The sequence below is a fragment of the Eretmochelys imbricata genome, chromosome 8, assembly GCF_965152235.1.
Source record: "Eretmochelys imbricata isolate rEreImb1 chromosome 8, rEreImb1.hap1, whole genome shotgun sequence".
NCBI lineage: Eukaryota > Metazoa > Chordata > Testudines > Cheloniidae > Eretmochelys > Eretmochelys imbricata.
Window position 1 is genome coordinate 68,962,564 of NC_135579.1, and position 144,179 is coordinate 69,106,742.

General features: G+C 42.4%; 3 protein-coding genes across 8 annotated transcripts; all 3 read right to left on the reverse strand.

Annotated features, from left to right (window-relative positions):
• Nucleotides 1-51,188: 51,188 nt before the first annotated feature.
• On the reverse strand, nt 51,189-58,039 carry LOC144268853 (pancreatic alpha-amylase-like). The gene is made up of 10 exons (XM_077824132.1): nt 57,845-58,039; nt 57,014-57,160; nt 56,585-56,782; nt 55,519-55,749; nt 54,458-54,591; nt 54,248-54,370; nt 54,054-54,153; nt 53,690-53,811; nt 53,455-53,580; nt 51,189-51,378 (listed from the first exon to the last, which is right to left on the reverse strand). Exons 1-10 carry the CDS (start codon nt 58,010-58,012, stop codon nt 51,189-51,191), a joined length of 1,539 nt encoding a protein of 512 aa, XP_077680258.1. The 5' UTR covers nt 58,013-58,039.
• A 6,703-nt stretch (nt 58,040-64,742) lies between these two features.
• Nucleotides 64,743-76,360, reverse strand: LOC144269318 (pancreatic alpha-amylase). Its single transcript, XM_077824923.1, has 10 exons — nt 74,786-76,360; nt 73,204-73,350; nt 72,190-72,387; nt 69,054-69,284; nt 67,770-67,903; nt 67,557-67,679; nt 67,308-67,407; nt 67,059-67,180; nt 66,842-66,967; nt 64,743-65,003 (listed from the first exon to the last, which is right to left on the reverse strand). Exons 1-10 carry the CDS (start codon nt 74,984-74,986, stop codon nt 64,814-64,816), a joined length of 1,572 nt encoding a protein of 523 aa, XP_077681049.1. The 5' UTR covers nt 74,987-76,360; the 3' UTR covers nt 64,743-64,813.
• Nucleotides 76,361-79,554: 3,194 nt separating this feature from the next.
• On the reverse strand, nt 79,555-117,801 carry RNPC3 (RNA binding region (RNP1, RRM) containing 3). 6 transcript variants are annotated; one of them, XR_013346944.1, is made up of 18 exons: nt 117,506-117,801; nt 115,139-115,186; nt 111,875-111,993; nt 110,167-110,250; nt 109,291-109,402; nt 107,985-108,053; nt 106,276-106,424; nt 104,922-105,047; nt 102,276-102,412; nt 100,889-101,059; nt 100,534-100,628; nt 100,397-100,455; nt 99,459-99,591; nt 98,591-98,663; nt 94,817-94,894; nt 82,690-82,883; nt 80,678-81,624; nt 79,555-80,010 (listed from the first exon to the last, which is right to left on the reverse strand). XR_013346944.1 is itself a non-coding variant. In XM_077825241.1 (15 exons), the coding sequence occupies exons 1-14, from the start codon at nt 117,698-117,700 to the stop codon at nt 98,604-98,606; spliced, it is 1,557 nt and encodes a 518-aa protein (XP_077681367.1). In that variant the 5' UTR covers nt 117,701-117,801; the 3' UTR covers nt 94,654-94,894; nt 98,591-98,603. The 6 variants fall into 6 exon arrangements, 2 of the variants coding, with proteins under 2 accessions (XP_077681367.1, XP_077681366.1); XR_013346942.1 differs by having other exon boundaries at nt 94,817-95,863; XR_013346943.1 differs by having other exon boundaries at nt 82,690-82,886; nt 94,817-95,863.
• Between the last annotated feature and the right edge of the window lie 26,378 nt (nt 117,802-144,179).

The window sequence follows — 144,179 nt, forward strand, 5'->3', positions numbered from 1 at the left end:
CTCCTTAAAATTTTGGAATATCTGTGTCCAGTAATTGGGTTAAGTTTTCCCCACTCTAGGGATATAAGGTTATATCCTAGTCCCACTGAAGTCAATGGCAAAATTTCATTAACTTCAAAAGGACCAGGATTTTACCCAGGAAGCTTGGGATCTGGATCTGCAGACCTGGGATTTTAGCTTTGATCTGTAAAAGTGGCCCAACATCATAATTTAAATTTAACATACAATAAACTTCAAACTACTTCTGTGAGTAAGGATAGCACAGTATGGCCACAAGTGGCTATACATTGTGGATACTTGTCACTTAGTGAAAGAGACAACTTTTCAGCTGTAAGGATCTATCAAATTAATTATAACTGTTAGTCTTGCCTTGGGGCGAAGTGTGTTTCTGTGTTCTATCAATAATATTTGCAGCAAGAATTATGACTCCATAAGTCTTCGTACAAACCAAGTAGTGGTATTTTCAGCAACAGTCTAAGTAGAAAAACTTTTGGCGTAAGTGGAGGTACTAGGTTATTAGTATTTAAAATTATCCTTTTGATCATGAGCCAGAATTGGGCAATATAAGGACAGTGCCACCAAATATGGATGTGCCAGGTTTTTCTTGGCAGGCTTTCCAGCTGTTTGAGCAAATAGTCATTAAGCTTATTTAATCTTGAAGGTGCCGTATGTATTCCAAGAATTATTTTCATTGTATTCCTTCATGGCATAAGGAAACAGGACATTTGGTCATAGATCCGTGAACTGTTCTTACCGTTTAATTTTGGGGTTTTTTGCTACACACATGAAATCATTAAAAAATTGATTAGGCATGTAAACCATTAATAGGAATACACATAGGACTAGACAGATGACATTTAAAAAAAACCTGAAAAGGGGAGGAGGATTACACAAGTGACTCTGATATGTCTATGCCAAGCAATAAACAGTTTGGATGATTTTTTTAGGCAAGATGCTATTCTTAGAAATGGTGGTAGTGGCCAGGGGATTAGTGTCCAAGGAGTGGAATGAAACCCCTAGATATTTATTCATCTAACTTTTAAATTTTTTTTAACTCTTCACCTTTATGGGCCTGAGACAAAACAACTGAAGTATAAAAGGGAGTGTCTCCATTAATTTCAATAGGCTTTCAAGCCTATAATCATTCCACTTGTCTTTATCCCCTCAGCACCTAATTCCCATTCAACTCAAACTCATTTTCACTAGGTCTTACTCTGTTTCTTCTTCACTCTTCTTTTCCTGGTTCACTTCAGTTAGCCTCTCAGCTTGAACATACTGTAAAAATGAGTCTTGATAGTTAATAAATACTTGATGCAGTTTTCCCAGAATGGCTTGTTTGAATATATCTCAAATGTTCAAATATATGATATTAACATACTATGTCTGAACTAACCGTTTTCCTCTGCGCCAAAGTTGTCCAGGTAATGATAAAAAGTAATTTTGAAGGTTATATTAAGTATAATTGAATGCATTCAGAGCACAACTGCAAATCTCTTGAAGCTGTTATAAACCATGCAAAACTACTTCCTCTGTTACAGTTTGTTGAGCATATAAATGGAAATCAGAGCACCTAAGCTATCTATTTCAATTCAGTTAGATATTTTGCAAAGCTTACAGTTCTGTAACACACTGCGGAAACTCAAACTCTGCTAAATATATACAGACGTCAATAGCACTTTTTTAAAACCCTATGTTAAGAGAATGTTAATGTTGCATAATTAGGCATCCAAAATCAGGAAGCGACAAAATTAAAGATTGTATATACACTCTTAACTCTGCCGTATTGTGAAAATCCATTCATGTTCAGTTTGGAATTGCTCCACAACATACATTTCTCAAATAATAACAGCATGGTCTAGTGCAGTGGTACTCAACCAGAGGTACACATACCCCTATGGGTACACAGAGATCTTCCAGAAGGTACATCAATGCATCTAGATATTTGCCTCGTTTTACAACAGGCTACATAAAAAGCACTACACAAAAAGTCAGCACAAATTAAAATTTGACAATACTGACATGACAATACTGACATTGACATACTGACAATGACTTGTTTATACTGCCTTATATACTATTCACTGAAATGTAAGTACAATATTTATATTCCAGTGGATTTATTTTATAACTATATGGTAAAAATGAGAAAGTAAGCAATTTTTCAGTAATAATGTGCGTGACACTTTTATATTTTTATGTCTGATTTTGTAAGGAAGTAGTTTTTAAGTGAGTTGTAACTTGGGGTACACAAAACAAATCAGACTCCTGAAAGGGATACAGTAGTCTGGAAAGGTTCAGAGCCACTAGTCTAGTCAATTGGACACTGGATTGGGACTCAAGAGACCTATTCAAGAGTTCCTATTCTTATTCTGCTACTGATTTGTTTGTGATTTTGGGCATGTCATACTCTGTGCCTCTGTTCCTCCCACCTTTTTTTGTGTCCTGGATGTTTACATTATACACTCTTCAGGGAAAGGACTGTCTCACTACAGCCCTGATTCAAGAAAGCACTTAAGGTCATACTTAAGTGCTGTCTTGAACAGTCCTGTTTTTCTGAATCGGAACCTATATGATTGTAGTGTCTGGCACAATGGAGCCTTGATCTCACCAGGGGCCTCTACGTGCTGCAGTAACACATTTAAATATACCATTTATTTCTACAATCAGCAATCCATGTGTGAAACTTTTTGTAGTATTTTTCATTCTTTTATACTTTCACTATTTTCATTGTTATAGAATCATAGAACTGGAAGGGACCTCAAGAGGTCATCTAGTCCAGTCCCCTGGACTCAAGGCAGACTAACTGTTATCAAGAAGATCATCCCTGACAGGTGTTTGTCCAACCTGCTCTTAAAAATCCCCAATGATGGAGATTCCACAACCTCCCTAGGCAATTTATTCCAGTGCTTAACCGCACTGACAGTTAGGAATTTTTTCCTAATGTCCAACCTAAATTGCAATTGCTGCAATTTAAGCCCATTGCATCTTGTCCTATCCTCAGAGGACTGTTGTAACAGGCAAGCATATCTCCATTGACCTAGACATTTTTATTGGCTAAGTTATTTTCTCTCTTGGGTATATTTAAAAGTTTAGCCAGTAAGACTGCAACTACACCATTCTCCGTCTCCCTACCAAACCAAACCCGCAGCATACCCTTCCTGAAGGGTATTTCAGGGAATTGGTCAAATTAGCTCCTTGGTTAGTTTAGCTACAAATTTAGAGCCTGATCCTGCAAATAGATATGGAACTTTTTTTTTCCCCCATGTGAGTTTTCCAATTGAAATCATAATAACTGAAATCCCTGGGACAATTCATGTAAGTAAAGTTATTCAGCTGGTTGAAACATTTTATCCATGAGAATTTTCAAAAAAAAACAAACTTTTTTTTTTAACTGAAAGAGGAAGTGGAAAGACACGACAATGGAAAAAAGGGAGACAGGACAGGGCAAGAATGGAGAGTAAGAGGGGCAAGGGTGAGTGAGGCAGAAATTCTAGCTTCAGGTGCGCATGTGGGGATCTGAGGCTGTTTGACTGACTATATCTGACACTATGTAAAATGTGGTGGAAAATATTGGCACGAATTTGTTTTCCTGAGATTCAAAATACAGTATATGATACAAAATACTGTACGTATGTCTAAATGTATTAAAACCCTAGTTATCCATATACCAAATAACATTAAATAGATTAGTTGTGACCTACGTTTTTAATATCAGGAGAGAAAGCCAAAGAGAGTAAAAATAGCTAAGTCCCACTTTAGGAAGGTATTGTGGTTAAGCCAGAGGGCTGGAACTAAAGGGACCAGAGTTTAGTTCCCAGCTCTGCCACAGACTTCCTGTGTGACGTTGGGCTGGTCATTTGATCTCTCAGTGCCTTCATTCCCTGCCCATGCAAAGGGGCTAACAACTTCCTCACAAGGAGTGTTGTAAAGATAAATTCATTAATGCATGTAACATGCTCAGATACTGGGTGGGGGAGGGTATATAAGAACATGAGTCAACTTAAAAAGAAGTTAACTCATTCACCCAGCCATAAAGTCATTCACCCAGCCATAAAGTCATTCACCCAGCCATGAATTTAATCCAGCCTTGAACCGGATTAAATCCTTGTCTCAAAAGGTATCCTTTTCTCCCAGTTCATGGTCATTTGCTAAATCAAGAATAAAAATCTGTATGTCATTTCCACAACTCTTCCTGTTGTGAGCCTGTTGGCCAAGAATTGCTATCTTAATATTCTTCTTGCTACCCTCCACTTCTTCCACACACCCCAAAAAAAGACATGCATTCAGTAAGTGGTGCAGAATTAACCATCCATAAGGGGAGCCAACCTTTTGAGGGGAGAAGGCCAGAAATCACTTTTACCAAGTAGGCCTCTCAATGTAAGGTTAAAAAAGAAATGACAGTTCTACTAATATAATTATTAAATAATAACTTTGTTTTAAAAAGAGAGAAAAGGGAACAAATCAAAATACAGGTAATTTAATACGGAAAGGGTGATGTTCTTCAATAAAATTTTCTACACACCTACTAGTTTCTTAGGATGAGATTGAATTTAAATTCCATATGGCCATGCAATCATCTCAAAAGCTATGAGATGTCCTGTAGGTAGAAAGAATATATTCTCATGATTATTCAGTTTTTAATTTTGTATTAGGCTACATGCTTACCTAATCTTTTCTGGGTAGACAAATTTAACAAAACCTGTGATGATTACAGGTTAGCAAATGAAGTTTGCATTGGTAGCTGACAATGCAATGCAATCCATTAGTTCACATACCACTAGGAGAAGAATATTAATCAGATTTTTGTGTATAAAGCAAAGGAGAGAGAAAAAAATTGGAAGTGTGTTTCTTTGTGCCTCTGAAATTAACTCTGAATATGCTCCTAATCTAAGAACCACTAACATGCCACCATAAATATGATTGCATAATATATAATTTGTCTCTCAAATACTTGAGAGGTAACACTATCAGGGGAGAGAGAAAATTTATTTAAGGTGGTTAGAAGAGTAATGGACTGCAATATAAAAATGGAAAATTTAACTGAGATACCTGGAAAAAAGTCCTGCCCTTAAGATGCATTAGCCAATAGAGTAGTTTGTTAAGGGAGGTCACTGAAGCACCAACAAAGACATGTTCCAAAGTAGACCAGATAAAACACTTAGTGAACAGGATAATTTTATAATAATGGTGCAGCCTAAATGACCCAGGTGGTCTTACGAACTCTAACTGCGTTGGATAAACTGTACATGGCAAAATAGTGAGACGCGCTAATGAACAGACAACTGCCATTGGCATTAGCCAAAATGAATATGTATCTACAGGAAAGAAATATAAAAAGTGAAATCCCATGGCAGCAATTACAAATGATGAGCTATTAGTATTAATTCCCTGCTAGAATAGGTTGTGGCTCCTCTTCTAGGTACATAAATCTACTGCAAATATGTATGTCAACACTGTAAATAAGTTGAAAGCTTGTGAAGGACTGAGTTGGTTGTGCCTTGGCTGGAGAGCAGCATATGAATGGGCTTTGTGCCCGGGGAGTTAGTGAGTTTTGTGCAGGGATTTTCTGTGGGGTTTAGGAGCCACAGAATCCTCCCCCTAGAGTGCAGATCACTAAATTCAGCTGCTTTGTTGCTACTACTGTGTCTATAATGTAAACTTAGGGTCCCTGATCCATACCTTAGGGTAGCTGACCACAGAATCCATGGACTCGCAGGTCCACTGGCTCTGCCTCTAACTTTGCTCCTCCTAACCCCTTCTGCTCTTCTGTGGATAGAGCCCCTCTGGAGCAGAGCTGTGCAGTGAAAATGCAGACTCCATGAAAGCAGGCTCTCCAAGACTTGTTCAGTGTTTTCCAGGCATCATAAAGTCCTATCACAGCTGTTCTGAGATGTAATCTTCAGCTACAAACATGAAAGTAACAAATCCTATATACAGTGCATAAACAAAGTAACTGCAGAATCAGTCTATTTCTTCCATTCTCTTTGGTGTGTCAATCATTTGTATTTGCTACCCATGGATATGCAGCTTCATTTGTTAATTGAGTAACCCAGAAAGTTTGCCTGTGTTCTATTATTTGTATTCTGTTCTATCATTTATGCTATTTACCTTGTCATGTCACCTATTTGTCAACAATAATATTTATTTATTCTCTTAGCAACTCTTGCTCTGCCATGCCAGCTGTTTTTCACTAAATGCCCTGTCATATCACTGTCACTGCTGTGCTTTGCTCTGTCATATCAATTATCCCTAAAGCTGTCACTCTAGTAAATAATAGGTTAAATAAGAACTTGCAGAAAGGCAAAAAAATGTGTATATACCATGCTTATGATGTTACCTTTCTTGCTTGGGCACAGTTCTTTCCACATGTGAGAAAGGCCTAAATTACATCCTGCTGCAATTTTGCTTCTTGAATCTATATCATCTGCATGCCACAGAGCACAGCACTGGGGGCTCCCTCCCTAGAGAGGGCTGTATGTGTGTTTTGAATGTGCAACAACTCTATTATTCCTCTGCTGGTTCAAGAAGAAAGTTTTTCAGGGCATGGTTGTTATCAGTTCCCCTACTATTACACAGCAGCCTTGGGGAAAGATTATTTTCCTCCCTCCTCATGGATATACAAATTACAATGCTTCCTTAGCTCCCGTCCCCTAACACCCCTACTCTACTTGCGCTACATTGGTGACATCTTCATCATCTGGACCCATGGAAAAGAAGCCCTTGAGGAATTCCACCATGATTTCAACAATTTCCATCCCACCATCAACCTCAGCCTAGACCAATCCACATAAGCGGTCCATTTCCTGGACACTACTGTGCTAATAAGCGATGGTCACATAAACACCACCCTATACTGGAAACCTACTGACTGCTATACTTACCTACATGCCTCCAGCTTCCATCCAGGACACACCACACGATCCATTGTCTACAGCCAAGCTCTAAGATACAACTGCATTTGCTCCAATCCCTCAGACAGAGACAAACACCTACAAGATCTCTATCAAGCATTCTTAAAACTACAATACCCACCTGCTGAAGTGAAAAAACAGATTGACGGAGCCAGAAGAGTACCCAGAAGTCACCTACTACAGGACAGGCCCAACAAAGAAAATAACAGAACGCCACTAGCTGTCACCTTCAGCCCCCAGCTAAAACCTCTCCAGTGCATCATCAAAGATTTACAACCTATCCTGAAAAATGATCCCTCACTCTCACAGATCTTGGGAGACAGACCAGTCCTTGCTTACAGACAGCCCCCCCAACCTGAAGCAAATACTCACCAGCAACCACACACCACACAACAAAAACACTAACCCAGGAACCTATCCTTGCAACAAAGCCCAATGCCAACTCTGTCCGCATATTTATTCAGGGGACACCATCATAGGACCTAATCACATTAGCCACGCCATCAGGGGCTTGTTCACCTGCACATCTACCAATGTGATATATGCCATCATGTGCCAGCAATGCCCCTCTGCCATGTACATTGGCCAAACTGGACAGTCTCTACGCAAAAGAATAAATGGACACAAATCTGACATCAGCAATCATAACATTCAAAAACCGGTAGAACACTTCAACTTCTGTGGCCACTCAGTAAAACATTTAAGGGTGGCAATTTTGCAACAGAAAAGCTTCAAAAACAGACTCCAACGAGAAACTGCTGAGCTTGAATTAATATGCAAACTAGATACCTTTAACTTGGGTTTGAATAGAGACTGGGAGTGGCTGGGTCATTACACATATTGAATCTATTTCCTTAAGTTAACTATTCTCACACCTTCTTGTCAACTGTCTAAATGGGCCATCTTGATTATCACTACAATTTTTTTTTTCTCCTGCTGATAATAGCTCATCTTAACTAATTAGCCTCTCATAGTTTGTATGGTAACTTCCAACTTATCTGTATGTATATATATATATATCTTACTATATGTTCCATTCTATGCATCTGATGAAGTGGGCTGTAGCCCACAAAAGCTTATGCTCTAATATATTTGTTAGTCTCTAAGGTGCCACAAGTACTCCTGTTCTTTTTGTGGATACAGACTAACATGGCTGCTACTCTGAAACATGTGTAAAGTGTAATCCAGACGAAAATTGCAAATGGAATGTATCATAACAATAGATAACCATGGAATACTCAGACACACTTACCATGCAGAAACATGTTTTGTGAAGTTGCCTCTGTATTCTGACAGTTCATTTTGTTACAGAGCATGAGTTGTTTTATATATATATAACAACTAGATAGATAGATAGAATGACTAGTTAGGTAAATAGACAGGAATTGTGATGGATTTATATGTTTATTTTTGTTGACAACTATTTTTAATCAACTGTTGCCTAGATACACACAAGTCACAGATACACAATTATTTGTGGAACAACTTTAACATACATTATTGGTTACTAGAAACCCCAGTTTAGTAGTGTCCTTTTTCTTATTTAATGTAACATCAGAGCCAAAATTCTAAGCTGTGTTCTGATGCATAGGTAGATAGATAGAACAATGATGTCGCCGCAACTCTTGTATTTAAAAACTAAACTGTGACCCTGTCACTTCTTACCAAATGTCCAAGCTTGTTTACTTCACTGTTCTTTCTAAATGAAGAAAAACAAGGGCTTGGTCCTGCTTTGAGCAGGGGGTTGGACTAGATGACCTAATGAGGTCCCTTCCAACCCTGATATTCTATGATTCTATGATAAGAGGTTTCAGCTGTGCACCCTTAGCTTTAGCACCAGCCTTCAGGGGTGGGAGGTAGAATCCAGTTTTACTATATGGTATAGTACAGGTTTATTAATCTGGTCAGTTTAATAATTCTTTCCTCCTGCATTTTTGAACTGCATTATGGATTTTGGAAACCAACTTGTAAATGGGAACAGTATCTATATTACCTAAACCCAATCAACAGCCCTTCGGTAAAAGGCAGCCAGTGAACATTGTTTCATGAGCTCAGGTAATAATTACTTGAATTTCAGAGATCTCAGTCCTGTATTTAACTACACAATGTCCAGAGACAGATAGTTATGTCCAAGCTAACTGCAAAGTTTGACACTACACAAGGAGATACTTTGAGCTAGATTCTGATCTGTCTAGACAGATTATTCCAAATGTAGATATATTACAGTATTCTTAAAATGTACTTAAAATGGGGAATACTGCTAGGACCTCTGATATCTCTGGAAATGGAATTAACTTTTTACGTACACCCACTGTATCACAGTGTTTGTCTTTGAAAACATAACATGAATTAAGGGAGTGGGACTCAGGAAATCTGAGCTCTGTGTCGGGTTTTGTCACCAGCCTTCTGGTTGATGTTAGACAAGTCACTTCACCTCTCTTTTCCTCAGTTGCCCCATCTGTAAAATGGGGTTATGATACTGATCCTTTTTCTAATTTACAGTGCTTCAGGTCATATGATGACGAGCATTACATAGCTGGAATCTGTCTGCTCACCTGTGGGTTAATACGGTTAGGATAGCTATCAGGATTACTAGAACGTGTTTAGTGTTTGGACTCTATTGAATGCTTGTGAGTTGCTGCATTGATCTTACTTGTAATGTCTGTATTCCATATTGTAATGTTATATGTGAGAGGGTGTATTGTGAGCCTCTGTGCCTGTATGAATCACCATACAGGAAAGGGACATTAATTAGTGTGAAGAGCTGTTCTTCTGCAGAAATTATGTCCCTCCTGAAAGAGGTGACAGGCTAGGTTGGATCTTACATCCAGAAACTCTCTACCTCTGTGTGGCAGGGTGCTGTTGCAAAAGCACCTAATTAGCCCCTAATTACCCAGTCAGCTCCAATCAGGGGAAGCAGATTGGGGCTGATGGAAAAGGCCTGATGCCGGCCTGAGGACTGGCAACACTTGCTGACCTGCCAAGCCAAGGGCTATAAATGCTGGGGGAGAGCCAGAAGGCAGGGGGCCAGCCAGGGAGAAGTCAGTCAGGGGAGAACTGGAGGCCTCCTAGCTAAAGTCTGGCTCTGCCTTGTGACAGGGTCAGTCCAGATGGCTACAGAAGAGTGATCCTATTGGGATCCAGGAAGTGGGTGGGCAAAACCCTCCCACGGCTAAAGGATCCCCCCCAGCCTAAGAGGGGGGTCCACAGGACCTGGAAAACCAAATAATTACGGGGAACAACTAATGAACAACAGGGACAGGAGTGTGGTCAAAGGGTCAAACGAAGGGAAATGGACGGGGACACCGAGCAGAGAACCCCGGACAGCGCCCACTGCTCCTCAAAGGCATTAAGGGAGTCAGTGGACGCCGCCCAGAGGAACTCTGCCCGGATACGTGAACGGACGGAGGATTTGAAATAGGCCCCATAGTCACAGAAGAGTGATTTTTTGAAGTAGAAGAAAATGTATTTGCGTAACATACTTACACAAATCACCAAAGAAGATAAAACAAAACTGTGCAACAAAACAAAAGCAAACGCAATGTATAACACAGCAGCCTTCAGGGGAGAGAAGTGTTCAGGCTTGCCTGGGCCCAGAGCGGGGGGGCTTCCTCGACACTCATGGTCTTCCACCCTCCTGAGTTACCTGGTGGCCTAGAGCGGCGGGGCTTCCTCAACACTCGTGGTCTTCCACCCCCTCAAGTTACCTAGTGCCACGCCCAGTGTCACCGATTATTCCTCTCTTGAGAGTGCCCGACAAGATGGGCACGGTTGCGGGGTGGGCAGTTTGGGGATGGAGGGGACGTACACCCACGTGTGATAGGACCCCTCCTAGGTGATAGTGATGATGGTATCCACAGCGGCAATGGCTGGGGCTGGGATCTCTCGCTCTTCCCCTCAATCAAAGGGTCAGATGGAGGGAACCGGACAGGGTCACTGAGCAGAGAACCTTGGACAGCGCCCACTGTTCCTCGAAGGTGTCAAGGGAGTCAGTGGATGCCGCCCAGAGGAAACCGCCCAGATACGTGAACGGACCGAGGATCGGAAAACGGCCCCACAGTCACAGAAGAGTGATTTTTTTGTAGCAGAAAAGAATTTTATTCATGTAACACTTACAAGGAATCACCAAAAAGGATAAAGCAAAACTATGCAACAAAAGCAAACAGAAGGTATAACACAGCAGCCTTCAGGAGGGAGAAGTGTTCAGGCTAGCCTGGGCCCAGACTGGGGGGGCTTCCTTGACACTCGTGGTCTTCCACCCTCCTGAGTTACTTGGTGGCCTAGAGTGGGGGGCTTCCTCAACACTCGTGGTCTTCCACCCCCTCGAGTTACCTAGTGCCACCCCCAGTGTCACCGATTATTTCTCTCCTGAGAGTGCCCGACAATATGGGCATGGCTGCGGGGTGAGCGGTTTGGGGTGGAGGGGGATGTACACCATGTGTGATAGGACCCCTCCTAGGTGACAGTAATGACTGTATCCACAGCGGCAACGGCTGGGGCTGGGGTCTCTCGCTCTTCCCCTCAATCAAAGGGTCAGATGGAGGGAACCGGACAGGGTCACTGAGCAGAGAACCTCGGACAGCGCCCTCTGCTCCTCGAAGGTGTCAAGGGAGTCGGTGGATGCCGCCCAGAGGAAACCCGCCCGGATACGTGAACTGACCGAGGATCGGAAAACGGCCCCACAGTCACAGAAGAGTGATTTTTTTTAAGGCAGAAAAGAATTTTATTTGTGTAACACTTACAAAGAATCACCAAAGAGGATAAAGCAAAACTATGCAACAAAACAAAAGCAAACAGAAGGTATGACACAGCAGCCTTCAGGAGGGAGAAGTGTTCAGGCTAGCCTGGGCCCAGAGCAGGGCGGCTTCCTCGACACTCGTGGTCTTCCACCCTCCTGAGTTACCTGGTGGCCTAGAGCGGGGGGGCTTCCTTGACACTCATGGTCTTTGTCAAGGTTCCTCCCGCACTCTGAACTCTCGGGTACAGATGTGGGGACCTGCATGAAAACCTCCTAAGCTTACTTTTACCAGCTTAGGTTAAAACTTCCCCAAGGTACAAATAAATTTTATCCTTTGTCCTTGGAATATCCACTGCCACCACCAAACTCTAACTGGGTTTACTGGGAAATGTAGTTTGGACACGTCTTTCCCCCCAAAATCCTCCCAACCCTTGCACCCCACTTTCTGGGAAAGGTTTGGTAAAAATCCTCACCAATTTGCATAGGTGCCCACAGACCCAAACTCTTGGATCTGAGAACAATGAAAAAGCATTCAGTTTTCTTACAAGAAGACTTTTAATAGAAATAGAAGTAAATAGAAGTAATCACCTCTGTAAAATCAGGATGGTAGATACCTTACAGGGTAATTAGATTCAAAATAGAGAATCCCTCCAGGCAAAACCTTAGGTTACAAAAAAGACACACAGACAGAAATAGTCATTCTATTCAGCACAATTCTTTTCTCAGCCATTTAAAGAAATCATAATCTAACATGTACCTAGCTAGATTACTTACTAAAAGTTCTAAGACTCCATTCCTGGTCTATCCCCAGCAAAAGCAGCATACCGACAGACACAGAACAAGACCCTTTGTTTCTCTCCCTCCTCCCAGCTTTTGAAAGTATCTTGTCTCCTCATTGGTCATTTTGGTCATATGCCAGCGAGGTTACCTTTAGCTTCTTAACCCTTTACAGGTGAGAGGATTTTTCCTCTGGCCAGGAGGAATTTTAAAGGGGTGTACCCTTCCCCTTATATTTATGACAGTCTTCCACCCCCTCAAGTTATCTAGTGCCACTCCCAGTGTCACCGATTATTCCTCTCCTGAGAGTGCCCGACAATATGGGCATGGCTGCGGGGTGAGCGGTTTGGGGTGGAGGGGGATGTACACCATGTGTGATAGGACCCCTCCTAGGTGACAGTAATGACTGTATCCACAGCGGCAACAGCTGGGGCTGGGGTCTCTCGCTCTTCCCCTCAATCAAAGGGTCAGATGGAGGGAACCGGACAGGGTCACTGAGCAGAGAACCTCGGACAGCGCCCTCTGCTCCTTGAAGGTGTCAAGAGAGTCGGTGGATGCCGCCCAGAGGAAACCCGCCTGGATACGTGAACGGACCGAGGATCGGAAAACGGCCCCACAGTCACAGAAGAGTGATAGAAGGCAGATATATTAGTCCCAGATTAAGTAGATCCCTGTTCCCTGGGTAAGGTAACGGGGCAGTTCCAGAACAAGCAGGGACTTGCTGGAACCAGTTAAGGCAGGCAGGCTAATTAGGACACCTGGAGCCAATTAAGAAGCTGCTGCTAGAATCAATTAGGACAGACTGGTTAATGAGGGCACCTGGGTTTAAAAAGGACCTCCCTTCAGTTAGGGAGAGGCACATAAGGAGATGGGAGTGAGAAGACGTGCTGCTGGAGGACTGAGGAATACAAGTGTTGTCAGACACCAGGAGGAGGGTCCTGTGGTGAGTATAAAGAAGGTGTTGGGAGGAGGCCAGGGGGAAATAGCCCAGAGAATTGTAGCTGTCACACAGTTGTTCCAGGAGGCACTCTAGACAGCTACAATCCATAGGGCCCTGGGCTGGAATCCGGAGTAGAGGGCAGGCCTGGGTTCCCTCCAAACCTTCCAACTCCTGATAAGACACAGGAGGAGTTGACTTGGACTGTGGGTTCCACCAGAGGGGAAGGTCTCTGGGCTGTTTCCTGACCCACATGGTGGATCAGCAGAGACTGCAGGGGTTGTTCTTCTACTTTTCCCCATGCTGGCCAGTGATGAGGTTATCTGAATGAATTGCAGATTTGAGCCATGAAAGCAGCCAAACTGAGGGCTGCTGTGAATCTCTGAGGCGAGCAAATCCACCAATAAGCGCAGGACCCACCAAGGTAGAGGAGCAACTTTGTCACAGTCTGTAAAGGAGGAGATTAATCCTGTAAAGCTGTACATAGATGGACACTGGTGGTGGGATGAAGTTAAGTAAATAAAGACACGGTGTTGCACAACTCTGAAGCCTCTCTGAGCCTTATTAGGGAGGGCAAGAGGGCCCCAGGAAGAGGGGAGGGTCGTGGACCCTGTTACACTCTGGATTAAGAAACTCTCACCAAAAAGAATAATGACTCTTCTTCTGCTCTCCTCCCATGAATCCTAGAATCATAGGACTGGAAGGGACCTCAAGAGGTCATCTAGTCCAGTTCCCTGCACTCAAGGCAGACTAAGTATTATCTAGAAGACCATCCCTGACAGGTGTTTGTCTAACCTGCTCTTAAAAATCTTCAGTGATGGAAACAATCTCCCTAGGCAATTTATTCCAGTGCTTAACCACTCTGACAGTTAGAAATTTTTTCCTAATGTCCAACCTAAACCGCCTTGCTGCAATTTAAGCCCATTGCTTCTTGTCCTATCCTCAGAGGTTAAGAAGAACAATTTTTCTCCCTCCTCCTTGTAACAACCTTTTATGTACTTGAAAATGGTTATCATGTCCCCTCTGTCTTCCCTTCTCCAGACTAAACAAACCCATTTTTTTCAGTCTTCCCTCATAGGTCATGTTTTCTAGATCTTTGATTATTTTTGTTGCACTTCTCTGGACTTTCCCCAATTTGTCCTGAAATGTGGTTCCCAGAACTGTACACATTACTCCAGCTGAGGCCTAATCAGGGCAGAATAGAGTGGAAGAATTACTTCTTGTGTGTTGCTTACAACACAACACATCTACTGCTTCCCCCTTATCCACAAGGCTTGTTACCCTGTCAAAGAAAGCTATTCGGTTGGTTTGACACAAATTGTTCTTGAGAAATCCATGCTGACTGTTGCTTGTTACCTTATTATCTTCTAGGTGTTCGCAAATGGATTGCTAAATCATTTGCTCCATTATCTTTCCGGGTACTGAAGTTAAGCTGACTGGTCTGTAATTCTCCAGGTTGTATTTATTTCCCTTTTTATAGATTGGCACTGTATATGCTCTTTTCCAGTCCTCTGGAATCTCTCCAATCTTCCATGACTTTTCAAAGAAAATTACTAATGGTTCTGATATCTCCTCAGTCAGCTCCTTAAGTATTCTAGGATGTATTTCATCAGATCCTGGTGACTTGAAGACATCTAACTTGTCTAAGCAATTTTTAACTTGTTTTTTCCCTATTTCAGCCTCTGATCCTACCTCATTTTCACTGGCATTCACTGTGTTAGACATACAATTGCTACTAACCTTTTTGGTGAAAATTGAAACAAAAAGATCATTTAGCACTTCTGCCATTTTCACGTTTTCTGTTATTGTTTCTCTCCCCACCCCCCTTCCCCCACCCCTCCCCCCCCCCGTCATTGAGTAACGGGCCTACCCTGTCCTTGGTCTTCATCTTGCTTCTAATGTATTTGTAGAATGTTTTCTTGTTACCCTTTGGGTCTCTAGCTATCAATCTCATTTTGTGCCTTGACCTTTCTAATTTTTCCCTACAAACTTGTGTTCATTTTTTTATATTCATCCTTCATAATTTGACCTAGTTTTGACTTTTTGTAGGACTGTTTTTTTGAGTTTCAGATCATTGAAGATCTCCTGGTTAAGCCAGGATGAAGATGAATGATACCAGTGCATTCCTCCCATTAGCTGAGTTTGCAGCTGAGAGCACGTGGCAGGAGGTAGGTAAAAGCCCCAAACCCGAGGAACTAAGGATCTCTGTGCTGTTTGGACTTTGATGTGGGTGACAGATCCCCAGCTGCTAATACAGGCTTCTATAATCACCAAGTTATATTACCTTTTGAAACCTCATTCATGTCTGTTTGCTTGCTTTAACCTTGTAAATAACTCTTTAATTTCCTTTTCCTGTTTAATAAGTCTTCAAGTAATTTAGTAAAGGATTGGCTTGGTGCGAGACCTAAAGCGCAGTTGACCTGGAGTAAGTGACTAGTCCTTTAGGATTAGGAGTAACCTGGATATTTCTGTGATTCTTGGTGTAAGGGGCTATCTCTCACAGAGATATGCTCACGTGGGTGGCAAGACAGACTGGAATACCCAAGGACTCTGTCTGTGACGCTGTGTTGAAGCTGCTAAAGTGGCTGAGGAGTTTGAACTTAGTGCAGTTCATTGTTGAAATCTAAGTTTAAAACGCACTACCTTTTAGGGGGTTGTGCCCTGGTTTTTAAACAAGGTTAATGCAAGTAAACATATATACACACAAATGAGAATGAATCTTACCTTTTGAACTGTAATTTTCAATACTAAACAAGCTCTAAATGTCCTTTAGGGCTAACCCAGGCCAAGCAATGGGGATCTTTTGCCTATCCTTAGCAATCCTTGTCCCTCAGAGTCCAGGCAGCATAAAGATACAGTTTCTTTTCATTAGGGCTTTTTATTCCTTTTCACCCCCCTTCTGCTTCGAGTTGCAAGTTCAGTTGTTGGGAGGAATTCAGCTGAAAGTTTCCTCTTCCATGGTGTGGGGAGGGGTCTCTTGTCTTCTCATGTTCCACAGCGGTTTGTTTGATGTTTATGGTCCTTCTTTTGTTGGGCAGGAGATAACCTCCTGAGCTAAACGAGTGGTTTACATTTTCTAATGCTTCTCTCCTGTCTAGTGACTTACAGTTACAGAGCAAACACGTAAATGTTACCGTTCACATAGCAGACAGTTCATTATGAGTGCAGTTAAGAAATGCAGCAACTTGCAAGCATTCCATAAAGTCTAAACGCGAAGCACATTTTTATAACTCTAATACCTCTTTTAACAATACTAACACACAGGTGATCTGACTGGTTCCAGCTGAGAAGTAAGGTCCTTGGCATGAGCTGGTACCTGATCTGCCAGTGTTACAGTATCTTTGGTACATGTTTACCATATCATCCTTTCCATGGCACCTGGAAAATATTCTGCTTACACTAGGGCTGAATTTACACCAGGTGTAACTCCACTGAAGTCAATGTAACTGTACTTGTTTAAATCATACATGCTTTGGGACAGATCATCACTCCCGCTAAACCTCCTTGTGGTAGCTTCTCCTTTTTTCATGGAGTAGAGTTGATACTTTGGGCCAACTTCACCACTGGCTTAAGTGAGAGTGACCCCACCAAAGTCAATGATATTACATCCGCTTATGCAAACTGTAATTTTGAGCCTAATTCTGTCTAATTCTGAAGACAAGATGATTTTCTGGTCTCTAAGCAGAAGCTTTTTTCCTCATGCCTTTTTTCTGGTTGTAAACTTCCCCCAGCACTGAATTTTGGCTCAAACCAGATTAACTAAGAAAGGAAGATCTGTATTGAAATAGAGAGGGGAATTTTCATGAGGCAGTGTATAGTCACCTCAGTTCCAGTTGGGCCAGAATATTGGAACTAATTTATCCATTACTGCAAAAAAATTCGTAGCTTTTTTAACAATCAAGACCTTTATGTATGTCATCTGAATGACAGAATTGCCCAACCCCCACCCCCACCCCTGCTGCCATTCTGGGGCACTGATTTAATGTTAAGTCAGAGGAATAAGTGCCATGATGAGAAAACAGTTACAGAGGAAGTGCTGTACTAGAATATTATTCAGAACTCTTTGCTGACAGTAATAGCCATATGAATATATGACTGCCATTTATTACCGTGGGAATTGTGTATGTGTATGGTGAGGACAAGAGACTATGCACATTTTAAAAAAAAATACTCAGATTTGCATAGAAGGAGATTGTGCACTTGAGATGCAATAAACGTTCAAGTGTTATGTGCTTTCAGAGTTTGTGATTTGTTTCCATTTGTGCATAATGGTAACTTGAATCAGACTTTGGTCTCTATAAAAGACATAATAGATGACTAGTTTCCCTTTATAGTTCTTTTTCTTTTGCTAGAAAAATAAGAGTGACTCATGGAAACAGTCTGACAATGAGACATGCAGAACTGGAAAAAAGAAAAGATGGAGTTTACGCTCTTGAATAGAGCTGAGCAAAAAAATCACAATGAATAATTTATTTGATTAACCTTTCATTCCACTCATGGAAAAGCCATGAGCAGAAACGCAATTTCCTTGAATGTCTACGTTATCTGAATGTTTTTGAATTTTTTACTTTGTGGATCATAAATACAGTATTCAGAATTCATGCTGTATTGCTTGATTGTGATTGGTCAAATTTATCATGTAACTGTTCCCTGATTGGATGAGCTTGCAGTACTTTCAGCATGAATACTTGGGTGAATTTAAAATTCAGTATCCATTAATATTTGCATATGCAACTTTGAAATTCACATTACTTCTGTGCCAAGTTTGTTCCAGTAAAGCCTGATCATTCAAATGTTCATTGAAAACATCAGAAGAGAGCAAGCAGGGCCAAAACAAATTCATTTAGAAAGTTGAACAAATATTTGCAAAAGTGTCATGCATTATTTCCCAACTGTACTTTTGCCCTGTTTTCAACCACTACAAGTTACTTTATCATCCATGACAATTATGATCAGAGAATTCACTTTAAAATGCCAAACATCAAATCATGTCCCATGTACCTGTATTTAAATTCAACTGCAAAGCTGCTGGCACTACTGCTTTGTAGAAGATGCAGAATATTGACCACAATACAAGAAAAAATTTATCTTCTATACTCAATAGTCTGAAAGCTTAGCTTTAAAAGGTATCAGTATATTTCTGGAAAGTGGACGATTATAGCAATCTGATTTTTGCAGAATTGTGCTAGATACTAATAATGCATGAAACGGTTAAACTCGGTGTGCAAGTTAGCGAATGAGTGGAATGATGATGATGGGCAATCACTTGTTACTGAGTATGATCATCTTCTTTGGGAGTTATGGGTCCTCAGGTGGCTAATGAGGCCAATCCTTGAACCACAAGTTCTATTACAATGAGGGCAGATGTTTTCAGGCTCAGCAGGAGGCTGTTGACCATGACTGGAAGCCAGTCTCTCCTTCCTTCTGTGCCTCTTGTCCTCTTCGTCTTGTTGGCGAGAAAGTTCAAAATGCAGGGGACCATCACATAGGACTTCACTCCATTTTAAGCGATCCTGGGCAAGTGTCTCCCAAGTGTCAATGTCAATATTACATTTTTTAGGTTGTCCTTCAGCAAGTCCTTATAACCCTTCCATTGTCCACTCATGTTACAATACCCTTCTTTCAGCTGAGAGAACAGGACCTGTTTTGGGAGGCGAGGGTCTAGCATCCAAACAATGTGACCAGTCCAGCGGAATTGCTGACAGATGATCATTGCCACGATACTGGTGATCTTTGCCTCTTCCAGAACACTAATATTAGTGTGCCTGTCTGCCCATTTGATCTTTAGAATCTTACGAAGGCAGCATTGATGATGCCTCTCAAGGACTTTCAAGTGGTGTCTTTAGGTTGTGTCCAAGTTTCGGACCTATACAACAGTGTTGGGAGAATAACGGTTTGGTAAACAAGAAGCTTGGTGTCTGTTTGAATGTCATGATCTTCAAAGACCCTGTGCTGTAAACGAGAAAAATCTACACTGGCACAGCTCAGGCGATGTTAAATTTCTGCATCAATATCTGCTTTGGATGAAAGATGACTTCCAAGGTAGAGGAAATGGTCAACATTCTCCAGTGCCACTCCATTAATTTTGATAGATGGGGCATGTAATACCTCATTTGGAGAAGGCTGATAGAGCACTTTAGTCTTCCTGATATTAAGAGTGAAACCAAGTCATATGTAAGCATCGGCAAACACATTCAAGATAGTTAGAAGATCTTTCTCAGAGTGGGCAAAGATTGTATTGTCATCAGCATACTAAAGTTCCACAATAGATATTGTGGAAATCTTACTCTTGGCTTTCAGCCTGTTAAGCCTGAACAGCTTTCCATCTATTCTGCAAATGATTTCAATGCCAGCTGTAAACTTCCTAGTGATTAAGTAAAGAATGACTGCAATAAAAACCGCAAACATGGTTGGAGCGATGATACAGCCCTGTTTTATTCCTGTTTGTACTTTGAAAGGTTCACTCTGGGAGCCAGTGCTGCTCAGAACAGTTGCTTTCATGTTATCATGAAGCAATTTTAGGACATTGATGTATTTATCAGGACATCCAATCTTAGAAAATGCAATCCAGAGGGCATGGCAATTCACTGAGTCAAAAGCTTTAGTTAGACCAATAAAAGCCATGTACAGTGGTCGGTATTGCTCCCAACACTTTTCTTGCAGCTGCAGTGCTGTAAAGATCATATCTGCAGTTCCACAACATGGTGGAAACCACTATGTGACTCTGGTAAAATGTCTTCTGACAGGGGCAGAAGGTGGGTTGCAAGGATCCACGACAGAACTTTGCCTGCAATGGTTAGGACGGAGATACCATGATAATTTCCACAATCCACTTTATCCCCTTTCTTGAAGAGAGTGACAATCAGGGCATCCCTCATTTCACTGGGTATCTCCTTCTTTATCCAGATTTTAAGAATAAGCAGGTAAAGCTGCCGAATTAGCTCTGGTCCACCGTTTTTAAAGATTTCAGCGGGGATCCCATCTAGACCTGCTGCCTTGTTGTTCTTCATCTGCTGGGTGGCATTGTGTACCTCATACAAATTGGGAGGGTCTCCGAGCTCATCCCTAAATGGTCATTGAGGGATTTGCTCAAGGACTTCATCTGCAACCATAGAATTATGGTTAAGGAGATCTTCAAAATGTTCTTTCCAGCGAGAATTGATGGCTTCGTTGTCCTTCAGAAGTGTGGTTCCATCCTTAAGAGTGAAGAGGATTCATACCATGACAAATTGGCCCAGCCTTGGTGGCACTAAAGAAACCACATGCATTGTGGATGTCTGTGAGATGTTGGAGTTCTTGCGCTTTCTCAGTCCACCATTTGTTCTTAAGTTCTCTGGTTTTACATTGTACTTCCACCCTCACCTTGGCATGGGCTTCTCTCTTTATATTACAATTTATGTCGTTCTGCCAAGCACAAAATGCTATTCTCTTCTCATCAATGAGTTGTTCAATTTCAGCATCATTCTTGTCAAACCAGTCCTGATGTTTTTTGGTTTGGTAGCCTATGGTTTCCTCATGGGCATTGATGATTACTGCTTTCAACTGGCTCCAATGTTCCTCAGTTTATTCCGGAAACTCTGATGGGAGCTTTTCTTCTAAGACTGTTTGGAAGTGGTCACACTTAATAGGGCCCTTCAAATTTTGAACCTTCAGCTTGCGCCTGACCTGCTTCTTTTGCAGCCTGCATTTGGAAGCCATCTTAATTTTCATTGTGGATTGAACAAGGTGATGATCAGTCCAACAGTCATCAGCACTTGTCATTGCTCTTGTGAGAAGTACGTCATTATGATCTCGGGCATGAACTATGATGTAGTCAAGGAGACGCCAGTGCTTTGACAGTGGGTGTCTCCAAGATGTTTTGAACTTTTCCTTTTGTCAGAAAAGAATGTTGGTAATAATAAGTTCATGTTCAGCACACTTGGTCAGGAGCAGAATTCCATTTGAATTGCTTTTGTCAACTCCTTCTTTCCCAATTGTTCCTTTCCACAGATCTGAGTCTCGTCCAACAAATGCATTGAAATCCCCCAGAAGGATGATCTTGTCTTCTGTAGAGGTCTCTGATAAAATGGCTTCCAACTGAGAATAAAAATCTTCCTTTACATTCTCATCAGCATCCCGTGTTGTGCACAGGCACTCACAATAGTTGCCTGTTGATTTTTGGTGAGCCTCACTCAGAGTGTCATAAACCGCTCAGTAATGCCAACTGGTACCTCAGAGGTGCCTTACGAGTTTGTTCTTTATAGCAAAGCCCACTCCAAGCAATCGGAGTTCATCTATAGATTTTTCCATTCCAGAAGTAAATGTATCCTCCTTTCTCCTCCCTGACCTGTCCTTCATCAGCTCTTCTAGTTTCGGACAAAGCAGCAATATCGATGTTAAATATGTATGTTAATATCGACTCAATTCATGAACAATAATGGCTGTATGTTGCTCTGGTCAGTTGCTGTTTGAGTTGTCCATCAGGGTACATACATTCCAAGTTCCAAAGTTGAAAAGTTTCTTACATTTTTGTTCACTGAGGTGGTGAGCCTGCTGGATGCGGATATCCAGCCAGGAAAAACAGAGGCAAGACTATTTTTAGGGTACCTTTCCTAACCCCTTCCCCATGTGGGGTGAGCGGAGTGGATCCTAAAAAGGACTGCTCAGTCGTGGGGGCAGCTGCCGCCTCAGTCCACAAGCAAGATGACTGTATCACACACCCACAGCCTGTGTGTCGGTCTGTGATTAGGAACTTCTGGATTTCACTGTCCTGTTCGCGTCACCACTCACTGATTGCCACCAGACTTCTGACTTGTGCAAATGTTGTTTTCCAAAAAACTGGAAGATGCCTGTGCAGGACTTCTTTTAAAGTGGGGGAAACTGGTGCACAACAGTAACCACGCTATCCTTGACAGATAGAGGACGTGAAACCATGGCATGGACACCATGACAATTGGAGATCCTTTATCTGCTGCACCATCATCATCATCATCATATGTTAGCACTACTGCAGCTACCCAGAGCTGTGAGCCACTGTGTTACCTCTCTGCCCCAGCAAGAGTGAGTTTTGTTTGTGATTGGACTGTGTATCAGTTCCCTGCCCCCACTAGTCTGTCTTCCTGAAGGCTCACCCAGCCCAAACTGCGCTGAGCAGCTAACAATCCGTGAACTCCAGCATCAAACACACAGCCCCTATCATTGGGTATTCAGAAGATATTAAGTTCACTCTGTTTAAGAGTGAGTATATCAGCTTATTAATTTAAGTGGGGGTAAATACACTCTTTCCTTCCACATCACTGAATTGGTTTATAGTAAAGTAAGTTTATTAACAAAAGAGCATGGATTCAGTGATACCAGGTATTAGAGATAAAAGTAGAGAAAACACACATCTAAAAGTCTAAAATTTAGTCTAGCAAAAGAGTTTTTGTTCAGGATAGTTTCTGTTACCCAGTCTCCCTTCCAGCATTTTACTGGCCAGCCTGACCAGGACCCACCACAGAGATCAGATCACTTGGTTTCTTTGCCCTGGTCTACACTACAAGTTTAGGTCGAATTTAGCAGCATTAGTTCGATTTAACCATGCACCCGTCCACACGACAAAGCCATTTACTTCAACTTAAAGGGCTCTTAAAATCGATTTCTGTACTCCTCCCCCGGACGAGGAGATTAGTGCTGAAATCGACTTGCCAGGTCGAATTTGGGGTAGCATGGTCGTAATTTGACAGTATTTGCCTCCGGGAGCTATCTCAGAGTGCTCCATTGTGGCCGCTCTGGACAGCGCTTTCAACTCAGATGCAGTCGCCAGGTAGACAGGAAAAGCCCTGGGAACTTTTGAATCTCATTTCCTGTTTGGCCAGTGTGGCAAGCTGCAGGTGAGTGCAGATCATCAGCAGAGGTGACCCTGATGGAGTCCCAGAATCACAAAAGAGCTCCATCATGGACCGAACGGGAGGTACGGGATCTGATCGCTGTTTGGGGAGATGAATCTGTGCTATCAGAACTCCATTCCAAAAGATGAAATGCCCAAACATTTGAAAAAATCTCCAAGGGCATGAAGGACAGAGGCTATAACAGGGACCCGCAGCAGTGCTGCGTGAAACTTAGGGAGCTCAGGCAAGCCTACCAAAAAACCAGAGAGGCAAACGGCTGCTCGGGGTCAGAGCCCCAGACATGCCACTTCTATGATGAGCTGCATGCCATTCCGGGGGTGCAGCCACCACTACCCCACCCCTGTGCTTTGACTCCGTCAATAGATTATCACGCAACAGGGATGCACATTTTGGGGACGAGGAAGATGATAGCGCACAGCAAGCAAGCAGAGAAACAGGTTTCCCTGAGAGCCAGGAACTGTTTCTCACCCTGGACCTGGAGCCAGTACCCCCCAAACCCATCCAACACAGGCTCCCAGACCCACCAGGCAGAGAAGGGACCTTTGGTGAGTGTATCTTTGTAAATATAATACATGGTTTAAAAGCAAGCGTGTTTAATGATTAATTTGCGGCCAGTACAGCTACTGGAAAAGTCTGTTAGCATGTCTGGGGATGGAGCAGAAATCCTCCAGGGACATCTCCATAAAGCTCTCCTGGATGTACTCCCAAAGCCTTTGCAAAAGGTTTCTGGGGAGGGCAGCCTTATTCCGTCCTCCATGATAGGACACTTTACCATGCCAGGCCAGGAGCACATAGTCTGGAGTCAGTGCATAACAAAGCATGGCAGCGTATGGTCCCTGTGTTTGCTGTTATTCAAGCAACATGCGTTATTTATCTTGCTGTGTTATCCTGAGGAGAGTGATATCATTCATGGTCACCTGGTTGAAATAGGATAATTTTATTAAGGGGACATTCAGAGTTGGCCGTTCCTACAGGGCTGTTTGCCTGTGGCTGAACAGAAATCATCCCCGCTGTTAGCCATGTACTGGGGGGGAGGGGTGAAGCGATCATCCCAGAGAATTGTGTATGTGTGTGGAGGGCTTTAGTTGGGTTTTGTGCTGCACGTTAACCTGAAAACCGCAGCCCCACCTTTTAAATTGCCAACCCATTTTAAATGGCCAAGCCAACAGCTGTTTGGTATGGGAAATGAGGGCGCTGCTGTTTGAAACCATTCCCACATGTTATGAAGGTTAAAGAAGCCAAAAGACTGTGGCTTACCAGAGCTGCCTGCAAGCTGAATTCTGTTGCCTGCCAGCCCTGTGTGTGTGATTTCTCACACCAAACCAGCAGACCCTCACTATAAGAGGCAAAATGCAACCTTGTACTGAATGCACATGTGCTATGTAATGTTAACAGCAAGGTTCACCCTGAAAGAGTCTACCCATTGTTCTCTAAAATGTGCCTTTTTAACTACTATTTTCCCTTTTTCTTCCCCTCCTGCAGCTGCAAATGTTTCAACGCTCCCCCTATCATCTCCATCCCAGAGGCTAGCGAAGATTAGAAGGCGAAAAAAATGCACTCGCGATGAAATGTTCTCTGAGCTCATGCAGTCCTCCCACACTGAAAGAGCCCAGCAAAATGCGTGGAGGCAGACAATGTTAGAGTCCAGGAAAACACAATATGAATGCAAGGACAGGTGGCAGATTGAAGATGATAGGTGGCGTCAGCTTGCTGACAGAAGGCAGAAGTCAATGCTGAGGCTACTGGAGGATCAAACTGATATGCTCCGGTGTATGGTTGAGGTGCAGGAAAGGCAGTATGAGCACAGACCCCCCCGCTACAGTCCCTGTATAACCAACCGCCCTCCTCCCCAAGTTCCATAGCCTCCTCACCCAAAAGCCCAAGAACGCGGTGGGGGGGCTTCCGGGCACCCAACCACTCCACCCCAAAGGACTGCCCAAGCAACAGAAAGCTGGCATTCAATAAGTTTTAAAGTGCAGTGTGGCCTTGTCCTTCCCTTCTCCTCTACCCCTCCTGGGCTATCTTGGCAGTTATCCCCCCTATTTGTGTGATGAATTAATAAAGAATGCATGAATTTGAAGCAACAATGACTTTATTGCCTCTGCAAGCAGTGATCGAAGGGGAGAGAGGAAGGGAGGGTGGTTAGCTTACAGGGAAGTAGAGTGAATCAAGGGGCGGGGGTTTTCATCAAGGAGAAACAAACAGAACATTCACACCATAGCCTGGCCAGTCATGAAACTAGTTTGAAAAGCTTCTCTGTTGCACACCAAACCCTCCTGTACTCTTCTAACCGTCCTGGTGTCTGGCTGTGCTTAATCAGCGACCAGGCAATTTGCCTCAACCTCCCACCCCACCATAAATGTCTTCCCCTTACTCTCACAGATATTGCGGACCACACAGCAAGCAGTAATAACAATGGGAATATTGACAGGTTTCAGAGTAGCAGCCATGTTAGTCTCTATTCGCAAAAAGAAAAGGAGTACTTGAGGCACCTTAGAGACTAACAAATTTATTTGCATATAAGCTGATGAAGTGAGCTGAAGCTTACGAAAGCTTATGCTCAAATACATTTGTAATTCTCTAAGGTGCCACAAGTACTCCTTTTCTTAATGGGAATATTGGTTTCGCTGAGGTCTGAGTGAGTCAGTAAACTGTGCCAGTGTGCTTTTAAACGTCCAAATGCACATTCTACCACCATTCTGCACTTGCTCAGCCTATAGCTGAACAGCTCCTGACTAATGTCCAGGCTGCCTATGTATGGCTTCATAAGCCATGGCATTAAGGGGTAGGCTGGGTCCCCAAGGATAACTAAAGGCATTTGAATATCCCCAATGGTTATTTTCTGGTCTGGAAAGAAAGTCCCTTCCTGCAGCTTTTGAAACAGACCAGAGTTCCTGAAGATGCGAGTGTCATGAACCTTTCCTGGCCATCCCATATTGATGTTGGTGAAACGTCCCTTGTGATCCATCAGTGCTTGCAGCACCACTGAAAAGTACCCCTTTCGGTTTATGTACTCGCTGCCTTGGTGCTCTGGTGCCAGGACAGGGATAGGGCTTCCGTCTATTGCCCCACCAGAGTTAGGGAATCCTATTACAGCAAAGCCATCCACTGTGACCTGCACATTTCCCAGGGTCACGACCCTTGGTAGCAGCTGCTCAGTGATTGTGTTGGCTACTTGGATCACAGCAGTCCCCACAGTAGATTTTCCCACTCCAAATTGATTCCCGACTGACCGGTAGCTGTCTGGCATTGCAAGCTTCCACAGGGTTATCGCTACTCGCTTGTGAACTGTGAGGGTTGCTCTCATCTTGGTATACTTGTGCTTCAAGGCAGGGGAAAGCAAGTCACAAAAAGTGCCCTTATGCATGTGAAAGTTTCGCAGCCATTGGGAATTGTCCCAGACCTGCAACACTTTGCGGTCCCACCAGTCTGTGCTTGTTTCCCGGGCCCAGAATCGGTGTTCCATGGCATGAACCTGTTCCATTACCACAATAATGTCCATCATTGAGAGAAGTCTGTGTCCATGTCCTCACCGCGCTGCCGTTGCCTACTCACCTGCTTTTGCAGGTTCTGGTTCTGCATATACTGCTGGATAATGCACGTGGTGTTTAGAACAGTCATAACTGCTGCGGCGATCTGAGCTGGCTCCATGCTTGCCGTGGTATGGCGTCTGCAGGAGAGCAGAGTGGCAGCGGAAGCAGCAGGTGGATGATGATGCTGACAGCACTATGGCTCCCACATGGAAAAAGGCACAAAATGATCATCAGCCGTTGCTTTCATGGAGGGAGGAGCAAGGGATAGGCTGGTGCAGTACAACTGCTAGTTGTCATCTTCTCCTGAGTGCTCACGGTGCTGCTGGCTGGGAGGGCAGCCTGAGGCAGAATGGCCCCCTCAAGGATTGAACTCACAACCCTGGGTTTAGCAGGTCAGTGCTCAAACCACTGAGCTATCCCTCTGCCAATATTCCAGGCAGGACTGAATCTTCATAGACAAAACTTAAAGAAGAGAATGACCTGAGTCCCTCCCATTTATGTCCAGGCACCCCTGACAAACCTCACTGAGGCCAGTAAGAGCACCAAGAAGACGACGAGGACAGCTATCAGTCGTAATGCACCATCTGCTGCCACAAGGCAAGGAGCTGCTGCTGTGTAGCAATGCAGTCCCGCATCTGCCAGCATCCAGGAGACATACAATGACGGTGAGTAGAGTGGGCTCCATGCTTGCTGTGGTATGGCGTCTGCATGGGTAACCCAGGAAAAAAGGCAAGAAATGATTGTTTGCTGTTGCTTTCACGGGGAGTGGGGGGGAATGACAACATGTACCCAGAATCACCAGCGACAATGTTTTTTGCCCCATCAGGCATTGGGATCTCAACCTAGAATTCCAATGGGCGGCAGAGACTGCGGGAACTGTGGGATAGCTACCCACAGTGCAACACTCCGGAAGTAGACGCTAGCCTCAGTACTGTGGATGCACTCTGCCAACTTAATGGTCTTAAGTGGGGACACACACAATCAACTGTATAAAACTGATTTCTAAAAAATCGACTGCTATAAATTTGGCCTAATTTCATAGTGTAGACATGGCCTTTGTCTCCTAGGTGAAGGAAAAAGATGGAGTGTCTCTCTCTCTCTCTTGCTTATATCCCTAAAGGGAAGTTTTCGCCTTACACAGCCTATGGCTACACTACAAAGCTTTTAGCGACACGGCTGTGGCGCTGAAAGCTGTGCAGTGTAGCTGCTGCTTGTCGGCAGGAGAGAGAGCTCTCCTGCCCACAAAAGACTTCCTCCCCTCAGCGAGCAGCAGCAGCTTTGTCGGCTCCTGCTCCCAAAGTGCTGTTCACACTGGTGCTTTTTGTCAGTAAAACTTTTGTCATTGGGGGGAGGGGTCTTTTAACACCCCTGAATGACACAAGTTTTGCCAGCCAAGTGACAGTGTAGACATACCCTCAAGAAGACCCGGGGTTGAGTCTTGTGTCTCTCTCTGGGGTGCTGGAGCCATTTAGTTCTTTTTCTCTAGTGTTCAGGAAACGGATAACCCCCTGCTGGTTTAATTCAATAGCTTTGTTTACAGCTATTATGTAAATTGAGGTAAATCAACATTGCTTTGTCTCAGACAGATCTGTTTATCACCTTTATCTAGGCTAGGCTGTCTGGTCTTAAACACGTTCTCATAACATAATACAGAAGGAATTCATAACTTCACATTTTACATTAACACCTGCATTTTACAGTGATATTAATAGCCAGCATGTTGTTAGCTTTCAAATGATACCTCTCTTACAAGACATATTATATACAGATATTATTGCAGTAGTGTGTAGCATGTGACTACAGGGGTGCCTATGGTCATACTCAGTGTGTGTGGTGGTGAATGAATGTTATATATATATTGGCTGGAAAGAACAATTTTCAGGGATTTGTATTTAAGTTAGTACTAGTAGTAACTTAGGGCATGGCTACACTTGCAGATGTAAAGCGCTTTGAGTTAAACCCGCCTTTGTAGAGCATATTAGGGAAAGTGCTGCAGTGTGTCCACACTGACAGCTGCAAGCACACTGGCATGGCCGCATTTGCGGCTCTTGCAGCAGCGCTGGGAGCCGTGCATTATGGGCAGCTATCCCACAGAGCACCTCTTCCCATTCTGGCGCTGTGGCTTGTGGGAAGGGGCGGGAGGTGCGGGGCATTCTGGGCCCTGTCCCAATGCCCCGTGATGCATTGGTTCGCATCCCAGCAATCCCTGAGCTTCCATCCACATTTGGCGCCATCTCTCAAAGGTTTTTGTACTGCACGCTCTGTCTTCCCTTTCGGTCTACAAGAATGGAGCCTGAACTGCTGAGGAATATGCTGACAAGTCTCGCCAGCACATCATGTTTGGCAGTTGAGTTAAGATCCAAACTGACAGTGAGGACTCCGATGATGATATTGACGCGAGTAACGCATATGACACGAGACTGCTTGTGGCATTCACGGACATGCTCACCACTGTGAAACGCCACTTTTGGGCTCAGGAAACATGCACTGAGTGGTGGAAGCACATCGTCATGCAAGTCTGGGATGACGAGCAGTGGCTGAAGAACTTTCAGATGAGAAAAGCCACTTTCATGGGACTGCGTGAGGAGCTCGCCCCCCCCACCCTGTGGCACAAAGACATGAGATTGAGAGCTGGCCTGCTGGTGGAGAAGCGGGTGGCTATTGCAATCTGGAAGCTGGCACTGCCAGACAGCTACAATTGGTCACTAGCCCATTTGGAGTGGTTGGAATTGTGTTGATGCAAGTTTGCAGGCCATTAATCGCATCCTGCTCAGAAGAACTGTGACTCTGGGTAACATGCATGACATTGTGTCTGGCTTTGCACAAATGTGTTTCCCTAACTGCAGAGGGGCAATAGATGGGACACATATTCCAGTTCTGGCAGCAGCCTACCTAAACTCCAAGTATGTTAATCGGAAAAGGAATTTCTCTATGGTTCTCCAGGCACTTGTGGAGCACCGTGGGCGTTTCATTGACATTAATGCAGGCTGGGCTGGAAAGGTGCATGATGCATGCATCTTTCAGAACACTGGCCTGTTCAGGAAGCTGCAAGCCGGGACTTTTTTCCCAGACCAGAAGATCACTGTAGGGGAAGTCGAAATGCCTGTTGTGATCCTTCGAGACCCCGCTTACCCTTTAATCCTGTGGCTCATGAAACCTTCCACAGGGAGCCTTGACAGCAGCAAGGAGTGGGATTTAACTGGGAATTGGTCCTGCTTTGAGCAGGGGGTTGGACTAGATGACCTTCTGGGGTCCCTTCCAACCCTGATATTCTATGATTCTATGATTCTATGGTTCAACAACAGGCTGAGTGGTGCAGAATGACTGTGGAGTGTGCTTTTGGCTGTTTAAAGGGCTGTTGCTGCTCTCTGTATGGAAAGCTGGACCTGGCCGATGACAGCACCCCACGGTTATATCCGCGTGCTGTACCCTCCATTACATTTGTGAAGGGAAGGGTGAAAGATTCACTCAGGCATGGAACTCGGAGGTTCAATACCTGGAGGCTGAATTTGAACAGCCAGAGTGCAGGGCTATTGGAGGGCCCCAGGCAGGGCTGCAAGGATTAGGGATGCCTTGAGGGAGCAATTTGAGGCTGAAAGCCACCAGTGATGTTTGGTGCCCTGCACAGGAGTGAAGTGCAGTGGTTCAACTGTTAGTAGGAATCTGTGTTTGCTATGCTGACTTGCAGTGCCTCTTGCTTTCCTGGGCTAAGGTATCTTTTACTTTATGCAATAATAAAGAATGTTTTCAAAGCCAAAAAATCCATTTATTGAAAAGAAACACAACTGCTTGGGAAACAGACAGGGCAAGGGGGTGGGATGGCGAACGGTTCAATCACAGATTTGCCTGTTCTCATACTCAGACTTCTGGTCTGAAGTGCTGTGCAATGAGTGCTTCACTTCAGGATAGCTACACTGCATGGTGATGGGGGTTGAGTGCAGTGGGTAAGGGTTGTATTTTTCAGGGCTGGGTGGTGAAGCTACAAGTGTTGGAGGCAGCTGGTGGCAATAAGAACCCAGATGTTGGGGAAAGTGGGCTGGAGGTGACACGGGGCACAAGGGAAAGAGTTTTGGGACAAGGGTTGCTGGGTTGGGTTGCGCGCGGTAGCGCTCCATGTGACAAAGTTCCTGCTCTACCTTGGTGGATCTTGCGCTTATTGGCAGATTTGCTCACCTTGGAGCTTCATGGCAGCCCTCAGCTTGGCCATTTTTCTGATTTCACGGTCCAGGTCGACTCTTCCTGTGTCTGACCAGGAGTTGGGAGGATTTGGGGGGAACCCGGGCCCGTCCTCTACTCTGGGTTCCAGCCCAGGGCCCTGTGGAATGTAGCTGTCTAGAGCGCCTCCTGGAACAGCTGTGCAACAGCTACAACTCCCTGGGCTACTTCCCCATGGCCTCCTCCCAACACCTTCTTTATCCTCACCATAGGACCTTCCTCCTGGTGTCTGATAATGCTTGTACACCTCAGTCCTCCATCAGTCCATGTTCTCACTCTCAGCTCCTAGTGCCTCTTGCTCCCAACTCCTCACACCACAAAGTGAAGTGAGTTCCTTTTTAAAACCCAGGTGCCCTGATTAGCCTGCCTTAATTGATTCTAGCAGCTCCTTGATTGGCTGTAGATGTTCTAATCAGCCTGTCTTAATTGTCTCCAGAAGGTTCCTGATTGTTCTGGAACCTTCCCTGTTACCTTACCCAGAGAAAAGGGACCTACTTAGCCTGGGGCTAATATATCTGCCTTCTATTACTCTCCTATAGCCATCTGGCCTGACCCTGTCACATCCACCTGCATGGCTATGAGTCCTGGATCAAGTCCGCTAGGCACTCCATGATGCTTATAAGCCGATCCGTGCTTTGCTGCCGCAGCTCCACACTTTTCTGCCAGCGCTCCTCATTCTGCTGGCGGATCCTCTTTTCACTCTCCCTCCACTCCTGCACTTTTAGATTTTCGTTAAGAGACTGTTGCATTACTTCATGCAGCATGTCTTCTTTGCTTCTACGTGGCCTCTTCCTAATTCTTTGGAGTCTTTTGGCTGGTGATAACATGGACAACTGAGATCTCAAGGTTGCATCTGTAAAGGCAAAATGCAACACTTAACAGAGGCAGCATTGTTCACACCAGACAGAGCAATGATTCCCCTGTACTTAAGGGCAAGCACAGTCTACACAATAGCAGAATTTGCCCATCCCAAAGTGAACGCACATAACCCATGGGAGCCCCAAAATGGTGAGTAAGCACAGGGTCAAGGGGAAGTGATTGTTTCATGGCCATACTGTCCTCTAGGTTTCTGTGCCTTGGGGAGAGCCAACAGTGGCAGGGGGCCCCTATGCTGAACACTGTCCCCACATTTTCCACAGGAGTTCATCCTGGAAGGTATCTCGCTTCTGAGGGTGACCTGGGAAGCAAGAGAGGGTCTTCTGCTACAACGCAGCTTCCGCCCTGGCCCATATGCTGCTTGCCTGTGTGCAGCAATGGTCTCCGCGCCCCGCACGGCACAGTGGTGCGGACATGTTAGCCTAACTGGGACAAGTAGCTCTCCCAAGAAACCTGTGCAAGCGCATTGCCCAACTTCTGGATGAGACCTTTGAAGAGATCACTGAGGCTGATTACTACGATGTGAGAGAGCACATCAACGCCCTATTCCACATCTACGAATGCATGCAGCCCTAACCCTCCTTGCCCCAAGAGCCCGCACCGAATAACTTCCTTCCCAAAATAAAAACTGCTCACTGGGCACCTCCATTGGTGTTTGTCCTTCCCCAAGCACTGGCCGCCGTGACTTGCTACCTTCCTCCTGGCTTGAGAACAGCTCCTGGCTGCATGCATCTAGGGATTCTGGGGTTTCTTCCTCAGCACCCTCAGTCCCGCTTTCCTCCTCCTCCTCCTCCTGCCTTGTTGAATTCGGCTCTGAAGTGTCCATGGTGGTACTCGGAGTGGAGCTGGGATCGCCCCCAAGTATTGCATCCAGTTCTTGTAGAAATGGCAGGTTGCGAGGGCAGCACCGGAGCGGTGGTTTGCCTCATGGGCTTTGTGGTAGGCATTCTGCAGCTCCTTCACTTTAACCCTGCCCTGCACTGCATCCCTGTCATGGCCCCTTTCCATCATGTCCCTTGATATCTGCCCGAAGGTATCGTAATTCCTATGGCTGGAGCGCAGCTGGGACTGGACAGCTTCCTCCCCCCAAACACTGATGAGGTCAGCACCTCACCATTGGTCCATACTGGGGAGTGCCTGGCGTGTGGAGGCATGATCACCTGGAAAGATTCGCTGAGAGCACTCCGCGCCTGGCTGAGCAAACAGGAAGGGGATTTTCAAAATTCCCAGAGAATTTAAAGGGTGGGTCTGAAGGTTGGTCACCTGAGGGCAGGGCAGTAAAGTTCAAAATGACCAGAGTGGCTAGAACAGGCATTGTGGGACATTTCTGGAGGCCAATCAGAGTGCACTAACAGACCAGGGCGTCCACACTGGCATTGCGGCGCTCCAGTGGGGGTGCATCAAGCATTATTCCACTCTCCGAGGTGGAGTAGCAAGAGTGCTCTAGCCGCGGAGTCTGGGCGCTCTACGTGCCTTGCCAGTGTGGACGCATAGTGAGTTAGGTTTCAGAGTAACAGCCGTGTTAGTCTGTATTCGCAAAAAGAAAAGGAGTACTTGTGGCACCTTAGAGACTAACCAATTTATTTGAGCATGAGCTTTCGTGAGCTACAGCTCACTTCATCAGATGTATACCGTGGAAACTGCAGCAGACTTTATATATACACGGAGAATATGAAACAATACCTCCTCCCACCCCACTGTCCTGCTGGTAATAGCTTATCTAAAGTAATCGTCAGGTTAGGCCATTTCCAGCACAAATCCAGGTTTTCTCACCCTCCACCCCCCCACACAAATTCACTCTCCTGCTGGTGATAGCCCATCCAAAGTGACAACTCTTTACACAATGTGCATGATAATGAAGACCCCTCAGACAGAGACAAACACCTACAAGATCTCTGTCAAGCTTTCTTACAACTACAATACCCACCTGCGGAAGTAAAGAAACAGATTGATAGGGCCAGAAGAGTTCCCAGAAGTTACCTACTACAGGACAGGCCTAACAAAGAAAATAACAGAACGCCACTAGCCGTCACCTTCAGCCCCCAACTAAAACCCCTCCAACGCATTATTAAGGATCTACAACCTATCCTAAAGGATGACCCAACACTCTCACAAATCTTGGGAGACAGGCCAGTCCTTGCCTACAGACAGCCCCGCAACCTGAAGCAAATACTCACCAACAACCACATACCACACAACAGAACCACTAACCCAGGAACTTATCCTTGCAACAAAGCCCGTTGCCAATTGTGCCCACATATCTATTCAGGGGACACCATCACAGGGCCTAATAACATCAGCCACACTATCAGAGGCTCGTTCACCTGCACATCCACCAATGTGATTTATGCCATCATGTGCCAGCAATGCCCCTCTGCCATGTACATTGGTCAAACTGGACAGTCTCTACGTAAAAGAATAAATGGACACAAATCAGATGTCAAGAATTATAACATTCATAAACCAGTCAGAGAACACTTCAATCTCTCTGGTCACGCAATCACAGACATGAAGGTCGCTATCTTAAAACAAAAAAACTTCAAATCCAGACTCCAGCGAGAAACTGCTGAATTGGAATTCATTTGCAAATTGGATACTATTAATTTAGGCTTAAATAGAGACTGGGAGTGGCTAAGTCATTATGCAAGGTAGCCTATTTCCTCTTGTTTTTTCCTACCCCCCTCTCCCCCCAGATGTTCTGGTTTAACTTGGATTTAAACTTGGAGAGTGGTCAGTTTGGACGAGCTATTACCAGCAGGAGAGTGAGTCTGTGTGTGTATGGGGGTGGTTTTTGGAGGGGGGTGAGGGAGTGAGAGAACCTGGATTTTTGCAGGAAATGGCCTAACTTCATTATCATGCACATTGTGTAAAGAGTTGTCACTTTGGATGGGCTATCACCAGCAGGAGAGTGAATTTGTGTGGGGGGGTGGAGGGTGAGAAAACCTGGATTTGTGCTGGAAATGGCCTAACCTGACGATTACTTTAGATAAGCTATTACCAGCAGGACAGTGGGGTGGGAGGAGGTATTGTTTCATATTCTCTGTGTATATATAAAGTCTGCTGCAGTTTCCACGGTATACATCTGATGAAGTGAGCTGTAGCTCACGAAAGCTCATGCTCAAATAAATTGGTTAGTCTCTAAGGTGCCACAAGTACTCCTTTTCTTTTTATAGTGAGTTAGGGCACCCGAGGCTGCTTGAATGTGCGCTAACTCACAAATGTAGCCAAGCCCTTAGCTAGAAGGAAGGAAAGTTACCTGAGACACTGCCACACCATCTCCATTTGGTCTGAAGAAGCCCAAATGTGTTCACCTTCAGGACTTAGTACAACGTCCATCTATTATATCTGATTTTAGGGTGTGCTAAGGTTTGGTAACTTGTGGCTTATTGTTATCTAATATATTCATATTATCTTTTGGCCTATCTAGTTCTGAGATGTGGGTGAGCAGGATAAGATGCTTGATTTACTAGTTTGTTTGTTTGTTTGTTTATTAAGAATTGTGGTTTAAAGTTTTTCAGTAGAACCCAGCATCTGGGAAAGGTGCTTTTAGTTTATATAAAAGTAGAAATAATCACATGTAATAAATATTCAAATAGAACAAAGTAGTATATTGTGTTAAATTATCTTTCAGAAAATTGGGATAATTCAGTTTACTCGGAATCAGTTAAAAATAGGATTTTCCACTGTTTCACCAAATCTAATATCCTAAATCCAGGAATGGCCAATACTTGATGCTTCAAAGAAAGTTGAAAAAAGTTATTACGATGTACATTTCGTGAAACATTCTCCCCTGTCCCTAGATACTCATCTTTAGACACCACAGAAAACAATTTGGTTACCATTATTTTAGCACGCTTAAGTAAAAATATTACTATACTGCTATAACTATTCAGTACTAATACTCACTGGACTGTCCCTTAGCTTGTGCCAAGATCACAGCCTCGGTAGCTATCGCTTGAGACTAAACATTTAATATATTGTGTAAGGAAAGGGACTGACAAATGTTGGAAATGCTTGATGATCTGAATGGGTTATGCAAAGAATATAAGGAAATGGCACAGCTAACACATCAACCAATAAACTATTTTATGCTATTTAATCCAGTTATTTTCCATACACTGAAAGAACATATGATCAAAACAAGTGGCCACAGCAAGAAAACCACATTTGCTGCTACTCTACCTCTTTCTGTTCTTTTCTCTGTGGTGTAATTGTGGAAGGTTTAAATGAAAATTAAGTGTTAAACACCTATAGAATTGGCAAAATGCCATTCCTTTTCCCACCCCAGTCCAATTAAAATAACTCATTACAACATTTATTTGGAAAGCAACAGATGTAGTTTTATTTACAACACACTTAAACACAAGTACAATTCACAAAGTGAGAAAAACCTTTTATCGCTGATAAATTATTCCTAAGTGATTTTGCTAGCAAGCATTATTGTTAAATGAGAATAACATCTCATTCCAATTGGTAAGCTTCCTACAGGTACTCAGTCTTTAATATCTAATTGTTCTTTTACTCTAACCCAGGGGTGGGCAAATTTTTTGGCCTGAGGGCCACATGGGGGATAGAAATTGTATGGAGGGGCCATGAAAGCTCACAAAATTGGGGTTTGGTGCAGGAGGGAGTGAGGGCTCTGGCTGGGGGTGCAGGCTCTGGGGGTGGAGTTGGGGGTGAGGAGATTGGGTGTAGGAGGGTGCTCTGGGCTGGGACCCAGGGGTTTGGAGGATGGGAGGGGGATTAGGGCTGGGGCAGGGGTGTGGGAAGGGTGCAGGTTCCGGCTGGGGATGCGGACTCTGGGGTGGGGCTGGGGATGAGAGGTTTGGGGTGCAGGAGGGTTCTCTGGGCTGGGATCGAGGGGTTTGGAGAGTGGGAGGGAGATCAGGGCTGGGGGAGGGCGTTGGGGCATGGGGAGAGGCTCAGGAGTGCAGGCTCCGAGCAGCACTTACCTCAAGCGGCTCCCGGAAGCAGCGGCATGTTCCTTCTCCAGCTCCTACATGGAGGCATGACCAGGTGGCTCTGCATGCTGCCCTGTCCACAGGCACCGCCCCTGCAGCTCCAATTGGAGCATGTAGGAGCCAGAGTAGGGCCATGACCTGGCTTCCAGGAGCTGTGTAGTGTGGCCCCCAACCCTGCGCCCCCGCTAGAGGGTGGGAGCGGGACTGAGCCACGTGGTGCGGCCCCGGCCGGAGCACCGGAGGGGGGCTGAACTGTGTGGTGTGGCCCCCTGGCCGGAGTGCCGGAGCAGGGCAAGCCCCAGATCCCGCTCCCCAGCAGAAGCTCGCACTCCAGCCCATGGGCCGTATTTTGCCCACCCCTGCTCTAACCCATAACCCATTTGCCCTACTTGCCACAATGAAAGTATGTCTTGACTGGAAATACTGAAAAAAAGGATCTTTCCTAATGCAGAAAGGAAACTATGTAATGTAATGATCAAAATAGATTACAACAATAATACTCCACTACCAGTATTAGCAAAGTCCTAAATCATAGCATAGTCCCCCCGAATTCCTCCTCAGCCCCACTCCCCGCAAATTCTTCTGTTAAACTACTACTGTCCTTAAAATGTTGTGTAAATCTAAATGAGAGATCTCACTGCCAATAATGGATACATATAGACCAGCTGGGTGATATAAATCAAGGCATTATCTCACACCTACACTCATAATTAATTATCTTTTCATTGATCTTCCTTCTGTTCCAGTCTGTTTCCCTTAAATGCCTCCATATGTTGTGTGGCACAAAACAAAACATACTTTAACAACATCTTGATATATACAAGATTCTGCTTAGTTTGAGTTATGAAGTCTATGAAATTTAGCTCTCCCAAATCATGTCATTATAGACTCCATATTGCCTAAAGGAGTGTTATCAGTAAGATAGTACCTCGTGCCCTTTGCGCATAGAGCTCTTTCTGACAGGTGTCTATCCTCACCATTAATGAGTGAGATGAGTTTTCTTTGAGGTTGGAGTGCCTATAAAGCGTAAAGCTTCCAACCAGTGAGAGAAAACATTCACCCTCTCCTTTTCTCATCGCTACCTACTCAGTATGATGCTGAATATTTTTAAAGATTCCAGAGAAAGCGAACAGCCCAAATACTGGAAATGTAAAAGGTACCAACCTGCCAAGTGTTCCGCTATAGGTGGGATGCTCATTCACTGGTTCCCATCCCCACACATTTCCTCTGTTTTGTTGAAATCTCATCTCCAAACAAGAACTGAGCAGGAAGTTCCCTCTTCTCAGGTGCCTGGGCCTAACATAGAGTCACAATCACAGGTGGTCTGTGTAGAAGAACTAGCTGGAAATGAAATGGTAGTCAGCAGTGCCTAAAGCAGTGTTGTGCAGCAGAATGGTGAGGGAAGGAAAATGCTGTGGGGGAAGGGGAAGGGCTTAGGGAGAAAGGAGACATTGGGGAAGCACAATGGAAGGACAAGAAACTAAGAGAGCACAGTAAAAGGGGAAGTTAGGAGAGAAAAGAAGGTGAATTGGGCAAATAGGAGACAATAGGGGAGGCGAACCAATGCACAAAATTTCCTAGGGGGAGATGGATCTTCCCTTTGGCGCCATAATCAAAGATTGATTTCACTCACTCCTCCTCTCAAGGAGCTCTTTGTAACTGGGTTGCTCTGAAAGTGCTTTCCTGCACTAAGGGATCTGAAGAAATCTACATTACAAACAGGTTTTCATTTTCCGGTTGGATGAATTTTTCAGATCTCAAAGGGAAAACAATCATGTTTTAGTTTATGCTGCTGTGGGGTGGACACACAACTATAAATCATTTTCCAGCCAATTTAAAAGCAGCCTGGTAGACTGCTACTTCATCAGAAAGTGAGGGTGTCTCTCTTTGCTATTCGTGACCCAGCATCACAACTTTTCGTTGCCTCTTCCAATCAGTCACATGGGACATACAACTCTAGATTCAATAAAGAACATAAATAATAATTTACAGACAGCCTCCATGGTACAAACAGTGAATAAGACAAGATTTATTTATTGTTTCCTAGGCCTGGTCTACACTAAACGTTTATGTCAGATTTAGCAGCATTAAATCAAATTAACCCTGTACCCATCCAAACAACGAAGCCATTTTTTTCAACACAAAGGGCTCTTAAAACCGATTTCTGTACTCCTTCCCAACGAGGGGATTAGCGCAGAAATCGACATTGCCATTTCGAATTAGGGTTAGTGTGGATACAATTCGAAGGTATTGGCCTCCGGGAGCTATCCCACAGTGCACCATTGTGACCGCTCTGGACAGCACTCTGAACTCGGATGCACTGGCCAGGTATACAGGAAAAACCCCAGGAACGCTTGAATCTCATTTCCTGTTTGGCCAGGCGCGCTCATCAGCACAGGTGACCATGCAGTCCCAGAATCGAAAAAGGTACTGAACGGGAGGTACTGGATCTGATCGCTGTATGGGGAGATGAATCCGTGCTGTCAGAACTCTGTTCCAAAAGACAAAATGCCAAAACATTTCAAAAAATCTCCGAGGCCATGAGGAACAGAGTCTACAGCAGGGATGCAACACAGAGCCGCATGAAACTTAAGGAGCTCAGACAAGCATACCAGAAAACCAAAGAATCAAACGGACAGTCCGGGACAGAGTCCCAGACATGCTGCTTGGTGTTTCAGGTTCTTTGTGCCTATCCTACGTGGCCCTCCCTCCTCCCCGAGTTCCATAGCCTCCTGACCCAGACACCCAAGAACGAGGGGGAGGCTCCAGCCACCCAACCACTCCACTCCAGTGGACAGCCCAAGCAACAGAAGGCTGTCATTCAACAAGTTTGGAAGTGGCCTTTTCCTTCCCTCCTACCCTCTCCCCACACCCCACCTGGGCTACCTTGTGAGTTATCTCCCTATTTTTATAATCAATTAATAAAGAATACATGCTTTTAAATGGTAGTGACTTTATTTTCTTTGCAAGCAAGCTGTGATCGAAGGGGGGAGGGCGGGTGGCTTACAGGGAATTTGGAGGCAACCAAGGGGGCGGGTTTTCATCAAGGAGAAACAAACAGAAGTGTCGCACAGTACCCTGGCCAGTCATGAAAGTGGTTTGCGCTTCCTGCTGTGCTCTTCTAACCGTCCTGGTTGTGTGGCTGCGCATATTCAGTGGCCAGGCGACTTGCCTCAACCTCCCACCCCTCCATAAACGTCTCCCCCTTACTCTCACGGAGATTGTGGAGCACACAGCAAGCAGAAATAACAATGGGAATATTGGTTTTGCTGAGGTCTGAGCAAGTCAGTAAACTGTGCCAGCGACCCTTTAAACGTCCAAATGCACATTCTGCACTTGCTCAGCCTATAGTTGAACAGCTCCTAACTACTGTCCAGGATGCCTGTGTACAGCTACATGAGCCATGGCATTAAGGGGTAGGCTGGGTCCACAAGGATAACTATAGGCATTTCAACATCCCCAACAGTTATTTTCTGGTCTCCAAATTGATCACCATGATCTCCAAATTGCCAGGGATCACGGTTTTAGAGAAATCTGTGTTCGTGTCCTCATCACCACACTGCCGTTGCCTCCTCGCCTGGTTTTTCAGGTGCTGGTTCTGCATAAACTGCACGATAATGTGCAAGGTGTTTACAATGGTCATAACTGCTGCGGTGAGCTGAACGGGCTCCATGCTTGCCATGTTATGGCGTCTGCTCCATTGCTTTCATGGAGGTAGGGAGGGTTGACTGATGACATTTACCCATAACGACTCGCAACAAATTTTTGGCCCTGTCAGGCATTGGGAGCGCAGCCCAGAATTCCAATGGGCAGTGAGGACTGCGGGAACTGTGGGATAACTACCCAGAGTGCACCACTCGGAATGTTGATGCTTGCCTCGGTACTGTGGACGCACACCATCGAATTAATGTGCTTAGTGTGGATGTATGCACTCGACTTCATACAATCTGTTCCCAAAAATTGACTTCTCTAAAATTGGAGTACTTTCGTAGTGTAGACATGGCCTTAGACACTACATCCAGACAGAAAAGGAGTACTAGTGGCACCTTAGAGACTAACCAATTTATTTGAGCATAAGCTTTCGTGAGCTACAGCTCACTTCATCGGATGCATTCTTAGGAAAATACAGTGAGGAGATTTATATGCACACAGAACATGAAAAAATGGGTGTTATCATACACACTGGAAGGAGAGTGATCACTTAAGATGAGCTATTACCAGCAAGAGAGTGGGGTGGGGGAGAAAACCTTTTGTAGTGATAATCAAGGTGGGCCATTTCCAGCAGTTAACAGGAACGTCCGAGGAGCAGTGGGGGGTGGGGGAAATAAACATGGAGAAATAGTTTTACTTTGTGTAATGACCCATCCACTCCCAGTCTCTATTCAAGCCTAAGTTAATTGTATCCAGTTTGCAGATTAATTCCAATACAGCAATCTCTCGTTGGAGTCTGTTTTTGAAGTCTTTTTGTTCTAATATTGCGACCTTTTAGGTCTGAAATCGAGTGGCCAGAGAGATTGAAGTGTTCTCCGACTGGTTTATGAATGTTATAATTCTTGACATCTGATTTGTGTCCATTTATTCTTTTAATCACATCAGCCACACTATCAGAGGCTCGTTCACCTGCACATCTACCAATGTGATATATGCCATCATGTGCCAGCAATGTCCCTCTGCCATGTACATTGGTCAAACAGGACAGTCTCTATGTAAAAGAATCAATGGACACAAATCAGATGTCAAGACTTATAACATTCATAAACCAGTCAGAGAACACTTCAATCTCTCTGGTCACTCGATTTCAGACCTAAAGGTCGCAATATTAGAACAAAAAGACTTCAAAAACAGACTCCAACGAGAGACTGCTGTATTGGAATTAATTTGCAAACTGGATACAATTAACTTAGGCTTGAATAGAGACTGGAAGTGGATGGGTCATTACACAAAGTAAAACTATTTCTCCATGTTTATTTCCCCCACCGCCCACTGCTCCTCGGACGTTCCTGTTAACTGCTGGAAATGGCCCACCTTGATTATCACTACAAAAGGTTTTCTCCACCCCCACCACCCACTCTCCTGCTGGTAATAGCTCATCTTAAGTGATCACTCTCCTTACAGTGTGTATGATAACACCATTTTTTTCATGTTCTATGTGCATATAAATCTCCTCACTGTATTTTCCACTGAATGCATCCGATGAAGTGAGCTGTAGCTCACGAAAGCTTATGCTCAAATAAATTGGTTAGTCTCTAAGGTGCCACTAGTACTCCTTTTCTTTTTGCGAATACAGACTAACATGGCTGCTACTCTGAAACCTACATCCAGACACCGCTGCATGTAGTTAAATGGAACATATTTACTGGAAATGGGCCGGCTATCCACTGGCAAGATTTGAATTTCCAAAAGCAACTGAAACATTCAGGCCCTGGAGTATTGAAATGCTGTTATTTTGTAGTATGTTTGAGATGCCTTATAATTCACAGTTAAACTTAGAGGCAGTTCTGTTATAATTTAGGTGGCAGAATTAAGTTTTAAGAGAACCAAATTGTCAGTCATAATTACTACAACAGTGTTTTCAACTCTTGTGCATGCATGTATTACAAGTCTTGCAAAATTTGATGTTTTTCATAAAACCCAAGCTGCTAGAGATAAACTGATTACATGAGGATCCCTGCTTTCATTTTTCTTTTACAGGTAAATTTCTAGTTCTCATGGTTATAGAGAAAAGATTGAAAATATGACTCAAGTGCACCTTATAGGCTCAAAAACTTGAAGTCAGATTAAAAGAACCCAAAATGTATTGTACTTGAAAGTCTTATGATATCTAAGTCAATCTTGTGGCTCATTATTTTGTCGTGCTTGCAGTTGGCAATACTGCTACAATTCATTAGAATACTGATCTATGCCATGATCCCGTATAACTGAATTAAATGGTATTATTTGAGTGAATAAAGTAACCTGACTTTGACCGACAGTGGGTAGTTGACTAATACACTGTTTGTCCACACATATTTGAAATATTAAAAAAGATAATGAGTACTTAAGCAAATGAATCACTCTGAATTTCATCATTGTAGCAACCGAAACAATAAAGAAGATGAATTATAGGCATCCTGGTTTGCCCCAGGAAATTCTCCATTTAATGTTGTTATAAAATATTTTAAAGTTGTGGTTTAAAATCTTTAGTCTTTCATACTGACATACAAAATTATAAAATGAAGGACTCAATGACAGTGCTTTAAATATACAACTAGAATTGTGTTGTTAATTATAAGATTTCCCCAAAGAACTTGAAGAACAAAATGTCAGTGACACTTGGTGGATATCTGGGAGGTGAAGAGGGAAGGGGAATCAGCAAAACATCACATCAGTTCTAACACCAATCTAAACTCAGTGCACTTTGTTCCTGTACTCTTATTCTGGTATGTGCCTGTTTCTAAAACAAGATATGTCAGTGGTTCTGTGTCAGAAACATCGTTCTCTTTCCCACAATTTATATTCAAGGACAAAAAGAGCAAACAGATCACGTTTGCCCATCTGTTCATTTTCTAATCAAAGACCTTTGAAGGTCTTTTTTTTCTTGTTGATTCCAGTTGAGATTGAGAGAGCCCGCGCTCTTTATTTTTTTTCATATGGGCTCTTTAAATGTTAAATTACTACTTATTTTGATTGGCTTTTTTCAATAAAGCATTATACACATCAGATTCACTAGGAAGCTGTTCCCCGACAAGATAAATATGTTGTAAACATCAGAATATTTTTAAATGGTAGCAGAGGTGAATAGCATATTAAAGATTTCAAATTGCCTGGAAGCAGTCTCAAAATTATTTATTTTATTTTAGAAAAATACATCAAGCCATTAAGTGAAGCACCAAGGCACCCTACACACCAAGAAAAAAATGACAAAATAGAACAGACCCTCCTCTTCACTACCATTACCCCTCAGCACAAAAGCCCTATTCCTTAATATTAGTGAGCATCAGTCAAAGGCTTTTTCCAGCAAGTTCTTCTCATATTGTGCTCTGAAGCGCACCAGATTTAGATTATGGCAGATCACTGGAAGGAACTTTTTCCAAAGTTGTGTGTCTTTTGCTGAGATGCCCGGCTATCAGCTAAGGAGAGTATTTATAGTGAGTATAGTATTTATAGCTCCTTTGGTAGAATAAAAGGGAAGAAGTACACTCTTACATGGCAGGGTGCTAAACTTCTTAGGGGTCATGGAGATTTCATCCAATAACTTGATCTGCACTTAAGAGCAAACAGGTTGCAAAGCAGGTAGTGCTGATGTTATGTGCCTGAGTGGGACATGCCAATGTGAGGCAAGCTATTCTGTGCTTCCTGAAGGTTCTGAATCCTTTTCAAACATAGCCCCAAGTAAAGAGTATTTAGTATGCAGCTAAAGTTTCAGAAATGGCATGCAATTTTGGGTGTTTCAGGTTCTTTGTGCCTATCCTGAGATATGTTGGATCTGATTTTCAGAGGTGATGAGCACCTCTGGCTCCCAGAGATTTCAGCTGGAGTTTTGGGTGTTGATCTCTTCTGAAAAAATCAAGCTGCAAATGTGTCAAATTAGGCACCCAAAAACCTTAGAGATTTGGCCTTAGATTTCAGTGTTTGGAGAGCAAAGACCTCAAACTTTACAAGTTTGGAGAACACCCTTTACTCATCTCAGGAAGCAATGTGCCTGATTTGCCTGTGTAGTCATGCACCATTGTGAAAATGGGTGTAAAAATGGTACCATTTTGATTTAGTAGCATTTTGCATCCACTTTGCATTGGTATAAATGACAGTAAAAGGCCCTATGTCATTTACCCTTTTAAAGAGCCATTAAAATCTATGAGAAAATTCTCAGGCCAATTGTCTGCATCACCAACATCCAGACTAAACAAATTAATATCTCCTCTGCAGAGAGTCATTGTAATGATTTGGGGGAGGGTGGAAAAAGACAATGAATGTTTCTATAAAGGACTAAGCTTGAGGGGAAACGTGTTAATAAACTAACAATATACTTTTTGTTTCTTTATTTAGGCATGTCAAGTAATTGTAAATGAGTTCCCCCTGTTTGTAGAGAAATATAAGTCCAGGTTTGAAAAAGAGCTCAGCACCCATTCAGGCACCTAAAAATGGACCACATTTTCTACAGTTCAGCTCACATATAGGCATGTACATTAAGGGGGCATGTGGTGGGGCATTTGCCCCACACTGGCAGAAAAGGGGTTAAAGCAGCCCCAGGGAGGCTGCGCAGGAGGCAGTCAGTTAGGAAAGGGATTGTAGAGACAGTAGTTGGGATAAGGGTTAGAGAGACAGGGCCAAGCTGGGCCATATAAAAAGGGCTGCTGAACAGAAAACCTTCAGTCACCCTCTGCAGTTTGAGGTGGGAAGACTGGGTGCTCTGAAGGAGGGAGAAGAGACAGCACCATGGTCAGAGCAGCGTTGGGTGGGTCTGGGGAGCATGAGTGAGCTCCCAGTTGACCACTGCCAGACTGGGGCCCTGTTACAAGGGTGGAGAAGGTACTAGGGCTGTGGGGAAATGGCCCAGGAAACAGATGGTGAGGGTTGGAAGTGATGCAGTGCATGACTGCTGCCTCCCCCCCTTTAACCATAGTTGCCACTGACACAGGAAGCTAGACCCGAGACTGCAGCCTAACACTGAGGCAAGTGGCTGGACAGAGGACTGTTGACCCCCATTGCCGCCTGGAAGGGGAGGGGGAGGGGAGAGAACTGAGTGGGGCACAGCTGGAGGGCTGTGTCCAGAAGAGGACACCACAATCCTGAGAGTGACACAGGTATTGACAGAAGCAATGACAGAGAGATGCCACTAGATGAGGGTGCACTGGTGAACCAGAGCTAATTCCCAGGATGGCAAGCAGGAGGGGCCGCAGTGGTGAGTTGTGCCCCATCACAAGCCAGATTTTCAAAAAAGATCACCATCCAGCAGACCTCATTGTTCTGGGATCTGCTAGGTGCTGAGGACTTTTGAAAAGCCCAAATGTAGAAAAATACTCTTTGTGCTTCTTGTGGCTGAAGATGCAAACTGTCATTTACACAAGAAGCTACACAAACAAACTAGGCAAGTCTTTCTTATATTCCCTTTTCCTTCCTTGTTCATTTAATTATGATTCTCAACATTTCTCTATTAAATTGAAGAACATGGGCTCTAACAACATCATGCTAGACTATCTAAATGCTAGAATATCTAAACAAAGATTGGATAGATTCATGAAGGAAGAACTTGATTTATATTTCAGTAGGTTCAAATACTTTTGACATGGTAGTTTTATTATAATTATTTTTGTGTCAAATCAATTTCTAGAATTGTTTATATACCTGTAATGTACTTTTCTACTCAGATTCTGCATCAAGCTAACCCATTTCTACCATAATCTTTTGAAATTAAAGCAACAGTCACCATTTTCTTCTGCTGGGAAGTCCCTATGGGAATGGATCAGCTTTCAAGTCCTGCCTCTCAGCAGCTGTTCCCCCAGCAAGTTCCCTCCCAACCATGTCAAGAGGACTGCCACAGGTTTCAGATAGAGAAGCCATTTTCATGCCAGTTTTGGCAAGTACTTGCACATTTTCATAGGTACAGCCCTATAGGATCTGTTTGCTCTCAGGTTGTCATTTTCAGTTGCCAAGATACTGCCATCACAAAGTAGCAGATGTCAAACAGCTCTGTTAATCTAATTTGGTTAAACTTGCATCTGTGTTTCCACCTCATTCAGCTCAGGGAGCTGTTAACGTCGAATTAAAATTGGCAATCTAGTAAACAACACGGTTCACTGTTGTAAGCTTAAGTCAGTTTTCAGGACATTTTCTGTGCATATGCAGCTTGATATGTGTTAGCAAATGCATTTTGTTTGAACTCTGTACTAAATTCCCTTTTTGCAGCCACTCTACCTTCTCCCTATACTTCAGTGCCCTCTTTTAAAATGAAAATTACATTTGCAAGTAGGCATTATAAGGGTTAACTGGGCTTAAGTCTTCCTGAGAGCAACAGGTGTAATACTTATGCACATATGTAATCTGTGAAGATGAGAAACATCCATGAAATGTAGATTAGGGTGTGTCATAAATATAAGGGGAAGGGTAAACACTTTTAAAATCTCTCCTGGCCAGAGGAAAAACACTTTCACCTGTAAAGGGTTAAGAAGCTAGGATAACGTCGCTGGGCCTGACCACAATGACCAATGAGGAGACAAGATACTTTCAAAGCTGGAGCAGGGGAGAAACAAAGGGTCTGGGTCTGTCTGTGTGATGCTTTTGCCAGGGACAGAACAGGAATGGAGTCTTAGAACTTAGTAAGTAATCTAGCTTGATATGCATTAGATTCTGTTTGTTTAAATGGCTGAGAAAATAAGCTGTGCTGAATGGAATGGATATTCCTGTCTTTGTGTCTATTTGTAACTAAGTTTTGCCCAGAGGGATTCTCTATGTTTTGAATCTAATTACCCTGTAAGGTATTTACCATCCAGATTTTACAGAGGTGATTCTTTTTTACTTTTTCTTCTATTAAAATTCTTCTTTTAAGAAACTGGATGCTTTTTCATTGTTCTTAAGATCCAAGGGTTTGGGTCTGTGGTCACCTATGCAAATTGGTGAGGATTTTTATCAAACCTTCCCCAGAAAGGGGGGTGCAAGGTTTTGGTGAGGATTTTGGGGGGAAAGATGTTTCCAAATGGGCTCTTTCTTAATAAAAAAAATACCGGTTAGACGTTTGGTGGTGGCAGCGAAAGTCCAAGGGCAAAAGGTAAAATAGTTTGTACCTTGGGGAAGTTTAAACCTAAGCTGGTAAAAGTAAGCTTAGGAGGTTTTCATGCAGGTCCCCACATCTGTACCCTAGAGTTCAGAGTGGGGAAGGAACCTTGACAGGGTGCCATCTACCTGTTTTATTGTTGCCATTCTAGTGCATGCTCTTCCTTTCAACATAACATTATAATTAAGGCTATGTTTTAGTCATGGGTATTTTTAGTAAAAGTCATGGACTGGTCACAGGCAGTAAACAAAAATTCACAGCCCATGACCTCTCCATGACTTTTACTAAAGATACCAGTGAATAAAACTGGAGGTGCTGCCCGGGGCCCCCGTGGGTGCTGGGGAAGGGCAGCCTGGCTGCTGGGAGGGGTGAAAGCAGGCAGGGGTGTGAGGCCCAGGACCCCCACTGATGCTGGGTGGGCCCGGCTGGAATTGTCCCCGCAGGGGAGCTCATTCCTGCCACCATGGAATGGCTACACAGGAGATCTTACAGCAACAAAGCTGCAGTGGTAGAGCTGTGCCGCTGTAAGTTCTGTAGTGTAGCCATAACCTTAGAAATGTAGGTTTGGAATCTAATCAAATCCCTTGCACTGAGGCGGGAATAAGTATTATCTAGACCATTCCTTACATTGTGTTTGTCTAACCTGTTTTTGAAATCCTCCAATGATGGAGATTCCACAACCTCCATAAATTTGTTCCAATGCTTAATCACCCCGACAGGAATTTTTTTCCTAATGTCTAACCTAAATCTCCTTTGGTGCAGATTAAGCCCACTACTTTTTGTCCTATCCTCAGTGATTAAGGAGAACAGTCGTTTACTATCCTCCTCTTTACAACTTTTATGTACTTGAGGACTCTTATCATGTTCCTTCTCAGTCTTCTCTTCCCCAGACTAAACAAACTTTTTTTTTCAGTCTTTTCTTGTAGGTCATGTTTCTAGACCTTTATCGTTTTTGTTCCTCTCCTCTGCGCTTGGTCAAGTTTCTCCACATCCTTCCTGAAGTTGGTGCCCAGAACTGGACACAGTACTCTGGCTGAGGCCTTGTCAGTGCTGAGTAGAGTGGAAGAATTATTTCTTGTGTCTTGCTTATAGCACTCTGGCTAATATATCTCAGAATTATATTCACTTTTTTTTTTTTTGCAACACAATTACATTGTTGAGTCATATTTAGTTTGTGTTCCTCTATAACCCCCAGATCCATTTCTGCAGTATTCCTTCCTAGGAAGTCATTTCCCATTGTGTATTTGTGCAACTGATTATTCCTTCCTACTTTACATTTGTCCTTATTGAAACTTATCCTATTTATTTCAGACCATTTCTCCGGTTTGTCAAGATCATTTTGAATTCTAATCCTGTCCTTGAAAGCATTTTCAGCTTCTCCCACCTTGGTATTATCCCCAAAGTTTATATGTACTCTCTATGCCGCCATCCAAATAATTTATGAAGATATTGAATAGAACCAGACCCAGGACAGATCCTGGCAGGACCCCACTTGAGATACACTTCTAGCTTTATTGTGAATCCAGTGTTCCCTCTAATTTTTCCCATTCATGTGTGAAATGAATTTTGTTATGTTCACCACCTCCATATTGGTGTACATAACAAAATTCATGTGGTGGGGTTGGGGACCTGTGGGGAGGGCTGGGAGTGCGGGCTCTGGGCTGGGGATGAGGATGAGGGGCTCGGGGCTGGGGCAGAGGGAGCTCAGGGGGTGAGGGCTCTGGATGGGGGTGTGGGCTCTCGGGTGGGGCTGGGGATAAGGGACTCGGGCTTAGGCAGAGGGTTGGGGTGTTGGGCTCCAGCTGCTTGTTCGAGCTCTGGGTGTGGCCGGGAATAAGGGCCTTCAGGCTGAGACAGAGGTTTGGGGTGTGGGGGGGTTGAGGATTCTGGCTGGGGAGGGTGGTGGGCTTGGGCAGAGGGTTGGGGTGCAGGGTGTGAGGGTTTCTGGTCTCCCATGTTTAAGAAGGATGAATTCAAACTGGAACAGGTATAGAGAAGGGCTACTAGGATGATCTGAGGAATGGAAAACTTGTCTTATGAAAGGAGACTCAAGGAGCTTGGCTTGTTTAACCTAACTAAGAGAAGGTTGAGGGGAGATATGATTGCTCTCTATAAATATATCAGAGGGATAAATACCGGAGAGGGAGAGGAATTATTTAAGCTCAGTACCAATGTGGACGCAAATAGATATAAACTGGCCACTAGGAAGTTTAGACTTGAAATTAGACAAAGGTTTCTAACCATCGGAGGAGTCAACTTTTGGAATAGCCTTCCAAGGAAGCCGTGGGGGCAAAAGATCTATCTGGCTTTAAGATTAAACTCGATAAGTTTATGGAGGAGATGGTATGATGGGATAACATGTTTTTGGTAATTAAATATTCATGGTAAATAGGCCTGTGATGGGATATTAGATGGGGTGGGATCTGAGTTACCCAGGAAAGAATTTTCTGTAGTATCTGGCTGGTGAATCTTGCCCATATGCTCAGAGTTTAGCTGATCGCCATATTTGGGGTCGGGAAGGAATTTTCCTCCAGGGCAGATTGGAAGAGGCCCTGGTGGTTTTTTGCCTTCCTCTGTAGCATGGGGCACGGGTCACTTGCTGGAGGATTCTCTGTTTCTTGAAGTCTTTAAACCACGATTTGAGGACTTCAATAGCTCAGACATAGGTGAGAGGTTTTTTGCAGGAGTGGTGGGTGAAATTCTGTGGCCTGTGTTGTGCAGGAGGTCAGACTAGATGATCATAATGGTCCCTTCTGACCTAAATATCTATGAATCTATGTATGGATTCAGTATTATGTAACCTGAAGATAATGGCTGATATACATTAAATCCTAAGGGTAGCTTATTACAGGAGTGGCTACAGGCATTTTCTTTGGTGTAAGATCCAGAGTACTAGTGGATCTTGGATAAGTGACAGGTCTCTTTGGATGGGGAGCAACCTGAATATTTTGTGATTTATTTATTTGTTTGGTATAAGTGACCGTTTATTGCTAAATCCAGCTTGTTTGAGTGACAAAATAGACTGGAGAGCCTAAATGACTGTCCATGATAAGATTGTTACAGTTTATATTTACTACTGGGCTGGTGAATTCTAATTATAGAACGCACTACCAGTATGGGGTGTCTGCCTGGTTTTTGACAGTCTTCCCTAAAGTAGGCATTCATGATTGTGAGCCACTCCATGCAGCGTGACAGACATCATGTAATTTAATAGAGGGTATGTGTTTGTTTCACCTGGTTTCACTACTTTAAATTCATTATTCAAAAATATATTAGTGGTGTATGTACATGTATCAGATTTGGATTTATGACAGTACAATTTATAATGTAATTTCTTCTTTACAGTGTCCTTTCCTTTGCTCCAGCTGAAACAAACTAGTACTGCTAATGGTAAATGATACTGTTGGCCAGTTACACTGCCGCTTATAAACCAGTATTGGCATCCCTATTAGTTACATACTGATAGTACAAATAGTTAGTTTCATTAATGAAATCGAGTGTAACAACAGTTTTGCTCCAGTAACATTTATTTCTTAATTAAAGGATCATTCACTGTGGTGTGCTACACAGAACAAAAAGTACTAGGTGAATGACCAAGGGAAGAGATGCCTCTAGTTTACATTATAATTTAGCATTAACGTGAATTGCAATGAAAGGGTCTTCAGCCTGGTTGCTAATCTTGAAATTGGCAATACCATTAGAAGCAACAGAGATTTTTGTTCCAGTACAGGAGTTGCCCTTCTTTTGCCCAGAAATAACATCGCAGTAAGTGCCAGCAGGAAGGCCAGTCTGCAAATTTACATTCAACCACCTATGTATAAAAACAGATTGAAAAGGAGTAAGTGGTAATTCAGACTCTCTAATACAGATTTCTCTGTAAATGTCATGCTAACCTGTGGCCCATGGGATGGTACTACAAGGCTAGATGGGTTTTAGTCTTCTGTCTGGTCTTTTACTCTTTTTGGCCAGTGGGATTGGGAGTGCTGGTATTGGAAACATATTCAGTCTGTGACTTCTCTAGACGAAGTAAGAGCAACAGTGATGAATTCAAAGGGTTCAGGGCAGTCTTCATAGGCAGTTCACAGGGTTGCGGCACCATGAAGCCTTGCATTGGTCAGCATGAATCAGACAGGGAGTTCCCTGTCACTCATTAGAACAAAAGCCTCATATATTCAGAGGTGCAAGTAAGCCCGTACTGCAAGAACAGGTATACAGCCAACCATAACAGTGGTAGCCAGGAGCCCCATGGCTTCAGCAGCGATTTAAAGGGCCTGGGGCTTCCAGCTGCCGCTACTGTGCCAGCAGCCAGAGCCCTGGGCCCTTGAAATTGCTGCCAGAGCCCTGGGATAGCGGCGGTGGCCAGAGGCTCTGGTGGCAATTTTAAGATTAAATTTAAGTCACTGCCAGAGTCCTGGGGTAGCACTAGCGGTGGCAGCCAGGAGCCCCAGGCCCTTTAAATCGCCACCAGGCCCCGCTGAAGGGTTGGCTGGGGGAGTCTGTCCCCAGGCCCTCCCCACCTTGCTCAGGACCCCGGCCGCCCTGCGTACCGGTATGTCCCTTAAATTACTTTCACTCCTGCATATATTTCTGGGATACTACTCTTATAACAGGCATAACCACCCCTGAAGCCACAGAAATTTCACCTAAGGCCTGGTCTACACTTAAAATTTAGATTGGCCTGCCTACATTGCTCCAGGGTGCGAAAAATCCTTCCACTGACACCATAGTTAAGCCGACCTAAACCTTGGCATAGACATGACTAGGACCATGCAAAAATTCTTCCATTGACATAACTACCATTGCTTTGAAAGGTGGATTAACTACCATGGTGGAAAAACCCCTTCTGTCACTGTAGGAAGTGTCTACACTGTTGCACAGCTGCAGCACACTAGCTGTATGCCCGTAGTGTAGACATGGCTTACATCTCCCAGGGCAAATTTAGGCCCCTAGCAATAAGAGAGAACACAAACTCAGATTCTTACTGTATTTACCAGCTTTGATAGCATGTTCGGTTTTTAGTTCAGACTCAATGTTTTGACTTTTCATTATCACTTCTGTACATATATTGTTCTTTTCCCTCTCCCTAAGTCTCACCCGAAATGACCTTTTCTGATAATCCCACTGATGCACCTTGGCAGACTGCGGATTTCATAGGACATTTTTCTGGCAATGTCATACTCTTTATGGCTTCCACTGAGTCTCAAATTCCCAAAGTCTCTTTCTGCACCTCTGACATGAGAGGAGCCAAGAAGAGCACAGCACCAATCCTAACAAACTGCCATCCCTTATGAGACTCCCCAAAGACTCTAGTGAATATCCAGAGAGATTGAAGGCATTGCTGGGGACAAAATGCCTTTTGTATTGGAGAGGGAGGCATTTAACTGAAGTGATTCAAACCTTAACACGGACAACACCAAGAGCAATTCAGTGAATAGTGCTCAAAAGCGGAGAATCCCATCCCTATAATCATCTAATCTAGTCATCAACTCTTCTCCTCTCTGCAGACCTAACCCAATCCCACCTTCATGGCCTTTTGGAGAGCATCCCAACCTGACTGACATATTACTTATTACTGACATGTTAAATCTCCACCCATTTCTTTCCACCTTCTAGCTCACGGCTAGTTACCTCTCACACCTGCATGGTCATGCATTCCTGACTGACCAACCTTCACTGCCGGGTATGAATTCAGTGATCAGGAATCAGTGGCAGACTAGTGTGTTGCTTAAGAAGCTAATGTTGGGTTTTGAAAAGTGTTTCTGGGAGAGGGTAGGTGGTAGGTTTGGATTTGCAATAGGTAAAAGCCAAGATCTGTCCCATGACAAAGTTGTCACATATCCTCTCTGTAGCTATCATTTTTCTGAAGATATTCACTCCTCCCACTTACCAGTCATCATTATTAAAGACAATGAATCCTCTATTACCACGCCCAAAAGCCACTTGATTGCTGCCGTTGTCCCACCAGTTTGAGAAAGGCTGGCCATCAACCACATTACGGAAAATAACCATGTTCCTGAAAATACAACAAATAGGCTTGACTTCAGTTGAAATATCCTCACTTCAGTTAAAGATATATTGCAAACTGCATCCTCTTTATTTAATTTCTCTCTACGGTTTCCTACCTTATTTGACGCCACCTGTGTTCACAGACCCAACCGTTGCCACAAGTGCTATCCGCATTGATTGAAACAGCTTTGGTTGAACCATCACCATGGCTTGGTGGTCCTATCCAGTCATTAACATCCTTGTTGATAAATGTAAAATTATAAAAGTTAAATGTTCTATCTTGGAAAAAGACCATACATAGGAAACAGGATAGCATTCATTCTTGTTCAGAGAGTCAACACAAGGCTTATTCATACCACTCCTACCCTAAGGATGTTAATGGGAATTAAGTAGTGCATAGACCCAGTGCTGTCTCTCTACACAGGGGTAAAGTTCATCCTAAGAGTCTTGTGAATTTATTTTCAACTGTTAGAAACCTACCTTTCCATTCTGGAAATTTCTTGTCCAGCGGTAACTTGACATTATACGTGTGAATCCATAAGGATGAGAAAGCATGAAACCAACTGCCATTTTATATAGTCTGTAAACCAAAGAGTAATGAGACATGTGAAGATACACTGTCTTTGTTAGGACAAAAGTAATAAGAACCTCACACAGCCAACAGCGTTCCTTACCTGGCATCCCAGAAAGTTAGAATAGAAGCTCCTCCAGCACCATGTCCCCTTTGGTTGTCATGATTATCCACAAAGACAAGGGCTCTGTTAGAAGCCATGAAACCCCAGCCTTCTCCCCAATTCCTAAACAAACAAACAATGAGTCAAACACATGGACACTACTATTTCAACTATTGCAGGAATCTAACAATGAATCCAAATGCTATATACTTTAAATAGGCCATCTTTTCTCCATTCCATTTGCGGATGACTGTCCCCAGTTTTGCACCATATTTGAATTCAGTCACTCGGCCATTTCCCAAGTAGTCACTGGCTTTAATTGCCTCTCCACCCAAGTCAATTACCTAGCAGAAGTAAGAAAAAGCTGTTAACACATTCCTAGCTATTTAAAAAGCAATACAATAAACACTAGTTCTGGGTCTCTATTATAAGAGAAATAATTTGAGCAAGTAAACCAAACACATTTATTGTTACTACCTAAAGCAACCTAAATTCAATGTAATGAACAACATTGCAAATGTCTTATTTTGTATATAGCAAGCATGGTTAGCACTTGTGGGTGTTAAAAGAATTGCCCCGGTGCCAGAAAGCTTAGTCTGAGAATTCGAGAGACATTTGAGGAAAAACCGCCCCAAACTTTTTCTACTGTGAGTAATTAGTGTCAACTTTTTAAACAGCTATTTAGAGAGAGTAAAGTATTCTATTTTTTATTTTTTTAAATCAAAGTTCTGTCTATCAGCTTAGGGCCTACAAAAAATAAATGCTATGGTCTTTCTGTTGGCTCTGCAGTAGAAGTTAGCTAACTTTCCTAGAATTTCCTAGACCTGTACATATTAAAAAGCATAAAAGACTAAAAGTGGGATTCCTAAGTGGCAAAGGTTAGACTCTATAGGGAATATTATTGCTTGATTTGCCACTTCCTTAGACTTTGTGTCATCATTTGCACCTGTGTAGAGCAAATGCATAAATATCTGCATGCAGAAGACAGTTTGATTTCAAAACAAAAGCACTTATTTGTATATGCAAACTGATGATCATGTAAAATTAAATAATTTAAAATTTAGCCCTTAAATCTTTCATTCATATAGGGCATGATTTTGCAGAGTACTGAGTACTCTTTATTAAGTTAAGCCTATGCTTAAGCACTCTGCTAGATTGAGTCCAGAGTGTTTAAAACCTTGTGCTTTGCAGGATCCAGCCCATACTGTATTTGTATTTTTATATAAAAGAACCCATTTCTGTACAGAGTGAAATTAAGAAAATGAGATTACCTCCTGGTAAATGAAAGGCTGCGTTCTGGAGGAAAACCATCGAGTATTTAGGTTTTTCAGTTTGTTTAAAAATGCCTTCATATCCCCAGGCCACATGTGCTTGGAAGCATCAATTCTGAAGCCTGCCACACCAATATCAATGAGGTTGTTCATGTATTCAGCAACTTTTGAGCGCACATAGTCCTTCTCCAGGGCAAGATCAAGTAGACTAACCAGGCGGCAGTCACGGACCTGTTTTAAAAATTAGTTGAGATATCACCGAGTCATATGCCAAACTATACATTTTTTATTAAAATATATTCATTTTTAAAAAAAGAAAAGGAGTATTTGTGGCTTCTCTAAGGTGCCACAAGTACTCCTTTTCTTTTTGCGAATACAGACTAACACGGCTGTTACTCTGAAACCATTCATTTTTAACATATTTTTAATTTCATGTACTAAACCAGTTCAATCCACATGCCAAACCTGTTTTGAATAGAATTCCTTCAAAGTCAATACAGAAGAATGTACTCTGGAATGTATTATGTTTAGGTGGTGTGATTCTCGGGTCAGGCCAGGAAGTGAAGAAGATTGTCTGCAAATGTAGCTGCAATGTGAATTTAGGAAGGGAGACTGCACCATGGAATTTAGCAAACACAAGGAGCTAAAATCCCTAAATTTGGCTTGTCACCTACTGAATTACCAGCATCACTTGCTGCGGAACTGTGGGTTTTCTAAGGAGGTCTCCCATTAATAGTTACTGATCAGGCTGAAAGTTCCTTAGATGCTTAGGCAATAGCTTGAACACAACAGTGTCTTCATCAGTTAGGGGCGATCAGAACTACATAACTAACAGGTGCATAAATAGGCGCATAACTCTAAGCATCAGAGAAGTCAATGGTCATACTCCTATGCTTAAATTTAGGCACATACTTAAGTACCTTCTTGTATTGAGTGCATACTGCTCAGCTCAGACAAGGATCTTGTTATTTTTTTTTCCTTGTTAAGATGGTCATCCAACAGCAAAGACTAGTCAAGAAGATAGGAGGGAGGGGAAAGTAAAACCAGATACTTATATAGAAATTACCTGATTCACATCATTGTAATTTTCAATCTCTCCACTTCCAGTTTTACATTTACCATCGTTAAAGTCCAAGGATGAGTACGGGACAGATGGAAAATCTCTATTCCCTGCATTGAAATAACTTCCACAAGTAGCACGATTTCCAGAGCCGCCACCAGATCCACACATGTGGTTGACTACAGCGTCAACGTAAATATGAACCTAGAGAGCAATGTTTGCACTTCAGTTTGTTTTTACAAAGGAGAGGGAAGTGACATTGTGAGTTTCGCTGACTGGATCACCTTTTATTCCTCCCATTTACATCCCTTCACCTTTTCTAACTTCTTTGCAGCCTTCTCCCTTCATTTGGAATAGGACAGTCAGCTATTCCGATCTGAAATCAGTTATTTCTCCCCACACTATTTCACCAGGAGGAAATCCACAGACACTTACTCCAACATTGTTGCACCTGGTCACCATGTCTTTAAATTCATTTTCATTTCCAGATCGTGTGCACAGTTTGTAGCTGATTGGCTGGTACCTTTCCCACCAGGGTCTCCAGGGGTTAGTAATTATAATATTTTCATTTGGAGGCGATATCTGGGAATGAAATGACGTCATTTCATAAACTAGTAATTATTTTGACATTTATTTGTATAAGCGCAGAGAGGGTGCTCAGTGCTGTACAACACACATGAGGAGCACAAACACAGATCACTGACACCAGTTTTACTCCTGATTTACACTGTAATCCAGCCCACTCTCTCCCACAAGGAGCTTGCTGTCACAAGATCTGATCCTGGGAGGACTCGGATTGAAATCAATGGGAGTTAAAGGAGCTCACCATCTCACAAAAGGTACCTAGGACAGATTCCTTAAAGAAAGACAAAACCACCCTGGGAGACTGAAGTAATTTAGAAGTTTCTTTTTCAATGGGGACAAGTGTTAGTGGTTTTGCACATCACTGGAGAATAAATATGTCTGAAATGATAGTAAATAAGAAATAAATTGATACTTTGTACTTGGAGGAATTAGAATGTAAATGACACATAGTGGAAAGCATGTGTTTTTTTGGATCTGGCCCAGTGGGCACAAAGTAAAATCACCCCTTCAAAATGACTGGTCTAAGCACGTACCTGTCAACATTTCCTACTTCCATCACCGATTTTAATTGATAGTAACTCTGGTGCCTGTCCTCTGTGAACTGGACCTTTTACTCTGGTAAATAAATAATGCCAAAAGATGAAGAAATTTTACTGTCTACTAACATTAGAGGCTACATACCTGAACTCCACCAAATCCATTGGGTGCTAAATACCGTTCACATTCAAGAGCAATGTCAGCCCAACGCCATTCAAATAGGTGGACAATAGACGTCGTCCCAGACTTTGTATTTGGGTTGTATTGTGCCCAGCAAAGGCCAGCAGCTGCTAGCAGAAGAAGAACCTTCATTGTGCTGTAAGTGAGGGCTTGTGGTCTTCTCACTGGCTCTTTATAGTCCTGCAAGAGGGTACAGTTCACATTACATTTACATGTGACATATTTCACATGACTGCCTAGTATTTGGTTAACTAGCCATTTGTCATTTTATCTGATTGTGTCTGAAGTGCTCAACAGGTGAAGAGAAAACAAATTCTCATGCTAACAAACTTTAACTATAAATAAAACAAATTAGGCCTCTGTGTGTTTTTTTAAGGGTGGCAACACAGTTTTCCAGAGGTCTTTGGCATCTGTGAGTGCACATGGGGACACAAACTCATTGACTAAAAATAGATATGAACATGTCAGTGGCTTCAATAATTAGGAGTAAATGCTAAGCTGGGAGGATCGCTCTCACAGATCTAAAAGGTATCAATGGCATAGAATCAGAAATACTTAATATTAAACATCCATCTGCACTGCACCTCTAGAGGGCTCCATGATTTCTGAAAAGTCCAGAATTTCTCTCTCAGGGCTAAATTGCTGCCAGGTAGGATAGATAGCCCTTGGGTGGGAAGGCATGGAACTACACTGCCCCAAGGGATACACAGGTGGCATTGTGCTTTGGCTGTTTTAAAATGTATTTTTCCCTGTAGCCTAAAAATATTTGAAGAAATTGTATTTTTCTGTAGTTTTGTGGGTTGCAAAAAAATGCATATTGGGTCCTTTATTGTAGCACTGGCTTAGCTGACATGAGCAGTCCCAAATTAAGCCAAGACATGCCTGAGTCAGTAATTGCTGAACAAACCCAAACATGTACTTTCTGAAACAATTAACTATTGTGACTGTCTTTACAGTAAATAAGGGAGATAACCACACTAGTTAGTGTCTATGTTTATAGTAAACAATGTAGTCAGAAACACCCTGAACTGATAAGCATATCTTATGCAATCTGCAAAGCAATTGATCTTTACATGCAAGTATAGATGTTGGTAGCGAGGATAGGTGGTGTGTGGTATGACGTGAATTGGAATTGTGGTATCCCCCTGTACCTAAAACCCTTGCATCTAGGCCTGGCTAGCATATGCAAAGAGCAGTTACGTGCTTCATAAAGTAACCTGAGAATCAAGCTGTCTTCTGGATCCCAGAGAACTGGATGAAATGTTCTCCCAGAACTTGACAAGGCATTCTGGAAAAAACAAGTGGTAAAAGCTCAGAAGGAATCCCAAGATATATAACAGTTTGGTGATCAACAAGGCTATAGTCACAGAAGTTAAATTTACCCTTATTTCTTCCGTATTGATTTAGTGGGAACAATTGAGTAGAATCAGAAAGGAAGAGGTTAATGCGACTTTGGTTAATATTTTACTACCTGGACTGATAGAGGCCTGAGAGGTCGTAGGGAATTATAAATGCATAGCTTTTTAAGGCTAAAGGGGCTCATTGGGATCAGCTAGTCTGACCTTCTGCATAATGCAGAACACAAATTTCACAAAAAAATCCGACAAAGCCCAAAAACCTGTGGATGAACTAAAGCTTATCTTTTAGAAAGAGAGCAAATCTTAGCCAAAATGTGGAAGGGACTCAGAACAATAGGGAAATAACAGAACAGACCAGCTGAAATGATACAGCAGATATAAGGAGGGCGTGAGTCAGGTTTTTAGAGAGACAATGGCTATGTCTTCACTGCAAAAAAAAAAACAACAAAATAAAAAACCCTGAAACAGGTTTTACCAATAGATATCTTTTAACAAGATATCTATCTTGATGGAAAAACATCTGTTCTTGCAGTGAAGACAAAGGCAATATGAATTTCAAGTAGATGCATCATATCATAGTCCCCCACTAAAACAAAGAGTAATAAAATTCCACAGTCTTAGTAAACAGATAGAAAAGTAAATATTAAGAAAATGTATTAAACTTCAAAAGAGACTCTGGAAGATGGAAAGCTTAACAATGTGAATGAATGACAGCCAGAAGTTGAGAAACTTTGTGAGACTCATTCTTTTACCAGGAGTTTATTGGTCACGGGCAACTAACACACAAGCCTGGCTACATCACAAAAAAAAAAAAAAAAAAAAAGAACTGTATTTTTGCGAATACAGACAAACACGGCTGCTACTCTGAAACCTATCACAAGAACAGTAAGTTGTCAGAGAACAGGCTCCGCTTTCCAGCAGTAAGCCTCCAACTGCTAACAGCCAGTACATGTTACTGTGATGGCTATAGATAAAAAATATATTCTCTAACTGGTCAAATTCACCTACCTTTTAAATCCAAACTCAAACTAAAAAAACCCTAAATGCTGAGATGGCCAGTGCTATAATCTGATCCCCAATGTACCTACATAGGGAACAGAAATTTGATACGCGGGTGGGGGGGGTCTTCAGTCTAGCAAACAAAAGGTATAACAAGATCCAATGGCTAAAAATTGCCAGCATCAGGCTAGAAAAAAGAAGTGCAAGCTTTTAACAGTGAGGGTAATTATTAACCATTGGATCAATGTACCAGTGCTGTGGTGGAATCACCATCACTAGAGATTTTAAAATCGAGATTGGATGTTTTTCTAAAAGACATGCACTGGTTCAACCACAGCTACTAGCCTTGAAACTGGACTTAATTTAGGGGAGGCCTATGGCTTGTGTTATGCAGGCGGTCAGACACAATGATCACAAAAGTCCCTTCTGGCCTTAAAACTCTATTAATATTTTGACCTACAATTTCTAACATGGATGCCACAAAATTAAACTCAGCTAGGCAGCTAAACCCTCATGGAGAAACTCAAATTAGTTGATGCAAGAGGAATGTAGATGCCTAGCATGCATCCAAGTAGGACCATTCTGACCCTGATGTAATAAAACAGCCTTCTGATGATATGCAAAAACATTTATAAAGACCGGTATTCTTTGTGCTTATCTCCCATTTGCCTTTCAAAGCAGACTAAGGCATTTGGACATCCAACTACCAAGCCAAGTTCCTTAGGCAACGTGGAAAAAAAAAAATCTAAGCTTCACTTACTATTTAACGCAGAAAGCAGCTAGTGTAGAAGTGCGTGCGTGCGTACACACACACACACACACACACACACACACACGCTTACTTTTATTTTCTTGGAACTTTTCAATCACAGGCACTGGGAATTCTGTAGGTTCTTCAGCTACCATGGAGATGGGTGCCGTACAAAAGCTTATCTTTGAAAAAACCAGTCTCGTTGTAGATAGGCTGCTGTAACAGATTTTAGTGAATTTCTTAACACGAGTGCTTCATCATAGACTGTACGAGATGATGCTTTATTTTTAATATTATTCAAAACACTGTCAATGCAGAAAGGCAGCACAAACGGCTTTTAGTATTTAAAAATAAACAACTTGGTGTATCCGCTCTCCCAAGGGCTCATGGGGATCAAGCCTTCTCCCTGATGCTTGCTAGTTAGAGGGCCTTCTCTCCCACCCCAACCCCAACGGTAGCAACCTAGGTTCTTTGTTGTGCTGCCTGGTGCCACGAACCAAGGTGCATCCTCTCTGTGCCTAGGACACAAGCGGATGCTGTCCCTTGGAAAAATGGCTAATACTCCTGTTCTTACCAAGGCTTCTGACCCAGAACATAAGAAATAGAATTCAATAATGGAACCCTAAACAAATTCAATGTCACACCCACAAAGAACAATGTAACAAAGGGAGACTTTATTGGGGAGAGGCAACAGAGACACCAGAGACAAAAAATGTTAAATGCTAAAACATTAATAATACAACAAATTCCCCCCCTTCCACCATTCACAGCTGTATTTCAGCTCCTGGCACCTTACCAAGCAGTTGGATATGTGTGTAGTAACGCTGCAACCACTGGCTGGCTTAAAGAAAACAATAGGGCCTTCCTAAAGTACAATGAGTTGGCTCCTGGACCTATGGTCTCACCTGGCTCTAGGTCGCCAACACCAGCTGGGTCTGTGCCTCCCAGGATACTGGTATCCACAGGTCTCTAACTGCCTGACTTGACCAAAATTGAAACTAAACCTAGTCACTTTATCACTGAGTCAGGCTGTCCTCTGCCTGAGGGGCTTAGCGGTCATGCCTCATTGTGGGCCCAGCAAACTGCTTGTAATAATTGCCTACTCCCTCCATCACAAACCTCTCTAGTGCAGTGGCTCCCAAACTTGCCACACCGGTTTGTTTACCTGTCGCGTCCGCAGGTTCAGCCGATCGCGGCTCCCAGTGGCCGCGGCTCGCTGCTCCAGGCCAATGGGAGCTGCTGGAAGCGGCGGCCAGTATGTCCCTCGGCCCACGCTGCTTCCAGCAGCTCCCATTGGCCTGGAGCAGCAAACCGCGGCCACTGGGAGCCGCGATCGGCTGAACCTGCGGACGCGGCAGGTAAACAAACTGGCCGGGCCCACCAGGGGCTTTCCCTGCACAAGCGGCGGAACAAGTTTGGGAACCACTGCTCTAGTGGCTTTGCAGGACTTTTCAGTCTATTCTGTTCCTGTCTCAGACTTAAGTAGGCTGGGGAAAGGTGTCTGAAGGGCCTGGAGCATTGTTGTTGTAGGCCAGTGGGTGGATGAAGCAATGATCCCCAAACTGTGGGACATGCCCCCCATGAGGGGGCACGGTGCAAAATTGGAAGACGGTGCAAACAGGCCTGGGCCAGTTCCCACAGGGGAGGGAGCACCACCGAACCCCGCTACACACTAGGGTTGCCAATTTTCTAATAGCAGAAAACCCAACACACTTGCTCCCACAACCCCACCCCTTCTCCAAGGGCCCCCCGCCCCGCTCACTCCATCCCCTCTCCTTCCGTCACTTGCTCTCACCCCCCCACCCCATCCCTCCAGCTCACTTGCTAATTTTCACAGCAAGGACCAAACAGCAACCAGGAGAAGGCCAGGAGCGGCAACAATTTGAATGTGGGAGATGGAACATGTGATTCAAATACCCCTCACCTCCCCAGGGAGAGATTTTAAACATTATTGTGAAATTAATTGCCCCCCAAAAGAGTCCCACTCACAATGAGCGAGACTAAAGAGACTATTTCAGGAGCTGATTTTTCTTGCTTTCACCAACTGTCCTGGTAGGGGATCCAGTAGTGCTGCAGCCTACCGTACCTGACAATGAACTGTATACTTTGAAAAAAAGTTATGCTGTTCCATCTTTAATGACTAGTTAAATTGCATATATTGTCTATTAAAGCATATATTTAAACAATGTGAACAAATTTGCGTGATGGGAGTCTTAATGTTAACATTTCCTGACACTTACGTTTGCATATGTAACTTGAATATTGCATTGATGTTATTTAATTAATTCATTATAACTCTTCAATTTTAAGAAGGTAAGGTTGCATAAAATGTAATTCATGCTGCAGAAACTGATCCCCTTCCTATTTTGCCATCCTGCTAACCAATAGATTTGCTGGTGTTCTTCAAGTTTTTTCACCTGTACTGTGTGCCAGATTTAATCCAAAACAGATTGAGAGGAAATATGTTACAATGTTACCCACAGCGTGACCACCTGGCCTTTCAGTGCCCAAAGTTTCACATTACACATCAAATCAATAAATATTGTCTTGTATAATCAGGCAAAGGATTGTACACGTGTTATTTGTATATGAGCGTGTGTGTCACAAATAAACTTCCTCAATGTGGAATGGATGCACACTAGCCTTTGTAAACTGAACTGAGATTTTCCAAGCATTTCCACCAAAACAGTTTTAGGTAAAATATAAAACAGGTTTATTAACTACAAAACAATAGAATTTATGTGATTATACATGGAAGGCATAAATATCAGAGATTACATTAAGAAAATAAAAAGTAAACACACATTTTAAATCCTAACCTTTTACTCGAAGCAAGAGCTAAAGCAAACAATATCTCACCCTGACAGATGGTACAAGCAGGTTACTGTTCCCCAGTATTCAGCTTGGGACTACCTTCCAGCCTGGGACCACCCTTACCCAGTTCAAATCTTTGTCTTCCAGACATTCCTCCCGGTGTTGAACTGGAGGCGGAGGAGAGAGGCCAAGTGATGATGTCACTGTCTCTGTTTTCTTCCAGCTTGCTGCAAAGATCTTTGCTATGATGCGGGTTAGTCCGCCCCCATGGTGTATGTGCCTCCTCAGAGAAGTCTCTAGGATAGTGGATTGTGTGTTGATGAGCCATTAATGCCGAGTAGCCATCAATAGCCACATCTTTGGTTGTGGGTGTTCCCAACCTCACAACATATTTCTGTAACACATGTAGTAATACTTCATACCTTCATGTACAAGGATAGTACATACAATTCAACAGGTTATTATTGTTCAACAGATCAAGACTGATACCTCACAAGACATGTACAAAACATATAATTATATGACAGTAGTGAATATGGGGGTTTCAGAGGGTCACAGGTTTGATGTGAAACAAGATCTTTTTCAATATTTTTGCATTGCCAAGGCTCTAACAGGTGCTGTTACAAGCTCTTGGGTCTGGGTCTTTCACTCCCTGATACAGCAGAGCCTGTGTGTGTTAGGTAGGGAGCAACATCAGCCTACAGTGCGTCTGTTTCTCTGCCTGCCTGAGTTTTGGAATTACAATAGAAAAATCATCTCAATTCATGGTTTAATTTCTCCTTTACTTCATGTGAAATAAAATGAAGTACTCTTTAAAGTGAACCATACCTGTAGGCCTGTTACACCATCTCAAAAATGTGTATCAGGATCAGTGCTAGTTATTGTGTAATAATATTACAGCAATGACACAGTATTTCATTAATGAGACTAAAAAAACCCATTACTTTTGTGCCAATACAGTTTATTCCTTGCTAGAGATGTTATACAGAGACTCATTCGTTCTTGCATGGATTACAATGTAGCATCAACATGAATTGCAATGAAAGGATCTTCAGCCTGGTTACTAATCTGGAAATTAGCCATCCCGTCACCTACAACCTGCACCTGTATTCCTGTACAGCGGTCACCTTCCTTTTGCCCAGAAATAACATCACAGTAAGTTCCAGCAGGAAGGCCTGTTTGCAAATTCACATTCAAGCTCCTATTTATAAAAACAGATTGAAAAGGAATAAATGATTATTCAGACTCTCCAGTATAGGTATTTCTCTTTTATTATAAAGCGTCATTCATTTGGCCAGCCAGCTGGCTTTGGGGATAGTGTTCTGCACTACAATATCCAACACTTGCGGTTTATTCTTGGGTCTGGGTCTTTCACTCCCTGATACAGCAGAGCCTGTCTGTGTTAGGTAGGGAGCAACATCAGCCTACAGTGAGTACTAAGGCCATTGTATATGCTGTCTATATGGCCTCAATGTGTCCATGCAGCCCTGCTAGACAAAGAAAGATTCCAGTTTGAAATGCCACCAGGCTTTGCATGTGTAGGCATGAGTAAGCAGCGGTTATCCATCTACTCCCATTCACAAAGGCTTCATATATTTAAAATTCAATATACAGGCTGGTGAATATAAATTATTCACTCATTTTTCATTTGACCTCGACATTTAAAGAATTAGCTTTTGATTATCTTTAAAATGATCCCACTTCTGAAAGGGCAAAAATTAATTAAAATTGAAGCCCCATTTCATCTGGGATAGACATGAGTACAAATGTTAATCTGCTGACGTATCTTTCAGACAGATAGTCTCTCTTTCATGCTCTCAGGCATACAGTTCTATCTGACAGCTCCTCCTCCTTTTGCATGAAGGAGATATCTACAGTGTAATTTACACATGAAAGACTCAATTCTACTCTACTTGCTGTATTTACTAGTATAAACTATGCCTCTGTGTGAATATAATTTCCACAGAAAGTCAATGGCAACTGTGAATACAAATCAGAAGACAGAATTAGACCCCAAATAACTAGAGAAAAAAACATGAAGACAGATGTGTATGATATTATCTGCAGGGACACTAAATTCAGGTATTCTTGTCAGTTTCCAAAAGTTTAGAGTCTTCCTTATAATTAGGCTCCTATTGTTCTTTTTCTTCTCCCAAGTCCTTCCCTCTCTACATACCCAAATTCCTTTTTCTGATAGTCCCATTAAGTCATCTCAGCATTTCTTGCACTCTCCATTGGAATCAGGAGGGCTCTTTTCTGCCAATATTATACTGTTTTGGGCTACCTCAGCATCACAGATTCCCTACATCTCTTTCTGCACCTCTGACTCTAAAGAAGTCTGGAAAAGCACAACAATGACCCTAACATGAAGTGCCAGCCCTGATGAGACTCTGCCAGGAGCTTTGAGGAATATCCAGAAAGGAAGTGGGCCTGGTTAGACACAGGAAGCCCTTTGTATAAGGCAGGAAGACACTTAAATGAAGTGAGTGATTCAAACCTTAACACACACACAAGATTGAGAACAATTCATATGCAATGCAATTCTGAGAACTGTGCTCCTCTAAAATATCCAATCCAATCATCAACTCTTCTCACCATAAAAGAAAGCGGAAAACTCCCAGCTGCCAGCCCTTTCTCAAAACTATCCCAGCTTGACCCACATTACTCTCAGTCAGTTCTCCACCCATTCCTCACAGCCATGTCTGCTAGCCTATTTAGGCCCAGGCCCAACACCAGTAGTGGCCAAAGTACCTCTCAGACCTGTGTGGTCATGCACGCCTCACTGACCAACCTCTTACTGCATGTTTCAAATCCAATGACCAGGAACCACGAGCAGAGTATTGTGTTGCTTAAAGAGCTAATGCTGGGTTTTGAAGAGTGCTTTTGGGAGTGGGAAGATGGTAGGTTTGGAGTTGCATCAGGTAAGCGCCTTGACCTGTCCCACCAACCAGTTGCCACAGATTCTATAGCCAGTAACAGGGTGTACCGGTTGACCAGGGGGTAACATTTTTTCTGGAGCTATTCACTCCTCCCACTTACCAGTCATCGTTATTAAAGACAATGAATCCTCTATTACCACGCCCAAAAGCCACTTGATTGCTGTCATTGTCCCACCAGTTTGAGAAAGGCTGGCCATCAACCACATTACGGAAAATAACCATGTTCCTGAAAATACAACCAATGGGCTTGACTTTAATTAAAATATCCCCACATCGGGCGAAGAATATATTGGAAATTGCTGTTTGCAGTGTCCTACTTTATTTGACGCCATCTGTGTTCACAGACCCAGTCGTTGCCACAAGTGGAGTCTGGATTAATTGTAACAGGTTTGGTTGATCCATCCTCAGAGCTTGGTGGTCCCGCCCAATCATTAATGTCCTTGTTATTAAACACAAAGTTATACAGATTAAACATTCTATCTGAGGAGACAGCTCAATGAAGCATAAAAGATGACACAGGGATCATTAACAGCCTACATACTTGTTCTCATTGATCATAAACCTACCTTTCCATTCTGAAAATATCTTGGCCAACGGTAACTTGACATAACACGTGTAAATCCATAAGGATGAGCAAGCATAAAGCCAAGTGCCATTTTATATAGTCTGTAAACCAAAGAATAATGAAACACATGAAGATACACTGTCTTTTTTTTTTTTGGTGGGGAAGGGGGGAAGAGAGGATGGGGGAAGGAGGAAGAGGAGGAGGAGGAGGAAGAAGAACAACAACAACTCTGTTGGCTGTATGAAGCTACCTGGAGTCCCAGAAGGTTAGAACAGAAGCTCCCCCAGCACCATGTCCCCTCTGGGTGTCATGATTATCTACAAAGACAAGGGCTCTGTCAGAGGGCATGAAACCCCAGCCTTCTCCCCAATTCCTAAACAAACAAACAGAGTCAAACACATTGAAATTAGTAGTTCAAATATTGCAGGAATCTAATGATTAATTCAAATTATATATATATTACTTTAAATAGGCCATCTTTTCTCCATTCCATTTGCGGATCACTGTACCCAGTTTGGCACCATATTTGAATTCAGTCACTCGGCCAGTTCCAAAGTAATCACTGCTTTTAATTGGCTCTCCACCCAAGTCAATTACCTAGTAGAAGAAAGAAAAGCCACTATTATAGTCCAATCACCTGGTTAAAAAGATACAATTCATAGCCCTAAATGCTGCTTTTAGGGAACAAGAAATCAATTGAATGTATTAAAACAGAAATAAGTTGGGTTACTTACTAAATCCCACTTATTGCTTCCTAAAGCATCCCAAATTCAGGTGCAATTAAAAAAGATTAAAAACCTCTTGTCTCTTCTCCCCCACTCCCAAATATGTCGTGACCATGAATAGATTAGTAAGGAAATACATGACCCAGTTCTGAAACGATCAGTTTGACAATAAAAAGAATCTAATGAGAAGTTTGACTTTAAAGGGACATTCCTGGTAGGTTTAGGTTCAAAATATTAATTCACATTTAAAATTTTAAATTGGTAGAGATTGTCTTCTGGTTTAAAAACAGTCATTTACTGATAAAAGTCATGTAACAATATTGCTGAGACTTGGGGGGGGAAATCTTGCGAAGTTATTTATTTATACTTTCTCTATTGATGCTGCGGAAGTTAGAGTTTTATTTTGTAAGTTGAGATCTATGTATATTTTTAATGATTATATGAATAATGATGAATAGGGGGTGGAGGAAGTAAATCAAAAGAAAATGCCTGAAAGAATTAATATACACATTTTAAAGTTTTGCACTGAATAAGCCAAGTAGGCTTGGAAACAAAGCTCTAGTAGCAAAATAGGAGACTGTGGGCTGGAATATGAAGTACTAAAGGTTAGAATCCACAGGAACTAAAACTTTTTGGTCCTGATTCTCCATTATTTTTTCATTTGGTGTGACCATTTAGACATCTACAATGTGTATGCACATGTAAAATCATGAATAAAATCCTGGCCCCTAGCAGTCAATGGGAGCATTGACATTGAAGTCAATGAGCCAGGATTTCACCTCAAGTATTTAGATGGTTACTTGATTGCAAACAAAAGGATCCATTTGGGCCCATACAAATTAGAAAGTGGAACATTTTGACATTAGTTCTTTGCACTAATTTGTAGATAATTCAGTTTTGCAAGCTGCTGAGTACTTCAGTCCTGATACAACAAAGCACTAACATACATGCAGGGTCAAGTCCATACTGTATTTGCATAAAAGAACCCATTTCTCCATAGAGTGAAATGAAAACGAGATTACCTCCTGGTAAATGAAAGGTCTCGATCCTTTGGAAAACCATTTTGTCGTTAGATTTTTCAGTTTGTCTAAAAATGCCGTCATGTCCCCAGGCCACATATGCTTGGAAGCATCAATTCTAAAGCCTGCCACACCAATATCAATAAGATCGTTCATGTATTCAGCAACTTTCGAACGCACATAGTCCTTCTCCAGGGCAAGATCAAGAAGACTGACAAGGCGACAGTCGCGGACCTGTTTAAAAAATTAGCTGATTTAAGACAATTTTCATCCTACGTGCTAAATGAAGTGTCCTGAACACAGTTCTTGCAAAACCATTGCTGAAAAAAACACAGAATAATATAGAATTACACAGAGCCCCCAGAAATTTTTCCCATGATATGTACTGTCAGTCCCCATGGAGCCACGCCCAGGGGAGCTGCTGGCACCAGCACCTCACCTGTGCCATGCTCAGCCCGTCTTCCAGCCTCGTCCGCCAGCTGTTGTGTCACTCCCCATCCCTGAGAGGGGACATGGGCTGCTGAAAGTGGGGTGAGGAAGGGCAAGCCCCTGGGGAAGTGTCCTGGTGCAGGAGCTAGCCCCATGACAATGGCAAGGAGGATCAGTGCTGGCCATCCTGCTGCCCTGTGTACCTATTCAAGGTTGGTCCCGCAGCCCCTTTGTCATGGGGCCAAATCTGAGAGGCACTGTGACCCCTGTGCACCAGGTTACAATGCCTCTCAATTTTGGCCCCACTGCTCTCGTTCCCTACCATGACAGGGGGGCTGGCAGGGACAAACATGAGTGCCCAATGGGCCGGCCAGCCAGCACTGTTCATTGTTGTCACTGCCAATGGTACACAATGTGCATAACATACATATGGCTGCAGGTGACACTGGGATTACGTATACTAGACTTTACTATACTGATATAGGACCTGATTCTCTACTACTTTGCATCATGTGGAGTTGTTTATATTTTACACCCACTCTGCATAAGTGTAAGTGATTTAGGAAAATGCCAGCTGAGAATCAGTCCATTAATTCTATACTCATAGGGAGGTTTGGAAGGATTAGATTTTTATCAATAACTGTCAGTGCACATTGATTTCACCATACACACACAAACCAATGAAAAAATATTTCCTCCAATAAAAATTGAAATTTACAGGTAGCACAGTGAGAAAAATTCTGCTTGAGAACTTATTGGTATTTGATTTTTGTTTTAATGATAATAAAGCTTGAACTTTTTGAATCTCAATGTGGACTATCATTAAAAATGATGTGACCTTTCCCATAATTTCCCACACCTATAAAATTTTAAATATAAATATAAAAATGCTTAAAACAATTTTTGCAACTTTGATGATTTAAATACATAAAAATTTTAAAAGGCTTACAAATAAACATCATCCATCAAAATTATACAAAATAAAAATCAAATTCTGCCAAACCTACTCATGGGATTTTAGTACAACTAGGAGAAGTAATCTGTCTTAATATGTCATTTTTACTTCAGCTCTAATATACAGATAAAAATATTTTTCTTCAGGATCAACTGCATGCTACTTTTCTCTTAGCATGAGAGTGCATGAGAAATTTTATTTTAGCTGGATTCATAATACAAAATTTTGCCACCAATTTTATTTCACAATTTTAAACAAATTCATTTTGACTATGTTCATGCCCATTTTTAATCTTTGCTTCCTGTAAAATTTGCTGTTGTGAATTTTCAATGAGATAGAAAATTTTAAAAGAGTATTTTAAAATATTCACAGAAAAAGAATGGTTTCCTATGGCAATCCTGAAAGGCAATGTGTAATCAAGTGTTTGATCTCTGCATTACAGTGAAGAGGCGAATAATAATGACACTTTAGCATCTTTCATCCTGAATGATGCCCAATCACTTAATGAATTTACAATCTCTCCCCCTCTCCCAGTCCTCAAGACAGGGACAAAGGGAAACAGAGTAAGAGAGATATACAGAGGAATACTTTCATGTACCATTGAAATGGGGTGAAAGATGCTGTTTAGCAATGCACAGCACCATTACCTGTCTGTTCAGGGCAGGGGGGTGAAGAATATTGCTTCCAAATGAAGCTGCCATGGGAATTTAGGCAATGGAATGTATAATGGAATTTGGTGAATACAGCTGATGACCTAAGACCCCACAGTGGGAAAAGGAGCTATCGAATACCAACTAATCACAAGAGGTAAAGTCAAGAGCTCAGTTGTGTGGCTCACACATAAGGGAGCACAAGGAAGAATGCTATCTACTCACACTTTTCTGTAGTACCCCGGCATTTGCATCCATATTTACTGATCAGGCTCAGTCGTGATTAGCATTTAAAAGATAACAATATCCTTTGAAAAAAGAAAAGGAGTACTTGTGGCACCTTAGAGACTAACCAATTTATCTGAACGTAAGCTTTTGTGTTGCATCCAATGAAGTGAGCTGTAGCTCACGAAAGCTTATGCTCAAATAAATTGGTTAGTCTCTAAGGTGCTAAAAGTCCTCCTTTTCTTTTTGCAAATACAGACTAACACAGCTGCTACTCTGAAATATCCTTTGAAATGACCAGCATGGCCTTAAGCACATTCCTAACTTTTATTATAAGAGTTATCCCACTGATTTGATAGGACTATCCACATGCTTAAAGTGCCTTGCTGAAATGTATCCTATTGGTTACGTAATTTTCACTACCCCTACTAACTAATTCATGGAGGGACTATTATGTGTGAAATATTGCTAAAGCTGGGCAAAAAATTTCTATCAAACATTTTTTTCCAAGGAAAAGAATGAATTTGTGTCTGTTTTGCCAAATTGTTTGTTGGGGAGTGTGCGTGCGTGCGAGAAATTCCTAAAATTTTAAAACTTCATTTTGACTTTTTTTTTTTAAAAGTATCAATATTTTGGTTTGAAACTACTTTTATTTCAAAATATCCCTTTAATTTCATTTAGTTTTTTAAGTTTAAAAAAACTTAAGATGGAACCTTTTTTATATTATTATTTTTAAATTGCCAGTGAACTGAGAAATCAGTTATTCACCCATCTCTGAGTTTTCCTGTTCCGAGGTTTTTATGTAACAGCAAAGCCCAGTAAAGAAGAGAGTGGGAGTAAGAATAAACAGGGAAAATATATTTTACAATTCTAAGTTTACCTGAGTCACATCATGGTAATTTTCAATGTCTCCACTTCCAGTTTTACATTTACCATCGTTAAAGTCCCAGGCTGAGTATGGCACAGCAGGAAAATCTCTGGTCTCTGCATTGAAATAGCTTCCACAAGTAGAACTATTACCAGAACCAGCACCAGACCCACACATGTGGTTGACTACAGCATCCACATAAATATGAACCTAGAGAGGAATGTTTGCATTTCAGTTTAATAAAACCAGTACCTGAGTGCCATTGACTAAATAACACTTATTCCCTCATTTACATTCCCCTTTTGACTCCCCTTTTTTTTTCTTCCAGAGCTTTTTCATGTGAGCAAAGTGATAGAGTATTATTTTTTTCTAAATATCCAACAGTGAGCTTACCATTCAGTGATATACACCTCATCTGAAAGACCAGACTGTTCGGGAGAAAATTAGATCATCTCTCTTTTTAACTCTGATCTCCTCATATCTTCCCTCCTGAGTTATCTGGTGCCTCACTCTGATTTTGAGTGCTAATGACTACATACCATTAGTCAGACAGCTGTCAAGACCATATGAAGTAAAGAAGTTAAATGCAAGCATCCATCTTAAGTTCTTCTATCTTCAAAGAATAAAGACTCCAATTTTGCTAACTGATAGTTTTTCAATTATACTAAATATTAAAAATAGGCACCTGTTGAAAAGCAACTATTTCTCCTGATTGTTTGCTTGTTTTAAAGTTTGCAAACCAAAAAACAAAACACAACAACAACAACCCAAAAAAGCAATTTTTGCTGGGTTTTTCTTTAACAGTACTTTGTTGGGTTGAGCTATTGCTGCATGATGAAGCTTTTGATTGACCTAGTCCTCCACTGTGAAGGAGTACAAAATGACTTCAGTTGAGAACTGGCACCTTATCTCCTAGGAATTATTGAAGAATAAACATTTTTTTCACTGGGAACAGGACAGAGGACTACCTGAAATCTCTTACATCTCCCCACACTGTTTATATAGGAGGAATTTCAAGTCTCTTACTCCAACATTGTTGCATCTGGTCACCATGTCTTTAAATTCATCATAATATCCAGATCGTGTACATAGATAGTAGCTGATTGGCTGGTATCTTTCCCACCACGGTCTCCACGGGTTAGTAATGACAATATTTTCATTTGGAGGAGATATCTGTGAACAAAGTGATGTCATTTGAAAATAAACTAGCAATTACTTATGCACTTGTTTAGTGTTGTAAAAGACATATAAAGACAGAGGGTCTGAGGCCCTGATCATCTGCGACAAAGAGTTGGCTCTATCAGAATCCAATCCAGGGAGATGCTCCGCACTCTCATCTCCCTTTGAAATCAATAGGAGATGAAGCGGCTCAGCATCTCAGAGGCAGTCCTTACAGACAGGGACTCACTGGGTGATCAGGCCCCTGAGATTGCTTATATTTAAGTGTTTAATGAAGCTGACATATGAAATAGACATAGGTGAGCAGTGAGTGTTTGTGCAGCCATTTGAGAAATGGTATGTATCAAATTGTAGTTGTCACACTAAAAGGCCAAGCTGCACTTTAGACCCCTTTTAGCTCCTTGAGTATACCCCTCTAGTAACAAGTTTTGTTACCCTCATCCCTCTCTGGTTAGAACCACACAGTCCTACAACTCCTAGAATGAGCCTCTGGGCTGCAGGCCCCCTGTTTACCAACAGTGAGAATATGACAGGCCAAACGGTATTTGGCACTTGGCCTGCCAGCCTTTTTTATCTAGGAGCCTGTGACTACTGGCTGATTAAAGGCTCTAAAAACAGCTTCTTCAAAATAAAGTATTATTTATTCACCCCAAAATACACAATACTCCGAGAAGTGAGTTAAAAAGTGAGGGGCCTAGATACATGCCCATGTCTTACCTAAACTTTATTCTCTCTTTGCAAGTTTTGAGTAAATTCCATCCAGCTCAGACCCCATAAACCTGGGTTGGGAGAAAGACAGACAGCCCCTGCAGCATACTTTCAGTGTGTCAGTCAGACTTACCTCCAGCCACAGCTGCCTGCTCACCCTCCTTGTTCCTAGGCAGTGAGGTCTTTGCCATAGTGTTCCTTTGGTCCCAGGGTCAGGAAAAATAAACTTACTAGCCCAGCTGGAGTCAGAGAGGTGGGTATTTCCCAATTAAAGCTCACTCCATTGCTCTCCTAAGGAGCTTTGGTATCTCTCTGTGGGTACTTTTATCTCTGTCATTTCCTTTTGTTCTCCTCCTAACATTCTCCTTTCACTTAATTCTGCATAGTCAAAATATCAGGCAGGTAAACTGAGGTACATACAATGGTCATAAAAAAAAATACAGGTATCCCCCTCATTTTCCACAGTAGTAAATAAGGATTCAGGTGTTACTTTTCACTTAGAGGAATATTTCAGTTACTCCTTTGGAGTGATTAAATAAATGAACCCCATCATGATGGACTGGTCTATTTTTACTGCTTCAGCATTTAGTACTTCCCTTACCAATTTCTATTTAGTTTGAACTTGGTGCCTGTCCCATATGACCTGGATTTTTACTTTAATAAGCAAAATGTGCCAGCTATGAGGCAATTTCACTCTCTATTAACATTAGAGGCTACATACCTGAACTCCACCAAATCCATTGGGTGCTAAATACCGTTCACATTCAAGAGCAATGTCAGCCCAACGCCATTCAAACAGGTGGACAATAGACGTCTTCCCAGGCCTTGTATTTGGGTTGTATTGTGCCGAACAAAGTCCAATGGCTGCTAGCAGAAGAAAGGTCTTCATGGTGCTTTCCGTAATAGCTTGTGCTCTTCTCATGGATTTTTATACTCGTGCAAGAGGGTAAAGTACATGGTACACATTACACATTTAAAAAGGCGAACTATTTTTAGCATGTATTTTGCTTATCTTGCTGTTGTTTTGATTGTTTTGGAATTGCTTATCCGATGAAGCTATGCCACAACCTCTCATGACAACTTTACTAATGTAACACTTTAAGGCTCAGTCCTGGACTACACAAAGGTGTTGTTCTGGTATAACTATATTGGTTGAGGGAGTGAGCTTTTTACAGCTATATTTATACCAGTGAAATCCCTAATGTGGACACAAATACACAGTATAAAGGTGTGTTATACAGTAGAGCTCATTCCCCGTCCTGCATAGGAATGTTCTACTGGTGTAAGGCACTGTCATACTGCTATAACTGTATCTGCACTAAGGGGTCTTGTAGGTACAGTTACAGGTGTACTACTTTTGTGTTTTGATAAAGCCTTAATGTTTTGTTCTGGGTCTTAATGCTGTCAGCAAAGTCAATATTTCAAAGGACTGTGATGTGTGTGTGAACAAATACTTATTGTCAAAACCAGACTTGAACACAGCATCAGATAATGCAGCTAAATCCTAATCTCTGAGGGTCTCTCAGAGCTGTAGTTTTTTAGTGGGTTGGAACCAGAAATACTAAATATTTGACATCCATCTGTGCTGCAGCTTGATAGAGCAAAATGATGTATTAAATGTACAAAATACCAGTTTCTCAGGGTAGCTTATGTCATTCATGCCCAGTCCTGGGCTGGGAGTGGTGTGGAGCTGTGTTGTGCTATCCCTCTTAGCTCCCTAGTACAAAAGGAGAGCTAGCAGAAAGTGCTTCGCCCATTTAACAGGTTCAGCATAGTCCCCACCACTGTGTGGCTTAACCAGCTCTCCAGGCTGGCACATAGTGAGGCCAGAGCCACGGCTACCTACTCTCCCACACCTTTGGAGTGCTATGCTCTCCTGGGTGCAGTAACTTCATGTTACTTAGCTCTGAATGTAGCACAGCTCCACACTTTGTAAAGCTCCTTATTATTTTGTGCAGCCAAGCAAGGGCCAACCAGCTTTTAGTCCTCAGTTTCCAGACCTCGTTTAAAATAGAGAGTCCCTAAACATGTTCCCTAAACGGTGGGTTTGTCAAAATTCTGGGATCTCTTGAAATGCCTCTGTGAAAACAACCTGGGCTCTTTTCTCCAATCACAACAAGGATGTAGAGCCTAACAGATTGGAGGTTGCCCGAACCCCAGCTTTTAGCCTCTCCTTTTGTAGCAGTGATAGTAGGACAGTTGAATTAGGTTAACTTGTACACATTTCCTATAAGATGATAAATATCTGTTATAACAGAGGTGGGCAAACTATGGCCCGCGGGAACATCCTGCCGGGCCCTTGAGCTCCCAGCCCCTCCCCTGCTGTCTCCCCTCCCCCGCAGCCTCTGGGCGGTGTTGCTAGCTCTGGCCGGGCCGCACGGCTGCGAGCTCCTGTCTCTCTGAGCGGCATGGTAAGGGAGCAGGGGCAGGATAAGGGGCAAGGGGTCCCATGGAGGCAGTCAGGGAACAGGGGACAGTTGGATGGGGCAGAGGTTCTGCAGGGGAGGGGCCGGTCAGGAGACAGGGAACAGGGGGGTTGGGATAGGGGTGTGGGAGTCCTGGGGGGCTGTCAGGGGTTGGATAGGGGGTGGGATTCCAGGGGGAGGTTGGATGGGTCGGGTTCTGAGGGGGCGGGAAGTGGTAGACAGGGGGTGAGGGCCAGGCTGTTTGGGGAGGCACAACCTTCCCTACCCGGCCCTCCATACAGTTTCGCAATGCTGATGTGGCCCTTGGGCCAAAAAGTTTGCCCACCCTGTGTTATAAACAGGGAGTTGAACTGCTTTTCTTGGGGCATGGCTACACTTGCAAATGTAAAGCGCTTTGAATTAAACCGGCCTTTGGAGAGCACAATAGGGAAAGCGCTGCAGTCCGTCCACACTGACAGCTGCAAGCGCACTGGTGTGGCCATGTTTGCGGCACTTGCAGCAGCACTGGGAGCAGTGCATTATGGGCAGCTATCCCACAGAGCACCTCTTCCCATTCTGGCGCTGTGGCTTGTGGGAAGAGGGCAGGGGGTGCGGGGCATTCTGGGTCCTGTCCCAACGCCCCGTGATGCATCGGTTCACATCCCAACAATCCCTGTGCTTCCGTCCACATTTGGCGCCATCTTTCAACGTTTTTTGTACTGCGCACTCTGTCTTCCCTTTCGGACTGTGGGAATGGAGCCCAAACTGCTGAGGAATGTGCTGACGAGTGTCGTCAGCACGTCACATTTGGCAGTTGAGTTATTCCTTATCATCCAAAGTGACAGTGAGGGCTCCAGCGATATCGACTTGAGTAATGCATATGACACGAGTTTGCTTGTGGCATTCACGGACATGCTGCTTTTGGGCTCGGGAAACAAGCACTGAGTGGTGGGATCACATCATCATGCAAGTCTGGGATGACGAGCAGTGGCTGCAGAACTTTCAGATGAGAAAAGCCACTTTCATGAGACTGTATGAGGAGCTTGCCCCCACCCTGCGGCGCAAGGACAAGAGATTGAGAGTTGGTCTGACAGTGGAGAAGTGGGTGGCTATTGCAATCTGGAAGCTGGCAACTCCAGACAGCTACCGATCGGTTGCTAACCAGTTTGGAGTGGGAAAGTCGACAGTTGGAATCGTGTTGATGCAAGTTTGCAGGGTCATTAATCGCATCCTGCTCAGAAGAACCGTGTCTCTGGGTAACATGCATGACATTGTGGATGGCTTTGCAAAAATGGGTTTCCCTAACTGCAGAGGGGAGATAGATGGCACACATATTCCAATTCTGGCACCAGCCCACCTAGCCTCCGAGTACATTAATCGGAAGGGGTATTTCTCTATGGTTCTCAAGGCGCTTGTGGATCACTGTGGGCGTTTCATTGACATTAACACAGGCTGGCCTGGAAAGTTGCATGACGCATGCATCTTTTGGAACACCGGACTGTTCAGGAAGCTGCAAGCCAGAACTTTTTTCCCAGACCAGAAGATCACCAAAGGGGAAGTCAAAATGCCAATTGTGATCCTTGGAGACCCTGCTTACCCTTTAATGCCGTGGCTCATGAAACCCTCCACAGGGAGCCTTGACAGCAGCAAGGAGCGGTGTTGGATCATATTAAAGAAGTTCTGTATTAAAATCACACATGAGTTTGACTCCCCATAGTTTAAATTCCAGGGTATTACTAATTAAAAGGTCTCTTGGTTTTTGGTCTCTTGGTTTTACTGTTTCTCCCCTCCCTGTATGAAACTTGCAAGCTGCTAATTGTGTTAGTACATCCTAAGACAGAGTCTGTTCTCAAAGCAGTATGTTGTAACAACTACTCACACAGAGAGAGACTCAAAGCGATACTTTGTAACAACAGAAACAACACACAGAGACTCCCAGCCCTCTTGTTGTATTTATCTCGCTTTGTTAACAATTGTGATTAAAATAAAGATAGAGGATGTATGTGGATGGATGCTTGGTGTGGATAATAAATGAATAATCAGGGAGGTGCCAGCCTAGGAGTTCAGTATAGATCGGTTGAAGAATGCGCAGAATGAAGACAACTAGATGACCCCAGAGGGCAGACTGGAATCTACCCAACAGCCTCAAGAAGGGAGAGCCGAAGAACAAGATAACATCTGGCAGCACAGAGCCGTCAGGAATGTGCCATCTGCTGATTGATTCAGCAACAGCATGATGAAGCAATTCCCAAAGACTGGCATAGGAAGAAATACCTATAAAAATGGAGTCTAGAAACTGAGAACTTCGGGGTCTGTTTCTGCAAACCAACTTCCAGGAGCACCAGATGTGCATCTGACAAGGCCCTGCTCTCTCCTCGTGTCCAGGCCACCTGGCTAGTGGCTTGGCATGAGCAACTCTAAGGCTGGTAACTATGATAACAACCTTGCAGAACGTGTGTGTGTGTGTGAATAAATATGAAATTAAATGGAATGTTATAGCTATAACTAACTGCTTACTATGATTCTTTCTGTATTCACAATAAATGTGGCATTTTTCTTATTCCCTTTAATAAGATCCTGCTGTTTTTTATTTTATTGGTATAACAGCAGTTCAACAACAGGCTGAGCCAGTGCAGAATGTCTGCGGAGTGTGCTTTTGGCCAATTAAAGCATCGTTGGCACTTTCTGTATGGGAAGCTGGACCTGGCCGACGACAGCATCCCTGCGGTTATATCCGCATGCTGTACCCTCCATAACATTTGTGAAGGGAAGGGTGAACAATTCACTCAGGCATGGAACTCGGAGGTTCAAGACCTGGAGGCTGAATTTGAACAGCCAGAGAGCATGACTAGTAGAGGGGCACAGCGCGGAGCTGCAAGGATTAGGGATGCCTTGAGGGAGCAATTTGAGGCTGAAAACCACCAGTAATGTCTGGTGCCCTGCACGGGAGTGAAGTGCAGTGGTTCAAATGTTAGTAGGAATCTGTATTTGCTACAATGACTTGCAGTGCCTGTTTCTTTCCTGGGATAAGGCATCTTTTACTTTATGCAATAATAAAGAATGTTTTCAAAGCCAAAAAAATCTATTCATTGAAAAGAAAATTCATTTATTAAAAAGAAACACAACTGCTTGGGAAATAGAAAGGGCAAGGGGGTAGGGTGAGGAACGGTACAATCACTGATTTGCGTATGTCCTGTTCTCATACTCAGACTTCCTGTCTGGAATGCTGTGTAATGAGTGCTTCACTTCAGGATGGCTATACTGCATGGAGATGGGGATAGAGTCCGCTTGGCGCTCCATATGCTTATCAGCTGATCCGTGCTTTACTGCCGGAGCACAGTGCTTTTGTGCCAGCACTCCTCAGTCTGCTGGCGGATCCTCCTTTCACTGTCCTGCCATTCCTGCACTTTCTGATTTTCATTACTTGAATGCTGCATTACTTCATGCAAAATGTCTTCCTTGCTTCTACGTGGCCTCTTTCTGTATCTTTGGAGTCTTTTGGCTGGTGATAACATGGACAACTGAGATCTCAAGGTTGCATCTGTAAAGGCAAAATGCAACACTTAACAGAGGCAGCATTATTCACACCAGACAGAACAATGATTCCCCTGTATTTAAGGGCAAGCACAGTCTACACAATAGCATAATTTGCCCGTCCCAAAGCGAGCACACATAACCCACAGGAGCCCCAAAATGGTGAATAAGCACAGGGTCAAGCGTGACTGATTGTTTCATGGCTGTACTGTCCTCTGGGTTTCTGTGTCTTGGGGAGAGCCAATGGTGGCAGGGGGCCCCTATACTGAGCACTGTCCCCACATTTTCCACAGCAGTTTGTCCTGGAAGATCTCTCGCTGCTGAGGGTGACCTGGGAAGCAAGGGAGGGTCTTCTACTATAATACGGCTTCCACCTGCGCCCATATGCTGCTTGCCCGTGTGCAGCAATGGTCCCCCCCACCCATCACGGCACAGTGGCGTGGACATGTTACCCAACTGGGACAAGGACCACAGTAGCTCTCCCAAGAAACCTGCACAAGCACATTGCTAAACTTCTGGATGAGACCTTTGAAGAAATCACTGAGGCTGATTACTGCAATGTGAGAAAGCACATCAACACCCTATTCCGCATCTACGCATGCATGCAGCCCTAATCCTTCTCTCCCCAAGAGCTCGCACCGAATAACTTCCTTCCCAAAATAAAAGCCGCTTACCGGGAACCTCCTCTGGTGTTTGTCCTTCCCCAAGCACTGGCTGCTGCAACTGGCTACCTTCCTCCTGGCTTAAGAACAGCTCCTGGCTGTATGCATCTAGGGATTCCGGGGTGTCTTCCTCTGCCTCAGCACCCTCGCTCCTGCTTCGCTCCTCCTTCTTCTCCTTCTGCCTTGTTGCACTGGGCTCTGAAGTGTCTATGGTGGTATTCGGAGTGGAGGTGGGGTCACCCCCAAAGTATCGCATCCAGCTCTTTGTAGAAACGGCAGGTCGCAGAGGCAGCATCAGAGCAGTGGTTTGCCTCGTGGGCTTTGTGGTAGACATTTTGCAGCTTCTTCACTTTAAACCTGCACTGCAGAGCGTCCCAGTCATGGCCCCTTTCCATCATGTCTCTTGATATCTGCCCAAAGGTACCATAATTCCTATGGCTGGAGTGCAGCTGGGACCTGACAGCTTCCTCCCCCCAAACACTGATGAGGTCCAGCACCTCACCATTGGTCCATACTGGGGATTGCCTGGCGTGTGGAGGCATGATCACCTGGAAAGATTCGCTGAGAGCACTCCATGCCTGGCTGAGCAAACAGGAAGGGGATTTTCAAAATTCCCAGAGAATTTAAAGGGCGGGTCTGAAGGTTGGTCACTTGAGGACAGGGCAGTAGAGTTCAAAATGTGATGACCAGAGTGGCTAGAACAGGCATTGTGGGACACTTCTGGAGGCCAATCAGAGTGCACTAACAGACCAGGGCGTCCACCCTGGCGCTGCGGTGCTCCAGTGGGGGTGCATCAAGCATTATTCCACTCTCCAAGGTGGAGTAGCAGAAGTGCTCTAGCCGCGGAGTCCGGGTGCTCTACGTGCCTTGCCAGTGTGGACGGGTAGTGAGCTAGGGTGCCCGGAGCTCCTTTAATGCCTTCTAACTCACAAGTGTAGCCAAGCCCTTTGATTCAAGACCTAAAAATTCGGAGAAAAGAAGCTGAATAGCTGTTCTTTATGAAGGAAGTCAACATATACATTCAGGACTGAGTATTGGGCTAGAGGAGGGCAGAGAAAGGAACTAAGGATATGTCTACACTGGCAAGTTTCTGCACCACAAGTTATACCACTTTTATTAAAATGCTGGAATTAAAGTGCTGTTGCCTGTCCACACTGTGCTCCTTGTGACGCTGAAGCGCATCCACATTAGCAGCTCTTGCAATGGCAAAGACAGCAGCACATTGTGGTAGCTATCCCACTGTGCAACTGGCCACAGGGTGCTTTGGGAAGGCTTTGCAATGCCTCACGGGGCAGGCACAGCATCACATGATTCAGTTTTCTCAATCCCATCTTCCATGGGCATCCTAATACATTGCCAGCTGCTTTTCAGCTGAAGTGGGGGTGGGCGAAAAGAGAGCGAGAGAGAGAGTGTGTGTATGAGAGAGAGCATGCTGTCTTGTAAGTTCAGACAATGGCAGGAAGCAACCAGTCCTGAGGCGGGGGAGGGGGAAACCCTGACATCAGCCCCTGCCTCCCTCCCCAGGCTCTCTGCACAGCAATCTCTCTCTCACACACAGACACCTGCCTCTGTGTTCAACAGCACGAGCATTCCACATTAATGGTTTGCTTTGTGTCCCGGAGCAGATCAGCACAGCACACAACGGCTGTCAGAAATGGCGCTTTGAAAGTGGAGGGGCGTATGTCTCCAGGGCAGCCAAGTTCAAAACAACGAGCAGAGCGGTCACTCGAGGCATTATGGGACAGCTCCGGAGGCCAATTACAGCACAGAAAGCAATCAAGTGTCTACACTGGCAATAGAGCACTGGAGCCTCTGCGCAAACAGCCTGACGACTCTCCTCGAGGTGTTTTTTTTTTTTGCGGTGCTGCAATTGAGGAGTTTCTGCTCACGAAGTGGCTTGGCAGTATGTACCCGTCTGCAGTTTGAGTGCAAAAAGTGGCTTTACTGCTCAGAAACTTGCCAGTGTAGACCAGCCCTAAGGTTCACATCTGAAGTAGCAAGATAAAAATAAACATTGACTTGACTTTTGTTCAGCTCTGGTGATGTTTGAAAGGGAAGTCCAATGTGGAGGGGGTCCACAATGAAGGTTGAAAAACAGGACAGGCTCTTTTACACTCAGCTCAGTGCAGCATGTGTTTTTTGGGAAGACTTAGTCTTCAGGATTTCTGCAGCCCCAGTCACACAGCCTTCACTTGTAAACAACGCTGGTTGGAAAATGCTGCTGAGAACCACATCATGTTACAGACATCAAACAAATTAGCAGAATAGGAAAGGGTCTATCTAAAATGGCAAGAAAAAATGTCATCTACATAACAACCCTCCCTTTGCTTGAATAAAATACAAGTGAGGCAGAACTACCTCACCCTTTCTGTGTAGTTGTACTCTTTGGAACTTGTTCAACTGCAAAGTGTGCCAGTTTATATAGCGCAGCTTCTGCTGCCAGATCCTGTTGCCATCAGCTGTTATTGTAATTCACAATCATAATTGGGAACTGAGCTATTTTGAATGAATCACTTGACAAATTTAGCATGAAAATCAGTTTATAAGCAGAAAAATGGGCTAACTGTTGGGTAGTTTATGAACAAGTTTCAGCCTAGGAATTGTATATGAACTGTGGTTTGTAGATTCATCATTGTGTGCTAGGACTGCTTGACCACATAGTATTGTTTCTGTTCCCTGATTGGAGGAGACTGTATGTACCAAAGAGGGAGAACCTGTGATCAAGTCACTGAACCTTTGATTTTCTCTGGAGAGGACAGAAGCAGTTTACATGATTGGCAGAATTATGGCATTTGGAATCTTTTTCTTTCCTGGCCACGTGAATCACACTTTGTCTGAAACATCACTGCTAGAAAAGCCAGGCAATTCTACAATCAGATACAATGCAATCTGATTTTAAAGTTAAGTTTGTCATTACATTCACACCATAACTGTGAGTTGCACATGTACATGCAATCCTAGCAATCAAGAGTGAGGTTAAAGCATTGACTGGCTATTTAATGTGTGTGTGTGTGCTGGCTGTGACAATGATTGGTTATACTGTCCTAACTCCAAGAGAACAGTTACATGTTTTTGTCCATCGTAAAGTGAGTAATCATATCGGTAAAATGAATAAGACCATATGAAATAGCAAGCTGAATATAAACTTTGATCTTATTTTCACCCAGTTCAGTTAATGTTTGAAAGGAGGATCCATTGCACAGGTTTTCTAGTTCTTTGAGATGAGGTGGAAGATTAGCTTGCAGTAAAGCCAGATCAATTAATGATGGTGATTGTGAAATCCTTCAGTGCACCCTGACTACATATCTACACACTGCAACTAGACTGGAAGCTGGCCCATGCAAGCTGACTCAGGCTCAGGAAAAAGGGCTGTTTAATTGTAGTGTAGATGTTTGTGCTTGGGTTGCAGCCTGAGCTCTGGGATCCTCTCACCTCACAGGATCCTAGAGTCTGCGTCACAGTGTGTTTTCAGTATTCAAAGAGCAGAATACTACACAGAGGAGCACATACATCCTGCTGCTACAGCATGGAGGAGCAGGCCCAGGGCTGACCCTCTGAACAATCTCATCGACTTCTTCCTGAAATCTCTAGAGAGCGCTAGTCAATTTCCCACAGGTGACAAGTTAGGGGAACAAGCCTCCTATTCACTCCCCTGAAAACACCAACAGAGTTAGTGAAAATCCAGTCAGCCTTAAAATAAACAAACAAAAGTGTGTGTGGGGAAACAGATGCTGAACTAGGTTAGCAGCCCATGGTACCTCACTCACATACAAGGTATCACCTGCTTATTCAAATATGCTCAAACACTCAACTGACATTTTCTTATTGTCTGATATACACAAATTCAAAGTTGTGGTTCCTACAAAGTAATTACTTTGAAACAATGTGTATGCAAACAAAAACAAAACAAAAAAAATAGAAGGCAGCAAAATACTATATAGTCTACACTTGTCTACACTTACTGGGGGATTGATGTTCGATACATCGGCGGTCAATTTAGCGGGTCTAGTGAAGTCCTGCTAAATCGACCGCAGATCACTCTCTCGTTGACTCCTGCACTCCACCAGATCGAGTAGGGGGAGTCGACAGGAGAGCATCTCCCACTGATATCGCGTAGTGTGGATCCAGAGGTAAGTAGGTCTAAGTTACATCCATTTGAATTATGCTATTCACAGAACTCATATTGCATAGCTTAGATCGAATTTCCCCTGTAGTGTAGACAAGGCCTAAGAGAGTTACAGATGCTCTGGAAACATAAAATTGGCATTCCAAACTTCCTTCTTAACTTAGTTTTTGCATTTAATTGTAGAAAGCTGTTGTAATTCAGTATGTAAATTTCCAAGCTTTAAATAGTGCTAGGTAGGCACTCTCCCCCTTCAATTCAGAGCAAATCTAAGAATGCAATTGTCATCTGTCTTGGATTAAAACAAGCGACCCTAGTATTTAATAGAATACCACTTTGAGTAACAAAGAAAAAACGGTTACCTACCTTTTGCAACTGTTGTTCTTCGAGATGTGTTACTCATGTCCATTCTATTCTAGGTATGTGCGCATCCACGTGCGCACTTGGAGACTTTTGCCTTATTGGTATCAGTAGGGTCAGCTATGGTACCATGTTGAGTGCCGCACTTATGCGTCCGTATATTAGGCGTCACCGACGTTACACCCTCACAGTTCCTTCCTGTTGGCACCTCTGACAGATGGGTAGGAGGGCAGGTAATGGAATGGACATGAGCAACACATCTCACAGAACAGTTACAAAAGACAGGTAACTGTTGTTCTTCAAGTGCTTGCTCATGTTGATTCCATTCTAGGTGACTCACAAGCAGTATCCTCGGAGGTGGGCTGGGAATTCACCGTTTGGCGGCTTGCAGTACTGCTCTACCGAAGCTAGCATCGTCCAGGGCCTCCTGGATAAGTGCATAGTGGGACGTTAACGTATGGACAGATGACTAGGTGGCCGCCCTACTGATGTCCTGGATAGGCATTTGGGCCAGAAAGGCTGCCAAAGAGGCCTGCACCCTGGTCGAGTGGGCAGTTACAATCGCCGGGGGTTGCACCTTCGCGTGATCATAGCAATAGAGAATGCTGGTGGTGATCCAAGAAGAAATTCTTTGAGCAGACACTGGGCGACCTTTCATTCTGTCGGCTGCGTTGTTTTGCAGAATGGCTTTGTTCTTTCAATGCAGAAGGCTAGTGCCCACCTGATGTCTAGGGAATTCAGCCTATGCTACACCTCTGACATACACGGCTTTGAAAAAAAGACAGGTAAGAAAATATCCTGGCTTGTATGAAACTGAGAGGCCACCTTGGGCAGGAAGGCTGGGTGTTGCCTCATCTGGACTGCGTCTTTGTAAAAGACCATATAGGGCAGTTCTGAGGTGAGTGCCCTAATCTCGGAGACCCAGTGGGTAGATGTTATTGCGACCAGGAACATGATCTTCCAGGACAGGTGATGGAGAGATCAGGAAGCAAGAGACTTGAAGTGGGGACTCAGGAGCCACAACAGCACCAGATTCAGGTCCCGCGGAGGAACAGGGTCCTTGATGTGCGGGTAAAGGTGCTTGAGGCCCATGAGGAAACTGACCTTCATGTCCTGGGCCAAAACTGACCTACCCTCGAGGGGAGAATGGAAGGCCGAGATAACTTCCAAATGGACCTTGATAGATGAAGGGACAGGCCTTGGAGCTTGAGATGCAGAAGGTAGTCCAGGATTAACTGCAGCGACGCTTGCTTGGGCTGAATGCCTTTATGCGACATTCAGCAGGCGAACCGCTTCCATTTGGCAAGGTAGGTTGCTTTGGTGGAGGGCTTTCTACTGCCCAACAGGACATGCTGGACACTGCCGCTCCAAAACATTCAACCATGTGGCAGCCAAACAGTCAGTTGCAGTGTCTCCAGGTCTCCAGACTGCCATGGTTTTTTGACAGCAGGTCCTGTTGGAGCAGCAGTCATAACAGAGCGGCCACCGAGACGTCCAGCAGTGTGCTTAACCAGTGCTGGCACGGCCAAGCCAGTGCTATGAAGATCACCTTCACCCTGTCCTGCTTGATCTTCATGAGAACTCTGAATTAACGGAAGTGGGGCTGATAGGGAAAAAAACCCAGAAAACGACCCTATAATCATGTAAAGCTACGCTGTTGTCTTTTTTCTATGCTTATCTGTCCTTTCTACTTTGTTTATGGATAGAAAGAATGTGAACTGTGTGTAACCTGCACTCCCTGCTTTTGGGAAGAGAATTCCTTATACAGATAAGCCTCCATGCTCGTACCTACCCCAGAACTTCAAACAGACTGGGTTAACCGGTTCGAACTGGAAGAGATATCACAATGTATGTTGAACCAAGCTATAAAAGCTCATCCCTGTTCTTTGTTCGGGGCTTCACCATTTTCCTCTGAAAAGGAATTGGTGAGCCCTTCAGCTGTCGTATTTGCTAGCAATAAAGTGCCTCACTTTATCAAAGAGCCAAGACTCTGTGTTTTGTTTGGCTAATACAGAAGTCCAGGGAAGGCTACCCTCCTAACCCTAGACGGGAGGGGAACCCTTTTTCCCTAACAGGGCGGGGGGGAGGTAGGCGTAAAACAGAGCTCCCGACCATGGCAGCAGAAAAGCATCTGACAGGGAGCTCCTGTCGATCCCTCAAATCGAGCAGAAAACATGGCATTTCCTGTTCTGTCTGGACACAAACAGGTCCACCTGGGGAGTTCCCCATTTACGGAAGATGAATCTGATCCCTTCCAGATGGAGGGACCACTCGTGGCGAGATGAGAAGGTCCTGCTGAGGCAATCTGCCAAAGTGTTCTTGACCCCAGGGAGGTGAGTGGTCACGAGATGAAGGTCGTGCTGCAGTTCCCAGAACCTGAGGGCTTCCTGGCAAAGGAAAGACAATCTGGCGCTGTCTTGCTTGTTGATATAAAACATAGTTGCTGTGTTGTCCATTAGTAATTGGGCCGCTTTGTTTACATGTGAGGTAGGAAGGCTTGACTGGTCAGGCGAAAAAGTCTGAGCTCTCTGACGTTGATATGGAGGGATCGATCGTGACTGGATCAATAACCTTGTGTGCTGAGATTGCCCGGGGTGGACTCCCCCACCCCAGATGCAATGCATTGGAGACGAGTGTCACCGACGGGGAAGTAGTCGCAAAGGGGACTCCTGCCAACACTAATGTAGGATCCTGCCACCAGCTGAGTGACAACAGTATGCAGTTCGGAATCCAGATCACCCAGTCCAGGCTGTGTCTGTTGGGGACGTAGACCGACGCCAGCAACACCTGCAAGGGCCTGAGGCGGAGCAGCATATGCTGGACCACGCAAGTGCAGGCCATCATGTGTCCCAACAAGTACCCAGGGGAAGAGTGTATATCCTGCAGTCCCAGCCCTGGAGCTGCCACGGCAGGGAGAGGTGCCTCTCCCCCAGCCCAGTTGCTGCGGGGGGAGGGGGAGAAAGGGCTGCAGGGAGTCCTCTCTGCTGACTGTAGCCCCAGAGAACGCTCCTGCACCCCAAACCCCTCATCCCTGGCCCAACCCCAGAGCCCTCACCCCCAGCCAGCATCCTCACATTCCTGCACCCCAACTCTCTGCCCCAGCCCGAGTGGGAGAGCTCCGATGCAGGATGAAGCACAGCCTCCATGAGGAGGACCCTCAAATGGATATCCTGCTCCTTTTGGGTTCTAGGTCGAAAGTTTTTACAGATTTGACACTTGTTCTTCCTATGGGACTCCCCCAAACACTTCAAGCAGCAGTCGTAGAGGTCACTGATAGGCATCAGCCTGCTGCTTGACGAACATGGTTTGAAGCTCGGACAGCAAGGCATGCTTCGATCTAGGACGAAGTCCCAGCCAAGACTAACTACCAACTAACTTAACACTTAACTGAATGGCTAACTAAGTACCTACAAACTGTGCACAAAGAAGATAACAAAGATTGTAAAGAACTGCTAATGCTCTTGCGATCTGCAAGACAAGGTGCTCCAACCAATCGTCACCGGCAGTAACAAGGAACTGAGAGGGCGGAGGGCGGGCAGCGCCTAATATACCGACTCATGAGGGTGGCTCTCCAAGGGGTGCCACAGCTGACCCTACTGATACCACCAAGGCAAAAGTCTCTGACAACTGTGCACGTGGGTACCCACACACCTAGAATGGAATTGACATGAGCAAGAACTCGAAGAAGAAAAGCAGTTAGGGATGCAATTATAGATTCTTTCTCAGTTTGGAAGAGGAATCACTACGATGTGTTGTGCTTCTTTGATGATTAACTTATCTAGGTGTGGTTTAATGAACTAGAATATAGCATAAAACTAAGACTTCTTCAAAGCTTTTATATCATACTGTAGTCCCGCTTTTGTTTGATCCCTTTGGCACAGTGGACACCAGTTGATACCACTTTATTCTCAGAATCCATCTATTGGGCCTGATTGTTTTCTCACACGAGTTTTATAGAGGTGTAACTCAATTGTACAGACAAGGACTAACTCAGTTGCATTCAAGTGTGAGATTACAATCAGGCTTGTTATCTCTGATGAGCATATCAAAAAATCATTGATTGCCTCAGAGGGAAGTAATTTAAATCCCATGCAATCTGTTGGTTCTTCTTAGAATTGCTCTCAACTGACTATTACCTGTCTCCTTAAATAAAGGTCTCTCTAAATAAAAGTTCTTGTTAGGAAGTTTTATCAACCATAGCCCTGTGTAGGTCTTTTCCTGTAAATACAAGAAATGAGCAAATTCATTATAATACTATTTCACTAAAATAAATACAAAGCAGATCTGAAGACATACATTTTTGACTGATTGATGGCATTTTCAGTAGTTTTCCTGCTGTATTACAACGATCTCAGCATTCTGCAGTATGAAGTAGACTGATGGCAATATCATATGACTAAGTCGATCATTGAAAGGCAGACCTTTCTGTCTATAAAGGAGCAGTAGATAGAATCCATTCCTCCGATGCCTGCCAGGACTGCTTCTTGAAACTACTGTTAGTAATCATAAGTCTCTGAATGCTGCCCTCTAATGGTCTATTTGGGCTATTGATTTAACAATTCAGTTTTGTTTAAAAACTATTTAACATGTATTTTGTTTAGGAGGTACGTTTGTTTGGTTGTTTTTAAACACCACAATAAATCAAAGGCACATGTGAATTTTTTTTAAAAAATAACTTTGTTTTCAAGTTCAAACCATTTGCTGAGCAATGGGCCCTGTCTCGATTCTTGAGATTTGAAAAAGGGATCAATGGGGATTTGTTTTGTTTCTTGTTATGTATCACCATCTTGCTTCCATCTTATTGATTCCTTAGGAATCTGGAATAATGTTTTATTCTGTCAGATTTTGGCTGTTTGGCAGAACATGTAGAAGCAATATGTGTGCCAGGGAATACAGCAGAGAGATTTTAAAACATTGTAAACTGCGTTTGTTGCTTTATACTTCATCTGTTCAGTAGCCTGACTACATTCTGCTTTGTATTGTGATCCTGTCAGTTAGACAGACTAAGGATGCCAGGACAACTCATTAAGGAATTCAGTCCCTTTCAAAGAATATCTAGGTATGACAGGAAGTGGTACTGGTGGACCAACCAATATTGTCTTCCATAGACCAGCCTATTTTACTCTTGCCACACTGTCTTCTCCATACGAGAGTGGAGTTCATCCTATCACTAAGATAACTGCAGCTGGAGTAGAGAAATGTTTTCTTCAGGATGAAAACTACTAGAGCTCCAGGGCTAGGATAAACATTTGTGCACTGTCACACAAACCCAAACTGGATCCAGTTTCAGAAACTGAGAAGAGTGCCACCAAAGAGGAAAAAGCCTAAGCATTACCTGAGCAATTTGTTTGCTAAATGTGTGCTGCTATGAGAATACTAGTAACAAACTACTTCAAAGAGGAACTTAAAAAACAAAACAGTGGGAGGTAAGGCACACCACAAGTTTCCTTGAAAGAAACGTTGTGTCTGGGGAAAAAAACCCAACCCCCTTCCCCCAAACCAGGAATGGATTTTTTTTAAGGGGGGGGGGGGGAAGAGAGGAATCCCATACATCTTTCTAAACATTTATTTGTGTTATTAGTAGTGAAAATACTTACCCCACCCTTTCTTGAAATTCTTTGGGGGAAAATACACCACTCCCACCATTAAAATGAAAATGAAGGAACAAATTCACCAAAGCCACAGCGATATCCTCGCAAAAGGGGCTCTGCTACAATTTTTTTGTCTATCAGCAATTCCCTGGAAAGAGTCCCATTCCCTAACCCGTCCTCACCCAAATCCATTCTGTAATCTTCCCTGACGAACCCTTCAGTCTTTCCACCCTCCACCTCAGTACCTCTACACCCAACAGTATCTCAGAATCTTCTCTAAGCGGCTCCGTGAGTGGCAGCTGTTTCTCACAGCAGTAGAGGTGGCCAGTGTTTTCTTGTGAGCTCTAGCTGTGGGATGGGAAGTTGAAGGTGTTCTTTTTGATTCTTTACAGAGTAAATCTGCTGTAGCTACTGGAGGTCTCTTCCTCCTCACGTGCTATCAGCATACACTTCACATGAGGCTAGCTTTAAATTCAAGGGACATTTAGTTAGATGATTCTTTGGGATATACCACAAAAATAAACTGATTTTGGGTGCAAATGCTCTTTAAGAACTCTAGTCTCCTGCAGCAGAAGTGCAGCCAAGCTGCATGCATTTTCCATTTAACCACAACAATCCATTTGCATTAATTTCAAGGCTCTCTTTTCAAGGAAAATGATTAGACTTACCATGGGTTCAAGTGACCTTCTGAGGACTGGATACACTTGCTCTACAGGCAGATTCAATGTGGCACAGAATGATCAAGTCATTCCCAAGAATCTGGCCAAGCTTTAGATTTACACTGTATAGAAAATGTACTTTCTGATGTCCCAAGTTCCTGATGATGCATCAAGGACTTTTGTGCTAGAAGACCTTAATAGAAACCTTCAGGAGTACTTTATTCAAGCACATCTATTCTGAGAATTAGCCAAGTGCTTTACTGTTATAGCCTGGCATCTGCTTGAAAAATAGTGATAGGTAACTATATCTAAATGGTGTACATTGTACTGAGTAGATTTAAGTGTAATTTAAGCTTTGTTATTTTTATAAGCCATTCCTTACTAAAGGTGAGTAAACTTTACATTTTATATTTACACACTGTCTGGGAAACATCCTCTCATGCCTTGCTAAAAAGGGATAATTTAAAAGGTGTTAAGGCTCAAGGCATTTAATCCTTTTAAAATCATACACGGGAGATAAAAACTCTTTCCCAAGTAGGGAGGGGATATGGCAAGACTAGAAAGTATGATAAGATTGAGCTGGTATTTACAGATTCTGTTTCAGTACATCTGATGAGTACTCATCAGTGTCTGCAGAACTTAAGCTTTTGTTTATAAACATATGGGCTAGAAACGCAAAGAAAATTTTCTCTAATGGCTTGTCTTCACTGCAGTGTTAGCTCAAGGTATAACTAGAGTTGCCTCTAACCCAACTCCCAAATCTACACACACACACAAATCTCTAGCTTGAGTTATCTGGTGCTTTAAATTCGAGCTAGATGGTCTGACATGGGCAGTGGGTAGATGCTTAAGTACTACTGAAGCATGAGCTAATAATAATGCAGTGGGGACAAAGCTACAGTCTTCAGCTATAACTCTGAGCTGTTAATCAAATCACTCTGTGTAACCTGAGCTGTTTTTGTAGCATGGCTACTCTCACAATTTAGTAATTTAGCAAGCTTTTGAAGTCAAGGCTTAAGTGTTAAAAGACCTTAGACATAACAGAAGTACCATGGCTTCAGTGGGTTGGTTGGTTGGTTGGTGAAAAAGGGCAGAAAGAGAGAGACATTACTCATGGACTGTGGAGGCATGGCAGGTGCATCACTTACTTCTCAAGTGTGGATGATGAGTCAAAGCTAGTTTGGGAAGTTGATATAATGGGTACCTGAACACTTGTTCCTGTAGGTTATTCTGCTTTTCTTTAGCAAAATCGAGTAACTTAACTTGTGATGTGGCTTTAACTTGACAGTATAACTAACCAACTTCAATTAACAAATTATTTTGTTTGCTTGCTAAACTTCAGACATAAACCAACATACGAGAACTAGCTTTTTTATTTACGCTAGTGAGCAGGAAAAAACACCTTTTAGCATCATGAGGGTGTGTCTTAGTTTTAGTCATCTTAGTTATACTAAAGAATTATTTGATAAGACTATAAAAAAATCAAAACTCCCTGCTCTTTTATGTCAACAGGTTAGTTTTCTAAAATGTCTGTTCACAGCTTGTGCTAGTGTTCCATCTCCATAAGCTGTACTCAAAATAAAGAGCACTCTTATGATTATTTGGCTGGTGTGCTGTTTAAGGTGTTAACGCAATGTTAAAAGTTTTGATGCAAGTCATCTTAACCTCCCCACATACACACCTCTATAATGTCGGCATTAAAGAATATAACAAGTAGGGTTTCTTAAACTCAAGAACTCATATGAAAGTATTTTAAATGATAAAACAAGGTTTCCCTGAAGAAAGAATGTAGATGTATTGCACAGGTTTAAATAGTAATGAGTAAGTACTAAGAGTGATCTTTCTTTCCCCTGTTGCTACTGGAGAGGGGACAAGAGAGGTCTATATCCCCCTTCCACCTGCCTTACAAAGTACTAGCTCTGGATTTGATGGTAAGGTTTATTGCTCCTCAAAATATTTGTATTTCACTGCCAATTAAGCACAGTTACATAGTCTTTCCCACATGGATTTTAGAATATATAAAACTGCTTGGCTTCGCTACAGTTCTGAAAATTAGTGTCTCATACTTTCAGATAGCCTAAAGCAGAAGTTCTCAAACAGTGGTCCATGAGTTCCATTCAGGTGGTCCACGGATAGTTCCCTCTAAGGTGTGTGCCTGGGCAGCACATACAAGAGAATGAAGGGCCATGCACCTAATTAGTGGAGCCGTGCAGGCCTAGTTCCACTAATTAGGTGCCTTGACCCTGGAGAAGGTAGTGGTGGCTATGTAAGATGAGGTGGTGGCCTTGGGGGAAATTTGGAATGTGCAAGGCTGCAGCGGCCAGAGAAAGAGGAGACTTTCCCCAGCTCCGGGGCTGCAGCTGCCGGGGAGAGACGGCCCTCTTTCCCAGCCTCAGATCTGTGGCTATAGCGGTGTGGGGGAGAGAGGGCACATCCATCGCATTAGAAAGGTAAGAATACTGATATTAGAATATGAGTTGTGTGCTTTTATTCGTAGAATAAAAAAACGTTAATTAAGGGTTTTTTTTTTTAATATAGTGCTTTTATCCAAAGTGCTTTACAATAGTTAGCTATCGGTACAAACAACATTTGGAAAGATCATGAAGTGGTTCACTGAGACCCTCAACGATTTTCAAGTGGTCCACACACAAAAAAAAAAAGTTTGAGAACCACTGGCCTAAAGCATTGATTTATAGCACTGCTGCTTCAACGAGAGAGTAAGAATGCTAGCCTACATTGTTCCCTTGGCTTAGCAGTGTTTAAAATTATTGTTTGGTATTTATCTTATGGTAATGTCCACAGGCCTCAGTCAGGACTGGGGCCTCTTTGGACTTGATACTATTCATGTGTGTTTGTAGATAAAGGTCCCTACCTTGTTGACATTGGTCATACCAGTGTAATTCTCGATCCAAGAATGAATGACCAGAAGCAACTCACGTTCATTTGAATGAAAAAATCTCTGATGGTACTGTGCCCCCAACACAATACTAGGGCATTAGTTCAGTACTGTTTCCAAGGCAAAACAAGAATTCCTGATACACTAAAACTGATTCTTATGCCCATTTTTACTTTCAGAGAGCACATCAATATCCTCAAGGCAGGAAGAAAACATCATTCACCCTGGCACCTATGAATGTGTCTTCTGACATTAAAGCTCTGAGGCATAAAGATGTAAAATAATTCAGTATTGTGTTTCTGTAAGAGGTAAACACCTCATCTCAAAAAAAAAAAAAAAAAAGCAGGTATAACGCAAAGTGAAGGGAAAAGGAATAATTTATTAGAGACTTAACAAGCCGACTAATATACATTTTTCATATATCTGTCTGATAGGCTACAATGTGTTTAAAAGCATTTGGAACCTTTAAGAATGAAGAGAATTAAGTCTTGTTTTAAAAACATTTGAAATGCTACTACGCACTGTTCAATAGTCCTGTTGATCACATTGCTTCTTCCCATGGCTTGGTAACATTTGAAAGAGATGGAACACAAAAGGAACCTGGAACATTATAAAGGCATGTTAAAAGTATAAATGACTGGAAAAATTACTGTGTTCAGTTGTCAGAAGCTTAACTGGAAAGTTGAAAGATCGTAAGATACAGAAAATTAGTGAATCATGTCTGAGCCAGCTAAATTTGGCTTACTACACACAGCATGTATTAGTTTATATTACATTTAAAAAAAGTAAGGTTAATCTCAGAATGCTGTAATACAAAACCCCCAAGAAAATTATAGATTAGTTGCCACAAAACACTACCAGAAAGTGGGAAACAAAGGTAACAATGAATAAAGTTTAGCTTCAGTCTTCATTAATTCATTATGAGACATTGCTAGATTTTCTGTTCTCTATTCTAAAAAAAGGAAAGTGTTATAAGAGAAACTAAGTACAGGTTGCGTCCCATAAACTGGGACACAAACTGTCATTAAATGAATGTATTGCTTAAAAAGACAACGTCAAGGATTGTTTTCTGCTTATAACCACCCCATCAAAACTGAAACATTCTAACACAGTGTGGTGTTGCTATTTTTTAAAAAGGAGTATCTAGGGCCAGCTCCTCAGCTGATATAAGTCAGCATAGCTCCACTGAAGTCAATGGAACAAGGCCAATTTACATCAATTCAGGATCTGGCCCATAAAATAAAGAATTTATGAATTCAGAGAAGGAACAGGGAGGAAAGGTCACATTTTGAGACTAGAAACATTCATGGTGTCGCTTTAAGTAAATAAGTGACCTGATTCACTAACTTTCTCCCTGAAAAAGTTCCCTTTATAATTTAAGTATCTTACTTATTTTAACAGAGATTTACAAAATTGTAAAAAAAGAGAGTAAATTCCTCCCCGCACCTACACTAAAAGAGAACTTTGAGGTATTTGAGTGCTATGGAAAACATTGCACAAAAAAGGATACAACAAGAAAGGATACACTCTGCATGACAGTATTACTGCAGTATTTACGCAGGAATGTTTCTAAAGAAGAACAGCAGAATGTGGTTTAATTTTACTTGATTCTCAGTATTGCATTTACAAAACTTTTTTACTACCTATTACAAGATTGTTCAATAAAATATAGCTGTTTTGATCCCTTATCTGCAAATTAGTGAGAGCTCCACTCCCATAAGCAAGTGAGGCTCTTTACAAATCGAGGAACTATTAGGAAAATGTCAGCATTTACTGTCCCATTCATTCAGTGGTCTGCATTTTACATAAGGTTCTGTTTTTCCATCAGCTTTTTTTTTCTTTTTTAAATCATGCTTCCATCCAATGCAGTCTTTTAGGCTACCTCTCTCACGGGAGCCAGTAACCTTTGCAACATTAGCTTCTTCCATGCTCTCTCATATAGCTGGCATTTTATTTATATCAGAACTGTGCACCTAACTGTTTATGAAAACATTAGTTAGTGATGGGAAAGGGAAATTCCAGTCAATGAAAAGTCAAAACTGTATATTTTTCATCTTCTGGGAAGGCATGTGCATTACAGTATCTTCATAAAGCAGAAAGTAGTAATACTTGAATAACTACTGTCCAATAAATTTAGCTATTTTCACAGTTTAATAAAATCTGACACTAATAAAGTGCTATATAGAGTGACACTTAAATAGTATGGGTGTATCAATTTACATTTGCTGTGTATACAATTCACATTTTACAGTATTTTTATTTTACTTGATTTACAAAATGTACTTATAAATCTGAATCTCCAGATTTCATATCATAGAAACCACTATTTTGCATCAAAAGCTAGTGTACCTCAAGTCATATTGGCTCTTGGCAAAGACAGAAGAAAATATATTCAAATAAAATTAGGGTTCATGTTTGTTATTCTTTAGCAAAAGCAAAACAATTCAAAGTTAATGAAACTCAGCCCTCCACTGTGCCACTTTGCCCGAGTTCTGTAGTGGCCAATTGTACACACAACAGTGTTATGTATTCCATGATACTTAGATACAAAAGGCTGGGTTTAAATGCAGGTTTTGATTTTAACTCAGTTTATTAGACTTTTAATTTGCTAACTGCAAATCTAATCCTTTTACATTGTAAATAAAGCTCATGCAAGTATGACAGCTGACTCCAAAGTACTAACTCTGAATTGACTGTTAAAAACATGATTAGCGACCAAACCAAGGTCTAGTCTTTTCTGTTTATATAATCTGAATGCCAATTGAAACTTGTTAGTGTAGTCAGAAACTGGATTAGTGACTTTTTTTTTTTTTTACACAAGGAATAAATTGGGAAGACTAGAATTCAATTATAGTACATTTTTTTTCCAGTGTTTAAAATTAATGGTTGCCAACATCCATTCAAAGAATATCTTTTTTGTTTTTTTCTGCACTTGTCACACTACATAAAATAACCTTAAAACAATGGAATAATTCAATAAAGAAACAATAGGGAACAGATCTCAAAACAAAGCTTATTTGTGCCTTTATCCCTTTTAGAATAATTTAACCAAGTTTTATTTCTTTGTTTCTTTTCAACCCATGTAAGAAAATACCTGTGAACAGCATTTGTTTTTAATTTGATAAAATCAAACAGCTAACTTTGCCAAATGGAAAAAAAGCTTATTCAAAAGTAGACTACACACCATCTCAATATTGCACAAACCGGAAGTTTCAGAGGGTGTCTTATCAACAATTCAAAAACATTAGAAATACCACTGAAGGCAATATATAGGTTAAATAGCATGGCCTCCAGCGGACACAAGACATCTACAATAAAATGTCTATTTTAATAAATACTTCATTAGTGACAGCAGTGCTGAGCATCTCAAAACAATTTTAAGAAAATGTGCTGTTATTTTTCCATCAGAAACAGCAACATTGAAGCTAATTTCATTTCAACTAACAATTATCAATAGACAACAAATTTAAACTTAAGAACTTTCTGGAGATATTTTCACTTTTTGGAGATATTTTCTCAGATACACTCAAATTAAGACCTCATCTATACTAGGAAATAGGAACATCTTTTCAAACTAACATGATGCTAAATATGCTTTTGTTGGCAGTGTGGACAGAGATCCTAGGGATAACCAGAATAAGCAAACACATTTTTAATCACAACTGTCCATGTCCATAGAAAGGGCAAATCTTGTTTAACATCACATTAGCTAAAACATTTTCTAACACCATGCTATTTCCTAGACAAACAAGGCTTAAAAGAGACCTGCAATGATGCACAGATCCCACCTATTAAACATAGGGTCACCAAAGCAAAGACTCCTTGGGAGATGCCAGCAAGGAAACTAAAGTACTATTTATGGGGTTATAGCAATGAAGCGGTAATTGCTTCTGGGGCATATACCCTGCCGGAGTATGATCCTGAGCTGTTACACTGGCAGCATCCTACTCTCTCCTGTGTACCACAATCCCTTAAATTTAACTGCAGGGTCAATGGCCAAGTTTCTTCAAAACTCCCGCCCATCCCACCCCCACTTTTCTTTGTTGGTTTGAGGACTGAATGTCAACACACATCAGTACTACAACTTGAGGACTGGGATATAGGCTCTATGATTCTAAAAGGGAGAAGTGAAATGTTAACATAAGTCAAAACTGACAGCCTCCTTGCATACTGGCTTCCTCATAGATTTCCTTTGTGGAATTCTCCCCCACCCCCACTATGTGCTCAAATAATTGACTTTTTTTTTTTTTAAATCAGTCTGAATGTTCTCTTTCCTTTCTCACTAAATCTACTTACCTTTAGATTTGTTCTATCTTTTTCTTTTCTCTTCTTTGGAATCCTGTTTTGGTCTAGCAGATCGTGCAAATTGCTAAGGTTTTGTTAAGGACTACAAGTCCAAAGTATAAGTGATAATTGTTAGCAGGAAGCCAGAATCAATGAGCAGAGAAATACTAATTCACTAGAAGGTAAATAAAACTTTGGAGAATGAATGTTTTGAACGTATACGTAATATGTATGTACTCAATCCAACTTTACCTCTTACTCCAGTCACATGAAGCTACACTTACCGTTTCTTCAAATCAAATGGAACTACTTCACCACCACAACACTTATATGCAGTTAAAAAGTGGATTATTTGCTGTATGATCCATGATTTAATTGGCATATATTAACTAAAAAAACCCACCTCTGAATTTAAACTTGTTACATCACTTTTTTTTTTTAACCTGAATATAAACTTTGGAAAGGAACAGCTTGTTGATTTGTAAAGAGTTTGAGAGTGAGTCAGAATCTTCCACATAATGCCCCTTATTCTGCAAACAAACACTTACACACTTGCATAACTTTAGTCAGTGGGGCTACTTATGTGAGTGAGGTAGCACATGCATAAGTGCTTGCAGGACAAAGACATAAGTGGTGATTTTATTTTAAATCTTAAAGTTATTCATACACATTTACTCTGTCTCAGAATGAAAGTCTAACCTGTAAAGTTTTAAATTATCACTGAAGCAAATGTGAATTACATTTAATTTTAATAAGAAATATCTATTCTTTTCTATAGTTATTTATGAAATACATTGAGTTTGTAAGATAGGAAGCAAGAATCTCAGTAACTGACCTAAATTTAAAAGGCACTAAAATGAAAATGTTCAGAAAAGGATACAACCACCATGGGCTTTTCAAACAAAACATATCCATTTACTTCTTTTAAGGCTTTGGTAGCAGATTTTTCATTAGGGAGACCAATAAAAGCCTGTCCTTTCATGCGACCTTCTTTCATCAAACGTATATCAAACCTAGAAATAAAATTGGGAAAGGGATGAAAGGTTTACCTCCTCACCACCACAATTTACAATCGGCATAAAAAGTCACATGCAGAAAGTTGAGGAGCAAATGGAAGTGGCAGCGATGCCTACATTCTGGTACAGACAGGGTTATGTCATGAGACACTGATAAGTTTGTCTGGAAAAATATACTAGCAATTTGTCAAAAATCACCATTAGAAGGCAAGACAGCAAGTTGCTGTACTACTACAACAAATACCGCATATACAACCAAACATTTAACAGATGAACAAGCACCTAGGACTTCAATCATTACAATGCTGTACACTTTGGCCAATCCAGTGATACCAGAAACTGGAATTCGGGTCTGTGTTCTAAAAGGCACAGTACAGGGTCTTTAGACCCAGATGTACCACTCCACTCAGTAGGTGGAAGTTGTGTGCATACTGAGTATAATATAAATGTTGCAGTAAAAAAAAAACCTACCCAGTCCTTCCCCACTGTTATGCGGTAGGTGTAAAAAAATATTCTGTTAATAGGTACACCACTTCCAGATAAAATACTTAAGCTGGGCATTTTGTACTGAACTGTAACTTAAAAAAACACAAAACACACGTTTCCACCACTTGCTAACTGCAAACAAAAAATTTCTACTCTCCCCTAACAATTAAAATTTTCAGGCCAAAATGATTTTCTCCGCCCAAAATTAGAAGCAGACAAAGGGGGCTCAAAATGACTGCAACTTCAACTGTAGTTTTCACTATTGCTGTAAAAGTTAGTGCACAGTTTAATTTTACCAAGAATTGAAATAACTTACATAATCCGTTCAGTTTCTGATTGAAAGTCAACATATCTTCCAAAAATAAACTTGAGATCCTGAAATTAAAATGGGTGTGTAAGGAAAGACAGCAAACAAAGAAAAACAGAAAGACATTTTCATAAATCCTTCCTCACCTTTTCTTGAACTTGTTTTGACAAATTCTTCACATAAATCCTGCAGTTTGGATCACCTGGCTCATAGTTTTTGAAAATGGAAAGTTTTTCCATTTCTTGACCAAGACAGAAAGATGGGGAAAAATAATCAATATGCTTGTTATATGACTTAATAAATCTTCATCTCACAGCTTTTTAAAACCTCATTTAAAAAAAAATTATACATTGTAACAAAACCAAATATCTTACAACATAAATAGTAAATTATAGACTATGTAACAGTAATGTAACTTAATATTTTAAACAAAATATCAATATTTTTAAATTATTGATTTGTACATAATAGTTAAAATAGAATCTAATCTAAAGAAAATACCTCCTCTAGAAAGTTTGCCTTTTTCCAGTTCCCTTCTAGAAACAAATTCTGATGGTATTTCATCATCATCTTCATCATCTTCTTCTGTGTCCTCTTTATCATTAGAGCTGGGAGCTGGGAAGATCTTTCCAAATCCTGCATTAGTTATTTCTTCTGCAGTTGCATAAAGGTCTGAAAGTTGAATACAATATTGTACTCAATGTTTGTAAGAGCTGATTCACATTCCAAAAGAAGGGGGAAAGGGATGGACTGCAAGCCAGAAAATCCTGAAGTTTTAGAGAGGTTAAGTTCTGAATATAAGTCAAGATAGAAAGGAATTTTAGTACATACATAATGATTATTTGTCTTTTGCAGATGCACGAAGAACAATGTGTCCTAATTCCTACTTTGACAGAAGATGTCTGCTTCATATAATGCTCCAGCATTTACTTTAGTGGAGAAAACACCTTTCAGCAAGACCCATTCTTCCCTCTTATTATTATTACGCTGTTTTATAAGGTTTTTTAAATTGTCATTTTATATTTCATAAGAATATCTACAGGAACTTCATAATATTGGGTAATAAAGCTATAAGAAATCTTTATGCCTCAGTACTATAAAGACAGTGGGGGAATATGAGCAAAGTGCACATTGGGGCATTACAGAAACTGACAACTACAGGAAGGCTGCTCTCTTCAAAGATCTGAAAAAGAAGCTGAAGCACACACCAAGTGTCTTGAAATGCCTCTTTACCCCATGTGAAGTCTTCAACATAATTTGTAAGATTGTTAAAAAAATTAAAACATAATTTGCTTCAAAAAGACAAGCATACTAAAACATCTTGTGTTGATGAGGCAATCTTAGAGCCTTACAATCCCACCCCCATCCTGCATTCTGAACTGAAACTGAACAGAGAGTCTTGTAAAAGACAGAATTCCTGAAAAAAGTGAGATTTAAGGCAGCAGGTTTAGTGACTGAATGACATGCTACACTATGGTGAGCAGAGTGGCATTGCTATGGCACTGTAGCTATGCCACCATAATGCCATAGCATAGATGCAGCCACGCTGATGGAAGAGGTTTTTCCATCGCTGTAGGAACACCATGTCCCCAAGAGATGGTAGTTTACACGAGGTGTTAGGTCAGCACAGCTCTTCATCTCTGAGCATTGTAGCTATGTTGACCCAAAATTTAAGTGTAGACCAGGCCTTAGGGTTGAATTCCTTAAAAGAAAACTCACATTAAATAAATATAAAAATAAACCAGCACTATTTACATAGCCGTCTTTTTCCAAGTCACAGAACATAAAAATATTCAACTCACATGTTATGTTGTCATCTTGCCTGTTCTTTGCATCTTTAAATATTTCAAATTATTTAACAGAAGAATTTAAGGATAAGCATTCTTACCATTGTTTTGGTCTCTCTCTAAGCTTTTCTGAAGAACGTCCGGAATGTCTGCAGAAATTTGGAACTTAATTTTTTTATGACCTACAGATTGTGGCTGCTCAAACACATCCGAAGGTGATAGTGTAGGGTGCAGATTACTGTTTAAAACAACAATATGTCAATTTCACTTGAAGTTTAAATGGTCAATGGAACAGGCATGGTCAAACAAAATATATGCATCTTTTCCAACTATATTTCATGCTGTTTACCGTTAGCACAGTAGTTTTCCGTTTCCAAAGCAACTTTAAACTTTACACAACTTTTTGTGGGTTACATGTAGTTCATCAGTGATAAGACATGTTTAGCTGCCAAACAGCAAAAACAAAGACCAGAGATAACCTTACACTACAAGTAGACTTGCTTACAAAAGAAAATTGTCTTAAGAGAAATATTAAATGGAATAATATGAGGCACCACCAAATGCACTTTCTTAAAGACTGAATGCCAAGAAAAATAAATTAGGCTTGTTTTGTGTCTCTATATAAAGGAGGATTGAAAAAATATTTTTTTAAAAAAAGCTTAGCTTCAATCTTAGGCTCAAAACTAGATGAATGCTTCTAACCATGAAAGGAGTGAAGTTCTGGAACAGTCTTCCAAAGAGAGAAGCAGGGGGAGTGGGGGTGGAAACCTAAATTGTAGCATAAGTTTACAGAGGGGATGCTATGATAAAGTTGCCAACAATGACATATAGCCCATCCATGACTACTGGAAATGGGACTCTAGAGGGTGAGGCTCTGAGTTATTACAGAGAATTCTTTCCCAGGTGTCCAGCTGTTGGGTGTCACCACATCCTCAGGGTTTAACAGATCATCATATTTGGGGTCGGGAAGCAATTTTTCCCCAAGTCAAATTGGCAGATACCCAGGGGGAAAAGAGGGGAGCTTGCTTTCCTCCGCAGCATTGGATGCACTAGCTGATTTGATCTAGAGTAAATGGTGGATTCTCTGTAACTCAAAGTCTTGATATCAAGATTTGAGGACTTCAGTAACTCAGTCAGAGATTATGGGCCTTTTACAGGAGTTGATGGGTGAGGTTCTGTGGCCTGCAATGTGCAGGAGATCAGACTACATGATAATGGTGGTCCCTTCTAGCCTTAAAGCCTATGAACCTTTCATATTAGAAAACAGGTCCTCTCTTGGCTGGAAGATTCTCTCATGAGTGGAGAACAAATGATATAATGACATAATGACTAAGAATGAAAGTTAAGCAAATGATTAGAGAAGCAGACTGTATAAAATTGTTATTTGGCTTCAATGACTAGTTAACATTTTGGGTAAAAGACATCTTTGTTAAATATTCAGCACCAATATCCTTTCAATTAGAGTGCATGAGCGCATGTTAATCGTGCTCTCAGATTCCGCAAGGACCCTTCAGCAATACTATGGAAGAGCAGACTTGACACCCCTGATATTTCCAGGGCTATTTCTAAACCAGGATTTAAAGGTGCGAGGTCAGATCATGTTAGCTAATTCACTTTAACTAATGACATGTACAATTCTAGTAAAGAAAGGGCAAGCTGTACTTTAGCAATCTGTCAAGTTAAAGCTTAGGCTCTCCCCTAGGCATTAATTGCACTATTTTGGCACATACGAAAGTACAACTTGCCTTATCTGAATTAGAATTTTAGAAGGTGTTAGACCAATTTAGTTGATACTGTTTAAGTAGAAAAAAATATTTTAAACCACAATAACCCCTGCAATCCACCCTCCAAAACATCCAGGCTTTTATCTTAAAGAAGCAGAAAAGGGCACAGCACAATTTTTGAAAAAATATTTTGCAACTCATCTTTAACGACCAATTTCTTAAATCACCAGGACAAAAATAAGTCTAGAATAGTTTTTCCTCAAACAAGCCAAGAAAATTAAGTGATTTTTTTCTTTCCTTCACAGTTTTCTATTAGAGCTCTGCAAAAGCAGAACTGTCATATTATTTAAACAAGTCACAAAGCAAAAATATTAACAAGCGTCCTCTGCTATTCTAACTCAGTATAAAAATGTGCCATTTAGTTTTCTTCACGTGTGCAGGGCAAAGTGAATACACTTGTATAAATACATTTTTAAAACAGTTGATTGTCAGGAGATCAAAATATTACTTCTGTTTCTTAGGGACACAGTGGAATAAAACTGGAGATGCCAAAGCATTTAAACAAAATTATTATTTTCTGTATTTTCATATTTCTACTAGAGATGGCCTAAGCCTATTCAGATCCATGTTCCAGCCTTTAGCCAGAATGGGTAGATGAGCAACTTGGGGTTCTGTTCAGGTCTATTTCAAACTTGATATAAAACAAATTGATAGAAAAACAGATATGGTAGGGTCCAGAACAATAGTCTCAATAAAGGGTTCACATCTGTGGAACTGGCTTGAGATCAGGCAAAGCTCAAGTCTTGGAGATTTCAGAGCATGATACAAGTGTCATCTGTTCAGGGAAGTTTTAGTAACAACTGGAAGGGATCACCTACAACACTTCATCTTGCAGTAAGACCCTCTGTATTAAAGGTTCTGAGGTAGAAAAATAAAAAATCCTGAGCAAGGCACTTTTTTGTGATTACTCCTTACACTCAAAACACGATGAGCACTGCAGAAATACAAATAATAATACAATACCTGTGGGGAGCAGATGTGGGAGCATTCAGCAAGTCTTTTATCTTTTGCTTTTTTCTCACACTACGCTGCTTTGTGGATATTGGTCTTTTAGGCTGAATAGTGGCTAATTCCATCAATTTAGTCATTCTAAATTGGAAACACAATAAAGACATCCAAAACAGTTTAGTTTTTAATCTAGAGATGCCATTTTAGAAATGTAGCTTCTTATTTCTGACCAGAACTTCTGAAATGCAAATGTGTTGAACTGTTCTATTATATCCCACAAAACATTTGAGATATACTAGCAGAATGCAGCTACACATTACTTATTATACAGTAAATAATATTACTGTAGAACATCTAGATTGATGAGAACGTGGATTATTAAAATTAGAGTAGTACTCAGACATGAGGAAAGAGTGTATAAAAACTGCCTAAATCGTTCACCAAAGTAAAAAAAGGTAAACTTACAAGAAACAGAAGTTTCATTACTATATTATGACTCATAAAAGGAAATCTTTACTCAAATATGTTTAAAGTATTTGTTCTAGTTAAGTTTAGTTAAATTCTTCAATCTTTCAAGGAATTTTAGATACTTTTAAATTGGAGGCAACAGATTAGCAATGGGAAATATTTTTAAAGACTGCCCTAAAGGCCTAATCCCACATAATACATGGCATAATGCATATAATACACAATCAATGTCTGGCCTTGTAAGTCAGGCAAGCCCTTGACACCGGCTTCAATGCAGGATAATAGTGGGGTGGAGGGCTAGAGAAAGTCAGCTTTCCACAAATGTCATAAAATAAAATAGCCAATCCAAAATCAAAAGCAAGTGGCACAGCTACTTAATGAGAGGAGAACACATGCAAATGAGCTTTGCACCTCCTACATCATATTCAGCATAGAGCTCTGTTAATTCCCCCACATATGGGGGGGAATTAACAGAGCTCAGCATGCAGGTGGGTAGAAAGCCAACATCAATTTCAGAGCATAGATGAGATTTTCTGTCTTTCCCCTAACAGATAAGAGATCTACCCTATTCAATAGAAATTTTGGAAGAGGTGGGAGAGTACAAGTGTACAGAAACTAGTCATGTTAATTTTTGAGCCACATGGCCACGTTCATCCTTGCCCTGACTGACTTTCAGAGGAGTACTGTCAGCCTTAGGGAGAATATTAAGAACTGCAGCTTCTTTAAAATTTATGTCTGGAAAGGCCACCTACATATTAGAATAGCTGGGGCTATTCAGTCACAAAATTGGAGCTTCTGTGGGCCAGGAGGCACAGAGGCTGATTTTGGCTGGATTGAGACCTACAAGAACAGCATTCCCCCCGCCCCCAAGCATGATTAGTTACTGATTATAATTACAAACCTCTCCTTTTCTTCCTCATCAGCACTTTCATATTCAGATTCTTCTCTGCTAGATTCCTGATCTTCCTCTTCTTCAGGCAAAGGAGGCTCCTCTGGAGGCAGTGGTGGGATAGGTGGCGGCGGCACAGGCGCTGATAAATATTCTTCATACTAATCAATGAAAGACATAAAATCGAAGTCTTTAAACACTCATTTTGGAAAAAAATGTACGTTTTAATTTCTTCTGCATAAATAAGAAGCCTCAAATGTGATAAACTGGCAGATGGCAAAGGAAGCTTTTCAAAACAAGATGTTTATTGAGATCTATCTACCCACTCTTGACAAATTCAGTTTCATGAGGATTTTACATCAAACAATTCAAACTCAAAAATAGTAACAAAATACTTAATTCTTCAAATTAAAATTGGGAGTGAAGGGTGAGGGAAAGAAAAGATGAATTAGAGCACTTCAGAAACTAAGGAAGGAAAAACAGCCAGCTTCTCCAGAAGTTTTGCTTTTCCGTTCTTAGTTTTGCAGACTAGAAAGGAGCATAGTCTGAGCATATGATGGGAAGCCAGATGCTCTCAAATTCTAATCTTAGCTATTATGCTGAATCTCCTCTGTGACTTTGAACACGCCATAAGCTCCTTCCCTCCGTAAAACAGGGATAATACTTACCTACAGGTGAAGGAAGAATTAGTTATCCATTACAGAGATGAAATTACTGTAGGAATATTATGAGCAGTTTCCTGCCAAAATAACCTCAATCTGATAGGATTCCCAATGCACTTTACTGTAAAGCTTACAACCACTTGGATGAACAAATGTGGGGACAGTTGCACAAAGTGCTGAAGTCAATGAAAATGAAAACATTAAAGTGCTGAGCAGCTTCTACTGAGAACTGAGAGACTGAGTCTTTTGAACTGTTACTAATCTTTACCTGATCATAACATTCCTAGTATTTGATCCTGTCCTATAAGATGCAAAGGATAGTTTCAAAAATATCAGGGAAAATTCACTGGTCTGCTAAATTTACTGTGCATCATGTAACCTCTTGAAGAAACTACCCTCCCAATCCCTGAAAAAGCAGAAGGTGCTGATGTGCCAGGGCAAGCTGTGGGATGTATTGGACCTGAGCTTCCTTATGCCTGATCCTGCCAATGGCATAACTTACAGTAAGCCCTCCGCAGCTCAAAAATCTGCTGGAGACAGGGTGCTAGCTCCCTGTATCCAGACATAGTGGAGAACTGGGGCCACAGATTCAGGTCCTTCCTCCCTTTTTCCCCTTCATAACACCCCCATTAAATCCTAGAGCCAAAGTGAGTGATTATGCGGTTTTCACATCAGCAGTCAGAATCTCATAAGAACTCTCTACGAATGCATAAATCAAAGAACATTTCATGCAATAGACTAACCATGTGATATTCAATTGATTTTCATGTTTCCTATAACTGTTACAAGATATTGTTTGCACTACCATAATCTCCATTTTAATGCCCTCCATTATTTTTGAAATATTCTGAAGATATTACCAAAAGGTCACAACACACTGGTTTTCATCTCATACTGTTGGAAAATTCAATTTTCCTTGCAACAGAAAATAGACATACACCTGTTTGGAGCCCATGCCAACACATCCAACAGGTGCACAAGTGTCTAATCAACAGCAAAAACCGATGAACCTCCTAGGACAAGGCACACATATTAAACGTAATATACAAAATTTCTTACCATGGGTGGTCGAGCAGTAACTGGTCCAAACGGTGGGGGTAGATTCATTTTATTCATAAGGTGCAGCACCTGAAATAAAAATTAAGTAACAATTCTCTTTATAAACAAACTAGTTCTTTGGTACAGTACTTTCTAACTCTTTAATATGACTTTTTAGTATTCTACTCAATTGTAAATCATACAGGTAAAAATATACAGACTTTTACAACAGCCGTGTTTGTTAAATGTGGAAATGTTATCAGTACAGACGAGTTACTGTTATCAGTACAGTACTCAGAGTTACAAACCCTTTGGTAATGGAGGTTGTTCGTAACTCTGAACAAAACTTTATGGTTGTTCTTTCAAACGTTTACAACTGAACATTGACTTCATACAGCTTTGCAACTTTACTATGTAGAAGAAAAAAGATACTTTCCCTTTTTTTTAGTATTTTACATCTAACACCGTACTGTACTGTATTTACTTTTTTTTTTTTTGGTCTCTGCATCTGTCTGATTCTGTACTTCCGGTTCCAAATAAAGCGTGTGATTGACTGGTCAGTTCGTAACTCTGTTGTTTGTAACTCTGAGGTTCTAGCATATAAGCTATTTGCAATCTTCAATTTCCACTCCACTACGAGGGTGTCTTTTTGCAATTATTTTCAAATAGAAGTATACGTTAAAACGCAGTACAACTATAATAAGAACAGTTACTCTTATTGTTATTTTTGTTTTAAGTACTTAACACTTATATTGTAATCCATCAGCATTGGTACTGTAAATTAGCTAAGTACCCTGGGTGAGATCCCTACTTGTGTATACTGGTGTAGCTCCCCTGAAGTCAGAACTATGCCAATTTACACCAGCTGAAGAGCTAACCTCATATGAAGCTTACCTTATGAAGTTAACATTCCACTATGAAGAAATAAAGACTAAAATTAAAATGTAGCTAATGAGTTAGCAATGGAGGCCAGACACCTGACAGTGGCTAAGTACAGTTAACACAAAGGGTTTGCTCTGAGCCAGTTTACAGTATTGGGTACCAGAGTCAAAAACAGTACAAAGAAATTATCCAGTGGTGTCTTCAATGCTAGTGAAATTACATCCACTTCTTGCCAACTAAATCTTCTCTATATTTATCTCAACTTATTTAATAGTAAAATGTTAACTCATAGCAGTGGAAAATCAAGTCTTAATTATCCACAGGAACTAAAGTAACAGCAGTATTCTATAGGATAATAGCTACTATAGTATGTGTTACTTTAAAAAAAAAAGGAAAATATTGGTGTTTGACTTGTATTCCTTTACTTTTCCCCTTCTTCACTTACCTGCACATAAAATTTAGGCACGCTTGCTAAGGCATTTGCTATATTTGCTAGGATTGTACTTGAAGGCGGTGGATATAGATATTTGAGGCAAGAGTTTATAGGAAAGGTTAGCCTGGGAAAAAATAAACATTGGAGAAAATTTTAAAAACTAATAAACCAGGAGCAACATCAAATAATCTTACATTTCTTGAACCCTACAGGTAAAATTAAAGAAATATTTAACTTCCGAAATACCTCTTAAAATACATCCTCAGAGCCACCTATGGTTAATAGAATACAGCACTCCATAAAATGCAGACATCTCAGCCAAAAAGAGTATAGCACAAAACTCAACCTTGAATTTCAGAACTTATCTCCTGTCCAGAGTTATCATACTTAATGATACAAAACAAAAACAAATAAAACCCACTGGAAGGGATATTAAGCCTCATGTTTCAGGGCTTAAGCTGATCTCTGACCACTAGGATGAGACCTAACAAAAGGAGGGAAATAGATTACTCCATCATCTGTCTCCTGCAGGGTTCTTAACACCTTCCTCTGAATCATCTGATGCTGGCCACTATTTGAAACAGGATAGTTGGGCTTTGAGTCAGATCCAGTATAGCAATTCCTGTACGTTAAAATATGCTAACCACAACAAACTCTAGACAACTTTGACTTTTCTTTCCTCAGTTTGTAACAATTACAGTGCATGCCCCCCACCCCCACCAATAAGCTGTGTTACACATCCACATTAAATCTCCAACTCTACTAACCCATATGCACATATTTACATTATTAAAACATTAAGTATGTATTTAGAGGATAGGAGGCTAATTCAGTAACTATACTATGCCAAGAATATAATAGTTAAGCAGCCAAAGAATCAGTACTTACCCATGGCTGGGAGCAATTCCATTCTCTATTTTAGGACAGCTTGGCTCTTTCCGTTCTCTCTCTTCTTCCACTGGTTCTTCTGGCCTGAAAAATAGATTAGTATTAATTAAAGTTGGGCAAAACTCCATGAAATACGTAATACACAATGCCCAGAAGAAGAGTTTCTCTTGTAACATTCATAATTTATTTCAGAATACAATGGGTTAGTCTACTGGCCTTTACAACTTTTGTAGACAATGCTAGTACTGTAATTATAGCACCTAGACCTTTAAGACTTGTCCTGAGCTCTTAAAAAAAACCAAATAAATTCAGAGTTAAATGCAACAATGTCATATTACCTAGTGCTTGGAGGTTTGTACAATACCAAAGTATAACATTATGATTTGAGAAATATTTCAGATTTATTTCAATTTCTCTTCTTTTGTGTGTACAAGTCAAAAGTTTATTTTATTCTGCGGTTGATTTTAATTATATGTAAACACAAATTTGACAGATAAAAGCTTTTTATATTTTGTATAATGCAAGTAATCAGGCAACCAGGTAGTCAGATCTATTCTGATTTAAAAATCCAAAATTATATCTTGTGACCTGAAATCAAAAATTTAGAATTTTTAAGTCTTTCATTCTTTTACTTGATCCCCTTATGTGTCTTTGGAAATGAAGTATTTTATGAAAGATTATAAAATGAGACCCAAACTATCACACTCCTTGGTTATATACCTACAGATTTAGAATGAATGGGGCTATTTTGAAGAATAATCACACATTTTTGTATTGTATTGAAAATTTTAAAAGTAATTTGATAATATGAATTAATCACTAAGGCCCAAGCCTGCAAGGAGCTCCATGAAAGGGAACTGTGCACTTGCGCAGGAGTTCCTCACAGGACTGAGGCTAGTACAGTCAGATTCACAGTGGAAAAGGGCTCAGAAAACCTCCCCACACTGCTATGTGCTCTGTTACAGACCCACAGAGAATTGTAGCCCATGAGCTACGATAAGTGAAAGATATTCCATCCCTAACATATGGGTCTTGTGTGGGAACAGTGGATAGCACATGTGGAGATCACTGAAGGACTGGAGACTTACTCTGCAAGTGGAAACCAGTGGGACTACACATCAATTAGGGCAGTGGTTCCTAAACTTTTTCCTCAGTCGCCAACAACCCATGGGAGCGCTGGGTGAGGTGGAGAAGGGGCCCAGCTTTCCACTCCTGAGTGGTACTGTGACCTTATATACCACGTCACAATGCCCAAAGCAGGAAGCTGGCCCATCCCCAGGAGCCACCACTGTGGGGTGAGTGCAGGGCAGGCTCACTCTCCAACCATCCCTCTCCTTCATGGATTGCCCTCTGCACCAGACCTGTGACCCATCTACAATCTTTCCATGAGCAACTGGTGAGTCAAGACCAACCATTTGGGAAATGCGGGATTAGGGTACTATTCTATATAATGGTGGCACAACTGGACCTGAAGTCAGTAATGTGGGCAGGATTTGGGCCCTCAGTCTAGAGATCCATTATTGTTCTTACTGTAGAAACTGAATTCAAATATGTTAATGTTTTTAAATGGACATGTTTTATTTTTTGACTGAAAATAAATGACAATTAAGATATTGTGAACACATTTTAAAAATGTTTTTTCTTATTGTTATGGTCAAAGTTATAAAAAACTCTAAACACGGAAACAAGCTATTATGCACATACATACCTTTTATTTTTCTCTGAGAGTGAAGGTTGGCTAAGAACATGAACACTGTCTTGCTCCCTTGCAAATTCAACAACTAAAGTGTGGCCTAAAAGTCTCAGCTGATGTAGTCTTGACAATGCCTTAAAATAACCACAATAGCAAAAAAGAATATGAAGACTCAGTTAAGTTAATAAATATAAATATTTAAATACATTCCAATAAAAATAATATTTTCATCATTTTTCAAGGCTCAATTTTTCTTCCTAACATACTGCCCCTTGCCATTTTATTATATAACCTGATTTTCACCTAAACTTCTACTATATACAATAGAACAGGCAGAATCCTACCATAACACTTGCCAACCTGGGTGGAAGTTGGTTTTGGAAAGGGAAAGACATTAACTTGTATTAATTTTCTGAAGTGCTAAGTCAAGGCTGTCAACAGTCAAAGATTTAGTGATTACATGTTTTATTTTTAGCTTACGAAGATCAAGCCTCTTTGGTTATAGCAAATTATTTTTGAAAAATGTTGATATTGTATAGGAAAAATGACTCCTGTATCAATATTAGCAACATACTCAGATATCCTTCAAATTAGAAAGCAAAATTTAATTATTAAACCAAAATCTATTCAGCTAATCTGTTGCTCTCCATGTAGAACTTAAATATTCTATATTTATTAATAGAACAATGATTAAAAATAGACTGGTAGAATACCTGGAAAAATCATGATATGATGGGTCTAACCAGTACAGTTTCTGCAAAGGTAAATCAGCTCTCACCAATTATTAGAAGTCTTTGAATATGTCAACAAAGCAATGAATGAAACAAAACCAGTTGCCATAATGTTTGTAAACTTTCAAGAGGCCTTTGAGGGTATGTATGTCTACACTGCAACACAAGCCCATGCTTGAGGCCAGGCTCAGGCCTAACCCCCTTTGCGTCTACACTGAAATTGCACTAACCCAGGGCCTAAGTTCCGTCTAAGCTGTGCGGCCAAGCAGGGGCCCAGGGCTGCGGCGGGGAGAGATGCCCTAGACTTGCGGCAGCCAGGGTAGAGGAGCCCCTCTCTTGGCCCAGGTCCGACGGAGCTGCTAGGGAGAAGAGCCCCTCCCTTGGCCCAGCCCAGCCGAAACTGCTCCGGCTGGGGAGAGGCACCCCTTCCCCAGCCCTGAGCTGCTGCAGCGAGAGAGGGTTGGGGGGGAGAGTCCTCTCTCCCCACCGCAGCCTTGGGGCAGCCTGCACTCCAAACCCCTCATCCCTGGCCCCACCCCAGAGCCTGCACCCCCCTGCATCCCAACCCTCTGCCCCAGCCCTGAGGCCCCCTGTACTCCGAACCCCTCATTTCTGGCACCACCCCAGAGCCTGCAGCCCCAGCCAGAGCCCTCACCCCCCACTGCATGCCAACCCTCTGCCCCAGACCTGAGCCCCCTCCCACTCCCAACCCCTTGGCCCCACCTCCACCACATGAATGTTATGTGTCACACATCACTCCATATTGGTGCACATAACAAAATTCATTCTGCACATGGATGTAAAAAATTAGAGGGAACACTGCCCAGGGCTCAGACCCAGGGTCCCAGGACACCACCGGGTGGAGGGTCCGAGCTCGACTTAAGGAGAGACCCAGGGCCCAAGCCCTATTGCTTTGCAGCGCAGATACAGCCCCATTGACTTAGGTCCCAGGAGTCAGATGAAAGTATCCCAAAATTCCATGGGACAACTTCCTTAGTCCTTTCTATCCCAACCGTCTACAATCCACTCTATTAAAAATGGAAGCCACCCACCCTTTGCAAATGGCAGCAGATCAGATCAGCATTCACCCATTTTCTTCTGATCACTGATCTGCAGGCACACTACCAGAGAACCTTCTCGGTTTGCAATGGAGCGCAATCCAATCAAACCTTTTGCACAGCGAGCTGGTTGCGTGCAGGGCAGGCAGTAAAGTTTTCCCACAGTGCATCATGGTTAGAGCGCTAGAGCAGCCATATCTTGTGGGGGAGAAGGGACACCACTAGGGACTCTGGGATATGGTTACTTTGACTCGGGTCTGTGCCCTGCACTGTGGATGCCAGAGTCCTAGGTTTGAACCTGGGTTATAAAAGTCTTAACCTAGGGTTAAAATACAATGTAGACACTCAAGAACAGTGCACCCAACACAGCTTAGTGGACTCAAGTCCCACTAATCCTGGCTTTAAGTTGCAGTGTAGACGTAGGCTGAGAAACTTCTTCCCAAGAGGCTACTAAAGAATCTAAATAGTCATGTAGTGAGAGGGAAAGTATTGTCATGGATCAAAAACTGTCCAGGGAAGACCGAGGAACTTTTAACCAAGCTAGTCAACACAATAGCAGAAGTTGAATATTAATAATTGTAAACTACTCACTCACCTTATAGGATTCTAACCATATCAACTCAGGAAAATACGGAGGCCTCTACATACTCTATTGTATTGTACTGGTTGTAGATAGCATGGTTCAAATCTCATTGCATACAAAACAATGCTCTAGAACCAAGATTCCTGAACTGTGAATTTATGAAGCTCAGGCAAGTCAGCGAGCCTGTATTCTGCTGAGCAACTAGAGTTGATAACTAACATTTTTGTCACATTTGTGGCATGTTAATAAAGAACAGCAGAGCCAGTTGAAGCCAAGTCACTATTCAAATGACACATTCAACACCGCTTTCTTGAAAATTATAGTATGCAGCGTGGCCTAAAACTGGATTCAGAAGAGCTGGGTTCTATCTCTAGCTCTTCCACTGGTCAGCTGGGTGACACTGAGCAAATCACTTCACCCATCTGTGCCTCAGTTTTCCCAACTGTAAAATGGACATAATGAATATTACCTCCTTTTCGGTGGAATATGAGATCTGCCAACAAGAAGGGCTATATAACACTATTATTATCTCTCTACCTTGTTTACAAGGTGCCTATCAACATGGCAACATTCCCGCTCTTATCAAAATAGGACAAAGATTTTTTCAGGGTGCAGTCCTGAATGTGCACGCTTCACCACCTGTGAAGTCCTTTAGCAGATGTTCTAGCAAACGTTCAGTTGTAGTTGCACACACACTTTTATGTTTGCTATAACCATACCTGTGATATAACAGTGTTTGTTTTAGTCTGAATAGCATGCATATACTTGAAAGAAGTTTTACTCTACTTTATTTTGGCATTTGTTTTGCATCTTTTTCCCAAACTCCCAATTTTGGGAGATCCAGGAAATGTTAAAAGTTAGCTGGAAACCATTTGCTAAAATATTTAATGAAGAGCCCAATACAAACCTTTCCAGCTGAATTTTCATTGGGGAAAGTAGCAAAAGCTGTATGTTTCTGGAAAACAAACAATTATTTGTCTGTTATAGTTTTTTTTAGATCAGAGTATGAGAGATCTCAGACATATAAACAAACTTTTGGACCACAGTTTTTTCCCAAAGATTTAGCACTAGAAATTACATTTAAATTAGATTTTAAATTATAAATGAAAATTTCAAAGTTAATGAATTATTTGCAGGTTTCAAGGTTTCTGGTTTTTAGTCTACTAAATGTATGTTTAGGACAAGAGATGGATGACCAGGGAGTACATGGCTCACAAAAAGGAACAAGAGGGAGGAAAACAGTCAGCTCTGTGTCCATGAAGGCAATGGAGCTCTGCAAAGAGGTAAAGGGTTGTGGGGAAGAAGTGAAGATTTGCCAATGTAAAATTAAAGCATGCTTAGTTTGTGGCCAAGCAGATATTGGGGATGTTTATCAAGCCCTGATTTTCACATGAGTATATCATCTCTAACTCATCATAATTGTATATTAGACATATTTTATGATATAGGCTTTTCTAGTGAATAAAATCCAAGTCAACAGTGCCAAGTGGTGGAACATCTTCATCAAAGTAATTCTTACGAACACTACTTTCCTGTTACAAAGGCAACATCACACCTAATGCTATGTTCTGAAATTTGGAAGATTTTTCTGCTTATTTTCTAGCATAGATGATTTACCTCTTTTTCCTAAGTACGAGCCACTTGTTCCAAAGTACTGCCTCAGATTTCAAATCTGAAACAAACTATCATTTAATTAATAGTTTAGACTTCAGCCTAAAGTTGTATTAGTTGGCATAATTTTATACGTATATACTGGAACCAAATTTTACTATGGTTTATTTTGGCATTTGTTTTCCATCTTTTTACAAAGATCCTGCGAACACTAAAAACACATACTTAACTTTATTTTCCCAAGTAGCTCCAGTAATTGAATTTTAGACTGAGGTTTAAACATTATAGTCTGTTATAGTGAAAAAGCATTAAGGATCTAACAGAAGATAATAAAGAAAATTTACATTTCAAGATGACAGACCAAGCATATAATAGGGCATTTACTACATCCCGGATTGAGCCCCTCTATTGTGGAACTGTCCAACATAAATTAAGTGCACTAGTTCAGGCTTTTAAATCATCTTGCAGTTTTTTAAAAACAATTTGGCTAACCAACAGTCCACACATCTTGGATGTCTGGGAGATGTGAAGCATCCACTTGCACCATTATAATAGGATTTTGTAGTGACAAAAATTAAGTTAGTGTTTGAAATACCTTTATTTAATATAAAGGCCATTCTCAGATTTCTGGTTCAATGGGGTTTGACAACTTTTAACCCCAAACTGGAATCTCTGTTTTTACTCCTATAACCCTGAAGGCTAACCCCACTATACATCAATAAAAACTGAATTTGTGTGGTTATTTTCAGAATGCTTTCATAATAATATTGGGCATGGGAATCATATTGCATAATTTTGGTGTATTATTTAGGGTTGAATCCAATCTTCTGTCATCCATTTATCATTGTCACAACAAAAGCTCGATCCTGAAATAAGCTCTATGTGGACAGACCCCTGCATCTACCTGGAGGCCCACTGAAATCAACTAAGCTCTGTGAGAGAGCCAGTCGGGAATTTTTCAACATGTTTTGAAGTTTTATGGGAAAGTAACAGTTTCAACAAAACTTTAGTTGGGTCCAGGATGGAGAGGTGGGAGGATGCCCGAGAATAACCTGGCGAAAGTGGCGATTAGGGAGGGTGCTCCGCTGCACTGTGGGAGACGCAGGTTCAAACCCCTGCTCTACCAAGGGAGCTGTTGCTCGCTGTCCAAATTACATATGCAGGGACTGGTACCTGGGTCGCTAGCCCCAGCGCCGCCGAACCCCATACAGATCTAATTCTGCAGCAAACAGTTGCCAATAGCCGGGAGGTTCCGCCTCAAACACAGTTATTACGGAGCGGCGCCGAGGCGGCCGGACAAGAACAAACGCGTCTCTGGCTACAAGAAAGGGGAAGGAGGGGCCAGTTCCCCCCGCGGGTCAGGCACCCCGCCCCGGCTCCCTTGCGGGGGTGGGGATGCCGAGGCTCTTGTCCTCTCGCCAGACCGGAGACGGCCCTTCCCCACCCCATCGGGGGCCGAGGCTTCAGGGGAACGACGAGAGAGGTGGAGCCTCCTCTCGCAAGTGGCGCCACCCGAGCGCTGGAGGAGGGGGAGGGGCTGGGGGTAACCTCACAACCTGCCCCGCCCGTATCAGACGCTACAGGGTCACCCTCCCTCGGGAACCCCACCGGACGCGACCCCCCCCCCCTCCCCTCCCCTCCCGCCCGCCAGGCCGCTCCCTACCAGCCGCCCCTGGTCGGACAGGACCCGCACGGACGCGGCCCCGAAGTGCCTCAGCAGATCCTCCTTCTCCGCGGCCGTCAGGTCGGCAGGCAGGTGCCGCACCAGCAGCGTCCGGCTCCGCCGCCGCCGCCCCACGGACGGGGGCCCTCCCCCTGCCGCCGCCTTGTCCTCCTCAGAGCCGCCAGGGGCCGCCATGCCGCGGGGCGGGGGTGTGAGATCCAGGGTCGGAAAGGCCGTGCCAGCCCGGCCGCGACACCCGGCAACGGCAGCTACAACCCTCGCGAGAACGCCGGGGGTGAGGGGCGGGGAGTACAAACCTCCCGAGAGTCTCTGCGCTTCCGGGTTGTTCCGGCGCGCGCCCAGGCTGCTCTCGCTCGGCTGACGAGGGGGCGGTCCCTTGGGAGGCGGGCACGGGGCGGAGCCTGGGCGGGGCTGCAGGGGTTCAGGGGCTTCGCTCCCGTGTTCCCAGCCTGGCGAATCGCGGCTGTGGCTGGCTCGCTGACTCCCCCTGCGGGCGCGGTGCCGCGCTGCGCAGTACACGTGGGTCCGAAGTCACTTCGCTTTCAGAACGCGTCCACATGGAGCTGTTCTGGGGCAGCTTTGCTCCGCACAGTTATCAGTTGCCCTGTGTAGACACGCCCTCCGCGCCGCCTGCTGGCTGCTTGGCTCTGACGAATTAGATCAGCCTGGCTGTGTTGCGCAGACTGTGAAGAACGTTGAACCCTGTCCCTAGCTGAGTCTCCTACTTAGGCTAACCGAACTCCTGAGGTTCTCCCCACGGGACACAAGTGATCCAAGATGGATTCCAACCGGGGGAATCATCAGTGTGCACCACGCACATCAGTGTCTGCATGTGTGCAAAGCAGACATTAGTACCAACCAAGTATTGCCTGCAAAAGCAAACATAGTTGAAGAGTACATATGTAGCAGCGTGCTTTTCCACACACTCCTTGGGCACATCAGGCATAGAGGTGGAAATAATCCCCAAAAAAGTTATCATGGAAGGAATGATGGCAGGTCATTTTTGTAGGGACGACATGTGCAGGTATGGGTAGATGGTATGTCACAAATCACTGGGAGGTCAGCTGCTGAATTTGCAACGCTGGTGATGGCTCCAGAAGGCTTCAGAAAATTCTGCTATGTTAGTGTCTGTGTTCAAACATGGATAAATGACCTTTACTTACTTACTTTTTCTCACCATGGCAATAGCATTACAGCATTTTCAGAGGCAGCCAGAACTTTGAAGATAATCGAGGCCTAGGAAATAAGTCCAGTGCATGGCCTGTAGCAATATTAAGTCTGGAGTATTCCCACTTTCAAAGTCTCTTGGAAATACAGGTCCGGCATCCAGCTGCTGTGAGTGGAAGGGAGGGAGGTGTTGCAAAGGCACATTTGTGATGGTTTTATGTCTCTGCATCCTACTTCAGTATCCTGTTTATGTTGGCCTGAATTTTAGTTTGTTCCTAGCTCATGGTGCAGGAAAACTTTTCATTTAGGAGAAACTTGAATTGGTCTATCAGGTTTCTAGGCAGAGCAAACTTCCCAAATTCATCCCATGTAGCTCATTAATTCCAGTCACTAATCTGCTCCTCAGTCACCAGACAACAAAACAGTTCCATGACACCAATGGATGATTTTCTCCCAGAAGCCTAGAACAACTGTTCTCTCTTCCACTTAGGGATCTCAAGCAAGTTCGCATCTTCCAGTGCTACCACATACTAAAAAAATGTTAAGACCGTCATCACTTGTACTGGTCCGCTGTCCCACACCTTTCCCCTTCTAATTGCACTTGCCATTGTCCTGATGAGGAAGAACCCAGAGACTGGGCAGAGACGTGCAGAGATGGTGAATGCATACTAAGGAGATAAAAGTTAAAGGGGAGAAAGTTTACATTATTTTTACCTTGGATATAAAAGTAATGTACTGATTATTTGCTTCTCAGGATGTTTACTCTGAGGCAGTTGGACTGCCAGTGTTCATTTTTACTGTTTACTTTATGGCAGCTGAGTTTCCAGCATTGTTCACTTTGAATAATTTGCTTTTCAATCCCTTGCTGTGTGAATACTTTGACACCAACAGAGAAGGAGCAGAACTTCCAAACACACATTTTAATGAAGAATCAGCTTGACAGTACACATGTGAGATTATGTCATATAGAAACACAGACAGTGCAGTAATATTGTAACATTGTATTCAGATAATTTCACTTTCCTCTTCTTTCATTTCTCCCTTCAACCTAGGGATAGTAAAGGTCACTCGTTCCACTCTATTTGTCCCACTCCTCCCTCTCCCTCCCCTCGCATTCTGTGATGCCCATATTAACAATGTACAGAAGGGGATCAGATTAACATTAACCGAGCAAAACACATGTCTGTGATTTCAGCTATAAATATTTCCTCCCATTTCAGTCATTGCCGTGCCAACCCATGACTTTACCTGGATAGGCCCCTTATTATAGTTCTTCTAACTTAATCAATCCAGTTTGTACCAGTCTATTTGTCTCCAACTTTTGCTGACTTTTAGAAACAATTTTATTTCAACAGATTGGAGTTGGACTTTTGTTACTTTGGACAACTTAGAATTAATGAGATGAGGCTTTCACCCCTTGTTGGACATTTTTCATCGGGGGATGCTAAATGGGAGCGGAGTGGGGGGGCACATGGACTGGTGTGAGTTTTACTGTCCTGGCTTCCACCCTACCATTTCCTGAATCCTGAGATCCACCAGTTTTCCAATAGGTCTTCATCAAACATTTCCTAAATTAAACTAAGTTTCAAAACTTTGTCTGCTTCAGACATGGGAGGCTTGATAAACTTCATAGTTGCAGACCAGTACAGATTTTGACAGCACCTAGCTGGCTGTGATTGTGTGTGTCACTTTCAAAGTTCTTTACTTAAGAAGCATCTATTTCTAAAAAGTTTGTTTTTCTGAGATGCTGGAGAGGAGAGAACAGAGTTTAAAAGTTAAATAGGTCACTCAACTCAGCAGTTATGAATGAAATGGATAGAACAAATCAAATGAAATGTGGTATTGTATCAAACTATGCCTCACAAGCTGCAAAGGCCCAAAGGTGTGATAGATCCAAGATAAAGGAAGCCAAAAGTTATTTATGAAGGAAACTTGAAGTTGTGGAATTCCTTCCTTGAGTGTAAATGCTGTTTCTCTAACCAGAATTTTCATGACTTTCTGTTTTAAAGAATTTAACAAGAAGTGAGAAGCCACAATATTTGTGTGGAATATAGGTAACTTTGAGACTAAAGTGAAGTGAAAGTGAAAACACTTGAAAGCCACTCATGTAGATGCACATTTTTTTCTCTTTCTTTGGTGGGCTAGGAACCAGTCAAATAGGTCTGATTTCATCAGAGACTTCAGAGCTTTACTGTTAAAGAAATAAAAAAGAAACTAAATATGACCATTTTAACAAAGTTTAAAAAAAACTGATATTTTTGCAAATTTTTAAACTGTACAAGAAATTTTGAAGCAATTTGAAGATTGCCCCCATCTAGTACCAATGCCATCCCAAGCAGCTATTTGCAAACAAATTCTAAACACTGAAAGCAAGTTCACAGTGAAAATAACTGGCCAATTTGGAGGTGAAGTGAACATAAGTTTTCATGAACAGTGAAAATGAAGTTTGAGTTAATATTCATGTTGATGCACTTAAGATGAAAGCATTTCTTCATGGGCATAATGCATAGTGCTTTTAGATTTTAAAAACATTCATTCAGTTGTCTGGTTGAGGTGTTATTTCCTGATGATAAATTCACAATTTTGAATTGATGCTAAGTTGCCTAGTGGCAAAAGGAGTTACATTTTCTATTCAAGAAACGTTCTCTTTCATAGTTGTAATGTATAATGCCAAATTCTCTGTAGCATGGGCCTGTTGCACCAATCAGATGGTGATAAAGGAGCCATAATCTAGCTTCAAATTCCTGAGTAGAACTGTGCCACAGCTGAGACTGCTCCTCTGTCCAGTTCTTAATTTGTACCAGGGCTGACAGCTCTAGGTTTGCCAGTTCAAAGTCCCAGCACCTCTGGGCTTGCTGCATCAGTTATCAATATAAAAAAAAATTGCTTGAGACCCAGCACCTCTTTCATTACAAACTAAGCACTGCCTCTGTCCCCCTTTCCCAGCTCCAGTTTAGGAAGAAAGGCAGTAGGAATGGGAAATGCACCACCAGTGGTGCAATTTAGAGCTGCATGGCAACAGCTCTAAATCCTGCCAGGGTCAGCTCTAAGAATCACGGAGTTGTAACTGGCTCTCTGAGGGTCCCGTCTCTGTTGCACTGAGCAGAACTCCGGTATAAGAGATAATCTTTCCTATAGTGTTTAGGAATAGTATTGGCACAGTTTTAAATTCAAATAAATTCTTCTTGTTCAAGAGTATCAAACATGTTTCCGAGTAACTCCAATATCCCTTGACGTCCTATTCAAGACAGAAAATCACCACATTGTGTATGTCTCATTTATGTACTTAGTTCAGATACTAACCACATGATCAAAATGCACCTGTTTCTTCACTTCTGCAGGTGGGTACTGTAGTTGTAAGAATGCTTGATAGAGATCTTGTAGGTGTTTGTCTCTGTCTGAGGGGTTGGAGCAAATGCGGTTGTATCGCAGAGCTTGGCTGTAGACGATGGATCGTGTGGTGTGGTCACGGTGAAAGCTGGAGGCATGTAGATAGGAATAGCGGTCAGTAGGTTTCCGGTATAGGGTGGTGTTTATGTGACCATCGTTTATTAGCACTGTAGTGTCCAGGAAGTGGATCTCTTGTGTGGACTGGACCAGGCTGAGGTTGATGGTGGGATAGAAATTGTTGTGGAATTTCTCATGGGCTTCTTTTCCATGGGTCCAGATGATGAAGATGTCATCAATATAGTGCAAGTAGAGTAGGGGCGTTAGGGGTCGAGAGCTGAGGAAGCGTTGTTCTAAGTCAGCCATAAAAATGTTGGCATACTGTGGGGCCATGCGGGTACCCATAGCAGTGCCGCTGATTTGAAGGTATACATTGTCCCCAAATGTAAAATAGTTATGGATAAGGACAAAGTCACAAAGTTCAGCCACTAGGTTAGCCGTGACATTATCGGGGATAGTGTTCTTGACGGCTTGTAGTCCATCTTTGTGTGGAATGTTGGTGAAGAGGGCTTCTACATCCATAGTGGCCAGGATGGTGTTATCAGGAAGATCACTGATGGATTGTAGTTTCCTCAGAAAGTCAGTGGTGTCTGGAAGGTAGCTGGGAGTGCTGGTAGCGTAGGGCCTGAGGAGGGAGTCTACATAGCCAGACAATCCTGCTGTCAGGGTGCCAATGCCTGAGATGATGGGGTGCCCAGGATTTCCAGGTTTATGGGTCTTGGGTAGTAGATAGAATATCCCAGGTCGGGGTTCCAGGGGTGTGCCTGTGCGGATTTGATCTTGTGCTTTTTCAGGGAGTTTCTTGAGCAAATGCTGTAGTTTCTTTTGGTAACTCTCAGTGGGATCAGAGGGTAATGGCTTGTAGAAAGTGGTGTTGGAGAGCTGCCGAGCAGCTTCTTGTTCATATTCTGACCTATTCATGATGACAACAGCACCTCCTTTGTCAGCTTTTTTGATTATGATGTCAGAGTTGTTTCTGAGGCTGTGGATGGCATTGTGTTCTGCACGGCTGAGGTTGTGGGGCAAGTGATGCTGGTTTTCCACAATTTCATCCCGTGCACGTCGGCGGAAGCACTCTATGTAGAAGTCCAGTCTGCTGTCTCGACCTTCAGGAGGAGTCCACCTAGAATCCTTCTTTTTGTAGTGTTGGTAGGGAGGTCTCTGTGGATTAGTATGTTGTTCAAAGGTGTGTTGGAAATATTCCTTGAGTTGGAGACGTCGAAAATAGGATTCTAGGTCACCACAGAACTGTATCATGTTCGTGTGGGTGGAGGGGCAGAAGGAGAGGCTCCGAGATAGGACAGCTGCTTCTGCTGGGCTAAGAGTATAGTTGGATAGGTTAACAATATTGCTGGGTGGGTTGAGGGAACCATTGCTGTGGCCCCTTGTGGCATGTAGTAGTTTAGAAAGTTTAGTGTCCTTTTTCTTTTGTAGAGAAGCAAAGTGTGTGTTGTAAATGGCTTGTCTAGTTTTAGTAAAGTCCAGCCACAAGGAAGTTTGTGTGGAAGGTTGTTTTTTTATGAGAGTATCCATTTTTGAGAGCTCATTCTTTATCTTTCTCTGTTTGCTGTAGAGGATGTTGATCAGGTGGTTCCGCAGTTTCTTTGAGAGCGTGTGGCACAAGCTGTCAGCATAGTCTGTGTGGTATGTAGATTGTAATGGATTTTTTACTTTCAGTCCTTTTGGTACGATGTCCATCTGTTTGCATTTGGAAAGGAAGATGATGTCTGTCTGTATCTATACAAGTTTTTTCATGCAGTTGATAGATTTCCACTCCATACGGCTAAATGCAGTGCCTTGCATAATGACAGGTTTCAGAATAGCAGCCATGTTAGTCTGTATTCGCAAAAAGAAAAGGAGTACTTGTGGCACCTTAGAGACTAACCAATTTATTTGAGCATAAGCTTTCGTGAGCTACAGCTCACTTCATCGGATGCATACTGTGGAAAGTACAGAAGGTCTTTTTATACACACAAACCATGAAAACATGGGTGTTTACCACTACGAAAGGTTTTCTCTCCCCCCACCCCACTCTCCTGCTGGTAATAGCTTATCTAAAGTGATCACTCTCCTTACAATGTGTATGATAATCAAGATGGGCCATTTCCAGCACAAATCCAGGTTTTCTCCCCACCCCCACCACAAACCCACTCTCCTGTTGGTAATAGCTTATCTAAAGTGATCACTCTCCTTACAATGTGTATGATAATCAAGGTGGGCCATTTCCAGCACAAATCCAGGGTTTAACAAGAATGTCTGGGGAAAGGGTAGGAAAAAATAAGGGGACATAGGTTACCTTGCATAATGACTTAGCCACTCCCAGTCTCTATTCAAGCCTAAGTTAATTGTATCCAGTTTGCAAATGAATTCCAATTCAACTACAATACCCACCTGCGGAAGTGAAGAAACAGATCGATAGAGCCAGAAGAGTTCCCAGAAGTCACCTACTACAGGACAGGCCTAACAAAGAAAATAACAGAACGCCACTAGCCGTCACCTTCAGCCCCCAACTAAAACCCCTCCAATGCATTATTAAGGATCTACAACCTATCCTGAAGGATGACCCAACACTCTCACAAATCTTGGGAGACAGGCCAGTCCTTGCCTACAGACAGCCCCCCAACCTGAAGCAAATACTCACCAGCAACCAAATACCACACAACAGAACCACTGACCCAGGAACCTATCCTTGCAACAACGCCCGTTGCCAACTGTGCCCACATATCTATTCAGGGGACACCATCACAGGGCCTAATAACATCAGCCACACTATCAGAGGCTCGTTCACCTGCACATCCACCAATGTGATATATGCCATCATGTGCCAGCAATGCTCCTCTGCCATGTACATTGGTCAAACTGGACAGTCTCTACGTAAAAGACTAAATGGACACAAATCAGATGTCAAGAATTATAACATTCATAAACCAGTCGGAGAACACTTCAATCTCTCTGGTCACACGATTACAGACATGAAAGTTGTGATATTACAACGGAAAAACTTCAAAACCAGACTCCAGCGAGAGACTGTTGAATTGGAATTCATTTGCAAATTGGATACAATTAACTTAGGCTTGAATAGAGACTGGGAGTGGCTAAGTCATTATGCAAGGTAACCTATGTCCCCTTATTTTTTCCTACCCCGCTCCCCCCAGACGTTCTTGTTAAACCCTGGGTTTGTGCTGGAAATGGCCCACCTTGATTATCATACACATTGTAAGGAGAGTGATCACTTTAGATAAGCTATTACCAGCAGGAGAGTGGGGTGGGGGGGAGAAAACCTTTTGTAGTGGTAAACACCCATTTTTTCATGGTTTGTGTAAAAAAGATCTTCTGTACTTTCCACAGTATGCATCCGATGAAGTGAGCTGTAACTCACGAAAGCTTATGCTCAAATAAACTGGTTAGTCTCTAAGGTGCCACAAGCAAGATTGGGACATTGTAATCTGGAATTTCCCTTTTCCCCAAAAAAGTATATATGAAGTATATACCTACCTGTGTGGGAGGCATGAGTACAGAAGACAAAAAAGGGTGGAGTTTTTTGTTTTTGTTCTGAAAAGAGTTAGGGCATAACAAGAGAGGGATCCAAGCATGAGGCTTTTTAAACACCAACATGAAAAGGCAAAACTCTGGCAAGAAGGAACAGATTTCTACCTCTCCAGCCTTTTGAGTAAATTTATTTGACATTTGTCAGAATTCATTATTTCCCTTTCATTCTTTTTTAAATTTCAAATATTTTCTGCGCTATTTCAAAGTGGACAAAAATGTCCTAGTTTAATCAGTCAAGGAATGTGCATCACCGTGTACATTTATTACCCTTGGATCAGGGCTAACTTATCATTTACTACCCAGGAACATTTCGTTCCAATTTCAACATCGCAAGATTAAAAAACTGAGTTCCAAATGGCTTTGAAAGCTTTCTGTTTTTCGTGTTGCATGCAAACATCAAAGTCATGCATAAATTTCAGTGCACTCCCAATATCTTGTATATATTCTCAGAAGATCAAGATTTTTTTGCCACATTAATTTGCAGTACCTCTTTGGACTGGTATCATGTATTCACCTGTTAAAAATATTAAGTTATTTTGCTCTTTCTGAGGGTACATAATTTGGAGCAGAACTCCATCAGTGGATCCTGATACAGAAGCAGGCTACATCCACTGGCTGAGTGGGGGAAAAAAATGTCCAGGTGGAGCAGTTCCAGCACCTGATGGGAGCATATACAATTTACTGGTCCAACATGACCTCACTACAGACAGCAACCACCAGATCCAAACAAAAACACAGAGTTCCTCAGGTTCTAGGCCCAAGCTACACGGTCCATGACAGCCTCACTCTCCGACTCATCCCCAGAAGACTGAGGGTAAGCTAACTGATTCTGTGAAGACACAGGCTCCATTTTACTTCAAGTGCTTGGCACCACATGGAGAGCGTGATATGAATAGATAATTAAACACAAAGTGAATTTGATGGGGGTTGTGACAGATGTGAGCCCTTGGAAGCATGCAGACTTCAACAGATATATATCGAGATATGCCAGACACTATAGTCAGAGAGGTTAGTCAGATTTTTGTATCTATAAATATTATTTGTATCTAGGGTTACCATATTTGAAGATTCAAACAAGAGGACACTCCACGGGGGGGGAGAGAGAATTTGCTCAGCCCCCGCGCCCCTGGCCTCACCCCAACTCTCCCCCTTCCTTGCCACCATTCCAACCTCTTCTCCAAAGTCCCCGCCCCAACTCCGCCCCCTTCCTGCCCCATTAGACCCCTTCCCCAAATCCCCGCTCCAGCCCCGCCTCCTCCCCTGAGCGCGCCGCGTTCCCCCTCCTCCCCCGTTTCTCCCAGCCACGTGAAACAGCTGTTTCGCGGCACAAGCACTGGGAGCTAGGGGGGAAAAGTGGGCACACTCTCCAGTGATCAACATTCACTCTCTTTCTTGAATGATCATCTCTTCTTTGGGGAAAAATAATAATGGCAAAATCCCGGACTTTTTAGATATTTAAAAATTCCTCCCTGATGGTGATTTAAGAACCAAAAAGCCGGACATGTCTGGGAAAATACGGATGTATGGTAACCCTATATGTATTTCTGTGAACTGTGGATTGTATTCTAGCTCCACGTGGGACAGTTACCAAGCTTCCCTCAAATTAAAATCTGTGTGTGGGGGAGCTGGCGGGGGCGGGATGGGTGGGGGAGGAGTAATTACTGAAAATCCCAGGACAGGTGAACAACTTCAGAGAAGTACTACTTCCTAGAAGCAATTATATATACTGGTTCAGACCAGGTTCATGAGGCCCAGGAGACAAAGAAAGGGCTTTTGGTACAAAGGGTCAGCATGAACTGACTCAGAGATCTTCATTTTGATCAAAAAACTGACATGAGATTGTAACCAAAAGGACATAGAATCATAGAATATCAGGGTTGGAAGGGACCTCAGGAGGTCATCTAGTCCAAACCCCTGCTCAAAGCAGGACCAATCCCCAATTAAATCATCCCAGCCAGGGCTTTGTCAAGCCTGAACTTAAAAACTTCTAAGGAAGGAGATTCTACCACCTCCCTAGGTAACGCATTCCAGTGTTTCACCACCCTCCTAGTGAAAAAGTTTTTCCTAATATCCAACCTAAACCTCCCCCACTGCAACTTGAGACCATTACTCCTTGTCCTGTCCTCTTCTACCACTGAGAATAGTCTAGAACCATCCTCTTTGGAACCACCTCTCAGGTAGTTGAAAGCAGCTATCAAATCCCCCCTCATTCTTCTCTTCTGCAGACTAAACAATCCCAGTTCCCTCAGCCTCTCCTCATAAGTCATGTGTTCCAGACCCCTAATCATTTTTGTTGCCCTTCGCTGGACTCTCTCCAGTTTATCCACATCCTTCTTGTAGTGTGGGGCCCAAAACTGGACACAGTACTCCAGATGAGGCCTCACCAATGTCGAATAGAGGGGAACGATCACGTCCCTCGATCTGCTCGCTATGCCCCTACTTATACATCCCAAAATGCCATTGGCCTTCTTGGCAACAAGGGCATACTGCTGACTCATATCCAGCTTCTCGTCCACTGTCACCCCTAGGTCCTTTTCCGCAGAACTGCTGCCTAGCCATTCGGTCCCTAGTCTGTAGCTGTGCATTGGGTTCTTCCGTCCTAAGTGCAGGATCCTGCACTTATCCTTATTGAACCTCATCAGATTTCTTTTGGCCCAATCCTCCAATTTGTCTAGGTCCCTCTGTATCCTATCCCTGCCCTCCAGCGTATCTACCACTCCTCCCAGTTTAGTATCATCCGCAAATTTGCTGAGAGTGCAATCCACACCATCCTCCAGATCATTTATGAAGATATTGAACAAAACCGGCCCCAGGACCGGGGCACTCCACTTGACACCGGCTGCCAACTAGACATGGAGCCATTGATCACTACCTGTTGAGCCCGACAATCTAGCCAGCTTTCTACCTACCTTATAGTGCATTCATCCAGCCCATACTTCTTTAACTTGCTGACAAGAATACTGTGGGAGACTGTGTCAAAAGCTTTGCTAAAGTCAAGAAACAATACATCCACTGCTTTCCCTTCATCCACAGAACCAGTAATCTCATCACAGAAGGCGATTAGATTAGTCAGGCATGACCTTCCCTTGGTGAATCCATGCTGGCTGTTCCTGATCACTTTCCTCTCATGTAAGTGCTTCAGGATTGATTCTTTGAGAACCTGCTCCATGATTTTTCCGGGGACTGAGGTGAAGCTGACTGGCCTGTAGTTCCCAGGATCCTCCTTCTTCCCTTTTTTAAAGATTGGCCCTACATTAGCCTTTTTAGACTTCCCCCGTTCGCCACGAGTTTTCAAAGATAATGGCCAATGGCTCCGCAATCACAGCCGCCAATTACTTTAGCACTCTCGGATGCAACTCGTCCGGCCCCATGGACTTGAGCACGTCCAGCTTTTCTAAATAGTCCCTAACCACCTCTTTCTCCACAGAGGGCTGGCCATCTATTCCCCATGTTGTGATGTCCAGCGCAGCAGTCTGGGAGCTGACCTTGTTAGTGAAGACAGAGGCAAAAAAAGCATTGAGTACATTAGCTTTTTCCACATCCTGTGTCACTAGGTTGCCTCCCTCATTCATTAAGGGGCCCACACTTTCCTTGGCTTTCTTCTTGTTGCCAACATACCTGAAGAAACCCTTCTTGTTACTCTTGACATCTCTCGCTAGCTGCAGCTCCAGGTGCGATTTGGCCCTCCTGATTTCATTCCTACATGCCCGAGCAATATTTTTATACTCTTCCCTGGTCATATGTCCAACCTTCCACTTCTTGTAAGCTTCTTTTTTATGCTTAAGATCCGCTAGGATTTCACCGTTAAGCCAAGCTGGTCGCCTGCCATATTTACTATTCTTTCGACACATCGGGATGGTTTGTCCCTGTAACCTCAACAGGGATTCCTTGAAATACAGCCAGCTCTCCTGGACTCCTTTCCCCTTCATGTTAGTCCCCTGGGGATCCTACCCATCCGTTCCCTGAGGGAGTCGAAGTCTGCTTTCCTGAAGTCCAGGGTCCGTATGCTGCTGCTTACCTTTCTTCCCTGTGTCAGGATCCTGAATTCAACCAACTCATGGTCACTGCCTCCCAGATTCCCATCCACTTTTGCTTCCCCTACTAATTCTTCCCGGTTTGTGAGCAGCAGGTCAAGAAAAGCTCCCCCCCAGTTGGCTCCTCTAGCACTTGCACCAGGAAATTGTCCCCTACGCTTTCCAAAAACTTCCTGGATTGTCTATGCTCCGCTGTATTGCTCTCCCAGCAGATATCAGGAAAATTAAAGTCACCCATGAGAACCAGGGCGTGCGATCTAGTAGCTTCTGCGAGCTGCCGGAAGAAAGCCTCGCTGGAAGGGTTTGAAGGACTGGAAACCTACTGGTGTCTGCAAGTGGAAGATGAGTGACACCTGATAAGCTTATCATGCTTCTAGACTGTTTATTGTTTTAGTCTATGTTGTGTCTGTAACAGTTTTGGCCTAAAAATAAACATACAGTGCTTTGTGAAAGCTGGCTCATCACTGGTAAACACTCCCTAGAGAGAGCAAACCACAGTTGTAGGACTAAAATCAGATCTGGGATAGGGGAATTGCAGGGGGAGTGCAAGCCTAAATCCCAGGTCTGGTGGGAGAGAGAGCTGCAGGTCCCCAACCATAAAGAGGTGACAATTAGAGGCCTAAGACCTAAAGTGGCATCCTTGAGAAGACCATGGTGGGGACAGAAGTGCAGTTAACTCAGGAACCGTGACAGGGGCTACAATGGTCAGGTAGCTGGTGTGCTATGACCCCTTATTACAATGATCATAACTTTGTCAGTGTTAACTTGTGCTCTTCCCATCTGTTGAATCCTACCTCACCTATTGTCATTTGTCTTTTAGACTGTAAGCTTTTTTGGACAGGGACTGTCCTTATTGTAGGTTTGTATTGTGCCCAGCACAATGGGGCTCTGATCCTTGATTAGTGGCTGCAAGGGGCTGTTAGAATACTATTATTAATATTACAGGATATTCCCTAATGTTCCCTTGCTGGTTCCACCTCCTCTGTAGAGGGGCACAGAGGGAATGCCTGCTATCTCCAGTTCTCCACCTGTAGCTACAATCTAGGAAAAACATTGTGAATTTCCTCCCCTCTTCCTGGCATGCTGTTGTGAAGCAGTGAAAGAGTTGGTAAAATTGATTGGTAGAACAAGGGAAGTTTCCCTACAGATTTTCATAACCCATGTGTACGTACACACTCTAAACTTTTTTTGTTGGGCTTGTCCTGGCCCATTTTAGGAACATGACTCCTTTCGGATACATGTATTCCCTTGTCCATATTCTTTCACTGTTGAGCTGGTATATGCACAGAGGCCTGTGCTTCTGAAATAAGTCCAACAAGCTGGTGAATTCACAGTGACCTGCCCCTTGGTATCAACTAAGCAATCTAGAGGTACTTAGTCACTGACCACCTCACAAAGACCTATTCCTTGATGTGAGGCTAGAGGTATTGAACTAGTAATTGGACAAAAGGCTGGGCACCAACTTCAGTCCAGCATGCTAAATCTGTTGAGCTAGTTATTTCACAAAGACTTACACCATGACTTCAGCTCAGAGCTGCTGAGTCAGTAACTTCACAGAGGCCTGTAGCTCAGATCAGCATGTTCAAGTTCTTCAACTAGTGGAGTTTCATATTGGACCAGCACACTAGAAGTATTGAGCTGTTATCTTCAGAGAGACTAGTGTGCTACATTGTCTTTGCACTTCTAGACTCTGGGCCTGACAAAGAGTTACTCTACCTGCAACAACCCTCTATGAGAACCCCAAAAATCACAGACCAGATCCCCTGACTCCCTGTCCTTGGTCACTAGACCATCCTTTCTCCAGTAACAGTTATGCAGAACAGAGAAGTGGAAAAAGGGTGTGGATATTACCAGTCATTCATTTTCAGACATTTTTAAGACAGGTCCTCCTATGCATAATGTATCTCCCATCAGCTTGTGAGATAACATTAGGTAGGCAGAGGTTATTTCAATAACAGTGTGCTGTTTTAGTAGCCTCAGGGAAAATAGTTTTAATTATTAAAGAAAATTTAAAAATATACCAGTCCATGAATAGGGTCAAAATGACAATGCTATTGGGAAATCAGATTTTCATAGTAGGAATCCCGTATGGCTGAGTATTAAAATTAATAGTATACTGTGACAAAGTGGCATTAGAACTGGTAAAGTTAGAGGACTAAATATCACACAGTTAGCATAATGGTTCTTATTACTACTATTATTCCATTTGTATTGTACTAGTGCCTAGGAGTTGCAGGCATGGTCCAAGGCCCCATTTGCTAGGCACTGCATAAGTGCATAACAAAAGACAGTCCCTACCTGAGTTAGTATCGTGGTTGCTACATTTCATTTTGCTTGGCATATAATGGACCAAATTTTGAGGATTTGACTCATTTACAGTTTACCTAAATAAAGTCTAATCATGGAATAAGGATCTCAAGATTTTTCCACTGGGACTGCAGTGTACATTACATATATTAGGGCAGATGATAATAACCGCAACACAAGTATGTGGTATTTCTTTGTTGTCATTTACACCAGCGCAGAGTGGGTACAATATGCTATCCTGATCTGGTTGCATTTTGTACCAACTTTGCTGTCAGTTCACAATGGTGTAAATGACTGCACAAGATGCAGTGATGTATTGGGGTCCAGATTTCTATTTTTAATAACTGACCACTAGATGATGCTCTGGCTCCAACTATGTGTGAAGCTGGAAGTCTTAAGATTTTTTTTTCCAATTATTCTCTCATTTGATAGAACTTTTTATCCCCTGCAACATTTTATAGATTAGTTATATACAATATGAAACACATACAGAAATACTATCATCTCTGCCTAGCTTCTCTCCTTGGCTACATCTACACTACGGACATCTACTGGCATAACTATGTTGGCTTGGGGTATGAAGAGGTGTGATCCCAGACTGACATAGCTGTGCTAAGCCCCTAGTGTAGATGCAATTATACAAGCAAAACTGCATTTGCCAGTATAGGTTGTTTCACTCGGTGGGGGCGGGGGTGTGTGTGTGTGAGGGGTGTGTGTGTGTGGGAGAAGCTATGCCAGCTCTGGCAGCACAGCTTTGCCAGTATAAGCTGTGTCAACACAAAGAGTGCTTTGCCAGTATAGTCTGCTGGTACAGAATCATAGAACCGGAAGGGACCTCGAGAGGTCATCTTGTCCAGTCCCCTGCACTCGTGGTAGGACCAATTATCTAGACCATTCCTGACAGGTCTTTGGCTCACCTGCTTTTAAAAATCTCCAGTGATGGAGATTCCACAGCCTCCCTAGGCAATTTATTCCAGTGCTTAACCACCTTAATCCAATCCACAGAAACATTTTCCAATCATTGCTAGTGTTAGGGGTGACAATTTGTCTGTTTCTATACTACCGCTAGAAACGAGTAATCTGCCTCACCGCCATCGTAGGCATTAAAGTCTGTGCCCTCTCACCGCAGGCCACCAACCATTCTTTTGATGTTGCTTTCTTCTAAGTATCTGATGACTTGATCCATATCCTATTAGCTATGTTGGTCCAAGACTCAGATTTTCAAGGTTCACATACCACTTTGTTGATTATCTTTCAAATTGCTTGCAGAAGAGTACTGTTATTCTTTCTGCTTTTGTATTAATTAACTTGCTACCAGTTTACATTTTATTTTTTCTGAATTCTTGTAAGAACTCTTCAGTAGTTTCACTGATAGTTTCATAGTTATTTCTGTCATCCTGGAACTACAATTGCCAAACTGAAACCGAACAGAAATGGAGAAGATTGCAACCTTTACTTTAGAGAAGAAATAAATAGGAGATGATGTTGTGACCCTAAGAGCCCATCAATGCCAACTGGCAAAGGGCCCACTATACTGTAACTCATAACAGGCCTATGTGACTGGGTGGATCTCACCCCTGAGGCGCCTCCTCCTGGCTGTCCTGGGGATTAGCTCTGCTAGCCAGTGTGTCTTCTTCTGGTGATATCTCACCACTGTCACTTCTGCTCCTGGACCCGTGTCGTTCCAAGGACCACAACGTCTTCTTCAGGACACAGACCTCTGGCTGTGCTGCACTCTGTGCTCCCCCCTTCCGGGGGACGTCTCTGTAGTCCCTGTACAACCACTTCTCTCAGTGGTGACCGCAATCTACTATCTAGCCACTTCCCCACTACTCCCGGCCCAGGGACTTTGTAGATAGCTGCTACTTGCTGCATCCCATCCAACTGCTCCGTCTATTTCCCTGGGCCACTTCCTCGCAGCCCTAGCACCTTCTTCACCCTTACCTCAGGATCTCAGCATGCCAGTCTTAGCAGCCAGCCAGGAGCTCGCTCTCACTCCCCCAATCCTGCCCAGTACTGTTTTATTCCAGTTGCTAGCTTTCTTCCACCTGCAAGGCAGCCAGTTCTCCCTCCTCAAGCTCCAGGGAGCAATTGAAACTGGTCTGCTTTGCAAGTCTTCTGATATGGGCCTGCCAAGTCCTGATTGGCTGCTCCTCACAGCCCTTCTCCTATTGGATGCTTTCTGCTCAGCCTCCCTAGGGCTACATTAACCCCTTACAGGTCAGTGTGGGGCAGATGCCCCATCACAGCCTGACATACTCACTACTCCTAACACACTGTTGTCATCTTGTAAGGTATCCTATGTACGTTGGTGTCATACTGGTCAGGAATATCACGGTGTGATTATGTACAGGTTGTGTACCAAGAATTATGTTTATGTGCTGAAAATATGTTCTTAACATTTGTTTGGGAGGCAGTGCATAGATCAAGTTTGCCCTAGACAAAGGAATGTGGATTTACCTGTCTGACTAGCTTGATTACAGGCAGAAGACAATGGAAGAACTTTTACATATAAGGTAAACAAAGCAATCATGCTGACAAGCAGCAGAGAAAACAATTTAGTGAACACACTGTGGGTCTGAATCTGCACCCCCAGGAAGTCTTTCTGACTCTTAAGACAAAAACAATGAACTTTGGAAAATATAAGGGGGGTGAAAAAAGACAATTTAGATATTCGCCATATATGTGGCACAGCGCACAGCACCTTCTTTGCATGAAAGGCAGGAGCAACTGATAGATTCTTATTTACAACAACCTGTTTTAGGCAAAGATATAGATTTCTAGAATTAAGTTTTAAGCACTAGAAAGAGTGGTCTTTTTGTTGTTTGTAACCAGTCCTGTCTATTTTTCTCTTGCTTAGTATCACTTAAATCTCTCTTCTTTATTACTAGAATTATTCTTAGTTTTATCATAAACCGTCTCAGTGATGTTATACTGAAGCACACAGAGAGTTCTCAGCTAACTTAATGGGTTGGTGTGTACACTGTCTCTTTGGAGGCAGCAAACATAATAATTTCTGTGAGTGTCCAGTGAGAGGGACTAGAGACTACAATGAAACATCTCTGGGAAACTGGGGTTCACTGATTGTTACCTGCAAGGCAAGGTTAAAACTGGCAGAGTCTCGAGGAGTTTGCTGGTAAGGCTGACAGAACTGGTGTGGCAGGGAGCTGGCACATAGTCTAATCTCCCGTAATATTCATTCTTGCTAAGGCAGAGGGGCAACACAGTTCCTTGCAGTTCTGGATGTCCTGAACAGAGTAGCATGAAAATTACAGAGGAATACAACATAATGAATGGGAAAGTGAAGTCAAATCAGATATTCCTATTTACCATCTCATAAGACAAGAACAACAAAACTGAAAGACAGCAAATTTTAAACGGAATACAGAAAAATATTTTATGCAATGCCTAATTAATCTATGGAACCCATTGCCACAAGATATTACTGAATAGGGTTAAAAACAAGATTAAATATTTATATGGATAATGAGAGAGTTATAATTATTTTAATACTATCAAATGTAAGGGCTATAATTCCTTATGCTTCAAAGCAAAGCCAACCACTATCTGACTGATATCCTAATCTTTTAGAGCTGTGCATTTAACTGTAATTGTATTCTTAGTATATCTGAGATGTTAAATTGACAGGTCTCTATTTTCAATTTTAGTCTGTACCCCATTTTTCAAAAATATTACACATGTTTCTTACTGTTCTTTCAGAATATCACTGCTCATGAAAAACTCCCTCAATGCAAATGGGATGTTTTTTAACCACAACTGTTTTAAAAAAATGCCATCTGGAGATTTATTGATTTGAGTCACAGTGACTCATGTATGGCTAGGGCTTTGTGTAAATCACAGAGGAGGGTGAAAAATTTCATAAAATAGTCATGGGGAATATGGCAGATTTCACCCTTTGTCTCTGATAAATGGAGGAGTCTGAAAACAGTCATTTATTTGTTTAAAGTTGCTTTACATCTGTGGTTCCCAACCTGTGGGTCACAACCCCAAATGGGGTCGCGCCATTAGCAGATGGGGGCAGCAATCCCTAGTGTGCAGAGGATGCCATTTTTCTCTACAGAATGGTGTCTTCCGCACAGCTTGACCTCATGCATATGGTGCATGTGAGATCATGCTGAGGGGAGGATGCCATTTTGTAGAGCAAGTACATACAAGTTCATGCTGTGCAAGGATGCCATTTTGCTCTTGCCATTTTGCTCAAATGGCGTCTCTCTGTTTGAGGTCCCAGAAGCAAATAATTAATTAAAAGTGGGTATTGCCAGCAAAAAGTTTGGGAACTCCTGCTTTATATAGTGATACAATCAAATTTCAGTCTGTGATTGGCATCAAGAATCTAAATTTTAAGAAGAGGAACATGACACAATAACAGAATATCTATGACAAAACTGCAGTCTATACAAACCCAGAGCATATAAACCCAGCGAAGAGGGTCTAGTCAAGTTCTTCTGCATCACTTATACTACAGTTAAGAACTTTATTTCACTGAGGTGAATTTCATCCCAGGTCACCCTAGCTCTGATAGCCTAAACAGGAGCATAGTGTTACATTGTATCAACGTGAGGGGAGAAATTAAAGATGTTATGGACCCCTGCTAAGAAGTCACAGGTACTGCTGTCCCTGAATTAGGATTTATCATGTTACGAATTACACCTGGTAGGACACGCATACAACTGCTGCGAATTATACCTTGTAGGACACGCACACAAATGCTACGAATTACACCTGGTAGGACACGCACACCAATGCTGCGAATTACACCTGATAGGACACGCACACCAATGCTGCGAATTATACCTGATAGGTCACGCACAGTTCGAATCTAGGTTGAGGCACAGAAACAAAGTTCACAACTGCAGAGTTCCCAAAAGACACTAAGTTTATTATGCTCGAGCGTGGTGCCCCCCTGCAAGCCAGGGGGGGACCCTGAATACAGATTATACAAAGGTTATATACTTTTTAGCAAAGCATGTTGCCCTCGTGCATCAGAAACCTTAGCCAATAAACAAACCCTTGTCTTACCTACCACCTATCCCTGCTTGGTGCATTCCTTGTGCCATACCAGTATGTTAATTACACAGCATGGTCCTAAAGCCATGCATCAGTAACTTTTATTATCAGAATGGGAGGCCTCACATCAAGGCCAAGAGACAGGGAGTTAGAGACTAACAAAAACCAGATACTGGGAGTCAAGGCAGGCTGGAGACAAGGAGGAGGATTTTCTCAGGGATTCAGTATCTAAGGATCACTCCTCCTGGTGTATAATGTGCTGGCATTTAAACAAAGGTGGGCCCCAAACCAAAATGGAGTCACATGTGCTAACTTTTCCTTAACAATCGCCTAATTGATCTTAGTGCAAAAAAGGTTAAGGAACAAGTAAAGGTAAGCTAAAAAGGTGCTTTATTTAACATAAGGTAAGTATATAGACAAAATATCTCAGTGGCTTGTATGGGCATGAAGACCAGAACCCTCTCCCTCTACAAATGACAGACAAAGGTATTTATACTTTACAGATCAAAGTTTGCCTGATCGTCTGCCTCGGCCTTGAGATCTGGATCTACCACTGCGCTTGGGGATGACAGGCGGCGCAGCAGGGACTCAGACCTTTGATGACTGCTGGACCAGGATTAGGATCAGGATCAGGATCACTTCTCAGGTAAGTAGCTGTGGTGGTATCTCTCAGAGATCTTCCGGTGGTTCTTGATCCGATGATGCAAACACGGGCTGCTGCTAGGGAGGACAGCACCCTAGACCCTGTGTGTGGGGCTTTTATATCCTCTAGTCTCTAGGCAGATTAGTGACCACCTGAGCAGTCCTTTTCATTGCCTTTCCACAAAACAGCATCAAACTCAAACAAAAGGGCTTCAAAGTTCCAGAAAGAAGGGTGGCCAACATGGCTGCCTAACAACTACTAGACAGTTCAAGATGGTGATTTTAAAATTTTTTCAACATTACCATTCCCCAGGTAAATTATACAAGATACCACATCGACATAAATCAGAGCATGCATATCAAAACGTACGTACATGAATAATGCTGTACAATAGGACTGGAAGGGACCCCTAGATCATCGAGTCCAGTCTCCTGCTAGGTCAGGTAACCCTGTCATATAACCACATTCATAATCTTAGCACGCTCCATTTGAAAACTAGTTAGGCTGTTTGCCCCTATTACTTCTATTTGGAGTCCTTCAACTGTAGAAACCTTTTAATTTCCAGCCTACATTTATTCATGCCAGTTTATATTCATTTGTTCTTGTGCCAGTGTTGTCTTTTAGCTTAAATAGCTCTTCTCTCTGCCTGATATTTAGCACACCCCCCCCCCAAGTATTTATTGGGAGCAATCATATCCCTCTCTGTTTTCATTTTGCTAGGCTACAGAAGCCAAGCTCTTATATCTCATCTCATAAGATAGGGTCTACATTCCATTGATCATTCTAGTATCTCTTCCCTGCACCTGTTCCAATTTGAATGAATCTTTCTTGAACCTGGGTCACCAGAACTGTACACAGTGTTCCAAATGAAGTCTTACCAGTGCCTTGGACAATAGTGTTAATACTTCCCTATCCCTACTGGAAATACCTCATCCGATACAATATATAAGCACATATTTCAAGATATTTCACATAACCACATCACAAATCAAACAACATATTTCACATCACATTTCTGGTTCATAGTCATCCTGCATTTGACTAATACACGTAGGTCTTTCTTCTCCTCTGTCATTGGCAAGTGATGAGCCCCCAGCTTATAGCAGAAAATTTTATTAGTCCATAAATGCATGATTTTGCACTTTCTACTATTACATTTCATCCTATTAGGTCAGTCCTCAAGGTCATCCAACTCTTCCAGTATAATATTCTGATCCACCTCTGTATTGACAGTCTCTCAGCTTTGTGTTATCAGGAAATTTCATTAGCACAATCCTAGTATTTGTGCCAAGATCATTAATGAAAATATTAAATAAGATTAGTCCAAGACTAATCCTTGAGGAGACTAATCCACAAGTAACCTCCCTCCAGCTTGACACTTCTCCTTTCAGCATGATCTACTCTCATTGCCCCTTCAACCAGTTTCTTATCCACCTTACAATTCTTGTTCTAATCCCCATCGTCTCCATTTTAACTAATAATTTCCCATGTGGTACCATATCAAATGCTTTACTGAAGTCCAAATAGATGAGATCTACCTTATTTCCCTTGTATAAAAAAATAGTTATCAGAGACAGATATCAGGTTAGTCTGGCATGATGTACCTTTGGTAAACCAATATTGCATTTTATTCCATTTTCCATATAACTCCTTGTCTTTAATCTTTCCTTCAAAATTGTTCAAAAACCTGGCATCTTATTGAGGTCAGACTAATGGGTTTGTGGTTACCCAGATTACTTTTCCCTCCCTTTCTTAAATATAGATACTTTGTTTGCTATTCTCCAGTCATACATTACCACCCCTGATTTGACAGATTTATGAAAAATCTTTGCTACTGGACTAGCAATCTCATGTGTCAGTTCTTTCAGTATTCTGGGATAGAGATTATCTGGTTCCTCCCAATTTGAGCACATTAAGATTTTAGAGTTTTGCTTCCACTTCAGATGTGATCATTTCCATTTCTATACTCATTCCCATTAGTCATCCTGCCTTTGTCCCCATGTTCTACATTATCATTCTTATTGATAACTGAGGCTAACATATTCATTTAATATTCATTTGTGCCATGCCTAGATTATCTTTAATCTCTACCCCATTCCCTTCTTTCCACTTCTTTTCTTGTTCTCTTTTTATTTATGTGGATAAATAAACTTTTACTTTTTAATTTCTTTTACAAAGTCTAACTCAGCTTGTCTTTTGGCAATACTTTATCCCTACTCATTCTGACCTCTAAGACAGAGCTTTCGTTGCTGTCAGTTTCTTTTTCATTCCTTGTAAACTTTCTAATTATTCCTAATAGCCTTTTTGAGGTATGGTTGTTTTTTTTCTTTCTTTCTTTGTTTTTAGGTCCAGTTAGGTCTGGAGCCCTTCCATACATGTTTTTTCCTCCCATGCTTGGGATGTAAATTCAGACCTGCTCCACATTAAAGTCCCTAGCTCTGAAGTCCAGCTAAATTCACTAACTAGTTCCCTTAATTTCTTAAGATCTGTGATTTTTGAAACCGAAAGCCTTAGTTACCAACCTTCCATTTAATTTATACTGAATCAGCTAGCAATCACACAATCCAAAAAGTTGTTTTCTAAAACCAGCTCTTCTATAATGTCCTCACTAGTTACCAAAACCAAACATACAATAACTTCACTTTTTTTTTTTTTTTTTTGGTTCAGTGAATATTTGGTGAAGAAACCGGTCAGCTATCAAATCCAGGCGTAACTGGGCATGCCATTATTAGCAGCAAATGTTCTCCAGTCCACATTTGTGAAGTGAAAGTCTCCCATAATTGGCACTTTTATCTAGAAATCTTTGATTCTTCTGATGCTTTTGAATAAGAGTGTGACTCCTAAGAAAGTTTTCAAGTATGCAGTTTTCCATACTGTACAGAAAGCTGTTTTAAAATCACTAATTTTTATGTTTAATGATTAGATTATTTATTTTTTGCTTGTGGCAAAGCTAGTCAAACTTTTTACATGCTAACAAATAGAAGTATGTTGTAGGGTAACCCAGCCTCTTGCCTCACACTATCCATTGAGAGCAACTTCTTTGTACTAAGGCTTTGATACATTCAACTCAACCTACCACCACATTACAGAATGTTCTATTAGAGAGCTTTCAAAATGAAGAATCCTCAGCTTTCTTTCTTCAGCTCATGCTTCTTTTCCTAGTCCAGTAAGGTAGACACATTTCAAGCTGACTAGCCTTAGGCGATGAGCATTCCATTCAGTTTCACTGAATTCTGATAATGGTTATGAAAATATTTGCATACCAGTTGCTTTATTCACCAAGGTCTTGATCGTACAAGGTGCTGAGTACTCTGATCCCATTATAGCAAAGCCTTTTAAGCACAAGCTTAACTTTAAGCATGTGAATAGTCCTATTGACTTCAGACTAGACTGAGACCAGAGTGCTCAGTGTATTTCAGATTTGAAACCCAAGGAGTAGATTCCAATTTACATTTTGCCCTGGCCTTTGAAGGGGGTGGTAGTGGCATAAGAGACACTGCCCATGCGAGAACTCTGGGAGTCCCCTCCCTCAGCTCCCTTGCACATAGAGGGAGTGCATGTGCCCTGTTCCTTTGGATGGCATAGCCTGTGACATGAAAATACCCAGCCATGGCTCTGCCTCCTCCCTAGGCCTTCCAAGCCCCCTCAGTGATTTGCAGAATCACCGACATAGGCAAGAACAGTCTTTGCACTGAGTATATTGGCTTCTATTTTGCAAGGGTTGTTTGGGGAAGCCTCTTTGTGCTTTCAACCACGCCTACACAGCCAAGCCTAACCTAGCCTCAGTATGGCTACAATATTTTGCTTACAGCTATCATCACTCTTTTTACTACACGTTTGAAAATCATTTAAGCAATATGGAGAGCCCAGCCTCCAATTTGGGGAATAATGCTAGAATGAGTTTTTACCATGCTTTTGTTCATAAGAACATCATAAGAACATAAGAATGGTCATACTGGGTCAGATCAAAGGTCCATCCAGCCCAGTATCCTATCTACCGACAGTGGCCAATGCCAGGTGCCCCAGAGGGAGTGAACCTAAAAAGTAATGATCATGTGATCTCTTTCCTGCCATCCATCTCCACCCTCTGACAAACAGAGGCTAGGGACACCATTCCTTACGCATCCTGGCTAATAGCCATTAATGGACTTAACTTCCATGAATTTATCTAGTTCTCTTTGAAACCCTTTTATAGTCCTAGCCTTCACAACCTCCTCAGGCAAGGAGGTCCACAAATTGACTGTGTGCTGTGTGAAGAAGAACTTCCTTTTATTTATTTTAAACCTGCTGCCCAATAATTTCATTTGGTGGCCCCTAGTTCTTATATTATGGGAACAAGTAAATAACTTTTCCTTATTCATTTTCTTCACACCACTCATGATTTTATATACCTCTATCATATCCCTCCTTAGTCTCCTCTTTTCCAAGCTGAAAAGTCCTAGCCTCTTTAATCTCTCCTCATATGGGACCCTTTCCAAACCCCTAATCATTTTAGGTGCCCTTTTCTGAACCTTTTCTAATGCCAGTGTATCTTTTTTGAGATGAGGGGACCACATTTGTACGCAGTATTCAAGATGTGGGGGTACCATAGATTTATATAAGATATTCTCCATCTTTTTCTCTATCCCTTTTTAAATGATTCCTAACATCCTGTTTGCTTTTTTGACTGCCGCTGCACACTGTGTGGATGTCTTCAGAGAACTATCCACGATGACTCCAAGATCTTTTTCCTGATTAGTTGTAGCTAAATTAGCCCCCATCATATTGTATGTATAGTTGGGGTTGTTTTTTCCAGTGTTCCCTCCCGACTGGACTAGAGAAGCTATTCATTGATTGGCTTTCCTGTTTAAACTTTGTGTAAGTTTCAGTTAGTAAAAAGGTGAAAGGAACTTCCTATCTGCTTTGAAAGAAGTACATTATTTGTTAGTCAAAAATTATTTTTGCAAAAGGTCATTCTTCTGATATATTAGTCATTGCAGCCTTTGCCCAGAAAAATCTCATTGACAATCCTTTACATTTTTCATGTATTTATTTTTATGATATGCTGAGGCAACTCAAGGTTTACATGTAAATTCTATAAAGCAAGACCTTTTAGTCTGTCTCTCTAAAACTTCTCCTACAGTGCCTGGCATTTGGCCTGTCATGTGTTTTAAATTTAGCTTATTTTGACTAAGATTTCACTAGTTATTGAATTTTATATCTGAGTTTGTAAGCCCCAGCACTGTTTTTATTGTTTTGCTCATTTTATTATGCAAAATGTTTTTGATGTAAACTCTATTGACTTTATTTATATACAGAATACAACAGGGTCCTCAGGCTTCATTTTTCCTCTGCTACCAGTACAAAAATCAGTAGTAATTCCACTGAAACAAATGGAATTTTGCAGGTATTGGGGCTGGCAGGGGGGAAGAGTTTGAGGGAAGAGAAGTGGTCTGATGTAGGACGCTTGGGGAATTGAGGAAAAAGAAAGGGTTTGTAAGGAGGGGCAAGCAGAGAAGAAGGAGCCAGAGCCTTGCAGAGACAAAACTGTCAGGAAGTTTGGGAACAAGCAGAGAGGACAGAATTGGGTTGGAACAGAAAGTTGAGAATGATCACCCATCTCAGGGCACAGTGGAAGCATACCTGGTGCTACAGCTGTGGTACATAAAACTAAGAATGGCACATTCTTTCTTCAAAGACAGAGCATGAAGATGGAGTAGCAGAGGGACCAATTAATGGCTTTGTGTTGTTGCAGCTCAGGGTGGTGGAAGAAGTGGTGCTGATAGGGGCTAGTGGGGATTGTTTGTATGTACACCTGTGGGGAATTGCTGCCCACATAACATTTTTCATGTCTTTTCAGAAACTGCAGGACCAGCTCTATGCATATCTTTCCCTTTGATGGAGCAATTTTAAAGCAACTCCATGAGGGGGAATCTCAGAGTTTTTCTTCCCTATGCTCCCTCTCTTGTATATATTGTCACAGGAAGCAGGGGGAGGAAATCTAGGGCCTTGTTTTTTTGGTTTAGATGGAACCTTCTCCTTGAATTTGTTTCCATACTCTTGTAATAGTCTTTTCCCTTTCTCATTAGATACCAGTTTCCCCTCTCTCCCCCATGACTTTTAAAGTGTGAGGTAGCTTAATTTCTTTGAAATTCCAGAGGCTGGAATGGTTTTGTTTTTCCTTGTAGTGGTTTTTGCTACGCCCTGGTGTTGACCCCTGAGAGTTGTATATTCTTAATCTTTCTTATAGCAGTAGCAGTCTTCATCCCTTCCTGTTTCTCCCAGAATATTCTTTTTCTATGAGGTTCCTGCAATTTAGAGACTGTCATTTTGTGATTTAGGGGCCAAATAAGTGGCCACTCATTTTGTGCCAAAACTCTACTTGACTGATGCCTCACCTGGTTAATGCTTCCAGAGAGCATTAACCAATGAGTATGTACAGGCTGCTTTCTTCTTCAGGCTCTTTCATATTCAAAAAGAAAATATAGGCTTATATTTT

Bases quoted from the DNA above. Each gene is read 5' to 3' on its own strand.
- LOC144269318 (XM_077824923.1), bottom strand. From the start codon at position 74,986: ATGAGAAGAGCACAAGCTATTACGGAAAGCACCATGAAGACCTTTCTT. The intron at 72,388-73,203 runs GTAAGAGACTTG...ATTCCTCTCTAG, and splicing joins CCAGATGCAACAATGTTGGA to GTTCATATTTATGTGGATGC. The intron at 67,680-67,769 runs GTAATATATATA...TTGTTTGTTTAG, and splicing joins GAAAAGATGGCCTATTTAAA to GAATTGGGGAGAAGGCTGGG.
- RNPC3 (XM_077825241.1), bottom strand. From the start codon at position 117,700: ATGGCGGCCCCTGGCGGCTCTGAGGAGGACAAGGCGGCGGCAGGGGGA. The intron at 111,994-115,138 runs GTTTGTATTGGG...GGTTATTTTAAG, and splicing joins ATGAAAATTCAGCTGGAAAG to GCATTGTCAAGACTACATCA. The intron at 102,413-104,921 runs GTATTGTATTAT...TGTTTTAAACAG, and splicing joins CCCACATCTGCTCCCCACAG to TAATCTGCACCCTACACTAT.
- LOC144268853 (XM_077824132.1), bottom strand. From the start codon at position 58,012: ATGAAGGTTCTTCTTCTGCTAGCAGCTGCTGGCCTTTGCTGGGCACAA. The intron at 54,154-54,247 runs GTAAGGAACGCT...TTTGGTTTACAG, and splicing joins CTAACTTTCTGGGATGCCAG to ACTATATAAAATGGCAGTTG. The intron at 53,812-54,053 runs GTAGGTTTCTAA...TTTATCAACAAG, and splicing joins GAAATTTCCAGAATGGAAAG to GATGTTAATGACTGGATAGG.